The following is a 144,179-nucleotide window of genomic DNA, read 5'->3' as shown; positions in this document are numbered from 1 at the left end:
CCCCCCTCCCCTTATCCATGGGGAATATGTTCCAATATGCCCAGTGGAAACCTCAGACTGCAGATACTGCTGAATCCTGGGTACACTACATTTTTATTATACATACATACATGCGATAAAGTGTAATATTAAATTGGCACAGCGAGAGATAAATAATAACAATAGTGAAACAGAACAACAACAGGGCCTGGCACAAATAGCGCCTCTTCTTTATTACAAACTATTTTCTTACAAAATCATAAGCATGCAATTCTGTAACATAACAATATCACAGTCAAGCTCACCATATGACATCTTAGGTAAAATGTTCAAATTAAAACTATAAATTATTGCACCCATATTATTACCCTACCAGCCACACTCACGCAAACCCTTCTGCTGCTGGGCCCTGTACTATAACAGAAGTTAGGTGAGTGTGGCTTCTCTCTTTCCAAGTATCTTATAGGGTACTCGCCCTTCTTTTAGTGATGATGTAAGAAGATAAAATGCTTTATTATGTCAAGAACTTTCACATAAAAGAAGCACTTTATGGCTTCCATTGACATATCCAAATTGCCGGCATTACTGCCCTTGCTCTTTGGGGCCATAACCACGGGTGGGAGCGCAGACAGCGTGGAGATGCTGGAGGAAGGGAGGATTCACCATGGGACTCCTGAGATTTCATCACGCAAAACACTACTTAAAACTTATAACTTGTTTATTTCTGGAATTTTCCACTTAGTCTTTTTAGACCATGGTTGGCCGCAGGTAACTAACTGAAAGCACAGAAAGCAAAGCCTCAGATAAGAGACTAGCACAGAAGTGAAATGAAACAACTATTCAAAGAAGTGACATTTTTTTTTCTCACAGAAGAAATGTTTCTTAGTTCCCTGCATCTATATATTGAATCTTAACAATCACTTACACATATATACAAGTCATATAATTTTATTTTGTCTATTTGAATATTTTTGGTACATTAAATGTAATATTGTTACTCTTCACACTTGGTCATTTTAATTGGCTGGAAAAAAGATTTTCCACAAAAAGTAAAGGCTTTTTTTTTTTTTTTTTGCTTATAGCCTTTTTTCCCCCAAATTGCTCCAATTTCCAATAATTTCAAACTAAATATTTTTGGTTTATAGATGCCTGGTTAGGTTACAGAATTGTTGTATTTATTACAGTTCATGGGCCTATTCACCAAAGTGATATTTTTATATTTGCTGTGTATTTTAACAAGACAATTGTATCTGAGTACCCTAATTTCCAACTGCGAGTAAAAAACAAATCAAATACATTGTAGCTAACAAATAGAATAAGGCTTAAATCTTAATTATATTCCATGTGTATAGAATTAATGACAAACAAGACATATTTATACATCATCTAGTTAATATTATGTGACTTTTGCCAGTAGTGTTCTGAAAATAAGAAAATTAGATTATTCGATTTTTATGACCATAAATTCAACTGTTTATTAAAGATCAGCAGATATGTCACACATATTTGTTATTGCCAATAACGTGAACTTAGATAATACGGCATAACAGTTTTTAAAGCAATGTTCATATTACATTCCTGGAGAATTCATGGCCTGGGCTGACATCCAGGCAATAATATGACTTTAATTAACTTTCAGGATATTATTGGTTTATAAATAATAATGACAGGGAAAATAATATATGCATCTAAATATGATTTAAAAGGGAATAGAAAAACAGTTGTTAGCAAGTGATTTTTAAATAGTTGTTAAAAATATCCTAAAGATAGAAAATTGACTAAGATCTTAGGTATTATCGTAAAGGTGATATTTGAGGTAAAATATTAGTAGAAAACAATGAATATACTACCATTTTTGGAAATACTGCTAGCTGTAAAATAGGCACAGGTTTTGGAGGTGGGGGGGCGACGTTTTTTTTAATTACATATTGGGAAAGCTTTTTATGCTTATCCTTGACTCGAAATGTTTTATCTCCCATATGATTCTAAGTTTTTTCTGAGTAATGTTTTAAAAGAAAATTATTTTACTAACTAGCACTTTTCAAAGATAAATACTAAAAACTTTATGACAAAACATTTGTCTCTAGAAAAAATTATCATGTCGTTAAGCGCTCTAAACTCTATTTTTTATGTTTCTTCAGGATTGAAATAAATAATGTCTTATTTAAATACAGCTTCTTCAGTAAAACATTTTATTATAATTCTTCCGGCTTGTCATATATTGACTACTTTATTTTTTATAGTAGATGGCATATTGATTATGATCAGCTTAGTTTTGAAATTTTAATTACCATAATCCAAATTGTATTTAATATCATATATTGCTCTTTAAAAAATGTTATTTACCTGATTTGTGCTCTAAAAAACAATGCAGTTAACTAAATGTGTCATAAAAATCAGGTTAAGATAGGTTGGACATAATCAATACCTTCTGGTATTCAAGTTTAATTTACATTTTATGATGACTATACATAAACCAAGCAGCATGCTTAAAATACTTAAATAAAGTAAAACTCAAAGCCGTTAATGGCTAGCAAATGCATTGTCTTAGTATGTGTGGGCTGCTATAATAAAAATGCCGTAGACTGGGTGGCTGAAACACCACCATCTACTTCTCACGCTGTCTGAGCCTGAGAAACACCCTGAGATGGAGGCACTGGCCAACTCAGTGTCTGCTGAGGTCTTGCTCCCTCATTCACAGACAGCTGTCTTCTGGCTCTGGCCTCACCTGTTGAGGACGTTTTGGTTGCAAAAAGAAACTAAGTAATTAACTGAATTTTATGTAGTGGAAAAAGTAGTATGAAATTCAGCCTGTGGGACAAAGGCTTTAAAGATATTTGAACATTTGCAAAGCCCGCATTTGATTTGGGGTCATGGGCATAACCTTGTCCAATCATGAGCAAGCAGTGGTGTGCCAGACCTGACTCATAACGGCCCATGAAAGCTGACTGCCAAGAGCCTCACATTATTTTGATATTTCACTGCTGACTGCTTTCTAGCCTCACCGACCACCCTTCTTTGCCCCACATCTGGGTAAGCCGATTAAAACACGAAAAGAAAAACAAAAACTATTTGGGTGCTCACTTCTTTTGCACTGGAGAAAAATTCAAATAATGTAAGGCCTGGACTGTGTAAGGGAATCTCACCTTGCCCCAACCCAAGTGCATGATCAGTGATATTACCTTGGTAGCTTGATATCAGCTTGGATGGAAGGACACCCCAGGAAATTTGGCAAATGGCACAGATCATGGCTGGCCTTGTTATTATTGCTGTCTAGAGATTTAAGTGGTGAACAGAATGATAGTAATGGAGATGATGAAAGTGTCTATATCTGTTGCATTGTAAACAGCACAAAAACAACTAAGGAAATATTCCCCAAATATTTGAAAATTATTATCCAGTTCAGTAAAAAGTTCATTGACAAATGCATGAAGATCGGACATAGATCTTTGTTGTTTAACTTTCACCTTATTTGTCAACATAACGAAGACATAAATGAAAATGGTTAAAATTGTGAGTACCAGATCATGTGGCTATCTTTTTCCCCCCTGTTACATCCAATTTCAGAAAGTCTCTCAAAACATCATTCTGTTTTATGAATGCCAGCAAGGCTTCCTCAAGGCCACTGCAATGTTTGCTTTCCCAATGATTCCATAAACAGAGCGATGGTGTCAGTGGGTAGGCACAAATCACCCTCTCCAATTCTAATCAATTTGCTACCACTGCTAAACCACCCAGCTTCCAAGGAAGTAGACTGATGTTGAACACTCAGTATGACAGCATTTCTCAGGGATATCATCACTGTGCCTGGCAGCCTCCATTATCCCAGCAACAGAAATAACCTCTTTCTGAGAAACATTGCATAATCTGTGTATGGTTTGCCTTTCCTCCTTGCATTAGTTTTCTGGTACTGCGTTAACAATTTGTTAACAAACTAGTGGTTTAAAACAGCACCAGTTTATCATCATAAAGTTCCATGGCTCAGGTGTGATGCAGTGCTTTAGTCTGCACTGGGTTAAAATCAAGATATGGCAGGGCTGCGTGCCTTTCTGTGGCCTCTAGAGAATGGTCCAGATCTTTGCTCATTCACGTTGCTGGCAGAATCCTGTTCCTTGTGCCTGCCAGATTGACAACTCTGTTTTCTTGCTGGCTGTGACCAATCACGTTCCTGTATCTCCTCTCTCTCTTCAAAGCCATCAACCATAGGTCGAGTCCCTATCAAACTTTGAACTCTCTATTCCTTCTATTTCTTCTGTCTCATCTCTCTGACTGAGGCAGGAAAGATTTTCCACTTTTAAGAAGTTGGACCCAAGGAAGTGGACACCAAGGCACATCATAATTACATTACCGAGATTAAAGATAAGGAGACAATCTTAAAAGCAGCAAGAGAAAAGGAGACAGTTACCTACAAAAGAGTGACCACAACACTGTCACCTGATTTCTCCAAAGAAACATTGCAGGCAAGAAGGGGCTGGAAAGAAGTATTCAAAGTCATGAAAGGCAAGGACCTACATCCAAGATTACTCTATCCAGCAAAGCTTTCATTTAGAATGGAAGGGCAGATAAAGTGCTTCCCAGATAAGGCCAAGTTAAAGGAGTTCATCATCACCAAGCCCTTACTGTATGAAATCCCTTAGATAAAGGGATTTATCTAAGAAAAAGAAGAGCAAACTATGAAAAGGAAAGTTACAATAAACTCACAACTATCAACAACTGAACCTAAAACAAAAACACAAAGAAAAACGAACTAAGCAAACGACAAGAACAGGAACAGATTCATAGAAATGAAGATCACATGGAGAGTTACCAGCAGGAATGAGGAAGAGGGAGAATGGGGGAAAAGGTACAGGGAATAAGAAGCATAAATGGTAGGTACAAAACAGAGAGGGGAAGGTTAAGAGTAGTATGGGAAATGGAGAAGCCAAATAACTTATACGTACAACCCATGGACATGAACTAAGGGGGGGAATGCTGGTGGGAGGGGAGGTACAGGGCAGAGAGGAATAAAGGGGAGAAAAAAATGGGACAACTGTAATCACATAATCAATAAAATATACTTTTAAAAAGAGAAATCAATTAACCTGGAATAATATCTCCATCTCAATTCCTTAACCTTAATCACATCTGCAAAGTTCTGTTTGCCAATGGAAGGGACATTTATGTGTTTTGAGGATTAGGACACAGCATATTTGGGGAGGAGTATAGTTCTGCCTCCATATGCCAGTAGGGCCTCATCAGCATCTCCACAAGTGTGCCTACAGAGTTCATGAACTACCATATAGTATCACACAAAAAATACCCAAGGATGAAGTGACCACTAACTCAATAGGCTTTTATAAGTTTTGAAGACTGGGGTGTGCGGAGTCTCACCTATCAGATCTGCTGAAAGCAACAGATGCATCAGTGACCTCTAGATAATCCTAAGTGAGCCAAAACTCCAAAAATTTAAAGCAAGTCTTACTGGCTTTATTAGCACACATTTATAATCTATTCTTTTGCAACAGAAAACTGTTATTCCCAGTGAAATGTGAATAATCATATCAGCAGCTCATAGATTTTATGTTGTAAATGGGTCCTTAAGAGACTGGCTGCTTATTTTTTGTATATTATAAATTCAAATGCATTATTTTATTTTATCAATGTAAGTTTTTGAATTTATCCAACTAATTGGAACAGTCAAGGTCAACATGAAATCTGAACCTTCAACGTATCTTTAAATTTGCTCTTGGTTAGGTGATGAAACTTCCAAATTTTAATAATAAATGTTGATATTGGGGAGACTGAGACAATAGGTTCGGGGTAATTTGTGTTAATAGGGGACTTAGTTGATGCAACATGATGGACAGAAATTTTTAAAATGTGCGAAATGCCGTGCTTGAGACAAATTTTTATGAATCACAGCCAGGACCCATTTTAGAAGCAAGCCTCAGGAGTGGAAGATTAGGCTGCAAGAGTTGGCCTAATGTAGATATTTCATTGTTTAGCAAAACAAAAAGCAAACAAAAAAAAAACAGGATGAAGGAAGAGGGTTGCTTGTGAGGAAGAAGAGGTAGAAACTAAACTTGGCGATGAAAAAGTCAGAGAGCAAGTAGCAGAGTTTAAACAGTTGCTCTGAGGCAGGAGAGATTCTATAAGGTATCAGACACTGCAGCAAACTGGGGAACACGGACAATTCTAAATGTTAAAGCAGCCACTCAGCTTCACAGTATTGCTGCTATGTGCGAGTGGTAGCTCGTATAGCTGTTATTTTAATTTTTCAATAGATTTTTAATGTCATAGCTGAAATTTAAAATGCATTAGCAGTAAAACTAAACATGCCTATGGGCCAATTGTGTTTCTGTAAGTCTGTTATGAAAGGCTTAGACATGCAGTCTCACTTTCATGCGAAATGAAATACTAAAATTTTATTAGTGTGCATTGGAATTTGAGATATAAGATAATGGTATATACTGTTAATAAAAAAGATAGTGCTACCAAAATGATGTTTCCTCTGTTTCTTTACAAAAATATTTTTATTCTCTGTCATTTATCTGAAATCTGGAGCTTAAACTAAATATGCTCTTCTACTTGAATTTTACCAGACAAAAGCTCTTTTCTGTTTATTATACATTTTTTATATTTTTAGATACTGAAAGGATGACAGATACAATTTATTAATACTTACTGCATTTTATCTGCTTTCAACAAACACATTGCACAGTTTATTTATTTTCCGCAAGTTGTTTGAATCATTCATTTACAGACATGCCCTCAGTTTCTACTGTGTGAAACATTCTATTCTAGGCGCTGGAATATAGTAGTAACCAAAATAGACAAAATTTTTCCTCTAACGGAGGAAAACAGACCTTGTCGTGTAGCGGACGAAACCGGCACAAAACACTGTAAATGAAATATAAAGCAGACTACATTGTAATGCGTGTGTTTGTGTGTGTGTGTGTGTGTGTTAGGGGGAGAAAATTTAATTTTTGGAAGATGGGAGGGGGCGAAGAGAACAAGTTTTGTAATGAGCTAGAGCGGTCAAGGAAGACCCCACTGAAGAAGTGATTCTGACTGAAGAATGAGGTAACAAACTTAAGATATCTGGGGGAAGAATATTCTAGGCTGATGTTTCTCAACATATTTTCGTATTATTATCTACCCATTTGGGAGGCTTTTTAGACTTTCTTGATTTCTCCTCTACCTGAAATTCAGTACTGAAAATAAGATTTTGACCAATAGGATTGAACATTGGAGGACTGAAACCAATTTTAATTTGTAATTTCTAAGAAAGAAAAAGTATCAATCTTGCTTTCTTCAGGTTACACTGTTTTTAGACTTACAAACAACAGCTACAAAAATTCAAAAGCCCTTATATAGGAATAGTATATGTATGGGACCAGCGAGAAGTTTAGCGCCCGAGTCAGAAAGAAATAGTGAGAAAACAGCAAGAGAATAACAGAGACAAAAAGTGTAGAGAAATCATACACGATAATTAGTCAAAATCTCCACTTTTGACATAGAGGACTGGAAGCAAAGGAGTAATACAGGGTGCGGCAAAAGTAAGTTTACGGTTGTGAGTATACAAAACAATTTATTCTTGTATCATTTATTAATTGTTATACTATTTTTCATAAAAAACAACCGTAAACTTTCCTTTGTCCTATCCTGTATGATCTAACATACGTTTCTGGCATACCACCTTGCCAGTTCTGCTGAGTCTGGAGCAGAAGCAAGTAAACCATGCCAGGCAACGTCTGCAATCAGATCTGGCTACACAATTATGAGGGCTTAGAGCACAATGAAAAGTTGGGCTGCAGTTAAAACATAATTAAGAATTTCAGGAAGCTGAGAATAGAGCATTAAACCAAGGCCATTCCAGGGCCATTCCATTTGTAGGGATCGACTGCCCGGGTTGCTCTTCCACGGAGCGGGCTCTGCAGTAACTCTTGGGTCAGGGTGATGGGACTGGCAGTACTTGGAGATTAAAGGTTGGATTTCAAAGTATAACGGGCAGGATGTCTTAAAATGTAGGCGAGGGATGTGATGCAAAGAGGAATGAGCATGAACAGGCTCTGTCTTAGGCAATGAGAAGAGAGAAACAGGCCTGGATTGAGGTAAAGAAGACTGCAGAGGGGTTGGCTTAGGAGGTCTACATGTGTTACTGTCTTCATTCTTCCAATTCCATGTCAGATGTTTCTGAATTATAACTTTTAATACCCTTTCTCTGTGCTATTAACGTCTTAAGAGTTATTTTAATTTAAAAAATGTTGCCAGGTATTTCAAATTTATTTAAAAAAATAAAACTGTAAATTTGCAGATGACTTTTTGGAGTTTAAGTCAGTAGTTTCAGTAGCTATTAAAGGAATATTCAAAATCATCATTAAATATGTATGTGTGCTTTTATGTGTATTCATGTGCATTACTGCATTTGGTTCTGCTTTGAGTGCCTATAAGATTCATAATTGCCTTATCCACTTGAGAGGACTTATTGATAAATCAAAATAAATATTGATGTTCAGTTAAAATAATTTATATCTAAATTTTAAAATCTTAGATTTATGATTGAGTGACTTGTAAATCCCCTTTTGTACTTTATTCCTACATATCAAGTGATTGTAAAATAATTAAGTTTTAGAATCAAAACAATAATTTATAAACAGCATAACATTTTGAGATCAAAATTGATAAGGCCTCTCATGTAATAAGCTGGTTATTTTTTAAATACCACATTTTTTAGTGTCTATTAAGCTAAAAATGCATACATTCCATGAATCACCAAGTGAACTTCTCCATAGCTACCCTTATGTCTTAATAACATTCCTTCCTTATGTTGACTTTTTGTTTTCTAATTTAAAATGCTGTGAGAACACAAATGTCAAGTATATTGCTTATAATTGCATTCATACTTGTTATTAAATTCAATTAATACATATACTCTAAATATATATGAAAATGAAAGTGTGCATTCAAGCTTTAATTTTCGTGCTAATCTTTTGCTTATTTTTACTCAATTTTTTGCTTATTTAAAAAATATATTTAAGCAATCTTCTGCTTATTTTTTAATCAAGCCTTAAGATGCTCTTCAGCTTCGACTCTGGAGGTCAACAAGGACAGCAAGAGCAGACAGCTGATAAAGTGGGGGGTAGGGGGCAGAGTGAGCTCCGTGATTATTTCCTCAGTATATGTTTTGCAGAAAGATCTTGTTATCTCAAAACTCAACAAGATTATAAAGGTTATTTTTCAAGGTAGGAGATGCTTCAAGAAAACTATTCAATCATGCTGTCAAAGATTTATGTTGCTGAAAGCAGAATTTTATTAGAAAATATCTTTCTTGTCTATATCTGATAAAACTGGGAATTTACAATTGATAATTTACTTTGTGTTTCCTAAATTTGAATCCAACAACTAAAGATTCTAAAATACTTTTTGACTTAGATGTGTAATTATTTTCAAATGTATTAAAGTAAGGAAAGAATGAACATACTATACCACAGAAATTATAACAGAATGGAGAGCAAGTTCATTGTTTTGTATGTTTAATTTCTAATTAAAATAATTAAATTATAATTAATTATTAATAACAAGGATTTACCACAAATACATATTTCTAATTATAAAATATATGTTTACTAGTATAAAGTATTTATCTAAATCTATGGCACCACATAATAAAAAAACCTTTAAAGTATTTTGGCATTTTTACATTATAACAGTGTATGTTTATGTGTGTGTCTGTGTGCCTTTTAAAAGAGGAAAGCATAAAAAATGTTCACATAGCAGTAGTATTTTAAGCAACTCTGAATTTTAAATAAGGGCTTCTCTTAGTAGTTTTTCAAGTAATAATTCAAAATTTATTTGCCCTATATATTTTTTAAGATTCTGCTTCATGATGCCAAACTTTTAGGGAAAAAAAAAAGCCTTGAGAAGTAATTTATTGATGAATTTTAGTATTGAAAATTATAAAAATATAAAGCAAGAAAAGGCACTTATTTATCTTTCATTTTTGAAAAAATACTAACTGAGCTGTCTATAAAAAATTATCTGAAAAAATAACTTCTACATCACATGAAATATTACAGATGCTGATTAAATATTTGGATAAAAATATTTTTAGTAAGTACAGTAAACAACAAACAATTACCATTTGACAATATTTGTAATTCACACATGTTCATTTCAATCAATAATTTCAGGCTATCTAAAATTTTATAACAAATTATAATTAGACATGTTTCATAATCATGTGTGTACACGGTCTATTAAATCAATAGATGGCCCAAACTCCAATTTGAAAATAAAAAAATTGTTCCAAGATAATTCAATGATTCAATAAGTTACTGATATTAGTGTTTTATCTGTGATATTTCTCTATTTTTACATTCATACGTAAGTTAGAATTCTAACAGTTGTATTATAACCCATTTTTTTCAATTGACACAACTTTCTTTTATTCTCTTCAGTATAAAATGAGCTTCACCAATGTAAAGATACAAAAATATCATAATAGAAAATTCCTTCTATAATATGGGTAGACAAGAATAGGCAGCTATTTTTTCTGGAACAATTTTATCTAAATTTTTTCTTGTTCCTACCCTAAATGTTAACTGGAAATTTAGCATTGAATAAGTTACTTATCAAATATTTAGCAGAATTACATGTCATTCATTGTGTTACGTGCTAAATAAGACCCATACGGTTGTTTTTCTCTTGTTGTTTGTAGTCTTGTGGGGAATACAAACTTGGAAAAAAATTTATGCAAGTGTGCTGAATGTTCCCAAAAAGAAGAATACTATAAGTTGAATTAGGTCCACTCAGAGGAATGGATCTTCTGTGTGGTTTAAGCAAAGGAGACTGTACATCCCAGTTGCCTTGGACAGAAAACTTATGCCCATTATTCAGCAGTAATTGTTAATATGGCCCATTTTATTCTCAAAATTGTCACCATGCAATGAATGATATAACCACCCCACTCAAGGCTATTTTAATTATCACTTCCTCTCAATTGTACTTTTGTCTACTGTAAATAACAAATATTCTAAAATAGGCTTCTCAAGAATTCACCAAAATTATTGATTAAAAAGAATAGTATATGTTTTTGTCATCGGACATTCTAATTAAGAGGCAAGGCTCTTGATGATCTCATAAAACTTAGCATAAGCTCCCTTGGATGGGTCATGAATTTACACTTACATTGAAATATGTTTAGGGAGTGTGCAGAAAAAATTCAAAATGATTCTTTAAAATGTGGGTCTCTTTTGTGAAGTGAGAAAATACTTTATTGTTATTTAAAAGTGCCATGCCAGGAAAAATAAAAATAATACAAATCTGGTAAGTTATTTATCATCAGGTTATAGTTTAAATTGACTAAATATAGAATACCTCTAAATGTATTTGACTCTTGTTTTTACTTTACAGAAACACTATCCAGAGTCATTAAAAGTAACCCAAGATCGTAAATTTCTGGATTCTCTCATAGAAGTGGTCTCTTACTCACCTAAAGACATGCTTTCTGTGAGAACTACTTTACATGGGACAAGAGACGGGCCATGAATGGCCAGATTCCCGCCTCTTGATTATTACTCCCTATAGGGCTGACAAGCTCAGGCGTCCACTCCCAGGTTTTCCCTATTCCTTCTGGTCAGTCCAGGTGCTGCCACATGGTTATTACCTGGTTGCAAGCAATAGAAACCGCCTTTGCTCTGGGCAGACAAGTACATCAAAGACATAGAGTCAGTGCAGAAGCATCACATGCAGAAGCATGAGACTTGGAGGAGAATTAAGAAAGACAGGGCGCAGCCAGAGTCTTTCCCCAGGGACAGTCATTTAAAGCAGCATTGCTGTCTCCACTGCTAACACTTTCAGGCGCACACTGCAGACTCTGGCTGCCAGGCAGCGCCACTCTCCTGGCCCCATTGCTTCTCACGGAATAGTATCTACACTCATTTTAGAAAGATTAGAAAGAAAAATAAAAACGAACTAATGCAGAAGATGAGGAAAGGGTAATTAAAGTCGTACAATGAGGACATGGCAAGGGTGTCATATGGGAAAACTAAAATGAGAGATTGAGGGAGAATTTATGTCAACCATATCTAAAGAAATAAAATAAAACCATCATCTACCTAGTCATTCAAATGCCATATATTAAATGTTCCACGACCCTTTGAAATCTTTATCAAATCCATTGCATGATTCTGTTTTTCTTTTCCATCTTGTTCTTTTTCTCTTTAAATAGGTCTTTGTTCTTTTATGTCATATTATGGTAGTTTTCATAGACCCATAATGGTTTTATAACTACATAGTATGTAGCATTAAATGTTATTTTCACATGTTGCATGTTGCAATTTATTTCACCTGTAAACTATGAACTGAGCATGGAATGTGTGCATCCCTGAACAAAACACACAGCTAAGTAGAGTGACTTCAAATAACACTGTTTTAATTGCTCATGAGAGGATAGGTCAGAAATTTGAGCAGGGCTTGGCTGAGGGGGTTTCGTGAGCATTTGCACTGGGGTGCTCATGTCACTACAGTCACAAAGTGACTTGACGGAGGTTGAATGGTCCCCAGTGTCTTCACTTACATGTGTGGCCACTCACTGGGCACTGCACGTGCAGTGTGGTTCAATTCTCATGTATGTGGTTTCTTCACTTCCAGTGACGTGACTTTAGAAAGTGGTCTCATGGTAATGTCTTAAGAGGAAAAGAAAGAAAGTTAATTATACTCTTAAAATAACCTCTGACCATTTTGTTGGTCAAGAAGTCATATCTCTGGCTCAGATGCAATGGATGAGTAAATGGATCTTCTTGATAGGAGGACGACAACGATATTGCTAAAGAACAGGCACACGGGGATAGGAGGAATTATTGAGGCAACTTAAAAATTCAATCCTGGTACCTAACACAAAAAGAATATAGATGGTGAATTTAGCTATAGAGAGAACATTTTATTTTATTCTATTAAGCATACATGAGGTGGGAAAACATAACCCAGATAATATAGCAATAAAGAAAGAGTGCACTTTTGACTGTTCTTGCCTTTTTTAACATCTTATTCCAAACTTATTCAAATATATTTGCAAAATTAGAAGAGAATATTTTCTAAATTCAAAGAATCTTTTGATTCCATTATTTTCTCAGTACAAATACAGAGATAGAAAGAAATGTTAAGGCATTAATAAATGGTTTCAATAAAATATAACATTTGGAATAGAAAATACGTGGTGTCTTTTAGTATTAAGATAGAAATATGAGATAAATTGATTCAATGAAAGGGACATCATTTTGGCAATTTCTATATCATCTACTGTTGTATAGGTCTTTATTGCTCATAACAAAGCACCAAGGTGGGTACAGACACATGGCCAGTTTATACTGATTTACATACAATGGATTCATACTAGGTAAGGGGGGAAAAGAAGTCACGTGAGAAAGGCAGTGAGCGAGGCAAGGTAACTTCTATAATCCTACTTAGTACAGAGTGATAAAAGACGTTGTATTACTTTAACATTCCATTGTTCACCTCCTTGACCTGCTTGCAAGAATTCATGGTCATCACAGTAGTTGGAGAATCTAATTTATTTGCAAAGTCTTGTGTGGAAGAGAAGTTCACATATTTCACTTGGTAATTTTTTTAGGGTCTAGTATGATTTTCTGTCAAGTGTATCTGCCTGTTGTCCAACCTAAATCACTCCTGCTGTGATTTAAACATCTTTCCATGCCTTTCATCCTCAGTGGAAATGAGGAGCAGCTGGTTATAATACTCCTTCATGTATTTGAAGGTTACAGTTTTAAAAGGCACTCATTTAATCTGTTCAGAAAAAAAACCTTATAAATATGGGACTATTTCCTTTAAAAATTGATTGAAGGTTTTTAAGTGATCACATGCCGTGCAAAACCACTAGCATGTTAACATAGCAATAGATCAACAAAGGAAATAGTCTTTATATGTATTTCTCTCCTTGTTCACTGCATCACAAGGGTGGATAGCTTTTGAAATAGGCAGAGATAGTTTTTTGAAATCCCATGTGGATCACAGTTAGGATATTAAACATTTGAGTTTGTGTGAAAGTTGAAATATGAGAAGAAAAATATTAAGGTATGCAAAAATATTTAACTGTAGCTAAAAAATACTGAGAAATCTTTATAAGTTTAATGTATTTCATGATATCACTTTGATATGCTTAACTTTCAAATCTGAGAAGAGAAAAGATGACAATCTAGTGATTTAGGAGTTGGGTGAATGATGTGTAAAAACTGTTATTCCAGAACTGAATAAGTTAAATAATTGTTAGTAGACAGAGAAGATGTGGTTGGGAGAGAACAATGTTTTATCCAGTGATATATGACATACGAACGTCCAGAAAGCCAAATGTATGAATTGCAAAACACCTCTTCTTTTTACATGCTGCTTATTTAATACCGCATTCCAGTCTGAATGCCAATTATTCTTAGTCATGTTAGTATCGTGAAGGATTTTCCCCAGCATATTTTGTGGATACTTTTAGCATCCACAGTTCTAGACTCACAAGAGCATCTTTTATGGATTCAACCCATGTTTTAGCAAAGCTCAGCATGAAAACACAATATTTTCGGTCTTCATCCTGAATTCACCCTATATGCCATCTGAGTTTTGTGAAACAAAAATCGTAACAGCTAGGTTTTTGGAACAGAGCATTTTGGAAGGTGCAGTTGTCAGTCAATAAAGCAGTGTCTTCCCTACCCCTTGGCCAAAGGGTGAAATACCTGTCACTGAAAAAGCTGTATCAAGCCTGGTAACTTTGATGTAAGAAAATATGTTATGTTGGTTCTCAAATTTCTGACCATATCTGGGATCTTAAGGATCACTCCAAGAATGTTCCAAGTACAAGAAAAGTAATGTTCCAAGTATGGCATTGTATCTATAAGAAGATCAACATTGAGCTGGTGAGCTTGGTGAATTTTCTAGCATGCTTTCCAGGCAATGTGAGCACTGTTTGTCTTCTGCTGGAAGATTCCACAGATAAAGAACTTTGTATTTATTTTATCATTCTTTCAGGAATGAGGCAATTGCAGATCAAAAGGGAACACATGCAACTTTGATTGAAACACGCTGGTAAAATGAATCTTCTAATGTTATTGTTAAATATCCTCTCCACACTTTATGATCTCTTGTGTCTTTAGATCTCCCAACTATGAGTGGTTGTTCAAGTCAATCATTATACGTCTGCCTCAAATTTATCATTTCACAGAAACCCCCAGAAAATTGCTCCCGCGTCTGTAGGTCAACTTGGTATCAGCTGATCTACACTGGGCTCAGCTTAGCGTCTGTCCATCTTGGGCAGACTTGCTCATGAATCTACCAGGCAGCCAGAGGCCAAGTGATCTGTCTTATGCTGGATCACAGATGGAAGGGGACATACCTTTGCAGAGATGGGAGAGCTGCCAGAGGGCAATAGAAGTAGATGAGGTGGACTTTAGGTCTCAGGTCAGAATCGGAACACTGTCACTTTCATCCATATATGACTGCTGGATATAGGTCAGTTGGCCAAGCCCAAAGTTAAAGTTCAGGTTTGTATAGTGGCTCTTAGTGAGTGAGACCAAAAAGTTACATGAGAAGAAGCACGTGTATCTGTTAGGGTAAAAAATGAGTGCCAATAATAATATCTACTATGTAGACCTCAATCTGTTCAGTTTCCTAATTTTCTTCTTCTCTCCAGCTGCCTCCTTTCCCCCAAGCAGTATATGGTAAAAAAGAGAGAATTACTAAAAGCTTTCCCCTCATTCTAAAATCTAATAAAAATATTTCTCTTTCTGTCTTGGTTTTGTTCTATTATGTAGATTAGAATAATTCCTTTTTTAAAAATATTTGGAAAATATGCTTATGAACCTTATTGAGCCAGGACTTTCTTTTGTTAGGGGTATAATTCTACATTTGTTATCTATTTTTAATGTATATTTTCTTACATAACAATATTATACATTGGTGTTATATGTATATATACATATATAAACACATACAAATATACAGAGAAATATAAATATACATCATATATACATATATAATTGAAATAAAATATTTATCATTGGCTTTGAGATTTATTTATTCATTTATTAACTTGGTTTCAGGTGTACAGCTCAGTGAAATTTATTTTCAAAGGGTTTTGCAGTATGCTATATGGTGATTATATGAAATTCTAGATTTAGGACAATTATTGGTCAAATATCAGGAGATAAACACTCTTTAATGCTAACCCACAATTAATAGATTTATTCATTCATTTCATTTTTAATGAATAAAAGGGTCAAACTTCAAATATAAACATCAATTAGAAGTTTCTGGTTTTAAACTATAGTCTTTTTATGTGCTACAATGTATATCACATAAATATACAAGTATGTTACATCAAAACAAATGATAGCTGATATGTGCATGGCTTTCTGATATTATCTAATATCTGCTTAGCTTTCTCAGCCTTTTGAACATACGACCTTATGATAATTAATTTTATGTTGCAAGTTGACTGAATTATGAGTTGCCCAGATATCTCATTAAACATTATTTCTGGGTGTGTCTCTGAGGGTGTATCCGAAAGAGATTAGCGTGTGGATAAGCAGACTGAGTTAAGCAGATTGCCTCCCCAATGTGAACAGGCATCATCCAACCCCCTAAGGGCCTGAATAGAACAAGGATTTGAAGAGCAAGAAATTGCACTCTCCCATGTCTCTCTCTCTATCTGTAGCTCAATCTCTACCTCTACCTGACCTACCAGGAAGGATGATTTTTTCTAACCCTTGGTGACGCTTGTTCTCAGGCTTTCAGATTGGGACTAGAATCTATACCATCGGATCTCTAGTTCTATAGCCTCTGAACTCAGTCCCTGGCAGACTTTGGTTTCCAGCTTGCAGAAGGCATTATTCAATTTTTTGGCCTTCATAGCCATGTCAGCCAATACTTTATAATATATCTCTTCTGGATGTGGTATATGCATCTTATTGGCTGTGTGTCTCTGGAAATTGGATACAAGTCTGTATTCCATCTCTTTTACTGTTTGACTGGAAATAGAGGCTCTCAGAATTCTACCTGCTTGAATGGGAGGGCAGAAGTGGACTGATAAGTAAACTCCATGCAGAAGCTCTTGGTGACTAATTCTCTTTTTGAATGTGTTATTCCTCCCTATTTGTATCTATGAAAATTAAAAGTAGTGATATTCAGTTACAAATTTTCTTTTTCTCATTTTTATTAAGAAACTAAGTCAATTGGTTAACAGAGTAGAACAATTGTAATTATCCTCATAACATAGTGCAATATATAAACACCACCTAAATATCAGTCGTGAAAAGGTATGTTAATATTCATCCATGTATAGTCCTTTTAAACTTATTTTTAAGTAGGTGGATATAAAAATCCATATGAAATGACTTGAAAAGAATGTATGAGGAAGTAAAAAGGAACTTATATTAGGTTATTATTTTTTGCAATGGGCAGCAATGAATTAGGAAATTTCTAGAAGGAAATGTTGGGTCAAGGAAATTTTTTATATATAGATTTTAAAAATAAAATTCTATATATGATATAGAAGACAAATGTGAATGGTGAGAGAGGAAAACCATACTATTGAAATCCTTGAGTTGATAGAGGGGTATGGCATTCAGATCATAAATGAAAGAAAGACCTTAAATAGAAGTAGGGGCATTTCTAAATCTGTAATATGAGCCAATTCAGAACATAAGCATTCGGATAAAGAACCATTACTAGGCCAGGGAGTACCAGTCTGAAGTTGGTGGGGTTTTTTCCTAATTTCTGTCTTTCAAATGAAATGTTAGAAAAAGTTTTCTGCTTAGTAAATGAGGACAGGTAGAAAGGATGAAGTGCTAAACAGACATATTGGATGTAAAGATTTACATCAGAGAATGGGAATGTTGTTAATAGTTAAATATAGAGTGCGTGTTTGAGATTCATATACAAAAATAGGTAGGGCCATATAAAATTGTTTTTTTCATTTTTCAGTGATATTTAGACACTTAGGTATGAACTCTGAATAGAGCAATAAGTGGGATGAGGTTTGTTGAGTTGCATATGACAGGCAGAGTGAATAGCATAAAACCTTAGTGGGTGGTACAGTTAAGAAAGGAAGTATAGAAACAAATAATTGATTCATAGTGAAAACCTTGTGTCATCAATGGACTGGAGTTCTCGATTGAATAAAGGACCTTGGATTACAGCACTTAGAATAGGTGAGCTTTGGGGTAGGGGGGATATATGATATTCAAGTGACAGGATCCTTAAAATATGCATTTCGGAGAAAAGGCATGACTAGAGCTGGCAGGCTCTGGAGCATGACCACGTGAGCAGGTAACTCAGGTAAAGTAGAACATTGGTTACTGTAATTTTGATACGGTTGCGTGACAGCTTGGCTAGATTTCCACCATTGCCCTGTAGAAATGATTCATAAGGGCTTTCTGCCACTGAATGCTCCTGGGAAGTAATTTGAAACCATATTGATTTCACCTTTTTAACTTAAATTTTACTCCCTACATGTGGGTGCTTCAAATAGCCATAATATAATATATACATAAAGTATTGATTGTACCTTAATCAATTAATTATTAACAAGTGGTTTTTACTATCTAAACTTTTCACATACACACATTCAACCAATTACAGAACAAAAATATTGAAAAAATGACAAAAGAAAAAATGACTTTCTTTTGATTAGATATCAAAAGGAAGTTGATGTCTAAACCATACAGGATAACAACTATTTACATAGCATGTACATTGTATAGGCATTGTAAGCATCTAGAAATGAATGAAAGTATATGGAAGGGCGGGTGTGAGTTGCATGCAAATGCAATACTAGTTCATATAAGGGACTTGAGCATCCAGGATTTGGGGATCTGGAGGGGTGCTGGATTGATCCCCTACACACACTGAAAGAGACTCTATTCTTGTAATATTTACTTCATATTTATTACCTTCTTTAAAATTAATGTGATCTAATTTTCCTCTGGTTTGTCAGTGATTATCCGACGTCTGTCTTTGAGTCTGTTGATTTGGATACCAAGATAAGGTAATTCTGCTACTATATTTTTTCTGACTCATGCTTGTTTCTATAATAGTTTTTCTTCTGCCCTGAGCTTATTTAGTTCTGAAGTATTTGTTCATCTTAGCCTGGCATTTATATATAGCTTACTTTGACTGACATTAATTTTTTTTTAATTATCCCAAGAGTAAAATGTATGTGGGTGGACTTTGTTTTTAAACTTTGGTAATTATGATTTCCTCTTTACCTCCTTTTTTAAATTCATGAATTAATTTTGCCCTGCCAATCATTCTGTCTTACAAATTTGTAAGACGGGCAGCTCTACCGAACTGGATAAAGCATCTAAGGATTCTCCCAGTCGTCACACGCACTTTGTCTGACACTGGTTTTCTTCTCCTCAGAGAGTAGACCAGAAGGCTACACACTTGCAGAACCCTAGTCCCTATTCCATCTGGAGAATTTGAAGAATTTTGTGAGCTGGAAACAAAAGCATTCTTAAATTTGTACTTATTTCAGCAATAGGTATTTGACTTTAATTTTTCACAAAAACAAAGGAAGGATTTGGAGTATATTGAAGTGGTAAAATATTGAGTGAGAATCAGTGATTTGTATGGAAATACAGCTGAATGCAACCTTCTATGGAACTGTAAGTCTGAACATCTTCATTCCATAAAGCATGCTTGATAGAAGTTAAGAATTTTTTAAAGTATGTTTAGATTAAAAGCCCTCAAACCACTTTTGACTCAAGGACTTTTTACTCTTGTCCAGGGTAATTTAAGATTTCAAACAGCTTTTTCCAACTCAGGTTTATTCTAAGTACTTTGATTTTCAGAGACAATCGGCCCTAAAGCACTTCTTCCTCATTCTAATCTCTCAGCAGATCCCCAAATGCAGCAAAGTGAATAAACTTCAAGTTGTTCATGGAATTGGTAACCTATAGAAAAGGAGGAAATGTCAAAGTGCCTACAATGTCTATTTTTCTGTTAGACGAGTAAATAGTACATATCTAATCACTGAAATATCTCTTTGCATTATCCACATCAGAATATATAAGAGTGAGTGATTTTTTTTAATTATTGAAATTTGATTATAACCCCGACTGGTGTTGCTCCATGGGTTGGGCACCATCCAGCAAATTGAAAAGTCACCAGTTCGATTCCCAGTCAGGGCACTTGCCTGGGTTGTGGGCTGGGTCTCCAGTTCGAGCATGTGGGAGAGACAACCGATCAATGTTTCTCTCTCACATTGATGTTTCTTTCCCTCTCTTTCTTCCTCCCTTCCCCTTCTCTAAAAATAAACAAATGAAATATTTAAAAAAGGAAATTTCATCATGGTTAAGAAGAATCTTTGTGGGTTGAAGCAGATAATCTAAAGATTTTAAATAACTATATTAGATTAATAAAAATTACCTAAACATTAAGTAGATATATCAACCACTAATCCTATTTCCCTGTTCACTTCAGACAACTAGTAGAAATATATATATTTTTCTACATATTTGAAGACTAGAATATATACTTATCTTTATTCTGTAGGAAAAATATATGTGCTTCATGAGTATGACAACTTAAATTAATACTACTTGTTCTCTTTGGAGAATTTGCAGAATTTTGTGAGTTAGAAACAAAAGCATTCTTAAATTTGTACTTATTTCAGCAATAGGTATTTGACTTTAATTTTTCACAAAAACAAAGGTTTTGGAGTGTATTGAAGTGGTGAAAGATTGAGTGCGAATCAGTGATTTGTATGGAAATACAGCTAAACACAACCTTCTATGGAACTGTAAGTCTGAGCGTCTTCATTCCATAAAGCATGCTCGATAGAAATTAAGAATCTATGATACGTAGGAGAGTTATACTGTGGAGGGACTTTGTGACACGGAGTGATCTTTTCACTCATACCCATTTCACAGTGCTGCAAATATGTGAAGAGTACGCACAAAAGTCAAAAATGTTTTGTTAGAATGGAGTTGTTATAGTTTCATTTATTTAACAATCTTTATTATCTTACAATTTTAACCTTAAACTGAAGAAAAAAGAAACCTCCTACATTTCCTGACTGACTTGAAATCACTGGGTGACATGAAGTTTAAATCAAGATGTGGGAAAAAGTATTTTTTCTTGAAATACACCTCAAAGACATTTTAGCGGGAGCCATGGGAACAATGTCTGTCATTATCACTCACGGTGTTTTAGGAGAAAGGAGAAAAGAGCACAAATCTATCCCTTAGGCAAGAGTAAGTTCTGGACTCCCCTGCTCAGAGAAACAAAGGAGCTATAGATCAATTTCCTAACTATGGTGCAAACTCCTAGACTCTAAGGAAATGCTACAGATTGCTTTAACTTTGTAAAAGATAAGATCTGCTTCACTCCGAAATATCTGGAGGTTGCAATTGTAATAATCATGTAATTTTTATATGAGTCATACTTCCTGTACCAGTTCTAAAGTTTTGATAGTTCCCTAGTTCCCAATCCTATGGACTTAATGACAAAACTTCCAGATTTAAACAGTGTGGGGAATGTTGGCTGTATTCACACTTAGAAAAAAAGAAAAGAAAACATAAGGGTATGTGGAGCTCACATAAAATGCATCAGGGCCCTGGCTGGTGTGGCTCAGTGGATTGAGCACTGGCCTGTAAACCAAAGGATTCCCAGTCAGGGCACATGCCTGGGTTGCAGGCCAGGTTCCCAGTGCAGGGGCACGCGAGAGGCAACCACACATTGATGTTTCTCTCCTTCTCTCTCTCTCTTCCCTTCTGTCTAAAAAGAAATAAGTAAAATCTTAAAAAAATTTAAAAATAAAATGCATCAGGTAAAGATGTAGTTGGTAATGATATGTTTTTATCTACCTGTTTTTCCATGTAAACATTAAAATAATTAGAAGCACCAAACAAAATAGAAATATTCACATCAAAAGTGAAACATTTAAGATCTTAAAAATATAGAGATTATAAAATGATAAAGCAAAAAATAGAATATCTACAATTAAGTGGCAAAGTACATGAACAAATATAATTTACAAAATATATTATGAACAAATATACTTATGAAAAGGTGATCTTGCAGTGTGGAAGACTCTTACCACCCTTTTTTAACTCTCTATAATACTTCAAACACAGAGCAAGAGAGATACATGGTACAGAAGACACTTAAAAATGATGCATTAGAGTCTCTATAAACTAGAAATTAATAAATTCAAAGTAGAATTGTCAGGCTGATTACAATAGATTAAGGGGTGACAATTTCACATCTGAAGAATAATTAAGGGTCATCACTAATCTAGCCAAAAACAAAGAACTTTATAATTTTTTAAATTTTCAATAATTTATTTAATATTTAATCTATATCTTTATCTAAATAAAGATATAGAGCTTTATATCTGTAGATTTATACATAAGTATGTCTTTCTGTTCTTTTAAAAAAATTTATTATTGTTCAATTATAGTTGTCCCATTTTCCCCCCATTACTCTCCCCTGCCCTTCCCACCCCCCCAACTCCCACATTCAATCCTCCCTTGGTGTTTTTGTCTGTGGGTCCTTTATACATGTTCCTTAAGTTTTAAACTTCTAAAAATTGGGACGAGATGAGGTTGTCTTACGTGTGCATCCCCTGTGGGACTATAGTTTGTGTTCAGACTAGAGCGTTGGGGACTGAGGGGCAGTGCCCTCAGCCTCACAGTGAGCAGGGCATCCAACCCGGGCAGATGTGCAGCATGCAAAAGTCAACAAGGTAAAGGGTGGCGGAGGTGTGACTGTCTGAGCTGCGATGTATGCTAGGTCTTTGTATTTATGTGAAGTGATCACAAAATCAACTAAAGGGGGGTATGAAGGGAGTCAAAAGGGAGGAAAAAGGAGAGGGAGAAAGAGGACATTTCCATATTTGCAGTCAGAGACTTAGGTGTACCTACAAAAGAGAAAGCAGGGATATGCATTTCCTAATACTGTCCAAAATTCTACGTTATAAAAAAACTACTTCAATTTTTTCTAGAATATAACCTTATGATGAAGAAATTATTCTTTTCAGTGTAATTGGGAAGATATTTTTAAATGTATATTTAAGTACTATTTGAGTAAACATGATTTCTGAGAGATAAAGAAATCATCATGCAGCAAATACAAAGTACCTTAATTTGAATCAATCCCTTTCTCACTCAATATTGCCACTAGCCACATACATACGTCATCTATTTGCATATATACTAAATTGTTTAAATATGGTTTAAATTCTTTGAATATACTTTAAATATTTTTCAACTATACCAGATCTGTCCAGAAAGTATCTAGTCATGTAATATGAATACAGGTTAGAAAAAACATTGTACATTGAGCAATGACACCTCAGTCCCCTTCTAAGTAGGCACTTTGCAGCCTCATTGGTAGCAGTTTGAATCAAGTCATTAGCACCGACAGCAAGATGATTCTTCTGCCCTGGTAGCAGAAGCTGCAGAACAAATTTTGCCATGACATGTTTCATGCCAAGATCCTGCATCAAAATCTCGGACCCAGTAGTGCTTGGAATCTCCAGCTCAGCTTCCAGTTCTCAGGCTGTCAGTTGCCAATATTTGTTGATTACAGCCCACACACATTCAACATTCTCAGGTGTTCTGCTTGTTGCCAGCCTTCCAGAATATGGATCCCTTTCAACAGATTCTTGACCGTCTTTGAAGCATTTGTGCCACACTCATTGCAGCATTCCCAAAAGCCTTCTGAATCACCCGAATAATTTCTGCAGAGGAATGTTCAAGCTTAATGCAAAATTTGATGCAGATTCATTTCTCTACTCACTTAGGCATCTTGAATGCCACAGCCACACAGTTCACATGCTCACTCAGTGGTGTCTACTGCCCCCACTGACCAGTACAGTGAAGTCGTCATTGTTCACACATGTGCATTCCAGTACACTCTCTGGCTGCCAGAGTACACTGATGCCGTGCAAACTATTTTCTTTATATTAACAATGGCTCGAGTTTTTCTGCACAGACTTTTGTCAGTATATATTTATACTCTTTTTCTGTAAGTAAATGCATCCTTTGTTAATAAAATATATATATAAAATTGAGTGTACTTACCAAAGCTTGGTAAGATCTTTTCTTACCTTTCACCATGATAGTGTTAGCTAGTACTATTATTAGATCACCAGCAAGTGGCCATCTCAACTCAGAGATTGCAGGCCAGTGTGTGTTAAATACACCATGCCACTTGTCCTAAGACCATCCGTTTGTCAAATAAATAGACATCCCATCTTTGGAAACATGTTGAAAGGTTAATGGACACTATTACAAATATAAGCAATCACTTGTACAAGAATTTCTGCAAATCAATACATATTTTAAATGCTGACTTAAACCTTCAGATACTTTTTATTTTGAAAATATTACTCACAAAAAGATTCTTTTCTAAAATTTCCTGATATTTTTGCATTTACTTTTAAGCTTTTGTATGTATGTGTTGAACTCATAAATAGTTTCATTTGTGACAGTTTTAGTAAAATATCAAATTCTCCCCTAGTTTTAATTCCATCTGGCTACACAACATGTAAAACACTCTACTTACCCCTTCCTTCCTGATTCAGGAACATATCTTCTTGTTTTGTTGTCTTTCTATTCAAAACCATACCTGTATCATTTAAAATAATGTCCAGGGTAACTTTTTCATATACTCCACTGATTTTAGGGGGCTTCGTTATCATCAGAGAACACTCAGTCAAGTAACCGGTCTAAAATTACAAAGATGCGTATGGCCTTAGGAAAATTCTTGTGTTCACTAGCCATCTCTGTCATACACGACAGTGTGTGCAATTGCTTTAAAATGCTAAAGATCCACTATTTCCTTAATCACAAAACATGCTAAGTACTGATCATGCTCACATTTCATATTTAAATATACAAAACATTTGTTATATCTATATAGCAAGGCAATTTCATTCATTTCTCATTCTTGATCAATAATCTAAGCTTATATTATATTACATAAGAAAAAAATTAACAGTAATTTTAAATGCATCCTTACTGCTAAGTATTGGAACTTGTGGGGTGTTAATGGATCTGTTCTTTTACTTGCTAAATAAAATGAGTCCCCTTAGATGATGGTTACCATTTCTTAATTAAAAATCCACTAAAGTGCCATCCAAAAGCACAAAATTTATTCCCTTTATATTATTGGACTGGGAATTTTGCCAATGAATAAAACATCTTATTCTGAGGCAAAATGGAAACTAATATTTTAAAGCTTGGTAAGAAATATCATTCCATTAACTTGTTTTAATAATAAATCTATATCATAATAAAGAGCAAATCAGGGTAGCACTTAATCTGACTTTTAGTAAGGGCGCTAGCTAAAATATGAAATGATTGTTTCTAAATGAAAGTACAGAACTTTTAGTGATGGAGCAGAAATACGCATATGTGCATCTATGCATGTTATGTATGTGTTATATGCATGTGTGTATCCATATTATTGTTGTTGTAATTATTCTTATCATATATGAAATAATTAGTGTTTCTTCTCACCACAGTTGTCATAACAGGAATATGTATTAGTGTTTTGAATGACAAAACACTGACATTCTCAGTAAACGTGAATGCCGGAACTCCTTAGTGGACGCGGACATAAATCATGCCTGCCTTAACTTTGCCTGGTCCTGAGCTGTGGTTAGTCTGTAGGCCTCATAAGTCACTCCCTGCACTATTTTTATACAGATCATTGGACTACGTTGCTTGATATTGCAAATGGTAACAGTAATTAAAATGCACATGACATGAAATTGTTACATTGAAATCACATTTGAATCATTTTTATTTGTGATAAGGTGTTTAATTTTTTTAATCCTTTATTCAGTGGAAGAGTTAAGGTTTATACTAGGCTTGGCGTATGTCCTTACTTACCGTATGTCCAGCAAATAATAGTGGTTCTGGGGTGTGGTGTCAAAGCCCTGTGGATTTTCCAATATTTTTCAATAGTAGCCATATCAATAAGGTGGTTGTTTCTCTATCTGCTTTTGTCTTTTCTTCATTGGATTCAGAACCTGCCTGTGAAAAGGTGCAAATCTGGAGGCACCTGGAAATTCTGAAAGTTCATAACCCTAGTATTTGTCATAATATTGTCTTTACTTAAGCCTTAAAGCACTAGCATTTACTTGTTTGCAAGTAAATTCCAAATAGCTTTGACAGAAAAATATGGAATTCAGTAGCTTTGTAAAGGTTCAGCACACCGAGAAGGAAGGAATTCTTTGGGCCTAAGAAATAACCAGAATTATTGAGTTGAGACCATCCCTCCTCTCTGGTCTCTCTTCTCCTATCTGACTTTTGTGTTTTAACTTCATTCTCACAAGCCAGCTCCTTCCACAAAGCTGGAGCCATGAGTGCAATCAGAGATATGTCATGAAAAAAGAAGGAGCAATAGCCCTGGCTTGTGTGGGTCAGTGGACTGAGTGCTGGACTGTAAACCAAGGGTTGCTGGTTCGATTTCCACTCAGGCCACATGGCGGTGTTGTGGGCCAGGTCCCCAGAAGCGGGTACACCCACAAGAGGCAACCACACACTGATGTTTCTCTCCCTCTCAATTTCCCTCCCTTTTCTTCTCTCTAAAAGTAAACAAGTAAATCTTTTTTAAAAAGAAGAAAAAATGGGAACGTCTTTATATGGCATTCCTAGAAAACAGAGAAAATGTAGGAGCAAAATATCTGAAAAAGGTTTCTCACTGATTTGACTTAAGATTATACAGGTATTTCCTGAACACTCACTGTAGGCAGGGATGGCAAATGGAATTGACTTAGCCTGAGTCCATGTAACAAATCTCTGTGACTAAAGATTTAGTCTCTTACTGTAGAGGAAAAAATGTAGAATAGGTGTAGGTCATGAGGTTCAATGTCACAGAAAACAAAAACAAAACATGTTGATGTGCTTCTATAGACCATGTAAATGTGAGGAACTGGGTGGAAGACAGAAATAGAAAGATTTAAAAAAAGTCTTAACAGGGAAATAGTAAATATTTAAAAATTGAAATTTTAGAACAAAAAAATTTCCCTGGGTTGCCTCAACAGCCAAATAAGTGGGAGGAAAAAGACAGATGATTTTAAAGTCAGGTCAATAGAAATTATCCAACCTAAGTGATAGAGAAAAAACTTTGTTAAATATCAAATACGTCCTAACATTTGAGAGTGGATAGGAATACACAAGGTAAATAATAACGATCTTCCCTCTCTCAATAAAGGTTGAAGTCACATTCGGAGATGCAATGTATACAGACAATGAAACAGCACAGCTCTGTCAAATTGGAGCTATTAAAGGTGCTCAGATTTCAGACATTTCAGGGAAGCACCAGTGAGCTTTTGGACAGATGTGTCTCCTAAAGCAGCTGTTTCTCTGAGTAAATGTGTTAACCCTTTTATGTACAAATAAGCATGATAAATTTGTCCACCTTGACTACCTGTGACTTTGTAAGAATCATATGGCTTAAGTGAATTAAAAAAATTAATATTTTATACTTCCTACTCTTAAAGAAGTAGGGTTGAGACTGCTCTGCCTGTGGGAAGGTGAGGAGTTACAAACCTTTGACTCAGAAGAATTTGTAGGTTTAATTTAATAAAAGTAGCAATGAAAGATTATTTGATATGATGACCCCTGGCACCATTTACTTTCACATTGAGATGGTTAAGGAACATATTGGATGTTAATTTTAGTTTTACATTTTGAAACAGTAAATAAGCAATGTTTCAACTTACTACAGAAACTAGTTAATCTACATGAGTGTCATTTAAAATAAATAGGATTTGAAAAAAATCTAAAATCTCATTTTACTCTAGATATGAAAAAATAATTAGCTTTTTAACCAGAATTACAAGAAGGATGCTTAACTTACTTCAGGGGAAAGTTGCTTTTTGAAAAAACAAATTACATGTAAGTGGCTTATTAATCCATGTTATTTGCCCATTTTAAAAGGTCTTATTGGCAAGAAATCATTAACTAATTCATGGTGATACGTACTTATAATTAGACAGTAGAGACTGGAATAATCCAGTTGGAATAAATTGGTAGAGGTTGGCTGTCGTGTGATTATAATTTACCATAAAGCATTTAATAGCTTATAAAATATAGAAGATGTTTGCCTTCTCTATTTTGAGGCTAGATTTAGAAATGTGTAAACATGTCCACAGTTATCGCAATCATCTGTTGAGAGTTAAATGGCCCATGTGATTGTAGAGAGGCAGGTCCTCCCTGCTGAAGAATGGATGATCTCTCAGAAGGGTTGAAAAAAAATAAAAAGATATAAAGGAGTGGTTCTAAATAGATTTCAAAGAAGAAAGAGTTTTCAGCAAATGTTTGTGTGAGCTATTATATGCGAATGCTGTAATTTTCCAAGCAACTTGGAAATATTTCATCACCACCAGAGTAACTGAGGCATGGCCAAATTAAATGAGTTTGTCATAGCAAATGGTAAAGTTACAATATAAAATGAAAGTATGTGTAAGTTCCCAGTTGTATGCATTGTCTATTGTGTCATATTGTTCACTCCAGGTAAGCAAGCAGAACAAATTTCCAGACATGGTTACCCGATTCAGTTATTTCAGTCATGAAACAAAACTTAAGGATTTGGGAAGGAAACAGGTAAGTATTGACCTTTAGCTACTTCTGAAGGGGTAGCAAGACAAAGTGGAGTAAGTGCTCAGGAATAAAGCTCAGATTTGGGGGAACATAAAAACTGAACCATAACTTCAAAATCAATACTATTTCTAAGTAACTATTTTATTTTTAATAAATATATCAATGCATGCTGGAAATGTGTGGTGACATTACATATTTGTCACACTATTCTGTACTCAGGCAATGGTTGAATAAATAGCAATTCCATATAAAGACTTACACTAATAGTAAACTCTCAGGGTTATGAATGTTTTTAGTTAGAATGTTCTGATAATTGCAATGATTTATACCCTGCCATTCTTTTTACCAAAATTAATTTGCTTGATTTCCTAATTAGCAGCTCATTATACAAATTCAAGTTGCATATTTATTCCAAAAAAACTCCTCCGTTTTTGAGAACATAACATTGTTACAACTACCAAATTTCAAACTTCAAATATTTAACTTGTAGGTTAATGAAAACACTCTGTTGTGATTTCATTCTGTTCAAGACCGTGTTGAAGGGGTTACCAAGCAGGGAAAATACATTAATGACTTAATTTGTTGGAAAAATAGATTTTCTGTGTGATTACGGAATAAATTTAAGAAAGTCCAAGAGTAGCTCCGAATGAGTCTGAGAATGTAAAATGTAAACACATTAAAAGGGATGATAGACTATTTATCCACTGCAAGATTTACTATAGAAAAGATTATTGCTTTTACTTCTTGTGATATAATTTCATGTGCAGAACTTAGCACTTCACTGAATATATTTCCTATGGTGAAAATATGAAAGGCAGTCTATAAGCAAATCATATATTTTACACTTTAAAGGTAATTGATTTTCTAAAGATCTGCAGCAGAATCCAGATGGACTCAACTGGGTTCGGTTTTACTTTAGTATGTTTTGAAAGATCATGATATGCCAGGCAGGACTCCAAGTCCTGTGGACACTGGATCAAACCAGATACTTTCTCCTCTTATGAAAATTAAGGTCAAGCTTTTGAAACTGTTATATAGAGCAGATATATCCTAACAGAATGTTATTTTATTCTAAAAGAAAAGAAGAAAAATATGTGGTATCATTTATACATTTTTGTGTTCCAGCAATGAACCATATCCATGGGGAAATTAGGTGATTAGTAAATTCTGAAAGAGAGGGGAGGTAGGGTGTGTGCCCAGGCAAGTAGGACGGGAAAAAGGGCGAGAGGGAGGGGAAATCCTAGGTTGTATTTATGTATAGTATCATTAAAAGATTAAGAAATAGATATTTGAAAACACATTAATAGCAAATTATCTCTGATTAGGTAAGAAATAAAAACATTTTAATCTTGACCAAATACTTTTGATAATCATTTTTATATTGATTACACTTTCATTGCTGCACAAAAGAATAAGCAAAGGAATCATGTGACACCGTATGAAATTATGTGAGTCTGGAATACCTTATGCTTCTGGGTGTGAGAATTGTGGGAAATGCAAAATTAATATTTCATTTTGAGTAAAACTATAAATGTACAAGTTATGCTCAGATATTGACAATGCAAAAAAACACTTAAAAACACCTGTTTATGTTTAGCAGTTTAATTTCTTGTAAAAGTTAATTACTATTAATCACCTTCGCTGACAAAATGTAAGGAGGCAGCAGGTAAACCCACTGGAAGGGAAACATCAAGTCCGTCCAGCTGTACACCTAATGGCAATCCGTGTGTATTTGCAGATTCATTTTCTCGTCCCCGGTATGCATCTGGTTACAGATTGCTTTGCACATAAATCTGTGAAACGTTGTGTGGCATGTAAACATTTGCCCATCTGGAGGATTGTTCATAAAACTCATTTTCTATGATTTAATGAAACTAGAAATCCGCCAGCAAGAACAGTTTCAGCGTTGTATTCCAATGACTTGTATGTTACATATTTTTCTAATGTTACAAATGATGAATTTGTATTTCAAAGATAATAAACCTGGTACTATGACCTTTGAATATCAATTCATAGCTATATAAATAAAAGAGCTGTGTTTTAATATCTTTCTAACCTTTTTCCTAACATATCTCCCAATCTTCCTCAAAACCCCCTTATAAAATTTAGTAGTTCAAAAGGTGAATGTCTCAGAGAAAATGATTACATAGTTTAGTGGAAGCTGTTGCTGGCATTGCATAAATGAAGCATAGATTATATAATTCAAATGTACCAAAACAAATGATATTTTGAAATTAAATTATAATTTCACTGCTTTTCTGATCATTTGGAAACCACCTATAATAAAAGATTATTACCACCCATTCATGTATTATAGAATCTCTCCAGATGCACACATCAGATTAGAAATTGTCCACCAGCACCAGTCAAAAAATTATTTTTTCATGGGAAATATTATTAACTAAAGAAAACTATTTATATTTTCATAAAAAATAAGTAAATAGTCTACTGTAGTCAATCTTGTGTGTGTCTTTGAGTTTAGGAGATGAGTATAATGTTGTCCACAATCCCCCAAATGTCATATTTTCTAAAATTATGTGATCTAGGAATTTATTTCCTTGGCAGAAATCTATGAGAAACTTGACTTAAGCTGCTAATAGGCATATACTTGGTAATTCTCTATTCCTTTGTAGGCTGTTTAATTTAATAAAGTAAACACCTTTGAACAGAAAAATCTGAACTTTTGTTCTTCTAGATTTGAAATAAGTAATCCTTGGTGGAAACTCTGAATTTTTGCTAATTCTAATAAAGATAAGTAATATGGAAGAGTATAAAATGAAAAGCTTATAATAGTATATGTTTACATTAATTAGACTATTCTCCATTTTGATTTATGACTTTTCCTTATTGATTTCCATACTTAGTTACAAAGATATTATTAAAAAGGAACTAGACCTGTGCTTTCAAATACAGTGGCTGTTAGCTAGAAGTGGCCAATGAGGAGTTGAAATGTGATTACCTTGGACTGAGATGCGCTATTCAATAGGATATAAAAACCAAATTTTGAAGATTGAGTGTGAAAAAATAAGTAGTGCATCTCATGATTTTTAAAAGAAGTCTCAATCACTTTTTATAAATTATTATTAATGAATTAAAAATGCATACTGTTTTTCTAAACAGGACTTATGTATATAATGATGTGTAATCTGGATATGCTAGTCCAGCTACTTAGAAGATAAGATGAAATATTGTAAAAAAAAAAAAGAAGGAAAAAATTCAAAATACGCAAATGTATATTGTATGTGTACATCTTTGTTTTCTGAGTTTGCTTATTTTTATTGATATTAAATATATTAAGACAGAGATTTGAGGTTTTATTGAAATACATGGTATTGTATTTGAGTTGGTGGAACTGAGTGAGGCAGAGAAATAAAATTTACCTATTGTAAATGACAGATCCATTTATTATAGATCAACAAACAGATCTAGAAGTAATAATTATTCAGTAGAAATAACTGGAAAAGTGGAGCTCAATTAGAGAAAAAAAATGCTATGTTTGAAGACATGGCAAAGCTACCAAGTAATTCATGATTTAAGGGGGGCATAAACCTAGGAAGAAGGCAAGTTTATTAAGGTTAGCTGAAACTCATGCAATACTGCTTTGTGTCTTAAAGAATTTTGCAGTTTGTTAACAACTAGTGGGGAAAGGTTAAGAAATGGAGGTTAAGAAACTCAAGGAGCTGGGGAGACAGTAGATGGAGTTCATGGACTTCCAAGGATAAAGGTTAAAAACTATCTTGGATATTCTCAGTCTCTATTTGGATTAAGATGATCTGACCCTAAACTAACTGCTGAACAGAAAAAATCAAAAGCCTCATTTAGAGAAAAATAAAGTTATTGATAGACTTCTAGCCAAGATGGAGGCATAGGTAGACACACTTTCCCTCCTCGCACAACCAAAAGGACAATAACAAATTTAAAAACAAAAAATAACCAGAACTGTCAGAAAATATATCTGTATGGAAGCTCAACAACCAAGGAGTGAAAGAAGAAACATTCATCCAGACCTGTGGGAGGGGCAAAGACAGGTGGCTGGTGGGCCAGGCGGTCCCACTTTTGCATGTGGAGAAACTGGGAGGAACAAGTGGGGAGTGAGACAGACCTTGCAACCCAGGGTTCCGGTGTGGGGAACAAAAGCCTCAAAACCTCTGACTGGAAAAAATCTCTGGGTATTGCTGAAGCGAAGAAAACTCCCAGCCTCACAGGAGAGTTTGTGGGAGAGACCCACAGGGTCCTAAAACATACACAAACCCAGGAATCAGCAGCAGAAGGGCCCAATTTGCTTGTGGGTAGTGGAGGAAGTGACTGAAAGTGGCCAAGAGCTGAGCAAGTGGTTCCCCTCATACCCCTCTCCCACATATAGCACCACAATGCAGTGATCTGGATTACTCCACCCTGGCATATATCTAAGGCTCCACCCTTTACTACTTAACAGGCACTCATAGACAAAAGCAGTATGGCTTAAATGAAAGAACAGATCAAAGCTCCAGAAAAGAATACAACTAAGCAATAAAGAGATAGTCAACCTATCAAATGCAGAGTTCAAAACACTGGTAATCAGGATGCTCACAGAACTGGTTGAGTATGATCGCAAAATAGAGGAAGAAGTGAAGGCTATGCAAAGTGAAATAAAGGAAAATGTACAGGAGACCAACAGTGATGGGAAGGAAATGGACTTAAATCAATTGTTTGGACCAGAAAGAAGAAATAGACATTCAACCAAAACAGAGTGAAGAAATAAGAATTCAAAAAAAAAATGAGGGAAGGCTTAGGACAACTTGAAATGTTCCAACATCTGAGTCATAGGGGTGCCAGAAGGAGAAGAGGAAGAACCAGAAATTGAAAACTTATTTGAAAATATAATGAAGGAAAAATTCCACAAGCTGGTGAAGGAAGTAGACTTCCAGGAAGTCCAGGAAGCTCAGAGAGTTCCAAAGAAGTTGGACCCAAGGAAGTACACAGAAAGGCACATCATGATTACATTACCAAAGATTAAAGAGAAGGAGAGAATCTTAAAAGCAGTAAGAGAAAAGGAGACAGTTACCTACAAAGGAGTGCCCATAAGACTGTCAGCTGATTTCTCAAAAAAAAAATACCTTGCAGGCAAGAAGGGGCTGGAAAGAAGTATTCCAAGTCATGAAAGGCAAGGACCTACATCCAAGATTGCTCTATACAGCAAAGCTATCATTTAGAATGGAAAGGCAGATAAAGTGCTTCCCAGATAAGGTCAAGTTAAAGGAGTCCATCATCACCAAGCCCTTATTATATTACATGTTAAAGGGATTTATCTAAGAAAAAGAAGATAAAAAATATGAACAGTAAAAATGACAGCAAACTCACAACTATCAACAACCGAACCTAAAAAACAAAAACAAACTAAGCAAACAACTAGAAGAGGAACAGGTTCACAGAAATGGATATCACGTGAAGAGTTATCAGAAGAGAGGAGGAGGAGGGAGAATAGTGGGAAAGGTACAGGGAATAAGAAGCATAATTAGTGGGTACAAAACAGACAGGGGGGAGGTTAAGGATCGTATGGGAAATGAAGAAGCCAAAGAACTTATATGTATGACCCATGGACATGAACTAAGGTGGGGGAATGCTGGTGGAAGGGGGAATACAGGGTGGAGAGGAATAAAGGGAAGAAAAAAAAATGGACAAGTATAATAGCATAATAAATAAAATGCATAAAAATAAATAAACAATAAAAAGTAATGCTTTGAAAATTAGTTCACATCCTACATGTGGCACACATTAACTGCTTGGGAATCGTGTGTGATTTATCTGTGCTTCTGTTTCCTCATGTGTCAAAAGAGGAAAATAAGAGTATTTTCTAGTTTTTGTAGAAATTAATTTTTTTTACATATCCAAGGTTCAGCATGTGCAAAACTATGTCTTGCACATGCTAAAAATCAATGATAGTCTATTTTATTTTTTGCATTCATACTTCTAGAGGATATTAACAGAAGTTTTCAATACATGAAAAATGTGCTTCAGCCAATACTAGGCAATTGGAATTCAATGACAGCATTTAGAAAACTCATTTTCTTCTCTATTTGTTCAAATAGAATAATCATTATATTAGGTAGCTAAGGTCACCTGCTGTATTAAAAGAGTGCTGCTTATTTCACCATGAGTTGTTAGTTCAGAAGTGTATATTGATCTTGAAAACTCATTTATGTTAATTTTTTATAAGGAGAATATGAACTTTTTCTTGATCCTAGCTTTTACATTTCTTCAGAATCATTTTTGCTCATTTCTATCACCTTCAGATACAAAGTTATCCTATGTGACCTGGGAAGTTAAATTTTTTCTTCAGTTTTTCTTCCACTCTTATGATGTCTGCGTTAAAAATGTTTTGTGAAAAAGGGCAACATTGTTGAAACGACAGACGGTTTTGAAGGTCTGTGACGGCAATGATTATTTGCCTTTGCTGAAAATTCGTCAGTGACAACATGACAAGGACACAGCTCTCCTCCAAGCTCAGAGTGCACACTCAGGCTCTATTACTTCATTTCGGGTTTTTTTTTCAATTTAAATGGGGTGAAATACCATCAAAAGCTACTCACACATTTGAAAAGCCTTTTGAACTACTAAGATTTATCACATATCAATGGCCTCTAGCTTGCTCCAGGATTCTTGCACACTGTCCAGCAGGAAGGAGCATTCAGTCACGTTGGCACCTGCTCTGTAGCTGCAATAAGCAGGGAATTAACATCTGCAAGGAGGAGATTATGCTCATGCATCGTATTGAGATTTTTCACACACTTCTGTTATGCTTCAAAAATACCTCCCTTGTGACATATTCCACGAAGAAGCTAACAAATCTGCGGGCAGCAGACCGCCTTGGAACCCTGCCACTGCTGTTGAAAAGTCATTAATGATAATAACTCGTCCCCACCGCTGTGCTGGCCCTTTTTTTAATCTCTTGACTAGGACACTCATGGATTACTTTTTTAAAGTTAGAAGTTTCCATTTATATTACACCTTAAAGCAACTATTCTTTGTTATTAACTCCAAAACATGCCTTAGATGATCAAATTAGAAAGCGTTTGTATATATGAAGAAAAATAAAATTAAGATAGCATTTTATTGGCATATAAAATATAGTTTTGCTTGAGGTTTTCCTTTAAGAGAATGTCACTTCATGTATTTTTAAGTAATTTTCAAATTGCTCTGTGAGTCTCCACTGTGTGGCTGTTTATTCAGGGGTACATTTAGTTTCAGGGTGTGTGTGTGTGTGTGTGTGAAAATAAATCAATATCAAGGTAACCTGGTAATTTCCTGATTACTTCAATGAATTTTCTGTGTTGTACAGAAACTGTGTATCTTGGCAGAATTTGCCATATTAGTAAAACATAAACAAACTCTTTCCTCTACCCAGTACATCAAAAAAATGTTGCATACTCTTATTTTTATAGGTTAAACCTCTTTGTTTCTGGTTAAAAGTTCAAAATCCCAGATGATCGTAGGGGTAAAATGAACTAAAACATAACTCTGAAATTTATTATATGTCAGGTAGATATTCTCTATTTGCCTAATATTAAAGTGTTGAGTTTATTTTAAATATCAAATATAAAATAAGTTATAAACATTTGCTAATATTTTTATTAAACAACTACCTCTCATGGGATGTTTATTATGTGTCAGGCAGTAGACCAAACACTTAACACATATTAACTCACACAATGTTTACATCAACCTAAAAGGTGAGTTCCATAATTATTTCTTTTTAACTGTGCAAGAAATTAAAGTTCAGAGAGGTCAATTTTCCCAGCGTCATGAAGAAAATAAGAAGCAGAACCTGGATTCAATCCCATGAGTCTTACTGGAATGCTACTACCTATTCTGTCATCATTTTTTGTTTTTTTAGTTTCAAACAATAATAATCATAAAAATCTACCTAAAGTAATAACACTTATATGCAAATTATTTTCCTTAATTTAATGTTCATTGTATTTTCCCATTACCATTTAGTCCCCTTATGCCTACTTTCTCCCAGCAATGTCACTAATCATCAGAGAAATGCAAATTAAAATTACAATGAGATACTGTCTCACACCTGTCAGAGTGGCCATCATCAGTAAGTCAACAAACAGTAAGTGCTGGAGAGGATGTGGAGAAAGGGATCCCTGTGCACTGTTGGTGGGACTGCAAACTACTGGTGCAGCCACTGTGGAAAGCAGTATGGAGATGCCTCAAAAAATTAAAAATGGATCTGTCTTTTGACCCAGTTATTCCACTTTGGGGAACATATCTGAAAGAACCCAAAGCACTAATTCAAAAGAACATAAGCACCCCTATGTTCATTGCAGCATTATTTACAATCACCAAGATATGGAAGCAGCCCAATTGTCAGTAGATAAGTGGATAAAACAACTATGGGGCATTTACGCAATGGAATACTACTTGGCCATAAAAAAGAAGATAGTTTTACCCTTTGTGACAGTATTGATGGACCTGGAGCACATCATGGTAAGTGAAATAAGCCAGTCAGAGAAAAGTAAATACCACATGATCTCACTCACATGTGGAATCTAGTGAACACACTGAACAAGGAAACTTGGGACAGACTCATAGATGGAGAGCAGGAGGTGGGAGGTTAGGGGGAGAGGGATTGAACAAAAAGGAAAAATGACTCACGGACATGGACAAGAGTGTGGCAAATTCTCGATTCTTTTCTCAATGGAATCTTCTCAAGTCTCTTATTTTCCTAGTGTGTGGACTTGCTGAGGAATTTTTAAACTTGTTTATTCATTGTGTCTTTGTTTTTATTATGTAAAGCATACTATACTTATAAAGGAAGAGAAAAGACAACACAGATTAAAAACTTACTTATTTCATCTACGGCCATACCACCCTGAATGTGCATGATCTCGTCTGATCTCAGAAGCTAAGCAGGATCAGGCCTGGTTAGTACTTGGATGGGAAACTTACTTATTTCCAGGCTCATTTTATATGGAGTTTAACTGTAGATTAGCTGCTGTTCAAAATAGTAATTTAATAAGTAACTAACTGTACTTAAATATAAAATAAAAGTAATTTACATAAAACCTGTTATTAATCTTTAATCCACTAAAGAAAAGCCCCTGATCTGTGAACAAGAATTGCTGATATATTTAGTCTTTCTGAGTTATTTGCATTAAAAGACACTTAGAGAAAACAAAATTTAAAAATAGAGTCTTTGATCCTGGAAACTAAGTTTACATTGTTTCTTGATATAGATTCTGAATATAACCATGAATTAAACTATGCAAACCCAGTAACTTTTACCCCATAATCTGCGAATCTGCTAAACTTGCTAAATAAATGCAATGCAAATTTCCTTATGTTGTACTTGCTGTGAGCTCAGTCTTCACATGTTTCGCTTGCTGGTGGAAAAGCAGGTCTTTGATGAATTTTAGTAGCACGATCTATACTGTTCATCAGGTGATATTAAGTAGGTGATTGATTCACAAATTTCATTATTGTGCTTCGGCTGCCACACCAAAACACAGACTGGATGCTTGAAATAACAGAAATTTATTTTTTCCAAGTTCTGGAGATTAGAAGTCCAATATGAAGGTGCCAGCGGAATTATTGGCAGGTGAGGGGTCTGTTCCTGCCTTGCAGATGGCATCTTCTGTCTGTTGTCACATAGCTGTTCCTCTGTGCATGGAGAGAGAGAGAGAGAGAGAGAGAACACACTGGTGTCTCTTCTAACAAGAACACCAGTCGTATTGGGCTGCGCACTCTGTAAAGCTCTAGGGCCTAGGCCTTGAAGATTCATAGGGAAATGAGATTTATCACCTCCTAAATGCTCACATTTCAGTATGAGAATCAAAGGGTAAATAAATGACTTAGTTCAATAATTAAAGAATGGAAAAGTGGAATGCTAACCAAGTAGGGAAGATAGGTATAATGTTTATGGAGAAAATGATTTTTAAAATATTACAAATGTCACAGTAATGGGTTACACAGAATAAACCAGAATTTACAGGAAGCTTAATTATTCAAGTTCATTCCCAGTTGGGTATTACATGTGCATAAACTTGCATGTAATTGCAGACAGTTTAGTATGACTGGAGCACTAACGGGGATAGATGAGAGAACGGCAAGTGAATTCCATATTTAGGTGTTGGTGCTTAGTACTAACAATCAATGAAAGGGCTTTTTACTGAAGGAGCAGCAGTATCAGCATTTTATACTTTAAAAATAACATACATGACATTATTTAAAACGGTTTTGGGGTATAAAGATACTGGAAGTTTGAAGCAAGAGGGTTTTGCAATAGTTCAAGGGTCAGAAAACAAAGACCTACAAATGCAATTATATCTGTAAGGGGGAGGACAGGGTCGAACAATAGCTTGAAATATTCAATAATCACATCACGATGGGTAGTAAGGAGCCAGGGGGAGTCGATGTGAAGGCCTGGATTTCTAGCTTGGACTTGACAGACCACATGGGTTGGATCTATTGTCTGTGGGTAGTTCTTGGTGGTGGTGGTTCTGTTGGGAGTCAGGGGATGGCTTTTTGTTAGTGGTTGTACAGAATGGTGCACACTGATTGTCTGATACATCTAATATATATACTACTTACAGAGGAAGAAGTATGCTTGGTAGTATATGAGCATATGGATATGGAACTCAGAGGTGAGGTATGGGTGTGGTTTTAGGAACAGGTAACATTAGATGGATGATTATGTAAGAGATTGCTTAAGGAGCAAATGTTGCATCACATGAGAACTGATAAACAAAACCTGGAGCCAAGCAAAATTTCGAAGAGACAGAAAAGCAGTTAGCTAGCTCAATACCCACTCCCAAATGACTTCTCTCTTGCCAGCTTCAGTCCAGAGATTGGAGAAGCCAAATCCTTCTTACTTCTCTGTTTCTACTGCTGCTCGAAATGACCAATACAATAATTCTTACCTTGGAAATAAAAGGCAAAACTGCTGGGAAGCCTCAAGGAAAGCTTTTATTTTCTTGATACAAGGTGGTGATTTTGCTGGTGTCGTCTCCTTCCCCCTTCTTTCTGTGTTGGCTATGAATAGGATGCCTGAAGGATGCCTGAAGTTACAGGATGGAGGCTGTGGAAATAGCCACAGAGAGGCTGTCCTTGTACAGCATCAGCCAATTATGCAAGATGAGTTCGTCCTAGAGAACTGCTCTGTACTGTACTGTCTGTGATATAGTTAGTACAGTATGGTGCCCTTAAAAAGTTGTCATGTGGGTAGGTCTCCTATAAAGTGTTCTTTCCCTTTCCATCCCCCTCAGAAAAAGGCAGCATGAGGAGCCCTTTGGAGGACATGGATATATTTATTACCTTGATGTGGTCATGGTTTCATGGGTGCATGTATGTGCCCAAACTCATCAAATTATGTATACTAAACATATCCTTATGCAGTGTTTTTGTTTATCAATTTTACTCCCATAAAGATATTTTAAAAAATCATAAGGGCCATATGCCTCCAGATATTTTATTATCTTGAGAAAATGTAATGCTGTTTAAATTTCTTAATAAAGTTCTCAATCTCTTGAAGGATGCATGCTATATACTACAAAATAGTAGTGAGTAAGGCAAGGGAGGGAAACTTAGAAACAGTCAATATTTTAATAGTCATTTTCAACTCAGACCAAGAAGAAATTAAGAGAAAGGAACTTTGAACTGTTAATGTAAATAAAAAGCAAAGGATATCTTAATTTGTAAAAAAATTTAATTTTACCTAAAATTTCAAAAATCTAGAAGATTTCCACAAGTGGACCGAAATTTTTGATAGATACCTCTAATTAGTAAATAATGCTTTCCAAACAATTTAAAAATTAGTATTAAATATATCTTGCTCAGATCAATTTTGAATAGATTAATCATGCAATGAATTAATTTAAGTTTCAGATTAAAATATGTCCCTGTTATTTTTCTTCCAAATATAAATAGACCCTTTAAGTTATAAAAGTAATGTATGCTTATTAGAAAGAAACAGATAATATAGACAAGTATACATAAAATAGTAAATAATATCTAGCATTCCCACCACCAAAGGAAACTGATCATATTTTGGTACTTACACTTTCAGACTGGTTTTCTTTGGTTTACTCACTATTAAATATGTATCACCATACAGTGATACAGACATGCATGTAGAAAACAATGGCATACTCATACAATGAAATTTTATAGAGAGATATTTTTGTTATGAAACCAGTGCAGAGAGTAGTAATGTATTTGCTTTGTGCTAACTATTTTTACTTACTGCTTCTTTTTTAAGTATATTTTGTCAATTATTCTATTACAGTTGTTCCATTTATTTCCCCCCTTTGTCCCCCTCTGCCCTACAACCCCCAACCCTCTGGCATTCTCCCGCCTTAGTTCATCTCCATGGGCTCTACATATAGTTCATTGGCTTCTCCATTTCCTATATACTCATTGCTTCTTTTAAAAGTATGTCATTTATATTAATACATTTTGGAAATGAGTCCTTGTCTTTTGGCTCATATTACTGAAGGGATACATATACTACATCACATTTGGTGTGGCTTAGTAAACATTAAGTTAAATGTAATAATACTTTTTTGAAAAGCCTGACATTTACGAATAGTTTAACTTTTGCTTTGTAGAACAAATTGAATAAGCTCAAAACTAAAATATATATAATCCATTTTTGATTTATTATTTTTTCATTTGATTTATCTTTTATGATTTTTATCATTTTTTCCTTTGCTATGACAATTTACACTTACCTTAATAATTAGATTATTTAAATTTGTTTTGTCATTTCACTATGGTTTAAACTATGTTACGGTTTTCTTTATATAATAAGAAATATTGAAATTTAATATTTACACGTAGGCTATTCTAAGAAATTTGAGCTATCACATGAGGTTGGTCTTTGTATTTCTTAATTTGTCTCTAGACAAATTGTTGCCCCGAGTTTGGAACAGTACGATGTAAGCTTACTTACTACTTGTGCCGCGCGGCTCTGCTCAGCGCGTTGCGGTCCTGAAACAGTAAATGCGGGTCCCGGTTGTCAGTTCTCATGACTACTTAGGGTTGCATCTTGCAGACATGCCTCAATCTAAACAAGTTCACTGATCAGCAACATGCAACTTTATTTACCTTGTCAAGATATGAAAATTAATTTTAGTTGTTTTAATTAATTTTTGATGACTGCTAATATAGTTTATTTTAGAAATGACATATTTTGCTAACATGCTCTTTTATGGGTATATATTTTGTATGATGTTAGAGGTACCTTTGTTTTGTTTAAACAAAATACATGAGAATGATAATTTGGTGATTCCATGCAGTTTAACAATTCCACTGTCAATGTCTGTGTCTTTCTTTATATGTTTTTGCTTATAGTCTAATTTAACAAGATAGTGACAGAACGTTCCACTTCATTAGGTTAGAGAGGCTCTAGAATAAAGAGAAAAACTTGTCCATAAAGAGTTACATGGGTTACATTGTAGTCTTTAATAGTAAGTGCTATCAGAAAATAGTTATGTTACTCAATTTTTAAAAAATATCTAATTTATAAAAATAAAACAAAAACAACACCTTTTGATTTCATGGTGATTATTAGATATATAGGAAGTGGAAAATAAAAATATAAACTAGAATACAACTAATACTATTTTATTTCAATATATAGTTTTTATATACACAGCATTTAGCAGGTTAATAGAAATAGGGGTACACAAACATATAGATCAGCTTGTATGAATTAATAGCACTGCATAAAGAAACATACAAAAACATAGTGGCTTAAAATATCAGTCAACTGTTTTGGCTCCTGATTATGTTGGTAGGAATGCTGAGCTGGATTTAGCTGGGTGGTTCTTCTGATCCGCATGTAGCTTGTCTAGTCTCGGCTGAGCTTACATATGTCCCTTGATCACAAAGGAGGGTTTACTTTGCAGTCTGATTTATAACCTCATCTCAGATTTGTTCTTTTTCCAAATCGTACCTGATTCTGTACCTAGTTAGCCTTGCTGATTTCACCTAGTGAAAGAAAGAGTGACTAAGTATGAAGATAGAAAGCTTAAAGTTATGGTTCCCAAAGATTTTTTATTGCACCATTGGCCAAAAAAAGCCATGCAATAAAACCCAGAGTCAGAGTAGGAGAGGCTACACAAGTAGATAGAAAGGAGTATGAAAAACTAGGGGTTGTTACTGCAGAAATATATCATTATAACTAATTTTGAATTTCAATAGAGTAGAGTATCTTGTGTTTAAAAATTACTCTAGAGCAAGAAAGGAAATTCAAATTTTTGGTATTTTTCTTCTGTATTTTTAGAACTATAATGTTTGGTTTTAATTTGTAAAATTAATTCCAGAGTGCATTTCCTGATTTTCTCCTATGACTTAGATTCTATTCAGTGTGCAATTCTGCTAAATGCTAATAATGAACACATTTGAGTTAGTTTTAGAGAATAGAATCTAAAATGCTGATTTTATGCTCTTTTCCACTGATGATAAAATAGAGATTAAAAAGTGAATGAGGAGTCTATGTTATTACAGTTTTCTCATTTGGTGTACTTTTTAGCTCTTTCGTAATGTGACTTTTGCTTATTTTCTTAGTATTTCAGTTTCTTTATTTGTAGGATACAAATTTTAACTCCTATTACAGCAAACACATGCCACCTTTTCTAAAAAGTCATAAAATATCTAAATTGTTATACAGCTTACTAGCTCAGTTTCTGGGTTTTTTCATCAGTTAGTGAACACAGATTTTGACATATTCAGAAATTTAATTCAGTGACCAGTATAGGATTCAGGTACAAATCAAAGCAACCAAAGCCCCCCAAAACATCCATGTGTAACTAGTAGATTAGAATTATCTTGGTAACCATTACCTATCCGTACACCTTTTTGAGATTTTTGTTTCACTATCTCTCACTGACACCCGGGTATTTCACAAGTTGTCCACGGGCATTCCTCAATTGCTGCCATTACATAATGGAAACCTCGGGAAATTAAAATGTCAATTTCACTGTAGTTCCTAAACAACAGTTTTCTGAATTATCCAAGAGACACTGTGCAAAATCTAATGCAAGTGAGAGAGGTTAACTAGCATTTTTGCTCTTGCATATGACCATAGCGAAGAGAAAGGCCGAGAGAAGAGCTGACTTTTGAACGGTCAGCATTTATTTAGTCTGCTCTTTCACAAGCCTTGACCTTTCCATAGCCTTATAGCATTGCGTTTTATTACATTCAGGATCTATGGCTGCTTTTTTTTTTCTTTTTAAACTAATGAAAACACACTGATTTAAGAAAATGTCTCTCATTTTTCTGGGAAACAAATGTGGTTAAGTAATAAAAGGGTGGTTGTTGCTGTGAATTCACCCACTGATAATCATTTTTGCTGCAAATATATTACAATGATGCATAATATATAAAAATAAAAGTCATAAATCCAGGCTCATAAAAAGATGATTATCAATCGATGAAAAAGGACAATTTAAAAAACAGTGAACACACTAATACCATTTTCTAAAGGGGGTTCAGTCCCATATGAAATGGTGACTAGAAATTTGGCTTCTACAGCAAAACTGATACTAAACACATTCCATAATAGATGAGAAACTCTTATGGACAAAGAGGCTGTAGCTGCTTTTATCTTGGGTGAAGCAATAGGAGGAAGAGGAAGACTGGGTAGGACGAAAGCAGATGAGAATGTTAATGACTCTTTTAATATGAAAGTGAGGGCTAACACAAAAATATAACTCTCTAGAATAACAGATTTAAAGACAGACTTAACAATCAGACAGTTCTTTCCACTGGTTTTCACTGACTGCTCATAGAAAGACTGCAGGCAAAACAGGGCCACCAGGAAGGACCCCTTTCAAGGTAGAGATGTATCAGACCTGGAGAAGTATGGGGCCAAGGTAGAAAGCATATAAACATGACAGGCACTTCAGGTTTTGACTTAATCCAGGCAGCAGCCCTCTACAGTTGGAGAAGTAGCAGGAGAGGTGACAGAGACAGTCTGGGGTCCATTCATGACTGGTAAATTCTCTCTGAGTCTTATACTGAGTATCAGACATTGGACATCTGCATCTGGATGAGGAGCAGGAGAATTGAGAAAAAGAAAATCTTGCCTGGGTTGCAATAGCCTAGGGCAAGCTGAAGGCTGAAGGCAGGGAAAGCTAACTGAAACCAAGTACCCAGCAAAATAGAAGCTTCTGGTCCTGGACTCAAATCATCTGAAGTATGCAATGAACAGGACCTAGCAAATGCAGCTGCTGCTGCTGCTGCTGATGATGATGATGATAAGGTTATTTCAACACATCTGAGTACCTCTGAAAATATTCAAATTGACTGAAGAATGGGCTTATCATTTTTTGTATGCAATTATTACCTCTCAATTTGTAATATTATTCTACCAAAATGTCTGGCATTCAAGTGAAAAAATTACAGAGCACACAAGAAAAGCAAGACAACATGACACGTTAAGAAACAAAGTAGTCGATGGAACGAGAAAGAGAGTTACCATCAATTCGGAAATGTGCACAGAAAATGACTAATACAAATACATTAAGTGATCTAGTAAATACAGTAAGCAACATTTATGATACATAGGAAAGCAGTGAAAATCATTAAATACATAAGCCAAAAGAAAAAATGGTATGCAAAAAATAAATGTTTTGGTAATCAACAGAGAAAATTTCAATGAAGCTGAAAATAAGTTGTAAATATAAACACTGTTTTATTTACAAAATAAAATTTAAAGAGAAGAAAAAGAACAGATAATCTGAAACCTGTAGAAAAATATCATATGGTCTATCATTCTTACCATTGGAATCCCAGGAAAATATGAGACATGGTGAATGGGGCATTACAAATATTTGAGGGATGATAGGTTAGAATTTTTTAAATTGAAAGACATTGACCTAGATGTCCATAAAGCTCAGAATGCCCCAAACAGAATATGTGCACAGAAAAGTATACCTATACAGAGTATATCCAACTCACAAAAAAATATAATGTATTAAAAGCTATCTGATAGGAAAAGTATTATAAAAAGAGGAGAAACAATTAGAATGATAACTCACTGTACCAAATAAACCTTAGAAGTCAGTAAACAATGATTTGATATTAAAAGTTATGGGAGAAAAACAAGTGTTAACTTAGAATTTTATAAATCAATGAAATTATTCTTCATCAGTAGTCAACATAAATACATTTTTTAGGAAAACAAAAGTTGAAAGAATTTTTCTTGAAAAGAGGTATAGTAAAGAAATGAAGAAACAGAAACTTGAAATTCATTTCAGGAATAACTAGAAAGCATCAAAAAATCAGTAGTTGCCATAAAAATAAATTTCAAGTATCATGCATAAAAAGAAATTAGAGCCAAAGTCCTTCTTCACATTTGTTAAAACTATTTTTATATCAGCTTTTTAAGAAATTAAAATAAATTTGTACAATTATTTTAGGAGAATATAATTTCTCTCTCTCTCTCTCTCTCTCTCTCTCACACACACACACACACACACACACACACTAGAAGTAAGAATTGTGTTCAGGGGACACCAGCCAGGCACCATCATCCAACACCGGAACAGGTTTGCAAAGGCCTAGTGAAGTGCCCGTATTTACTTTTCAACTCAGTGCTTTCTCAAACAGGGCATTATTTGGTAAGAAGAAAAAATTTAATCCCTGACTTCACAGAACTCTCTATCTCGTAGAAGAGATTATATTTGTAATCATGTAGGTATAATAAAGGAATGCATAATGTAAAAAAATGTTATAATAAGTGTACCAAAATCTGTAATAAATCAGTTCAGTGGAAAAAGAGGGTACAGAGAAGGCCGAGAGTAAACATAGAAACGTCAAGAATTCTGCCTAAATTAAGGCAACAGTATGATTGGACTCTAATGTTCATTTAGGGACTTAAAATGAAATTTCAATAACACAGCCTTTCATATTCTGAACTGTTCTTCATTCAGTTAATTTAAAGTAATCTGGAAATTAAAACATCCTTCTTCCGGATATTTGCTCACTTACAAGGCAGGCACATTTTTATGATGTGTTTAGCTAGTGGATTAGCGAAGTGGGTATGTCAGAAAGATTCAGCTTGCTAATTAGCATTTTTAATGAGTTTTTGTTATGTCACTCCCTAGTAGTCTATTTACTGTTTTCCATACTGCAGTTTATAAGCCAAAATCCTAGTGGGTTTCAATTAACTCAAAGTATTTCCACAAAAGCCAGCTCAGTTGTAATTTTAAATGAATTCAATCAATAGCAAACACAGTAATGATAAGGCAAGGTATGAGAGCATAAGCTATACTAATAATGAGGTGAGGTATATCAACAAGTATATAAATAAACATATAAATACATATGTAATATACCTGAACATTAACATTATAAAATCAAAATAGAAATTGTTTATGTAAAATTCAACAGGGAATTACCTATATTATACATGTTACTGTATATGTAATAATACAAGGTGGAAAAAAGTAGATTTACATTCATTCATATGGAAAAAATACAATTATTACTGCCTTTTACCAAGTATAATGCACTTCCATGTTTTAACACTACCCAAGTATGGTGCATGTCCTTATTTTTCCTCAAAAATTTGGGCAAAAATGTACATATTATACATGGCAAAATATGGGTAATTAATAATACAAAAATGAACTCTGTGTTTTGCACACTTACAACTGTAAACCTACCTTTGCCCCACCCTTACTTATTGAAATGAATTTTTAATGAATAGTTAATTTCATACTATTTTAGTTTTACAAGTTGCATAGTACGTGACAGATTATTTCACTTACAAATTTAGTGGGTGAAGACACATAACTACTTTTTAAAAAAAGATTTTATTTATTTATTTTTAGAGAGATGGGGAAGGGAGGGAGAAAGAGAGGGAGTGAAAGATCGATGCATGGTTACCTCTCGCACTGGGGACATGGCCTGCAACCCAGGCATGTGCCCTGATGGAATCAAACTGGGGATGCTTTGGTTCGGAGGCCTGCACTCAACCCACTGAGCTACACCAGCCTGAGCTGCATATAACTGCTTTTAATTGCAGTATCTTAGTGATCACTTGAAGGATTGTTAGCTATATTTACATATTCTTCTCCTAATGATAGCCAGTCAAATAAAATACAACATATATATATATATATACATGCATGTACATTATACATATTTAAAGAATGGGAAAAAAGCAAAGGTTGAATGTTAAAATTTAGAAAACTGCCTCAAAATACAAACATATTTTTATTCATGCAACTTATCAACACATTGTGGAATAAATAAGGCAAAAACGAAAGTATGTTTTCTTTCTCTAGGGATTACTTCACCTCTGGTGTTTGTGATCTTTTTTTTAATTTTATCATTTGCATTGCCACAGGGATCTGGGAGGCCTCTTATTGACACAATCCTTAATCCGAAGGAAAACAAACAGGCTGGGGATGCAGATGGAATCTAAGTGAAGAGAATGAGCTATAAAAAGTTCAAAGAAATCATATTACAGGAAGAATATACAGAACACTGGTTTCCCCACAGAAATCTACTATTATATGAAATTAAGTTTAAATCCCTTTTGTTATCATTCATTGATGGTTGGAGGCAATGTAGCTAAACTATGAAAATAGGAAAAATTCAATTACTTATAACTCAACTTTTAATAAAAATATTTTATTCATTTAACAATCATATAATTCTATTAATAATAGTGTCATATGCAACTGCCAGAAATTCATTTTAAAGGGTGAGTATGAATTTGGATTCAAACTCTCCCATTGTAATAAAATCAGAGAATCCTTTATTGACACAGAAATTTCACCCCATCTGTTCAGTTATACCCAAGTGAATAAAAAGTAAGCACCTCAAGCAAGAAAAATCAGAATTTCTTCCCAAAGAATTTATAAGCTGTGATGTTAAAAAGGGTTTTTTTTTATTCATGGCACTCAGATGTTAAACTTTTAAACACAGAAGGTTTGAAGAGGTTCTTTTGCTGCATGGACTCAATTGCCTTTCTGGAGAAAGAATATGCCTCGGGGGACCAGTGAGGTAAAAGGAGAGTCATTGCTGATCAGCTCCTCAGGGCTACTTGGGAGTCTTGTGACCACTGGCTCTCTCCTGCCTTTAGTTTAGGAGGGAGCCCTGTGACTTTTTTGCTTAATCGGACTTCCTTCATTAATGCTCTATTACTTGCAATCCAAAAAAAGCTCTAATAAAAATATATAAAAGAATGTTAGAAAAAGAAATGAATTTCTTATTCTGGTAACTCCTTGAATCATTTATGCTTTTTGACTTGCCAGAGAATTACTTTAGCAAAAGTGAGCAACGTCAGTGGCCTATATTAGGAATAGAGGAAAGAAGGCTACTTCCTTATTTCTCTGAATTCTAGAGTCTATTCTATCTTTGAAACCGGGGAACTTCTTTCCCTTTTGTGCGTAAAAGTTTAACTTCTCATAGTTCACCCTACCGCAGTTAAGAACAAAAGCTCTTTCTATTCAAAGTGCTCCCACTCTCCATCTCTTCTGGCAAAACATGACCCAATTAGTTTTAAGTTTTACTTGCTTTTCTGATATATTTATAAACATGTTTGAAAATAAAATCAATCATCTGATTGCTTTAAACCTTGCCTAACTTACCCCATTCATTGTAAAAATGTTGTATGAAATATAAGATGATAGGCAGTAAGTTTAGACCCTGAGGTTATATATGACTGAGGCTCAAAAGAGAATGTATTTACCTTTAAATATCAGGCTAATGATCTATACATATTGTTTGAAAGTTTTACTATCATTCATTCACTAACAGAAGAAAGCAACACAGTACATTTTTGACAAGTATTGCTCTTGCTTGATAGAAATTGATAATAGCATTTTATTTCCTTTCCTTTGTAAATCTTTTTATTTTGAATGCAACATACAGGGTTTAGCTTCTTCTATTTATTTACTTTCATGGCATGAACTAATATAAAAACCGGGCAGCATGGATCTAAACAACATTTGAACAGAATAAACCAACAGAAAGAATCTCCAAGCAACAGTCCTCACCTCAAGGTGCTAGTGGAGGAGAGGCAAAGCCAAGCAGGACACAGGGTGGGTCAGAAGAATAAGAAGGACATGGCTGTGCAGGTGTGTGAATGAACTGTGGTCCAAGCCACCAGGTAAAGAGTGGGTGAATCTGAGAACACTAGCTCAGGCAGATCCCTGAGGTGGAAGTTAGTGGGTGAGACCCACCCGTGAACTTCCTGGAATCTTTGGTCCTTCTATGGCTGCAAACTTGGTTCCAGGTAGCAGTGCACTTGGACACAGAGCCAGTGTTCAGAAAATGGGGTTCTCAGAACATAATTTTTACATGTTACTCAGCAACTACCTTATAGAAACATCATCGCTCAAAGACCTGAAAACTGAAGCACCGCCACTATAGTTGTGTTTCCAGCAATTAACTCTCAGCATCACCTTTGAATTTAAGCCCAATTTTTAAAGAGCTCGGGCACACAAGGGCTGATAAAGTGACACGTTGCCACCCCCGACCCTTCTTCTTTGGCATAAACATGACTCTATTCACAGTGCAGCTGTCAGTTAACTCTAAACCAAACCTTTAGTCGAATGCTTTGTTTCTTTGTTTTTTTCTGTTGTTTTTGTTTGTTTTGTCATTTTCTTTTTCTTAGCTCACTCTGAGAGCTGCCAAGACAGTCTATAGAACCTCCCCACCAACTTCTTCCCCAGAGAAGGCAGAGGTCTGCCTCTCCGGGAGGAAACCAGGCAGGTACCAGGGAGAGGGCAATGCAGACGGGTAGTGTGGAGGTTGACACACCAGCAAGGCCTGTTGGGAGCTGCGCTCCACAGCCTGATGGTGCCCTTTCTGGTCCACTGCCCACTTAAAACCAACAGGTGGACAGAAGCATCAGTGCATTGTTGTGTGACAGTGCACTGAGTTGCCAACCAGGAAGGCTCACCCAAGCTGCAGAGTCTAGAGTTTTCGTTGGGGTTTTGTTATATAGGCCTGGTTGATTAAATTGCTGGTCATGGTGTTGTACTCAATTTCCAGGTCTCCTCCCTTCTGCAGAGATTTGTTGGACATTGCATGGCTTAGCACGCTAATCTTCACTGGCTGGTCATTCTGGCACAGCCAGCCTCCATCCTGAGTCATCTCCTTAGAGAAACTATCTGGGGCCCACCCTACCTGTATAAGCCTTAGGTGCGGCTGGAGACCACCAAGAAACACAATGACTCTGCTATCACCAGGGAAGTCCAAAGAATTTAGATTTTGCTTTCCAGGAACTGGGGGTAACAGTGAACCAACTCTGCTATTACACAACTGCTTAATCCTAACCACGAGGAATGTTTAAATATTTCTGCCATGCAGGTATCATTCTGTTATCAAGACTGAGAAACCAAATTGGTGTCTTCACTCAGAGAGTAAGCTAGTCAAACATTAGAGAGAAGTTGGCTTCAACACTTCCTCAGGGTAAGCTAGAATTGTGCTCTGGATATATTTGTAAATATATTGTAGCTCATGGGAAAGAAGTAACAAAAGGATATTTTCCCCCTAAGAATTCCACACCATAGCAGCCATAAGAAACAGTGATGTTGTAAAAGGTACCACTAATCATTTGGTAACAGTGTGTGTGAGTTTGGGGGCAGAAGGATATATTCAGGAATGATTCCATGGGTCAGTAAATTTTAAAACAAATGTTTTTTTACATATGTGTACAGAACAAATTAGGAGCAAAATCCCACCTTAGATACTTGAGCAGTTTATGTGAATGTATAATGCTGTGACCCAGCAATAATCTGTAACCCAGACACAGAGAAACGTCCCGATATTGTAGACTCGAATATAACAAAGTACTTTGGACCTGCCTTTTCTCAAGGCAGCAGGCCTGGCTTCAGGTACTTACTGACCAGCTGTGTGCCTCAAGCAAGTCTATTAACTGATAATGTCAATATTAATAATGCTCTCTCAGAAAGTGTGAAATTTAAGTAAAAAGAGCTCATGCAAAGTGATTAAATAGTATTTAACTTGTAGCCAATACTTAATAAATGTGAGCTAATCGTAATAGTAGTAGTAGTAACCCATATCAGAACTTTTAGCATACTTGTTTCCACATAAACTATAGTATTCTCCCACCTACAATGTAGGATTATTTTTATTCAACATTCAAAATCTGAAAATGTGCCTTTTCAAACAAAGGCAACAGTAGTTTGCGTGGAAGGCTTATATAAGCCATAGGCTGGGGAAGAATAAGGCTACGTTCATGCTACCTACCAGTGTGCAAGTTTCGATAGTTCAGCACTAGGCCCACAGACTGCAATGGAGGAGAGAGGAGACGGAGCATGTGCTTGCTAGAGAGGCCAGTGAAAGCATTCTGCTGTTTTCTCCTCTGCATGGCTTGACTGCCTCTATGGCTGCTCATCTAATGGGGCGAAGAGACCGCTTCCAAGTAGTGAATGGGGACATGCACTTCTTTGTTCTTGGCGGTTACTGAATGTGTAAGGGCTTTGCTTTGATGAATACTGATTTGTCCCACTTTGAAGTTCCCTGTCCACAATATAGTGCCCAGAGTAAGATTACTCTTATCCTCGAGTCCTCTACAGCCCGTGCCCTGGCAATATAGCCAGTCCATTAGCTACTGCCTAAAAAGCTTTGTCAATGTATACCTTACCGCTGTTGTTACTGTACAGTGGAATGAGGAAGCATCAAAATCCCCTTTGAAATACCACTGAAACAAGAAATAACCGCTCTTCGTTCTGCTCATTTTGGGGATATGTCCTTGCTTTCTGCAGTCAAATGTAGCTCTCATGTGTCATGTTTTTTCATGTACTATAATTAATCTTACCTTTATACTATAATTCAATGTAAATGTCTTTTCTTTCCTTCATGTTTCCAAAGCTAAAGCTAATAACTGCATGTGAAAGCTTATTAAAAATTATGATGTATTACAAATGTGACTGGGGACTATTTCATGTTTCAGGAAGAGTTTTGTTTATTGATTTCAAAGACAAGGAGAGATATATTTGTGAAATATTTGTGAAGGTAACGTTTGTAACATTAAAATGAGAATTAATTTAAGCTTCTGGATATGCCAATATTATCAGTGGCTAATTTTCTACTCGTGTAATAAAAACTTATCTCATTTTTTAAATCTCTGCATATTAATGTAAGTGTCCTTAAACACAAGGGGATCATAAAAATAACTGGTGATTCTCTGTCATCAATTTGAATAAAAGTTTGTTCACAAAGTCATTCATGTATTCTTAGGATTATTGTGGTTATACAACATTACATTAAATTAAAATTGTCTTTAAAAGTAAATGAGACCATCAAATGGAGACATCAGATCTGACTTGCATATAAAGTGAACATTTTTCAGTATTTTATTTTATAATAAATAAATATAGTAACAAATATGGGAAACATGCCAAAATATGGGCAGATGAGTAGTTCATTGTGACAGCTGCTGGCTCGACAAAATCATTATGTCTTATACCAATATCTTTCTTTCCTGTATCTAACTTGCTATAACTAAACTTCATTGACACATTAGGAAATATGAGCCTTTCTCCATCTGGCATATGGCTTTTAAAACTCATTTGCTGTAATTTAGAAAATCTGCAAACAGCTGGCAAAAATGTATTTTATTAAGTTCCTTAGCATCATATTTAAAAGCTCTGTAGCTTTTGCCTACATTTCTAAAACCGAGAATATATTCTTAAATTTTCAACTCTGTAATCTCTACAATGTCTTTCTAAATTCTGAGACACTAAGTGGTTTGGTTTTCATATTTAAGTTTTATTTGTGGATAATTTAACTGATCTTTGGCCTTAAGAATATTAAAAGCATGAGGGGCTACATTTTGTTTTTATAAAAAATATTTTATATTGTATCCCAATTCATATAAAATCATGGAAAGAATACTTAGTATGTTTCTGTTTTAGGATTCTTTCTTACATGTGTTACACACCATATATATTGTTTTCTATTAGTATCAATCTACTCATATCTATAGTTATTTTATATCTTTCTGATTTTCATATTAAATGTATTGGTAATTTATAAGAATTTGCCTAGAAAGTATAAGTGTTGGAATATATGCATATAACACACACACACACATATAAACACATACAATCTTATAAGCATATGTTTGATAGAAGGAAAGTTGTAATAAGAAAGTCAAGAAAGGCTGGTATTAAGAACAATGAATTATTTAAATAAATAAACTAGGTGGTTAAGTATTCAGAAAGGAACTAAAATGAAACAGGAGTATTAAGACTATTTACAATAATATTCTTAAAATTATTAGAGAGTTAGCTAGAATATATGAATGAAGGTGGAAATCCAATATCAGAGACCATTTTGATTTGGGGCCAATGTCAAAAACTGATTAACTTGACAAACTTTGGTTTTCCAAGACTCAATGTACACCAAGGAACAAGGACAATATCTCAATGTTTGCCCAAATTGAAGTTAAGATCCTTCTCTTATAAAATGACAATCCCACAGGGCTATAATTTCTGTGAGAGTGAGAACCAAGTCTAATGTCTCCCCACTTCCTCATCTAAAGAAGATTGAAGTAACAGTTGCTCATCATAGAGCAGGAGGTCTGGTTAGGATGTCTCTGAGAAGTTGTAATCAGAACTAAATTCTAACATGGATTGAATCCAAGATCATCTCACATTTTCAGCCTGCGGACAGTTCTCCTACATGCCCACTATAAGCAAGCACATACACATTATCTTTGGAGTAATTTTCCTCAATAATTTCACAAATAATTTCAAGGGAGACTAGCAAATCATAGTAAAACTGAACAAATGTCATTTATCTCCAAATTGGGTTATACTTTTAAGAATATTTAACAAAACCCCATTTAAAACAATTTTTGTTGATGTACTTGACAAATTTTCTAAAATTTATTTGAAAAACCAAAGCCAGGAATAATTAAGGTATTGTTAAAGGAGAAAAATAGAGTTGATAGAGTTTTCCAAAACACACAATTTGTCATACACTTATAATAATTAAGGCAGCATTCCTTCAGTGTAGGAACCGAAAAATATATCAGTGGAAAAGAAAAGAGTCTCAGAAATAGACTGATGTATGTGAACATTTTGTTTAACTAAGATTGCACTGCAGGTCAGTGAACAAAAGACATTGAAAATAAATGGTTCTGGATGATTATTCATCTGAAAGAGGCTGAGTTTTAGTAGCGAAGGACACAAATCTGGATCCAGATACTCACATCTGAATTTTAGACGTGCACTGACCAGCCTCGTAAACTTAAGCAATTAGTTAATGTCTATATGCCTTAAATTTCCTCATCTATAAAGTGGGGATAATAATGACATGCTGCCTCAGAGAGTTCTGATGAAGATTAATTGAATTAAATCATGTAAAATATTAAAATGAATAATTAACAACTAGTAAACATAACATGCATTAATACTATCCTTACCATAATTACCTTCATCATCAATAATATGATAATCATCATGATGTAAAACATAAACAAATTTATAATCCTACCTTTTTAACATACACAAAATTATTTCCAGGTAAAATAAGGGACCTGAAAGATAAAGGCAAAATTTTCAAGATATCTTATTTCTATGTTTGAAAGATGTAGGTGGTTTTTTGGACATAGAGAATAAAGACACTTACACTCTCGTCTGAGAGTTAATGAAGGCGATATTTCATAGTCACTCTTCATGTTTGCCACAATGTTGTCATTGAACTTGCAGGTGATAATTTTAATGCATATTTGTGTTTCAGTATTTTACAAATTCTTAGACATCCATCTCGTCTTTTCTCTTCAGTTTTCCTAAATGATTCTTATCTTTCATAGAGAAAATGCTGCTTCCTGTTGCATATGAAAACTTTCTGGCTCATACAAATTCAGAATTATGTCTCTTCTATGTCCCAGTATTGCTCACAACCCTCATTTAGCACTTCTCACTTCCCTCGTAGCACCTTTAACCTGTGCAACGCCTGACACTTCTGAGTTTAGAGTAAGGCATCTAAGTTTAAGAACAAAGTCTAACAGTTATTAATTGAGGGTCCAGATGAATAACAATCTATTTAAATATCTTTTCTAGTTTGTAATATAAGCATAATAATACCAGATTTATGATATTTGATTGGTATTAATTTAATATCAAATATGGCTATCATTGCAAGTTTCATTACATAATCATTTTTAACTTTACTGTCAACATATCATCAAAAATATTGAGCTTTAGTGTTAATATCGACTTAAACACCATTCAAAATATCTTGTACAAAGAGATATTTAATATTTCTTATTTCTTATGGGAGTTGGCTACATTAAAGTTTATTCTCCCAGTTTTACTGTGTGTTGTCTTTTGAAAGCCCTGAGCAACAAAGATCATTCCTTTTTCCCCTATTTTTTTTTTTTTTTTTGCGTAAGTGCTACAAAGATGTCAAGGTTTTAGAGGTATTAAGAAAAGAGTCCTTTTTCCTTTCTATTGTACCTACATAATTATACATAAAACTTGAAGAGGAAAAAATCAATGGAATAATAAAACTTTAATCTTGTTTGTGAAACATATTACACCTCATGGTCCTGGGTACTGAGCATTTTCATTTGGTGGCATTACCTTATTTAAATGACACTTTTTTTCTTATGGTTATTATATTATTTAAGTTTGAAAACTCAATGTGCTTGAAAGACTTTTATCTTTCAAAAATGAACGCACACAAGATCTCCTTTTCAAATTTTTTTACAGTTGATCATTAAGACTCCTGAGCATATTTAATTATATAAGAAACACCAAAAATAAATAATCACTGACCATCTGTTTGTTAGTATAGAATATTTTTTCTCTCTCTCTCAATCTCTCTCTCTCTCTTTGGGGGGGCATGATTTTATTCATATTATGCCAAAAATGAGGAAAGATATAATCCTGTTTGCCATTATTTAGCCAGAAACATGTTCAGATTATCTAGGCAAAGTGTTATACACAGACCTTTCCGGCAGTTTATATGAAAACCATTCTTTTTTTTACTTTTTTTCCCTAGAAACTTACCCAATTTCTTTTAAGAAGCAAATTGGCTTTGCCTTGGGTGAATATTTATGTTCATGAAAATCCATTTTAAATGTTAAGATGGAGCCAGTGAATCCCCCACAGTCTCACTGAACGGCAGAATTCTAAGAGGTCCTCACATGTGGTCATGAGACTCCCAACTTCACCGCCGATGAGGTGCTACCTGCTGTGTTTCAGAACATCTGCCCAGGGAATTAGCTATTTCTCAGTGAAGTCCACTCAACTTTTGTACGTATAGAACTTCAGAAAATGTTCTTTTATACTAAGCCTGAATTTTTCTTCTAAACATTCTTACCCACACAAGTGTATCTTTAATTTTGAAGTCACTTCAAACAAGCCATTTAGTTTTTTCCTCATTAGGGTCAGTAAAGAATATAAATTTGGGGTGGGGGCAATCATTTCATTCTAACAAAAATGTATTTGCACTTTCCTAAGAATTTTGCACAATAATTACCATTTAATTATCATGAAAGTTATTTTGCATAGATATTTTTAAACCGATTTTGTGTAGGAAAAAATCAAGACAAAGCTTCTAAAACTAAAAGATAATGACCATGGATTTTTCATGATTTCTTTCTCTAACAAAATAACAATTTATTTGTTTATGAATTGACAATTTCAACTCTTCCTTAGAATCCTGATTTGTATTCATTACCCATACTCTTTAAAAATTTTTTTTTTCTAAATTCTTCTTTAAACCCCATTACCAAGAAGAAAGGGAGGGAGGGAGGGAGAATATTCAGATGCAATCTAGACTGTAAAAACTAATTACCTATGAAGGTATAATCTGAAATCTGTTTCCATTTGTTTGTGTCTTCCTTAATTTCTTTCTTCAGTGTTGTGTAGTTTTCTGAGTACAGGTCTTTTACCTCCTTGGTTAGGTTTATTCCTAGGTATTTTATTTTTTTTGTTGTTATCTCAAATGGAATTTTTTTCCTGATTTCTGTTTCTGATATTTCATTGTTGGTGTATAAAAATGTCTTTGATTTCTGAATATTGACTTTGTATCCCACTGTTTTGCCAGATTCATTTATTAGGTCAAGCAGTTTTTTTTTTTTTTTTTTTTTTTTTGTGAAGTCTATAGGATTTTCTATGTTCTCTATCATGACATCTCCAAGCATGACAGTTCTGTTTCCTCTTTTCTAATCTGGATGCCTTTTATTTCCTTTTCTTGTCTGATTGCTGTGGCTAGAACTTCCAATACTATGTTGAATAAAAGTGGTAAAAGTGGACAATCTTGTCTTGTTCCTGATCTTTGTGGGAAAGTTTTAGGTTTTGACCATTGAGTATGATGTTGCCTATGGGTCTCTCATATATGTCCTTTATTATGTTGAGTAATGCTCCCTCTATTCATGTATGGAACTGGAGAGCATTATGCTAAGTGAAATAAGCCAGGCAGTGAAAGACAAATACCATACGATCTCACCTTTAAGTGGAACCTCATCAACAGAATGAACAAGCAAGCAAAATATAATGAAAGACATTGAAATTAAGAACAAACTGACAGTAACCAGAGGGGAGATGGGAAGGGATAATGGAGGAAAAGGATGAAGGGTTTACAGGAACAATTATGAAGGACACATGGACAATAACAAGGGGGAGTGGAAACAGGGGAAGGAGGTAGGGAGGGCTGGGGTGGTGGCGAAGGATGGGGGGGAAAGGCAGAAAACTGTATTTGAACAACAGTAAAAAAAGTTAAAAAAAAGAAATTGTAATAATCCACATAGGTATAGTTTGGAATAGTAAAGTATTCCAAATTGTATTAAGAGTCTCTTAATGTATCATGACTCCTAGCTTCTAAGAATATTTCTCTCTAAAATATACTTCTAAATATGGTGTGAGAAAAGAAAATACCTACATTCCTAAAATTGTCATCCATGAGGCTAAGTATCAAACAGATGGCAGAAAAGATATTTTAATCTCTGTAATCATTAAAGAGTAACATAACATTTTAAGTCACTTTTATTCCATAAATTGAAATAAAATTATAATCTTATCTAATATTATTATACCTTCCACTATTTTTCTGTTTCTAATTTATATTATATTAGCATATTTTGTTTCCAGGTACATGAATATTGCTGATAGTACGAAACATGGATTCTCCCCTGGCTGATGTGGTTCAGTGGATTGAGTGTCAGCCTGAGAACCAAAGGGTTGTTGGTTCGATTCCCAGTCAGAGGACATGCATGGGTTGTGGACCAGGTCCCCAATAAAGGGGCACATGAGAGGCAACCACACATTAATGTTTCTCTTGCTCTCTTGTTCCCTCCCTTCCCCCCTCTCTAAAAATAAATACATAAAATCTTAAAAAAAAACACAACAGATTCTCACAGGTCAGCAATTCTTCCTGTTACCACCTTGCTTGGGTAATTTCACGTACTTAGGTTACAACTCAGTATTTATTTCTCAACAAAAACAGATTGACTAGAACAAACCTTAGCACTTTATCAGTGATAACTCATTTAATCCTCATAGAAAAACCTCATGTGGTTATATACTATCATTTTCCCCTTTTAGAGAAGATGCTGAAGCCACAGTGGCGTTGAATGATAGGATCAAAGTTACAAAGTTTGTTAATGGAGGCAGCTAGATTGAAATACATGCTATTTGGCTGTAGAGTCCACGTTTTTCACCACCACCTGTTACATGAGGCTTCATTATCGGAAATATCCACAATCCCCACAAATGCAGGTTATATTCATTTGTTTCGGAGCTCATGGCCTGCCATGATTGTCGACTCCAACAGTGCATGCCTACACTGCTGTCACACACTCGCACACACACAAACACAGTTCAGTTTTAGAAATATCTTTGGGGTCCAGTCCACTCTCAGATTTTATAACTTTGGGAAGCAAATGATGAGGAGACAGATGGCTTGGCAGTTATTGCTAAGAGAGACCTGAGTGTGCACAGGTGGTTATAAATCACCCAGCATCATCATTTTCTGTTGTTAATGGTTGAGAAGTAAATATTTTAGGCTTTGTGGTCTACTATGTCGTGGTAAGCATTTTAGGCTCTGTTGCAAAGCATTTTTTTTTCTCAAACACCTCTAAAAAATGTAAAAGCAATTCTTAGCTCATGTGCAGAATGAAAACAGGCTGCCAGCTGGCCTTGGCCTCCAGACAGTCACTTTGTAGATAAAACACGTCTTTGATACAAATACTTATAAGAAGAGATGCACAAAGTATTGAGTGTGACTCAAACAACCTCAGATGAAAAGAAACACACACAAAGCTTCCAGACTTTGTTTTCATTTAAAGCATCCCTTAATTTTAACTTGATTTTTTTCCTATAAGCACATTCTAAAGGACAGAGGTGGTCCACATATATCCTGATGTCCACGCAGGGCCAGCACAGTGCTGCAATCACACAACGCCAGTGAGAGACCCAGCGACCCTTCACATTCCAGGAAGCAAGATGATGGTAACACACCCACCCAAAGAACACTAAGAACACTCCTGTGCCGTGGCTCCTCTTTCTCACAAGAACCTCAGACTCCTGAAAGGCATTCAACAGCTGTTTCTGTGAGAATCTGGTGATATTTTGTTTGCACTTTGTACAAAAGACATGCTAATCCATACCCCCCCTTTTGTTTACCACCTCTGTGCATGGAAATGCTGTTTCCTTCTGTACCTGGAGTCCTGAAGTCCTCAAAAAGCCACTGCGCAGTGAATTCTTCCTGACATTTCCATAAATGATAAGATTCTCTGGAAAATGGGAAGGGATAGTTTTGCATGATTGATGTTTTGCTTAAGTTTTACATGATACACTAATTTACACCCCATTTTGACCTCAAACTATATCAGAAAATTAAAAAAAAATACACCCAGTATCAGACACTGGCTGCATTCAGCATCCCTCTCTTCCAAAACAGAAGTCTCGCTGCCAAGGCCTGTTTTGATTTTTCCTTCCAACACGTTTCCTCCAAGAAGGGGCCTCTCTGAATCATTAAAGAGACTTCTATTAAGCCTGTCTAGTTTATTTTTTATTACGTTTGGCATGTCTAGACCCTTGCACTGATAGCAGAGCAGATTCATGTGAATCAAAATAAATTTTTAAGTTCTGAATTAGTGACAACTGACAAAAATCAAAGTGAAATAACCTTTGTAAGATTTATCTAATTAGTAAATTAAATACTATAATATTGTATGATAAATATCAAGTGCATTAAAGGTTAACTAGTGAAACCATAAAAAGATTTTAATAATTTTGTTAACAAAAGGTATAATTTTTACAAAAGTAAATAAAAGGAGTATACTTTAATGCTAAAATGTATCTTTCTACTTTATTTGGGTTAAATTTCTCTACCTGATTTATGGTGCTTAAATTATTCCCTGTATTTAAAATTGGCCATTATTTCTACTGTGTGCCTTTCCATGTACGTAGCGTGGGAAGCTCTTCTCTATCACGACCTCATTAAATTATTTGTCTGATTATGTAAATTGTAAATGTTTTAGTAATGGAGTTACTTGAAATACATAATGCTACCAACAGCTAATTATATTGTAAATTATATTATAGCAGTTTGCTATTTCAATTTAACTTCTCAGTCAGGAGGTATGAAATTTGTAGCTAAGCATTCAAATTATAATTACTTTAATAAATGTGCCACACCTTGCATATTTTTTCAATCTTCCATTCATTAAAAGAATTGTAACTATGCTCCAGCAATAAAAAACCCTGACTCTTCTATATCAGGAAACAATTGAATTTTAAAACTAACATTTAAATGGAAAACTGTTAACAACCTTGAAAGCATATTGATGCACATACATAATACATGCCTGTAAGTTAATTAAACTCTATTTTCTTGTTGTATGTGCCTGCTCTAAAATTCCATTAATTAGTTTCTCATCAAAAGTATAAACTAAAGAACATGAGGAATAATATTATATAAAATATAACATACTGGTTTTTATTATTATTAATATTATATTATATTTACAAATATATATAGTAGTTCTTCAGGCGGAGAACATGAAAAAGAATTAGATTCCATGTGAGGACAGCTACAGATACCAACCACTCAGGACAGAAAGAAGAACAGGGAGAAAATCTATTTTACACATTCATTGCTTGGTTCTTATCAAAGGTGCCAAAGATGCCTTGTCAATCAAGGACCTGTGTGGCCCCATTGATCCAGCGTGCACAGCACGCAACTGAGAAGGTTAGCAGAAAGTGTACAATCTGAAGACACAGCTAAAAGCCCTGACCTTAGACAGACAAAATACTGTGTGGAACCCACAGTACTGAGGGTTACTTGTGTTCGCTTTCTCTGTACCGCAGCCTCTCTGCTAGACTATGTCCTGTTAGCTAGCTGCATGTCGTACAAAAACAAAGCTAAGAAACAAATCTTACTAAGATGTTGTGACCTCGAAGTGGTCAGGTGGTCTGTATGGCTTTAATTGTACACCTGGCAGAACATAATTAATACTGCATGCCTGAGACTCTGATCCAAACAAAGTTCTTCTTGTTAAATTGACCCTTGGCTGGTGTCAGGAGTTTGGTGATTAAATATTTCCTGAAGCTGGCATCCAACTTCCCTCACTGAAAAGACCGACTTGCTCTGCTAAAACTGTCGTTTATGCTGTACATTCGCTGTCATTTTAGGAGTCTGAGGCTTTGGTATGTTCACAGTAAGGTGTAATACAAAGTCTAACTCCACATTTGATGTTGACTACAGACAACCTTTAGTCCGTGCCCCTCACTCTTACACTGCTGGCTCACATTCGGGTAGGCTAACAGGCCAGTACTACGCTCCCTTCATTGGCTGCAGCAGGATACTGAACCCGCCCTAGCCTAGACATGCCACGAAAACCTAGGTCAGTCTCCTTTCCAGGACGTGCCCTCCCCCCACCCCTCTTCCAAAATTCTCACTGTGCCAGTCCAGAGGTTTTTGTATCTTCCTGGGGTGAGTGTGCGGCGTGTACACGTGGAAAGAAAGATAGTGTGTGTGTGTGTGTGTGTGTGTGGAGCCATCAGTCTTGCCATGCAGACCGAATACTGTGTGAGGGCCCTTCCTGCTCTGCAGGTTGACCACAAGGCAGAGAGGACCTACACCACCAGCCCCTGCAAAAATCTCGGGCACTGAGTTCCCTACAGATAACACTTTATATACATTGCAACCTTTTGCAGGAGGCATTAAGCGTGTCCTATGTGACTGTACAGGAGAGAACTCTTGGAAGCCTGTGCCATGTTTTGTCTAGATTTTACCTCTCATGCTGCCCTTCTGTTAATTTTGATTATACAATTGTGCTATAACAAATTGCACCTGCAAGTCTAGCAATTTTTAATATTCTGAATCCTTCTATCTTCCAAAACCAAATATTGAGATAAAAGTATATTTAGCAGGTCCAGAATATATAAAATAATTGCATCTATGTAGATTATTATAAATACACTTTAAAATTAAATTAGTTTTTATATTGATCCTAACAAATTATGGGCTCCTGTTTCAATTCAAAACATTGTTCTCATTATGAAAGCAATATTAACCTTGTAAATTGCAGGGAAAAATCTTTAAGAGCAAAATGATAGATGCTTTTTTTCCCATTTGCCTGTGATAACTTTGTTATGATTTAAGTGTGCATACTTCACATGTGTATGTCTCAATCTATTTTCCTCTCTCTCTCCACACACAAATTATGCAATTGGAAAAGATTTTAAAACACTTTTTAATTTTTTCCACTTAAAAATATATTATGAGCATTTTATTGTTTTGTTTTTGTTTCCCAAGCATGATTTTTATGATCTCACATCATAATTTTACTATTAGTATTTCTTATTAGCCTGGAAGAAATCTGTATGGGTATTCAAAAGATAAACAGAGGCTATTAAGAACAACTTTATGCCAATTAAATTTGACAATTTGTCTGAAAATGGTAATTTTTAAAGCACAATGTTCCAAAACAAACAAAAGAAGCAATAGATAATTTGAAAGTTGATATCTACTATTAAAATAAAACTTTTTATTTACAAATGTCCTATAAAATATAATCCTAAAGTTTAGTCTCATATAGCTTCTTCAGAATTTTTTCAAATACTTAAAAAATTAATGACAGCAATATCACATGAAATTCTCAAGATAATGGAAAAAAGAAGAACACATAGCAATTCTTTTTATGAAGCCCCAATAACTCTGATATCAACACCAAATACATAAAGGTAAATACAGACATATCATTCTCATGAACACATAATAATTTCTCATGAACATATTATAAATTAATAATTCTAAGCAAAATATTGACAAAATAAACCAGTTGATAAGCAGAAGTCTAAATGTAGCCAACAAATAACTTACTCCTGAATACGAGTCATCTAGCATCCACAAAACAATCAGTATAATTCATACTAACAGAATAAAAGGTTGTATTGTTTCTACAGAAACAGAGCATTCCATTGATAAAATAATCAACTCGCTCATGACATAAACTCTTCGTAAACTAGAATAGTGACCTTTTCAATTTAACAATGAATGATCTCCCCAAAATATACTGCAACTGTGATAAATTATGGTGAAATGTGAAGTTTCACAGTGATTCGGAATGAGGCAAGGATGCCTGGTGTTACCAATACTATAAAACATTCTACGGGAGTGGGTCATGCCAGAAAAATAAGTTGAAAAACAAAACAAAAAACAATAGAATGCAATGCCCAATAATATGATGCAACGCGATAGGTACATTTAAAAAAATAAAAGGGATATGGTTTGGAAAAGAAAGGACAATTGCTGTTGTTTGCAGATGATACGATGCCCCCACCAGATTCACCCACATGCCAAAGAGGGAGAGAACAAAATGATATGGAGGTCTGCACAAAACATCATAATCTGCTGCTGGGAGTAAAAATTAGTAGAAAAATTGAAGGAGTGAATACATGCATGCCTTGTGACTAAGCAGTTTCACTGCCAGGTGGATAACGTAACAGAAATGTGTTCATACTTTTACAAGACGATATGTACAAGAATGTTCAGGAAGGCACTATGAGTTACACCCCAAAACTGGACACTAGCAACTGCTAAGTATACTTAGAATGGAATGTTGTTATATTATGTCTAGAAGATTCCTTAGTGGTTAGAATGAACACACTTCTTCTAAATACACACATATGGAATTGTTTCACAGCCATTGTTGGTGAAAGAGCTAGACCCCAGAATATTTCCTGTATACATCAAGTTCAAACCAGGAAAAAACTCATCTTTGTTGTTACAAACCAAAATAGTGCTTATCTTAGGGTAGGAGGGGTTAGTGATGGGAAAGAGACAAAAAACAGGGCTTCAGTGATCCTGATAATTTTCTGATTCTTGAGTGATATGTGCCTTTTATGATATTATGCAACATTCAATGAACAGTTTGAATATTTTCTTTGTTTTCTATTTCATTCAATTGTTTTTCTAAAAGCATGTTAATTTAATATATTTTATTCTTAAAATATTTTGTATTTCTCACCTTAATCAGTTTCACACAATAAAATATAAACATAATTTGAAGTTTATTTCTTAAAATATACTCTTCTTTTAGGTTTCTAGGTATTAAAGAATTTCTTGTCAATTGTTTTTACAGAAATGTATTATCAATATAGGATTGTCAATATAATGCATATATGTATATTTCTAAAATTTTGATAAGTTTTTATTAACAGTAAAATCTTATGATCTATATACATTTTACTTTGATAGAAGATACTTATTTAAAATTATTATACATATAGATATGTTGTTGGTGAAAATCAGACTCTTTTACAGGACCACGAGGAAAGCATTCCAGGGACCCATGCATGGGATATTGTGGTGTGGCAGAAGCTATTTTCATGGACATCTGCCCCTGGGTTTCTACTGTCCCATCTCCCTTTGTCCTGCCATGGAAAAAGTCCAACCGTGTCCTCAGCAAGGCCAACACAAAAGCTCACGTCCAGAGTTCCTGCTCCTTATTAAAGCTTAGTCCTTTGGAGTGCATAGTCTTCTGTGGGCCCAGTAGCTGCTAGACCCACATGGTCCCATGTTCCTGGGTGAGACAGAATGCATTCCCATGTGAGCAAGAAAAGAGAGAGAAAGTGTGTGTGTGTGTGTGTGTGTGAGAGAGAGAGAGAGAGAGAGAGAGAGAGACAGCTCAAAAGAGCTTCTTTGTTCCACTGGGATTATATTAGCTTGGGTTTGGGATGGATCACATGGCGCTTTTTCAAAATAACCAATTAACTTCCCAAGCTTTAATAACCTTTTAAACGGGCCCACTCCCTAGTTAGACTGACAGGCCTGTATGGTCCAAACCTCCCCCTGTGCCCCTCAACACCCAGTACTGGAGGGAAGAAGGGAGGAGTGTTGATCCCCTTTGCAGACAATGCTGTGATCCCCCGGGGTGTGAAGCCGTAGCTTCCAGGTGAAGCAAACAGACCTATGCTCCCCAGTTATTAAGCTCCATGTCTAATTCTCTTTGCTTCTCTTTCTTTTATTAATAACTAGTTAACTACCTACAATAACAGATAGATACTTCTATTTGCTGGAATAAAACATTTCCCAAGCCTTCATTTATATAGCTACAGACTTGGAAAATGTGTTCACGCAAAAATTAATGGACATGAGAAATTTTGTATAGTGATGCCACTGAATTCTTGCACTCCTCCTGACTCATATTATAAAATTATAGTTATTTGTCATCAAAGTTTATTTTTAGTAACCTACCAAGTGAGAACTGAATTTTGTTTTCCATCCAATATGGTTAGAAAAAGAAAAATAAATTGGTTTAAAAGGATTTGCATCAGGAATTGGCATTTTTTTACTAACTATGTCAGTGAATATTGTGCACTGAAATGTGCTTTTGTTTGTTATACTGGATTTTTTTCTTTTTTCTTTTACTAAGGATGTTGTTCCATAGTAAGATTCACTAAATATATGAGCGATATGTGAAATGGACAATTACGAATGTATAGGTGAGAATGATTGGCAGATGAATTCTCATAAAGGTCAGTTTTAAGGAAGAATGGAAATACAGCCTACAATCTAGAGATTATCTGAAGATCCCTTCTAGTGTCATGAACTTTGGGAAGTGCCATGTGTCCTGAGATGACCGTACATCATTATAACGACTACTACACTGCCTTTCCACTCGGTCGTCATACATATATCCAGCTGTAAGAACACTCCGCAGCAGGCCCAGATATACCAATAGAGATGCTAACCCAGTTTACTGAGGACTGACAGAGTGGTGAGTTAGAAAGGATTAATAGTGTAAATTATTAAAGGAATGAAGATTCAAGTGCAAATAGTAAGCGACTTCTCAAGGATCACCCATAAACTCCCTAACTGTACTGTTTCTAAATAAGAAGGGAAAGGCCGAGAAAAACATATACTTCACTAATTACTTAAAATGTATTAAATAACTGCCTATGGATTTTACTTGGAACAAAATTATGATTTAAACAGAATTGAGAGTATATAATTGAAAGTGTTAGGTAGCAGCTAGGAATGAAAGAGCAGAGTGGAAATAAAGTAGGTCCCTCTCCATTACAATCTAACAAAGAATTGAAATACAGAAAGCCAGGAGCCAAAGGGAGACAGGCCTTCCTAGTTTATACAGCAGTTCTGACCCCTGTCTGATAAGACTGCCAGGGGTCCTGAACATCACAAGCAGGAACGGCACAGAATTAGGAGGGTCCTTGAGATTTTGTGCTGGGAAAGGAAGGCTTTGTAACAACTTTGCTAACTAGACAGAAAGCCTTTACTAAGAAAGAAAACCTTTGTATCAATCCCAAAGTCTAGAAGAAGGAGAAGGAGGGATACCTCCAGAAGCCAGATATATTGTGTAGCCTTATAACCGGGCCCAGGAGTTGGGGCACTGGGATCAGCTGAGTGCCCGCTTGTAGCTTTCTGCTTAAGTGAATTCCATAAATAACCTCGCTATCTCATTTCCATTATAAATGTTTCTCTCTCACTTTAATTCATGTCCTGCAAGTAAGACAAGAACTGAGGCTGGGACAGGGCTCCTGACTCAGGGCTCTCTCCACAACAAAAGGGCAAACAACTCATTCCAAGGTTGTCTCTCAGTATTGCAAATTGCATTCTTAATACAAAGATAATTTTTAATTCATGGTAATTACTTATTATTGTTTCTGTAATGCATTTTACTGAGAACAGAATCATAAAATATATATGTAGAACGAAGGGGTTGTTATTCTATATATGGTTTGACGAGAACAAATCAATCAAGTTTTTATTCTGGAGTAAAATAAAATACCATTTATATGAAAGGAATATTGTCAATATTATTTAGAAATATCCAAATGTAAGAAAATGCTTTTTCTGCCATGAGAAATCATTTTTCTATATTTCTATTGAACTTGGTACTTTGGTTCAGTAGAATAACATCTTCGTTGAAGGCCTCAAACCCAAAAGCTTAGACTTATTTACTGACACCAAGAAAATTCTCTAAACTTTTATTTCCCCATTTATCATTCTTAACCTACATCCCAATGGCCATAATGAATATTATCATAGATGTTTAATGACTGCTGACCTACCTTGTTTTCAAACCATTTCATAAGCGCTTAAATACATAAAGCGTTAAGTAGAATTTATGACAATAATGCAGAATATGAGTTCGATCTTTCAAAGCTTGGAAGCTATGTATGTAAGGGCTGCTAAAAAAAATTCTCCCAACACTATGGCTCCAGATTTAAATTTCCAGGATTCTCTTCTACTCTCTGCTACATAGGAAGTATGGGTGCAGGGAGATGTTTTCACTCCCATAAATTCTTTTGTCCTGTTTTCCCCTATAATCTCGGAACTATTTTGTCTCCATCTGGTGAACTAATGTTACTTAGAGACGTTCGTGTATTCCTTTCCCTTACATGAATGTTCCTATAACTTCCATCCACTATAATTTGACAGAGATAAAATTCAGCAGAAAGAAAGGAATGGAGACATTTACACTAGTCTTGGATATCAGCTTTCAAGGCCACAATCAAAAGTGGTTCACTGTGAAGAGAAATAGAAAAGGGACTGGAATCTATTGTTTAAGCATGAGTAGTTCCCCCTGACTTGAAAACATTTGTCTCCTTTCCAAACAGTAACATTTACTTCACTTACATGTTTCATTCCCGTCACTAGGTCTTCTTGTTTATTTTCTTTTTCTTTCCCGTTTTTTAGCCATGTCCCAGCTTTGAGCAGAAAAGATTAATGACTAATTTTCTAGTGATTTGCTAGATCTATTCATCGTGGAAACTCTATTCATTGTGGAAAATCTCATGTCTTTATTAATGTTATTATTTCCTAAGCAGCAGATGTCAAATGTTGAAACTGCCTAGCTGCCCATATCAATTCTTTAAAAATCAACTGTATGTGTAATGTTAAATAACTTTTAAAACTGGCTTTAAGTGAAGCTATGCTAAATGTCTAAAATTGGCTTGCAGAATAATTGACCACTGTAGCCGCAAGTTTAAACCCAGATCAGTACTCATTTGGCTTTGTTCCATACCAATTATTTCAACTTAAAATTTTATCTTCTGGAGGAACATTCCCTAGCCTCTGTCTCTATCACTTTTTATTTCTCGTCCTCATTATTGTGTTTCTTAAAAATGTTTACATTAGCATAATTAAAAATATAAAAACTGACAAAAACAAATAAAACTTAATTACAAATGAATATTTAACTTTGAGAATTAAGACAATAATAAAAAGCAAACAATGATTAAACTTGGGACTACTAATAAAGTTTGTATTAAAAAGCACTTATGTTTTGACACCACTAGCTATGTTTCTGTAAATAAGTAATATTACATAGGGATTGCATGGCCATCACTATATATCAAGATCAGATATGCATTACCTTTATTTCCTGTATGAAGACAAACATTTTGTTATTCATTATGTCACAATTAAAATTTATATATACATAATCATTATGTTTAAGTACTTCGACTTTAACTACAAAATCAAGTAATTTCATCAGATTTATTACAACAATTAAAATGGTAAGCTTAGTGTCTTCTGTTTTGATGAATTAACTATAAAGAAAAAGTATCCAAAATTCGAAAATAAGGCAAAAGAGGATATAGTATAATTTAAATGTCATACAGGGTATTAACACCCTTCTCCCCCTTGGGAGAATGTACCTGCTCTCACATTGCTATTTTCTATTTGATTAAATCCCAGACACTGTGGAGAGTGTGCAGATTTCTGTCTGATGGAGAAGACAATCTCAAAAATTATATTATTAACTTATAGAACATTTACTCATTTTTCACCTATTTTTACCACACTATTTTAACATATTTTTTCAAAATGACTATTGCTCTCCAATTCCTAAAATGGTTTTTGAATTAGCTTTTTAATTTTATTGATTTCCTCATTAATGAGTGAATAAATCTTTGGCACATGCTTATATTATATTTGTATGAGGCATGCTTTTAACTTCATAAAAATTATATTTTAATGGTATAAAATACAGTTTACTCCCTTATATGTTCCTGTGTTTCATTATTGACTTGAATTTTATACATTCAGTCACCATAATTGAAGTTGTTAAATCAATATGCCATTGCAAGTTTAAAAATGTTTTACTTTCTGTGATTGACTAGCAAAAAAAAAAGAATACTTTTAGATAAGCTTTGATTCCCATATGATTTTGCAGCTGATAAAAAAGTGCAAATGAGTGTTAACTTTTCTGAAGCTCTTTACTTTGCTCTTAAGGCAGTTTAACTCTACATTCACTACAGCTCAATAACCATTTAAAGAGGCCATTAGTTCACTTGCTTCTGTGTCTGTGTACAAACCCTGAACTCATTTTATCCCCACCCTCTGGCTCGACTCTTTAAATACAGTCTAATGGGTATTAATTTCTCCTGCTCATTTCTCTCCTAAACTAGATTGCCCACAGAAATCTATCGTCAAGTGCATTTTCTTCTATTGTTACAGTTCAACTCCATTTACGAGAAGAATTAAAGTAGGAGCTTCTCTTAATCTGTCAGGAGCCAAAACATTCCTCATCACAGTTTTAAATGAGTTTATTGGGGTAACACTGGTTACCCCAATCAGATTATGTAGGTGTTAGCTATACGATTCTATAACACATTAACTGTATATTGTGTTGTGTATTCTCTATCTCAAGTAGAGTCTCTTTTGCTTATCACATTTTTATTGGAACTGTGCACAGTGTTCAACTCAAAAGCAATGATAAATGAAAATTTAAAACAAATATTTCCTATTGTTTGCAAAATAGAGCAAGCAGAGTACATTTTCAGGGAAAGATATGCAAATTTTACTTGTATTGAGGAATCACTGTCAGAAAACTATGTCATTTGCATGACATAAGTTTGCACAGCTTTTAAAGCCAAAGCTGATAAAATGGTAAAAGTACTCTTTCTGATTCTATTGAGCATAGTGCATTTCTACTGAGGTGGGGATAGTTTATAAAATTTCAGAAAATGTATGTTTAAATTTTGAGAAAACTTATGTTTAAAATTTCAAGTTATCCTATTTGATGTGTTGATATGTTTCTTATTATATGACTGGCAGCTTTGAGTTTTCCTTGTCACTCTGATGCGTGTGAGTTGTTACCAGTGAAAAACATTGTCACATCACAACTAATGTGTTTTGCTAACACACCATCAGTGTAAACCGGAGGACTTTATTTTCACTATTAAGAACATAAAACATCATCTCCCAGTCAAAATCATTTTTTTATGTGAATCATCTCACTGAAATCTTCTCTCTGCTCACTTCAACTATAGTCCAAACACTAGAAGGACTTCTCCATGGTCTCTTTGCAGAGTAAATTGTACTTTTTGGAAATTCCATAGGATCAATAGTTTAAAACATTATTTTTAACATTGTTATTTACATGCCATCCTTTTATAACATGTTAATTGAGGAAATCAATGAACTACTTTAGATCTTTCTACTCTTTTCCATGTACACTCTCTGTTAATTTATTCTAAAGATTAAGATAGTTTATTATTTTAAATCAACCGTTATTATAATCTTTATCTTCAAGAACAATGACATTGCCCATCTTGTTATACACATTTCAGGATTTCATCAAAGAAGCAGAAACATTATGAATGATAAAAGGGATACGCTGATACAATCTTTTGTAAGTGTGGGACTGAGTTAGGCCCTTTGTATATGTCTGTTGCCCTGGCGTCTGGTGCTGGTCCTGAAGTCAGCAGGTCTGGCTACCAAGAGGGAAAGATGAACATGACAAGGAAGCAGCCAAACTAGACCCCTCCAAGATGAGCAGGGATCCACTAGAATGAACTGGCCCCCATTTTCTCTTTGATCTCTTCCATCCTCCAACTTCAGTGATTCCTGTAACTTGCTGAAGAGCTGGTACACTGTGTAGGGAAGCTAAAGAGAAAGGTCTGGTGGAATTAAAACTTAGTTGCTGCATTAAGGAACTGCAGAATTTTTAGAAGGCGAGGGCCCAGAAGACACCAGTTGCCAAAAGAGTGAACCAGCCTTGAGAGTGTGCCCATATGTTTGAACTGTAGCAGAACTTGAACTTCTAAATTTCTGTGCTTCACTTCCGCCTACCAAATCCTGAGCGTATTTCTCTTGTAGTCTAGGAAATATGCCATCATTGCTTGCTATCTTTTTAAATCTACATTGCCCCACTTGTGATTATTTTTATTCACCTCTAATTTGTCTCAATATGGTTTGATAGATTTTTCAGTTAATTAGCATGGGTAGTGAGCTTTTTACCTGTTGAGCACCCGGGCAACTTTGATTTCTTTTCAAAATTCTGACCTAGTAAACATTTTTCTTATCGGAGGCTAGTGGCACTGCTATTTTTACTGTTGTTAGTGTGTTCTATGATTGCTTTTCTTGACCTGAGGCCTCTAAGGACATTTATTTATACCTTCCCTGGTATATATCTTCTTTTTTTGCTCCTAAAGAAAATTATAGGAGTTTATACTGATTTTTAAAATTCAGCATTTTCAGTGGAATAGATATTATCTCTTCCCATTATTTTTTACCATAATAAATGAACTATATTAATTTGCAGATTTATGTTTATCTCACCTCAGAATATGTTTTGCTTAGTAATAACTGAAATGCCCTTCTGTTAGTGGCTGTCTTTTTTAACTTACTGTATTTTTTATCCTTTAAGAGTAAATTATTTGCATGTTGAGGTGCTATATATTTTTAGTCCTATTCAGCTGTTAATTTAAAAAAAGTTTCTTCAATATTAATTATTGTCAATCTATAAATTTAGGAAAACTCGCAGATTTGAAAGGCTCTTTCGCCATAGTAATAGTTAGATATTTTTCCTGGTTGAATTTTGTACCTTTCTGCTTGGATGATAGTTTAAATTTGTCTCTGCAATTATTGGCATCATTCTATTTTTTATATCTGATGACACATTTATATCAATGTTCATATACAAATTTTCCACTCTTTTTACATCTCTCCTGGACCCTATAATCCCTTATTGTACTGGGCTCCAACTTCTTCTACCCACTTTTACTGTTATAATGTCAATGTTGCTCAATTTTGCTTTATAACCAAGTCTTCTGTTCTTTATTCAACAAAGAAAAGTCACATCTAAAACCCATAAACAACACTTACACTGTCTTGACTTTCGGCATTTTTCTGTGCTGAAAATTATAATATGCTATAATTGTATTTCTCGTTTATGGATCTAGTGTGAGAACCACTAGTTTATGGGGAACTTTTATTTTTAGAAAATGCCACATATTCTATTAGCTGTTTAAAAACATAACTTTTGAAATGTATATTTAGACATTTTATTATGGATTTCTTTCCTTCCTTTTTTTTCTCTTTTGAGTTTTAAAATGTCTTTTTTATATGTACTGTATTTGCATTAGAGGTATATACTCAGTATGGTTTAAATTTTTGTATATCTACTTCCCAGTTTCCAGAAATGATCTTCCCAGATTTTTCCACATTCTTTATTGTAGAAAGGAAAAAAAAAGAACTAACATTTAGGGAATGTACAGACCTCATCCTTTTGTTGTTATTGTTGTTGGTGGTGGTTGGTTGGTTTTTCATTTTCTCTATTCTCTACCGATTCAGAGAACTTGTGTCCTTGGAAGTGGTTACAATGGCAGCCTGCAGAGAGCAATGCATTCGGAGGGACTGGAAATGGTGCCAGTATTTGGAGCTGTGGTTTCAAGAGCACGAGACAATCTCTGTTTCCTTTCTTTCCTCACTGGCCTCCTGTCACTTAGCCCTGGGTATGGTATTAGTTGCTGAGATGAATGACAGAGCAAATGACTAAAGCTCTCCCTTTATAGTTAGAAGAGTGAAAAATGGAACCACAGGGAACCAAAAATTACTGTGGAGATCAAAGAAAGGAAAGAGTTCAGGAAAGTGACCTCACAAAAATTTTTATGAATTCCTCAGATTACTATTTATTTGAAGCGGTCGCAAATCAAAAATTAAGTATTCTTTGTTTTAAAAAACATTAAAAAATGAGCAAAATAAACCAAGGAAGGCAAATAAAGGACATAAATATACACTAAATCAATAAAATTGAAAACATGATTATAATAAAGAAACACAGAATAGCCAATAACTTTCGATTGAAAGAGGGCAACACAATTGATAAATGTTCAGTAAGACTGACAATGGAAAACAGAATACAAGTGTTGCCAATAGCGGGAATGAGAGGTGGGATATCAGTATAGATACCATAAACGTCAAGAGAACAAGGGAATATTATGAAGACATCTATACACACACTTTCAGTAGCATAAATTAAATAGACTAATATTTTGACATCTGCAAAATACTGAAACTTACTTAAGATGGAATAGCTCATCTTTATAGTCCTATAACTACTAAGCAAATATAATTGTTATTAAAAACATTTCATAAAAGAGAATTTCAGGCCCAAATGGGTTTACTGGCAAATTATATCAAACATTTAAAGAAGAAATAATTTTAATTCTAAAAAATCCCTTCCATACAATAGAAAATGAGAAAACATTGCAACTCATTTAATGAGGGCAGCATTACAAGAAAAAAGCAGGTTAATATAGCTCATGAGTATACACATTAAGTCCTTCAACAAATTATTAATAAACCCAAGCTAATAATATATATTATATGTTGTGTAATAATATATAATATTTTATATGTTATATAATATAGATTACATATTATATGTCACATAATATGTAATATATATGTTATATAATAATATATAATACTATATAATACATCACAACCAAGTGTGGTTTATTCCAAGAATGTAAGTGTGACTTAAATTGGAAATAAATATTTAATTCACCATATCATGAGTCTAAAGAAGAAAAAAATCATATAAATTGACACAGAAAAGGTATTTTGCAGAAATACAAATACTATATGATTCTACCTAGAAGTACCTATAGCAGACAAACTCATACAAGTGTGAAAAGTTGCACAACAATATGAATACATGTAATCCCATTGAGCAATTGAAACTGATAAAGATGCTAAATCTTATTATTATTTAAGTATAATGTAAAAAATCAAGTACATTTAAATATACTCTTTTTAGTATCCATTTTTCCTTCTCTTTGCCTTATAAAATTCACTGTCTTCTTAACTGTGCTACTTTTCCCTATTTGTTTTTTCCAGGTGGTATATATTCTCTCTAACTATCTATCCTCTAAATATCAATATCAATTCATTAATTTATTTATTCAAGGCACAACTACTATGTACCAACAGAGTAGGAAGTGGCACATATATTAAGGAACAAAGTGGCCATCAATGCAGAAATGCCTTGCCTTGACAGCCAAAAAACCATTTATATATAATTTATTTATACATATATAAATACATACATTATTTTATATATACATTTTTTCCCTATTTTCCTCCTCTAAAACCTAGATGCGGCTTATGGTCTGGTGTGTCTTATAGTCCAAAAAATACAGTATGTAAACAGTACCTAAAATAAGTGCATAGAAGGTAATGAAGGAAAGGTGTTCAGAGAAAGCTTGCTTAGAAGGGCATTTAGGTGCCGATATGGACTGCAGGTAGAATTATGCTTTGTGAACCATTGGGAAATCTTTCCTGGGACATGGAAGAAGAAAAAACCCCAAAATATTGAAACATGTGGAAGGTTTTCAAGGACCATAATCATACTAATGTATATGAAATTGTTAATAAAGAATATGAGAGAAGAGTTTAGGGTTGTAAGGATAGGAGAAGTCAACCATGCAAGATTTCTATGCTTTGTAAATTTTGATGAAGACTTTAGAGTTTTTAGGAACAATAGAAGCCATTAAAAGTGAAGTGAAGAAAGTGATACAATGTTGATATCTATCTGTCTATGTTTTGGATGAAAAATAGAATGGATCCATATACTGAGATGGGGGCAATTGAAGAAGCCAATGTCCCAGAGTAGATAGAAGGAGATAGACTCTGTCCTCCATAGAGTGAGTTCAGGTGAGAGTAGAGATATTTCCTTCAATGTTTCAGGTGGAAATAGAAGCAGAAAAAAGGCTTACTAGGAAGTGAATGAAGATTAAGCTTTAAGACTACATTTTTCATAGGTCCATGAGTATTAATAATGTATTCACATGGGTGTGCTTTTTTTTCGTTGATAAATTTTCTAAAATGACTTATTTTATCTGTAATTAGCTAACATTGCTATTTCTGTCTGTCAATGTTTTCCCCACAGTCAGAGAGTGTTGCAATGGCCACAGACATTTTTGGTATCCTTATACGGGGACGAAAGGACACACTGAGAGTGACATTAGTGTTGTGTTTACATCATTCACAGTCACTTCTGGCTTCCAGCAATACTTCTACCAACTGTGCTGAACACGTTACAAAAATGATTTTACTCAACTAATGCATTGTAGATTAATGGAAATCATTTGTAACTTTGACATTTATTCTGAACACAGGATGTGCTAGAAAGACATACTTAATTGACATGAAAAAAAACTGGAGGGAGTGTTGAATGTTGTTTTATTGAAAGGAGAAAAGTCTAAGCATGTATAAGAGAAAGACTAAAGTGATATAGTATGCAAGAGTGAAGTGCATTGAATGATAATAATTAGATTTTTATAAATTGAATTTAAATAAGAAATTAGGATTTTCCCTCTCAGAATGAAAAAGAAGGAAACAGGGTACAGATTTACTAAATTATGTAAATATGTGAACACATTACTTAACAAATTATATCAATAAACTTATAAGACAGTCCTTGTTATATCACTATGTCTTTTCTTTATAAATAAATATTTCAGAAACTATAGTTACAGCCAAGTTCTTACGTCTGGATTCCCTTAAAAGGAAGTTAGCGCCTTAAAAGCACTTAATTGTTCCTCCTAAAATTCCCCCGTGCTCACCAATCATAGTTATGCACTCTAGCATCATAAACCACCAAGAGATGCAGAGGTATGTCCTTTCTCTGCTTCCAATACATTACGCTCCTTTGACTTCTCCAATAATACTCGAAACAATAAAAGTGAAAGAAAAAAGCAGCCCATAGCTATTGATCACTCTATGCGTAACCTCCTGAAGCGATATGATTCTTTTCTTTTAATGACGGATTACAGTCTATAGCCAACAAATTAGAACACGTGTCACCTATATACTTTCCAAAAGGCAATAATGACAGAATTATTTTTGTTCTTTGGAAAGAGAAGTGATTCTACATGTTGGTAAAGCCGGATGATGAAGTGGAAACAGGACATAACCCAGATTCATGGACTCATATTTCAGTTACTAACTACTTATGCTACTTTGGGCAAAATAGTTCATTTTTGTGAACCTCAGTTTACCGATCTGTGTAATAATGGGATTAGATTTATATCCTCTAAGTTTGTAGAGAGTATAAAAGTGTATATAGCTTGTCACTCTGCTCTGCTGGAGATTCAAAGAGTTAGTCATTGCATTTTATCAACATGATTTCAATAAACTAAATAAACATAAATTAAGTTATTTTCTGAATACTAGTAAGATAGGATATAATATCATAAAGTTAGTTCTTAAATATTTTAATAAAATAACTCAATGAAACATAACACAGTTTTGTTTTTTGTATGAAACTAAGATATTTTCATATAACTATTTTATATTCTCATTGGAAACCATTCATATCCTTCATTCTAGATGTATAGAAGGTTCTATAGTATTGCACTTATATTTTTACAATGTACTGAAGAGGAAGCTGAAAAACTCAACACAGGAAGCTACATACAATTTTCTACGTGAGTCACCTAACGACCCTCACTCCACCTGGTACAGAATCGACAGAATACCAGCAATTTTGTATATAGCAACAAAGAAAAGTGAATATCTAGTTTTACACGTGGTTGAAAATCAACGAATATCCTTCACTCATGTAAAATGTTTCAACACATTTTTAAATCTTTCGAGAGCTTCACAACTACTTCTGGAATGATGGCAGAAAGTTCCCTGTAGACACACTTTCTAGTTAAACAAATATAATTGGTGAACACTATAAACTGCCCCATTTTAAATCTCTAGAAATATTCTGAATGCAATAGAGTAAATGCAGAAATATTTATTCAAGTAAATCTACCCAATCTTGGTAAGAACACTGAGAATCAATTGCATTTGAACCATAACACTCTCCTTCTACCCACAAGCTCAGCATGACAAAAAATGTTTACTCTTTGAAGTGCAGACAAGATCACAGGGCTTTCTATCTCCAACCAACCAGTCAGACACTATAGTAATCTCCCCAGGAGGGCCAGGCCACCAATATTTTCCATCCACCTCTTCTGCAGAAGCTCTACGTCAGACAAGAACAGATGAGAAGGCCTGCCCCTCCTCAGCCCGGCAGGCTGAGAGTATGGTGCCCCAGTTGCACTCGGTGGTAAGGCCGAGGTCACACATGGAGAGGCAAGCCCAGAGGCCAGATGCAAGTGCCCCTGCTGAGTCCTCTCCCTCTTAGCAAAGGGCGCCACTTGAGGAGAAGTGGACCTGTGTACTGATGCCCGGATCTGGAACAGCAGCACAGGGTTTCAGCCCATTTGGGGCTTCTGAAGCAACCCCAGAGAACTGACTTTATTTTTAACACAATATGGAAAAGATCACATTTAAGAGCAATTTATAACACCATAGAGATTTGGACTGAGCCATAAAAATGAATAAAATATGGATATATAATCCACAACATGCATGAACCTTGAAACAATATGTTGGGTGAAAGAAGTCATCCCCAAAGAAACCGCATATTGTACAATTACACTTACATGGCTTAACTGACCAAATTGTAAAATAAATCGTCTTTAGTCCACAGCACATGCATTTTTAAAATGAACTACGAATATAGCATTGTCACACAACACCCACTCATCAATTTAATCAGTACCATACTAGCTACATAAAAATGCCACTCACCCAGAAGGATAACTGCATCAAACTACAAATATTTATAAATTTATACCATATAAAAGTTGTAAGAAATAGTAGTTCAGATTTTGTATCTTATGGTACTTTGAATTTTTTTCAAATGAACTGCCATTAAAAAAATAAATATCTAAAAAGTTATATATAAAGCTTAGCATTACTTAAGACATAGATTCTGCTCTACATTGGTTGAATACTTGGAAGCAACACATGTCAATGTGTGCCAAAGCCTTTCAATTAATTAAGTCACTATATTTGGAACTTCTGGTGGATTTACTGCTTATCCCAAGCAGGTGTTGATGGATTAGAACATTTTTTTTCTGTCTGATTCCTGATTAAATTTAGACAAAGAACCTGACAGCTGCCATGTCTCTGTCTTCCATAACTATTTCCCCAAATCAGAAAGCACCAGCCTTCCACATGAGAGAAGTGTGGAGAGCCATCTTGTGCACATAACTCTAAAGTTAGCAAGAGGTAAGAGAAAACACATTATTTTAACCATCTCTGACTCTGCCACATGGTCCATTAAATTGAATTAGAGCAGAAACTTAAAAAGTATAATTCATTTATTCAGTTAAAAATAAGGATGAGGGCCCTGACTGGTGTGGCTCATTTGGTTGGGCATTGTCCCCCAAAGCAAAAGATCGCTGATTTGATTCTAGGTCAGGGCACATGCCTTGGTTGTGGGTTTGGTCCCAACTGGGGCACGTACAGAGAGGCAACCCGACTGGTGTTTCTTTCTCATATCTATGTTTCTCTCCCTCATTTTATCCCCGTTTTACCCTCTCTCTAAAAAAATAAAATCTTGTCCTGCCTGGTGTGGCTCAGTGGATTGAACTCTGGACTGTAAACCAACGGATCACCAGTTCAATTCCCAGTCAAGGCACGTGCTTGGGTTGTAGGCTTGGTCCCCAATAGGGAGTGCACAAGAGGCAACCACACATTGATGTTTTTCTTCCTCTCTTTCCCTCTTCCCTTTTCTCTAAGAGTAAATAAATAAAATCTTTAAAAACATAAAATAACACATTTTGGGAATAAAATGTACAAATAATTCTATAAAAAATAAAAATATAAAATCTTAAAAATGCAAGGATGTGCTGTTTGTTTTCCATTATTCCTATTCTTTTTCCTACTAACAGGGCAATATTCTCATGGTCTCTGATTCTCACCCTCAAAATGAAAATTTGTGATGATGACTGTACATCTAATTTTCACTCATGAACTGTGATTTGGGTCCACCAGATCTCTTCTTACACCCTTTTGTCCAGAGAACATTAAGAAAGATAAGCCAGATCTCAGATTATCAACAAAACTAAATTTTGATTGACACTCTATCCCTTGATAGCATGCAGATTATTAAAATACATTTTGTTTTTGCAAAGGAAAATTATTTCAGAAAATATTTCTTAGGTTTTATTTCTGTTCCCTCCAGATATCTTCTTCTTCGTTTTAAAGGAAATAATACTTTATTTAGTAATTGTCATTTTGCTTTGTGGAAATCAATACTATACCTTTCTATTGCAGCAAGGAGAACAGAAGTCTACTCATCAATCTCTTTTTCTCATATTTCCTCTGAAGACAGAAATACACAGAACTGTGAATGCAACACATGAAACAAATTGTGTAGTACGTATATTCTTCCTTTCCTTGGTTTCACTTGCCTCCCTGCTATTTTCTGTCAATTCACTGGATAAGCAGTGCAAGTGACGGTGTGAATCCACATGGTGTCACCATCCGAGGGCAGTCAGTCTGGGTCTTGAATTTGGTTGAAATATTATTCAGACCATGGGACATGGCTTCCCCCAAACCTGCAACAGTGACGAGGTAATGCCTTCTGACCTGTGCTGTATGATGTTGGTGATTAACTCCTCACGGAGAAACTCATTGACAGGAAGTGGGAGGGAGCAGGAGGCAGAGTTTTCTCCTTTATTTCCTACAGTGGTCAATTTAGAGACACTTTTCTTTGGCCTCTTGGAGCGAATCATATGGTAGAGAATCACTGGGGCAGCACCTTGCTACATCTCTACACAAATTATGAAGCCCTGTCAGATGGGTTTGCTTCTCATCTTTCTCCACCTCAATCTCTGTGTCCCTCACTCTCTCTGCAAACGCTCCACCCAGCAAATCATTTGCACCTAACCCTTGGTCCGCCTCAGTCTTCAAGGACACTGGATCTGAAGCACAAAGGAGAGATACAAACTTTGTTTCTCTTCTGAGACAAGCCTTTCATGAAATTGTGCTATGTGGTGTGTAAGAGTTGCCCTAGTGTGAGCACCAGAGAAAGCTTTTCCAGGAAGTGAGAGATGGACCGAGATCTGAAGCAGGGTAGAACCTATATATTCAGCATGTATGGCTCAGTAATGCTAGATGATACACTTAAAACAAGAAAAAATGTAGATACAATTATAATTTGATTATGCTCCATTAACAGCATGTTTTATATTTTTCCCACCTAAAATAATGAAAAGAAACAGTAGAAAACATATATAGTATATATTATTCATCTATCATACAGACCATAAACTCAGAGTGATCTTGAGTCTCTAGTTTGTTAAATTTTCTGAACCTCAGATTTGGGTTTTGTGATTACAGGAATAAAATATGTAAGTAAAATGATTTTGTAAGGGCCAAATTAAATGAGGAGATATGTCAGAATATACCAAAGGGCAGGACACTCCAAACGTTACTTTTTCTCATTCTCTTATCTAGATGAAAGTTGTCCTCTTATGTGATGAGCATTAGAATTATCACCCATGAGCAATTTTTGGGCTGAGGGGCTTTTTCCTTCCTAACTTTTATGGATTTGTTTAATTCATTAATTCAGCAGTAAACAAAACAAATAGAAAGTCTTTATCCTTTTGGAATTTATGTTCAAGAAGATGTGTCCTGTTCTGCTCCTTTAATCTCTTCCAAACCACAGGATTATTTATTCCTGCCCTAAAATGTGCTAAATTACCACCCATAAACAAAACAAAACATCCTATATCTTTTTTCTCCTCTAACAATCTAATATAGCTTATTTCAATGCTAAGTCTGCAAATATTATTTTCATTTTTCTGACCTCCCATTAACTCCTTGACCTACTATATAACAGAGCTTCTACCCTCTACATTTTAATAAAACTGTTTTCCCCAGTTTACAAATTATTTCTTAGTTTCAAAACATAATGAATCCTTTTTATTTGTCTTACTTGACCTCACTGCACTATTTAATTTGTGGTCCATTAATTTATTCTTGAAACTGTCCTTCTTAGTTTCTCTACTAGTTTTCTTTTATTATTATATTTTATTGATTATGCTGGTACAGTTGTCCTGATTTCCATTCTTTGCCCTCCTCCACTCAGCATCCCGCACTCTTTCAGGGAATCTCCATACCATTGTTCATGTCCAAGGGCCATGCCTGTAAATTCTTTGGCTACTCCATTTCCTATACTGTACTTTATAACTCTATGGCTATTCTGTGACTACCTATCTGTACTTCTTAATCCCCTCAACTTTTCACCCATTTCCTTACACCTCTTTCCCATCTGGCAAACATCAAAATGCTCTCTATATCCATATTCTGTCTCTGTTCTAGCTTTTTAGATTCAATTTTTGACTGGTTTGTATTTATTGCCATTTTGTTATTCATAGTTTTGATCTTCTTTTCTTAAATAAATCCCTTTAACATTTCATGTAATAATGTTTTGGTGATGATGAACTCCTTTAGTTTTTTCTTGTCTGGGAAGCTCTTTATCTGCCCTTTAATTCTAAATGATAGCTTTGCTGGGTAGAACAATCTTGGCTGTAGGTCCCTGCTTTTCATGACTGAATATTTCTTGCCAATTCTTTCTAGGCTTCAAAGTTTCTTTTGAGAAATCAGTGGACCATCTTACAGGAACTCTTTCATAGGTAATTATCTGTTTTTCTCTTGCTGCTTTTAAGATTCTCTCTTTATCTTTAACCTTTTGCATTTTAATTATGTTGTGTCTTGCAGTGGGCCTCTTTGCATCCATCTTGTTTGGGACTCTCTATGCTTCCTGGACTTGCATGTCTATTTCCTACTTTTCTTTGAGCATTCAAGCTAAATATTGAATTTCATTTTTTTTGACTTTGTCTATTTTGTTAAAAAGAGTGTTCCTACCTCAGGCTCTCTTACCTTTTTCGATGCACTAGCCTTGCTTCTGAAACTTTTCCTGTCCCTGTTCTTGGGCATCCCTTCTGTGCCCCCCACATTACTCCAAGCATATCTCCATCTCTTCACATCCAGCTTTGGACATGCTTAGTCTCTGCATATGTCTAGTGCCTCTTCACTGTGAGGTCCTGCGAGCAAGAGCAGACTTTCCATCTTTAGAATTATTAATTTCTAATATGATTTTGAGTATATCCTAAGCACTTAATTTCATCTTAATTAAATGAAATAGTTATTGATATTACTCACTCCCATGGCATATACCTCCTATGACTTCTGGTGACTCATACCTTTATATCAAGTTCTTTTCTTAAAGAAGGCTTCATTTCATTAATTGTAATGAGCCCAGAGTTATCACTGTAGAATAAGCTCAAGTCATGACAATTTACTTGCCTAAAATTTTCCAGTACCTCTTAAATTTTTACAGAATAAAGTTCATAATCTTTAGCAGTAAATGTAACTTTTTTCAGTTACTTTCTACAAGCTACATTTTAATTATCTTTTGAAATGGTCATTTTGATGAATCAGCTTGTCTAAGCTACAATTCCCAGTTCTTCAGATGCTAACTTGGTCTTTCTGTACAGGTATTTTTTAGATGTGATTAAACTTCATAGTCAGTTAATCAAAATCAGTTTAAGTAAGAAATATTATCCTAGATAACTCTATGAACCTGATTTAATCAGTTGAAAGTTCTAAAAACAGAGTTGAGACTTCCTTAAAAAAGAACAAATTCTGCCCATCAGTAGCAGTTTCAGCCTATGCCCAGGTGTTCTAGCCTGCCCTTCCTGATGGCCTGCCCTGTGGATTTTGGACTTGCCTACCTTGCTCCCACAATTGTGTAAGCCAATGTCTCGCAATAAATACATGAATATACGAGTATATCTTTTATTCCTTCTGGTTCTCTGGAGAATGTAGACTGATACAATGTTGGTACTGAGAGTAATTTTATAGGAACAGAATCCTGATGATGAGTTTTCTGATTTTTTTTTATGTGAAACAGAATCAGTTTTCTAATTGGATTCTATTTAAAGATCGTGATTGTTCTAAGTTTAATGGGAAAGAAAGTACTTTCCCATTATATAATGTGCCCATGACATAATGTCAATAGAGACACACAAAATATCACCATTGGATACTCCTAACCAAATACTTGTATGAGTCAAGATTCTAGAGAATCATGTATTTGATACCTTTGAACTTTTTTGTTAAAGTAATGAATGTAATGAGATTGACTGGCTGCCCCTAATTGAACTGGAGAAAGTGGTGAAAGACAATGAGTCCAGGGATTCAAACTGCCATCTGAAGCTCAAGCCTGTACTTATAGCTTCACTAAGAGCTCCCTATGACCCGCAGACTGAGGAAAAGATAAAACCTTGATGCTGGTTTACAGGGAGTTTTGTGTGATTCACAAGCACCACTGGAGGAACATAGGTGTAGCACAACAGCTTCTTATGGAACACCCCCACAGGACACTGGTGAAGAGCCCCACCTGGAGGACTTGGAAGATATCCATAACACCACCTCATACAAGTTTCCTCATCTGTGAGGTGCATGAAATTAATACCCATTGCATGAATAATTTTGAAAATTATTTGAGATGGTAAATATGGGCATTAGGGCATGTGTTCCATTCTAGCATATAATGTGTGTTCTTATTATCTATTATCTATTAATATTTTATAATGTTCCTTGATTCTTCCTAAAAAATGTATATTAATATCATTAAAAATCTCTAGTTAGGTACTACTTAGGTTTTGAGAAAATGAGGTGTGATTTGGTAGACAGAACTGACCATTTAAATTTCACACTAGGGAATGCTAAGTTGAAACAGTTACCTAGATTTTAGCTAGAATATGTGATTCATAAAATTGAATAATATAATTTAATATGAAATTCAGTGTTATATAAGTTTACCTAAAATAAATATACAGAATTTAATTTTGAAAGATTGGATATTTATAACAAATGATTCACTGGCTTTTTTATTTTGGATGCACAAAACATGTTATCTACAGCAGCATGAAGTGTCATGCAAAAAGAGAGAAAAACAAATATAAAAGGAAGTGTCTGAAGGTTTGAATTAAATCAACAAAGGATAACTTAAAAGTGACATCCTTTTAAAATACCATTGTGAATCACAACAGGAGTTAGAAATGTCAACTCTAAAGAATGAATTTCTTGGCTCTTGTCAATGTAACAAAAGGCTTAAAATATTGTTTTGAGTACATTCAATCTTTTCATATTTAAAAATATCTCAATGGTTGAAAAAATACTATTATCCTAATTTAAAAGCATATTACATATATACCTCTTATGCTCTCATATTATGAATAACCCATAGGCATTTTGCATATTTCTGTGGATTTTTGACAGGAATTGTTAATAGTTGAAATAATCTTCTGGGGTGTGAGCAACTTCTAAAAAACTTTCATTTTCTCTGAAAACAGGACATATGGAAGGAGCATGTTCTTTTCTCCTATGGATTTAGATATTATTGTGTGATACTGAACTTTTGAAATGGCTTTCTCCACTTTTGAAATGTGAGAGGCCAAACCTAGGGAGAGGAGCAGCGTGCTGAGGATGGCAGAGGGGAAGAGTTGGCAGGATCCATTCCTTGGTGATATTGTTGAGCTCAATAGTCAAGTAACCCTAAAGTTCCCTTTTTGCAGTCTTTTTGTTAATGATGTAATAAATTTGCCTTACTATAAAACATTCTAGTTATTTCTGCTTTTCTGTTACTTGACCAAAAGCATTATACGAATGGCACACAGTCCAGGATATGTCTAAATCTGGATTTTCCAACACGTTTCCCAGCTTTTATTATTCTTTTATCTAGAAATCACGGTCATCCATGAGCTATACGCTGAGGACAGAATTACACCAGGACCTGAGATTTGCACAATATTGTGAGACATTAGCTAGCGACCTTAGAGGAGTCAGATGCGGAAAAAGGGAAACGATTTTGTGAGGGTGTCCGTGATACCTCATTCCATGAAACTTGTTAAAATTTGGCAGCTAGAGTCCCCAAGATTTTGATTTCAGAACTGGTACAGTCAAGACCAATGAAATGATGTCATCCTGGTTAAGAAGTACAATCATGAACCAGTACAATGGCTTACTCTGTTTTAGAGAAATCAGTGTCATAATTAGCCTTATCAGACATGGATGCCTTGGTATCCTAGTAGACATAATACATAGCCTAAAATTGTTACATGGTGCAAATGTAGCCAAATGTAACTTCACCTGTGAGACCATGATTGTTCACCTATACTATTTTGGGGACAATAGTTTCTTCTACTTCAAAGTTACTGTCATTGTGAATCTCCTTAGAACATATTTACAAATTTGATTTTCTTTTGCTACATATAGAAATTCAATTAATTTCTGTGTATTAATGTTGCATAATGTAAGTTTGCTAACTTCATTTATTATTTCCAATAGTTGTGCATTTGATCCAGGAAAAAGTTTTTTTCTTGTCTCCTGACAACTAAAATCACTAAGGAAAACCTATTTTCTATACTTGAACACAATGCATTTGACATTCAGTGTAGATTAAATACACTTGTCTCATGGTCATTTTTTTAAAGAATTTTTTAAAATAGTTATTCAACCTATAGGCACATTATTTATTTCATCCTCAATTCCTCAGGTAACTCTGCCTATCTCCTTTTCTCATCAATTCATGTTTTTATTGTATATATTTCTAGTTTCATAGTAAGAAAATCAAATACTAATAGGACCAATCTAAGAGCATACTATAATTAAATAAAATATAATTGGTTTTACTTTATGGTGGAGTTTTTACTTAAAAATTTATTAGTTTCATTTTGAACCAAAATTAATTCACCTAGTCAGATATGAAGGTTTAAATTTGTCCTCTGAGCTGTTAAGAAAGTTATAGAATATATTTTAGGAAGCTAAACAAAAAAATCTTATATTTAAAAATAATTTAAAAGAGGCATAGGATTCAAGAAATTTATATGTGATTGTTTTCTTTACTATGAGTGTAAGAGGTCTTATTGCATTTATACCATAAAATTGTAATGGGCCCTAGATCACATCAAGGAATTTTTGTGACATAGCCATCTTTACTAATATAAGGTGTTAATCTATATCTTGAATAGATACTACATTTCTGAACATATTTATACTAATTGTTTTTTTATATATTTAAAATTTTTTTTATTGTTATTCAATTACAGTTCTCTGCATTTTCTCCCCATCCCTCCACCCCACCCCAGCTGAACCCACCTCCCTCCCCCACCTCCACCCTCACCCTTGATTTTGTCCATGTGTCCTTTATAGTAGTTCCTGTAATCTCCTCTCCTCACTGTCCCCTCCCCACTCCCCCCTGACCATTGTTAGATTGTTCTTAACTTCAATGTCTCTGGTTATATTTTGTTTCCTATTTTCTTCTATTGATTATGTTGCAGTTAAAGGGGAGATCATATGGTATTTGTCCCTCACCGTCTGGCTTATTTCACTTAGCATAATGCTCTCCAGAATTGACTGTGGGTAGCGGAGGGAGTGATTGAAATCCAGCAGAGAGTGGAGCAAGCACCATTGCCCCTCCCCCACATAGAGCGTCACAGCCCAGCTAGGAGCATTACCCTGCCCTGGTGAACACCTAAGGCTTCACACCTTTACATAACAGGTGTGCCAAGACAAAAAAAAAAAAAAAAATGGCCCAAATGAAAGAACAGATCAAAGCTCCAGAAAAAATACAACTAAGCAATGAAGAGATAGCCAACCTATCAGATGCACAGTTCAAAACACTGGTAATCAGGAAGCTCACAGAACTGGTTGAATTTCGTCGCAAGTTAGATGAAAAAATGAAGGCTATGCTAAGAGAAACAAAGGAAAATATACAGGGAACCAATAGTGACTGGAAGGAAATTGGGACTCAAATCAATGGTATGGACCAGAAGGAAGAAAGAAACATCCAACCAGAAAAGAATGAAGCAACAAGAATTCGGAAAAATGAGGAGAGGCTTAGGAACCTCCAGGACATCTTGAAACGTTCCAACATCCGAATTATAGGGGTACCAGAAGGAGAAGAGGAAGAACAAAAAATTGAAAACTTATTTGAACAAATAATGAAGGAGAACTTCCCTACTCTGGAAAAGGAAATAGACTTCCAGGAATTCCAGGAAGCTCAGAGAGTCCCAAAGAAGCTGGACCCAAGGAGGAACACACCAAGGCACATCATAATTACATTCCCCAAGATTACACAGAAGGAGAGAATCTTAGAAGCAGCAAGAGAAAAGGACACAGTTACCTACAAAGGAGTCCCCATAAGACTGTCAGCTGATTTCTCAAAAAAGACTTTACAGGCAAAAGGGGCTGGAAAAAAGTATCTGAAGTCAGGAAAGGCAAGGACCTACATCCAAGATTACTCTATCCAGCAAAGCTATCATTTAGAATGGAAGGGCAGATAAAGTGCTTCTCAGATAAGGTCAAGTTAAAGGAGTTCATCATCACCAAGCCCTTATTCTATGAAATGTTAAAGGGATTTATCTAAGAAAAAGAAGATAAAAAATATGAACAGTAAAAATGACAGCAAACTCACAGTTATTAACAACCACACCTAAAACAAAAACAAAAGCAAACTAAGCCAACAACTAGACAGGAACAGATTCACAGAAATGGAGATCACATGGAGGGTTATCAACAGGGGAGTGGGAGGGGGAGAGAGGGGGGAAAGGTACAGAGAACAAGTAGCATAAATGGTAGGTAGAAAATAGACAGGGGGACGATAAGAATAGTGTAGGAAATGTAGAAGCCAAAGAACTTATATGTATGACCCATGGACATGAACTACAGGGGGGGAATGTGGGAGGGAGGGGGTGTGCAGGATGGAGTGGAGTGACGGGAGGGAAATGGGACAACTGTAACAGCATAATCAATAAATATATTTTAAACAATGTTAAAAAAATTATTTGCATATTTACATTAATTGTTGAAAGTCAGAAAACATGATTAATGGCATTTCACAGGTTTCACCTATTTTTAGTCATTTCAGATTTAGCTGCATTTACAGTTATTTTTAAAAATGTATTTCTCCAAACTTACTTTTTATTACACACAATGAAAACTCAGTATAATTTCCAGCATTTGAGACAATTCACAGGTTTGTTTTTTTTTTTTTCCTGGCTTTAGCATCTGCAATGGGACTGAATCATATTAAAGGTGCTCTGTCAGTTTCTAAATCTAGAGCACAACATGCAGCTCTGTTCCTTCCACGATCGGCCCAGTAGTTGCTTCAGTTTCCTTGAAAGCATAAAGAATTTTTAAAAATCCAGAATATCTCCTTTTAAAGTGTGCAATTCTGCTGTCTCTATTATACTGTTTTTCTGGCCAACTATCAAAAGTTAGCGTGTTTCTTTTCTGTAGGTTAATTCACCTCCTTGGCTTATTCATCTCTTTTTTTTGCAGACAGTCCTACCCAACGTTACAATCATGAAACAGTAACATGCATACGTTTCTCCTTGGCTCTTTTCACTCTTTATCTTGACTGCATTTCTTTCCTAAAACTCAAAATGTAATAAGGGGCTAAATTTTATTGTTCTGTATTCTTTTTACTTTTCTGATTTTGTGTCTCACCTGGCAACACCAGAAAAATAGGTCAAAATATTTCCAACTCATTTGCAAATAACAGACTTTCAAAACTCTTCTTTAAATTCTACATCATGTTAAACATTAAAAGGAATATAATAATAAACTTTCCATATCACATCTCAATTTGTTCAAATGAATCTATGCCTAAAATACAGTGTTTGTTTACATGGTATGCGGTTGTTGCTAAAGAGATTCTAAATCTCTATGTTCCTGTATATAATTTTTTAAATTTGGAATGTGTTTCAGAAAAGGTGGTTTAACAGATTTTCATTATTGTTGTATCTTTACCAAAAATATTCTTGATGTAAATAGATAAAATATAACTTCTTCAAGACTTGTAACCTTTTTGGAAACTTAAATATAGGCATGTATCTTTTAGTGATCATGTACTCCCAAATATTTAAATATTTGTATGTGTGTTTATACAGAGTATGTGCATCTGGTGTAATTGTATGCTAAAAGAGAAACAACATCATTTTAGATATAATAGTCTTGTATTGCAAATTTAACCAACATATTATACAGAAATACAAGTTATACCATAAATTAGATTCACCAGACCGAACATTAAGAATATATTCTGTGTGAGACATAAAGTTTGGTGCATGATATCTATGTGTATAACAAATGATTTTAATTTAAATGCTTAATCAATGTGAAGTCAACATCTGATTATAATAGATGTATATTTATGTGCAGAAAATGTTTGCAGATATAATGAAATTTTACATTACAAAATAATACTAAACCTATCTTACTTTGAAAATTCACTCCATTTTGCCAACACAATTATCTGAAAAACTTAAATGCTAGTGCATCAATGTAAATAGAATATATCTTCAAATAATTAAATATAAGTATCTAAGCATAACCAAAAATATAGCCTGCCTTTTTGTCATTTTGAATTCTGATTTATATTTTTATTTAGTATGTTATATGAGGTCTGTCTGGAAAAAGTCCAGCCATTGTTAATAGAAAAAGAACGGTTTGCCTGACATCCATGTAACCTGGCAGCCAAGGCGAGTGGACTGGAATGTGCGTGAGTGAACAATGATGACTTCATTGTACTAGTCAGTGGGGGCAGTAGATGCTGCTGAGTGAGTGTGTGTAGTGTGTGGCTGTCACATTCAAATTACTGAATGAGTAGAGCGATGAATCTGCATCAATTTTGTGTGAAGCTTGAACCTTCCTCTATGGAAGCTCTTCTGATGATTCAGAAGGCTGCAGCTATGGGTAACTGGTGATTGGCAGCTTCATCACAACAATGTGCCCACTCATGCATCCTGTCTGGTGCAGAGTTTTTAATGAAATATCAAATCACCCAGGTAACTCAGTCCCACTACAGCCCAGATTTGGCACCTTGTGACTTCTGGCTTTTCCCAACATGAAAACCACCTTTGAAAGGGATGAGATTTCAGACCATTGATGAGATTCAGGAAAATATGATGAGGCAGCTGACGGGGATTGGGAGAACTGTGTTGTCGGGGGAGCTTTAACGCAGCCCCCCGGTCTGCCACGGATGAAGAATAAGACTACCAAGACATGATCTGCTTGGGGAGGAGAGGTGTAGTGGGTAGAAATGTGCTGTTGGTGGAACACAGTCAGGGCAGGTTACCTGATATTTTGGGTACCCAAACCCTGCTTATGGGTCTCAGTTTCTCTTCCCAGCCGTCTAAATCAGCTGGGAGGGCTCGGAAGCACTGGGTGACCAACCCTTATATCGCACTCCCTCGGCCGAGCTAAAAGTTAAATTACGTGAGATGGAATTCCCTACGAGGTCCCTGCATGTCTCAGGGATTCGACCCCAGACACCTCTGTGAGGTCCCCACTCACGTAGGGGCACCCGAGATCTCGAGCCGGAGGGAGGAAGTGCCTCTTTTCTTCGGCGCTCAGCAAGAAGCTAAGACGCTCATAAATACCTCGCTAGGAAAGCTAATAAAAGGGAAAGTCTTTGCTTTCTCCTCCCCAAGCCTAAACCTCAGCAAGTGCTTGGGAGAGAGAAAGCAAGATTCCTATTCATGGAAGAGGGTGCAGGGGAGAGAAATGAGAAGAAAACCACTCAAGGGGCGGCCTGACAGAAACCTTTCCTCTGATCTGTAACACGCCTGGGGGCCTTACCATGCGGTGCCCCTGTCCCTGGGGGGATGAAAGCGCTAATTCCCGTCCTCTTAGGCGTGCTGTCCATGGCGATGGTGGATCGAAGCCTCTGGTCTGTGCGGGTCCCGAAATTCCTCAAGTCCCTGTTCTGGGTGCCAGATGTCAGGGGGCTTTAAGGCAGCCCCCCAATCCGCCACGGATGAAGAAAAAGACTACCAAGACGTGATCTGCTTGGGGAGGAGAGGTGGCAGATCTCTCAAAGGAGAAGGTCCCAGAGCCTCTCTCTCCAGGGGCTTTTATTAGGTTCATTCGCACAGGAATACAGATAAAGCTCATCAATCATTGTCAGGCAGTAAGGGTTAAACAATACAGGATTTACAGAGAACCTTGAGGGCTTATTCTGAGCTACAGCCAATTAGTTAGAGGGCCATAAAACTTTAGGCGCCAGACTCATCTCAGGTCTGGACCCTTATCTCTTAAACTGAGTGTACAAATTAAGTAGGTTTCACAGGAATGTATGTATTTTTCTTAGGCCTGATTCCCCAGGGAATCCGCCCCTCCCAGCACAGGACTGCACTGCCCTCTGTTATTGCTTCAGGCTTAAGTCAGGCAAGGGAAGTAAAGCAGCCAAGAGATTAGGAGACTTCTTGCAGACAGAATGAGGACTCAGGCTATTTCAAAGCCGAGGGGTGAGGGTCCATCACCCTATTTTTCCACAGCCCCCCGAGTCCTTCCCTGCGAGTTTATTCCTGGTGACCAGAGCTTGTCTTAGGTTGATCCTCCCTTGAGGATTCTTACCCATCATTGGCTAACTGGCCAAGCTCAGGGCCAAGCAGGGTGACGTGGGCAGAGGTGGCACTTCTGCCAGGGAGATAAGCTTTGTCTCCTTAGTGGCTTATGGTCCCAACTCTGACTCAGCCTTAACCATGGGAGGTTACAGCCTCTGAAACCAGGCAGAGAGGTTCCCAACACTATGTGAGGTCCCAAGGTGCCTACTTTGATGGGGACTGAGGCATCATTGTCCTGTGTTCAATGTTTTTGTATCTTATATCTACTTCAATAAATGTCTCTGTTTTTCATAGTACATGGCTGGATACCTTCTGGACAGACCTCATATGTGACAGAGAAATAAATAATAAACATAAATAACATGCCAGAAATTCTGTGTACATGTATGAGTAGAATATAATAATTCTGACTGTCTTATTTCCTACAGACAAGTGTATGGTCTCCATAATGAAAAGTTAATAATATCGACCAGTGTGAATGATAATATTTTCCAACTGTTTCTTTTAGAAGACTTCAATTTTTGGCTAAATATGAGTCTACAACTAAAGAGTTCTTTAGCCAAGGAGATGGCGATGCAAGCATTATATGAAGAGAGGGGGAAATAAGTAAGTATTCTGAAATAGACAGTTTCAATTAATTCCTTTTTTCTCTATTGCAGTGAAACTCTGTAAATAAATAATGTCATTTTAAATGTAAACACACATACACACAAAAATGCAAACACATTTCCCCTTGGAAACTGGCTTTCAAAATTCTTCACTGAATCAAACTTACTCAAATCTGTTTATTTTCTAAAACAGTCATACACTATCTTATTTCTTCTTTTAACCTGATAGAGATTTTGGCATGCAAAAACCCACACATTACTAACTCCATTTCTCTGTTTTTTTGAAAGTAATTTGAGGGTTTTAATTATTTTAGTGATGAAGGTGTAGATTTATGATTCCAAGTGGATTCAGGAAGTATACATAATAAATAATTTATTATTCAATAAATATATGAATCATAATCAATGCAAAATAACAATAATAACCACTTAAGTAAGTATTAATACATAATGCATTTTGCAAACTAATTTACTATTTTTACCAATTTTACATGGTATAACAAAGAACTTATTCCTGCAATTTTCATTTGATGAAAACATGTATTCAAAATTCATCTCCTTTACAAAATCAAAATGTTTCACTGAATAAGCATTTAAATAATTTTGTTCAACAGATATATTAACATAAAACTTTCTGAATGATTATCTGTGTTTTATTAAATTTCATATGTACATTCAAATATTATATTTTATTGCACTAATTAAAAGTAGTTATTTACATTTCCTTAGTGGTTTCTCAATTTAATTTAAAAAAATTTTTCCATTAAGTTTTAGTCCTCTTATATGCCCACACCCCTACAATCGCCACACTGCTGTCCATGCCCATGAGTTCCCTTTGCTTTTTGCTCAATCCCTCCACCCCTAACCTTATCCCCCACCCCCTGCTTAGCTTTCATCCTGCTCTCTAAGAGCCTGTCTCTATTTGCTTATGAGTTCAGTTTGTTCATTAGATTCCACATATAAGTGAAATCATATGGTATTTGTCTCTCTCTGACTGGCTTATTTCACTTAGCATAATGTTCTCCAGGTCCATCAATACTGTCACAAAGAGTAACATTTTCTTCTTTTTTATGGCTGAATAGTGTTCCTTTGTGTAAATGCCCCATAGTTATTTTTTCTACTCATCTACTGATGGACTCTTAGGCTGCTTCCCTATCTTGGTGATTATAAGTAATGCTGCAATAAACATAGAGGTACTTATGTTCTCCCAGTTAGTGTTTTGGATTCCATTAGATGTATTGCCAGAGCAGGATGGCTAGGTTAAAAGCCAGATCCATTTTTAATTTTTTGATCTAATTCCATACTACTTTCCACAAAGCTACACTACATTGTATTCCCACCCACAGTACATAAAGGTTCCCCTTTCTCCACATCCTCACCAGCACTTACTGTTTGTTGATTTATTAATGATGACCATTATGACTGGCGTGAGACGATATCTCATTGTGGTTTTAATTGGCATTTCTCTGATGATTAGTGAGGTTGAGCATCTTTTCATATTGTCATTCTGTATGTCCTGTTTGAAGAAGAGTCTATTTAGGTCCGTTGCACATTTTTTAATTGGGCTGTTGATTTTTTTTGGTGTTGAGTTTTATAAGTTCTTTATAAATTTTAGGTATTTTTAACCCCTTGTCAGGTGTATCAGCAAATCTGTTCTCTCGTTCTGTGGGTTGTCTTTTTTTGTGTTAGTTTTCCTTTGCTGTGCAAAACATTTTAAGTGTGATATAGTCCCATGTGTTTATTTTTTCTTTTTTTTCCCTTGCCTGGGGAGATATATCCATTAAAATTTTGACACGAGCAATGTTGAAGGGTTTGCTGCCACTATTTTCTTCTATGACTTTTAGGGTTTCAGGTCTAACATTTAAGTCTTTGAATTTATTCTTGTGTGTGGTGTAAGAAGGTGGTCTAGTTTCATTTTTCTGTGCATATCTGTTCAATGTTCCCAACAACATTTATTTGAATGAACTATCTTTAGCTCATTATATGTGCTTGCTTCCACAGTCAAATATTAATTGACTATAAAGGTACGGGCTTATTCTGGGATTTCTATTCTCCTCCTTTGATCTATGTGTCTGTTTTTATGCCAGTACCATGCTGTTTTGATTCCTATGGTCTTGTAGTACAGTTTGATATCAGGTAGCATGATTCCTCCAATTTGTTCTTCTTTCTCAGGATGGCTGTTGCTATGCAGGGACTTTTGTGGTTCCATATAAATATTTGAAAGATTTTTTCTAGTTCTGTGAAAACATCATTGGAATCTTAATAGGAATTGCATTGATCTAAAGATTGTTTTGTGTAGTACAGACATTTTAATGATGTTAATTCTTTCTATTTGTGAACTCAGTATATGCTTCCAATTACGTGTATCTTCTTCAGTGTCTTTCTTCAGTGTCTTATTATTTTCAGAGTACAGGTCTTTTATATCCTTAGGTTTATTCCTATGTATTTTACTCTTTTTGAAGCAACTGTGAGTGGGATTGTTTTCTTAATTTCCTTTTCTGTTAGTTCATTATTGGAGTAAAAATGCAACTGATTTATGGATATTAATATTGTATCCTGCTACTTTGCTGAATTCGCTTACAGTTCGAGTGGTTTCTTGATGGAACCTCTAGGATTCTCTATGTACAGTATTTGTCATCTGCAAATAAGGACAGTTTTACTACTTCCTTCCCAATTTGGATGCCTTTTATTTCTTCCTGTTTTCTGACTGTTGAGGCTAGGACTTCCAGTACCATGTTGAATAAGGGAGTTTAAAGCAAACATCACTGTCTTATTGCCAATCTTAAGAAAAATACTTATGGTTTTTGCCCATTGACTAATGATACTTACAGTGGGCTTGGGTTTGTCATATATGACCTTTATTATGTTGGGGTGTATTTCCTATTTTCCCACTTTGCTGAGAGTTTTTATTATAAATGAGTGCTGAATTTTATCAAATGCCTTTTTTGCACTTACTGACATGATCATGTGGTTTTTATCTTTCATTTTATTTATATGGTGAATCACGTTTATTGATTTGTGAATATTGTGGCAACTTTGCATTTTCAGAATAAATCACACTTAGTCAGGATGTATGATCTTTTTGATTAATTACTGTATTTGGTTTGCTAGTATTTTGTTGAAGATTTTAGCATTTTTGTTCATTGGGGATATTGCCCTATAATTTTCTTTCTTTGTACTGTCTTTATCTGGTTTTGAAACTAGGGTAATGCCAACCTTGTAAATGAGCTTGGGAGCCTTACCTCCTCGTGAATTTTTTTAAACAGTTTGATGCCCTGGCTGGTGTGGCTCAGTGGATTGAGCGCTGGCCTATGAACCAAAGGGTTGATAGTTCAATTCCCAGTTAGGGCTTATGCCTGCGTTGCAGGCCAGGTCCCCAGTAGGGGGCATGTGAGAGGCAACCACACATTGATGTTTCCCTCTCCTTCTCCTTCCCTTTCCTGCTCTCTAAAAGTAAATACATAAATAAAATCTTTGTTAAAATGTTAAAAATAAATCAATAATGATGTTTTAATAAAGGAACAAAGATGTTGAAATTAGAATTTCTAAATTTTAAATAAAGATACAAAATGAAACATATGTAGATGAATCTAGGATGGCTCTTTTTCTGGAGCCTTTAGTCATTTCTTTGAAAATTATATATATGATGCTTCTTTAAAATTGTTACTTTCTTTTTCGGGATGCTGCTCAGTATAACAGTAGACCAAATTCACTTTCATGTTTATGTGCATTTTCATTTACATAATAAGTATCATTTGTACACTCATTGTAATTCTAGGCTCTTCAGTAGTCATTTTATATCTACCACTTACTTTAATCATTTTCTCTAATTGCTTTCACTTATTTTCTCATGTGTACATATATGCCCTTTCTCCCATCACTTTGTAAAAACTCTTTCAAAAATCTTGTGGCCATCCATGACAAAAATCTCAATTTCAACATTTAACCTGTTATCAAATCTTAAATAGCTAACCTCCTTTCTCAAAGCCAAAGTCCATAATATGGTCTGTAAGACATGACATATTTCTTCCTATTTAAAGTTGCATCTTTGTTCAAGGCTTTCCTTTTCCCACATTCATATTTCTTCTTTAACACTCATAATTATCTGCCATATATTTTGCTTATTTATTTACTTATCTATTTTCTTTTGATAAACTGTAACTGGCTTAAGAAGAAACTCACTGTTTTCTTTAATGCTATTTATTTGATACCAAGAACAATTTGAATTTAAAATGTGATCTCCTCCAAAACTATAAATAAAATATAATAAAAGAAGACACCAAGATTTAAATGTCTTTTTGATTAAAAAAACCCATTTTCTACAAATCTCTTGCATATTTTAACCCATATGTATTAAATTCTGTGTGATAATGTAATTTCTATGTGAAACAAGTTCATTTTTATGCAGTTAATGTTTACTGATGTCATAGTCTTACCATCTGAAATAGTCTTACCATATTTTAGATAGTTTGCATATCAGAAAAGTGAAATAGTATAGCATAAAAAGCATATGATTGCACAAATATTCTAGGCTTTTATAAAACATGGTGTTCTAGTTTATATTGATGTGATGAACAAAATTTAAATTGAATTACCACAAAATGTATTACAAGGAATCAGTGCACTTTCAAAGTGATGCAAATCAGACTTTGAGGAATGACGCTAAATTGAAAAGAAGCGTCTACTTTCTATGTCTGCCTCTACCCCTCAAAACATTCTACCACTAGGATCAGAAATAGAGTTACCATGAATTTAGTTGATATTCAGTTATAGAGCATCTGAAATTCATAGACTGCCTCCAAGATCCCATATCTATTTTAAAATTTTATTTATGTTTTTATATTAGCTGTCTTAAAGGAAACCCCACTACACCATATAATCTTTCCATGTATCTTCAAAACTATATGCATTTGAGAGTAGAATAAAGATTATTCTTTAAGAAAAAAACCTCATAGGTAAAGAAAAAATAAAAGAATAGCAATCAAATATTGAACAATGGAAAGCTAATGAATGAGTGTTAGCTAAACTAATAAACCATAAAAAGAAAAAATTTAAATTGGTGGTAGGGTTGATAATTATTAACTTTATTTATAACACAGAATATATTAATTCTTCATGAATTGACAGCATCTGATATTTCTGCAAGTATTAATAAGACTGGTGTCACAGAATTGGAACAGTCATTTGAACTTTATTAAAGAATAAAATTTCTGAAATCCTTCTACTGCTTTGAGTCATGATGGACAGTCCCTCAAACTAGCCACAGAATGCCAATTTCTTCTCTGCATATTACAAAAAGCCTACTAATTAGGGAAACTCAAACACTGTTATAAGCAGAGGTTCTATACCAAGGGCAGAAATCATAATTATATGTGCAAACTGAAAGCTTATAGCACATCTCCAACTTCCTCCTGTGGTCTGTCATCAACAAATACTCTCCAGGAGTAGTTCCTGGGAAAACTGAACAACCCATGAGGAAATATCAATTAGAAAATTATCAAACCTATATATTTTGCTTTATTTCACCTTGGGTAGCCTTCATTTCTTCCTTCATTTTGCGACTGAGCTCAATCAGTCCTGTGAGCATCCTGATCACCAGTATTTTGAACTCTGCATCAGATAGGTTGTCTATTTCTTCATCATTACCAAGCCTTTATTATATGAAATGTTAAAGGGACTTATCTAATAAATAGAAGAATATCCAAAACTATGAACAGTAAAATGACAAGCTCATAACTATCAACAACTGAACCTAAAAAACAAAAACAAAAGCTAAGCAAACAGCTAGAACAGAAACAGAACAAGTGAAATGGAGATCACTTGGAGGATTTTCAGTGAGGAGAGGGAGGAGAAGAATGGGGGTACAGGGAATAAGAAGCATAATTGGTAGGCATAAAACAGGCAGGGGGGTTAAAAATAGTATAGGAAACAGAGAAGCCAAAGAACTTACATGCACAACCCATGGACATGAATAAAGGGGAGGGGAATGCTGGAGGACAGAGGGGCACAGGGTAGAGAGGGGATAAAAGGGAGAAAAAATTGGGAAAACTGCAATAGCATAATCAATAAAATATACTTTAATAAACAAACAAACAAACAAACAAATATTTTACTTAAAAAAAAGAAAATTATCAAACCTGAACATAAAAGAATAAACCTAAAGGTTAATAAGAAATATAGATCTCCCCAAATTTATGTATTTGTAAAGTGTTCTCTGGAATATTCTTAGTTTAGTGAAGACACTGATTCTGTGATAAAAAAAAAGAAGGAGACCACAAAAAAGACACTCAGAGAAAAACTTAATGGAAATTAAAAATGTAACAGAAGAAATTTTTTTAATTAAAATGTATTTTAATGTTTGAATATGAAGTTGATTTTTGAACTTATACAGTCAAATATATGAGTAATGGAATTAAAAAAGTAAGCATCAACCACAGAGATTGAATATAAATAACATATAGTTTCTTTCTCAGAATATAAAAGGATACATAGTCAATAAATCAGTGAAAAATCATCAGGACTGAAGGACCTTTTCCAAATTAATACAGTCCACTGAAGCCTTTGCACAGTGCATAAATGCAAACTTTTACTAATTCAGGATGTCAAGAAATTTTAGAACACTGGGGAGAAAAGGCACAAAGGGATAGGGAATGGATCATATAAGAACATTGCGGATCATAATGACTTCAAATTTATGAACAGCAAAACAGAGGGCTAAAAGATAATGCAGATAGGAGAGTAAGGTGTTTAACATTTTGAAGAGACATTATTTCTACCTAAATGTTACATCCACCAAAACCATTAATTACATATCTGAACAAAACAAAAATATTTTCAGACATGAAATATATAAAACATGTGTAACTCCTGCCATCCATTCTCAGGAAGAGGGACTATATGGAGAAGATGATACTTGCTGAAAGAAAGCAAAACCTCAGCAGGGAAGAGGCACACCTTGGCTCCAGGAAGAGAGACGGGGGACCTCTAGATATGCCCATGGACACCAACTGTAGAGGAAAAGCAAGCCAGACTGAAGACAGAATTCTTTAAAAAGAAAGTCATTAATAAATGGAAGTAAATGCACACCTAAAGAGACGATTAGCTTCGGGCAAAAAAACAAAAACAAAAATGAAAACCCATAATACAATAACCTTATGCATAAATTATTGATAAATAGCAAATTAAGCAAATGTAACTGTAAGGCATGTATGAACTCCAAATAAAATAAAGAGTATGCAGTTATAAATAAGTAAGCATGTCTACTACGTGATTTGCTTGTGAATAAAATTCACTTACCTAATAATAATGTAAACAGTCAATATTGACCTCACCGACGTAATGATATATTTATTTTTGGAAGACAGTAGATGGGAAATGGATGTCCACGTATTAGAGCTTGCTGAAGGAAAGATGGTTTAGTCTTCAGTGTCTATGGTGGGAAGTCAATAGAAAATGCCTGAAAGATCAGTCAAGAACATTCCCTAGAGACAGGAAAATAAATCACAAAGATTCAACTAACCTATCTGAAAATACTAAACTAAGGAAGAGAAAAGGAGGAAAGGAAATGAACAGGGATTGTTGAGTGCATTTGCTCTTAACAAGCATTATAAAACCGGTTGTCTATTTACATGGGTGTGTAACTTTGATAAACTAAATACCTATAGTAATTCAAACCAGAAAGTGCAGAAAGTAACATCACCATCTTCGTATAAAGTCTTGAGCTATGTTTCATTTCTCAGAGCAGATATGCCATCGGCAATCAACATAGCAATATTCAGGACACTAATTGGAATAAAACACTAATAAACTTTAACTTGCAACCAATTCATGTAATTAAAAAAGTGATTATTCAGTGAGAAATGTGGCTGATAAATCAGACACAACTGAATATGCTTGTAAATTCTTTGATGACACATGTATATTGTATTTGGCCTGAAGTGGTGTTAATAAGACCACTAGAGAAATGCAGTGCTTAGAATTTCCTTTTAAGCATCAAGTGAATTAACTTTTAATCTTTTTGATTTCATCAGTTCTCTCCTTTGTTCTTTTCACAAATTAAATCAATTTGTCTCAAATAAAGTTTAGTGTAGTTTTATAGAGTGAAGGTTTGTTTTTAGAATATGCGTTTGTCCTGCTGTGTCCTTTGGAATATATTAGATGGAAATTTTCTCTTTACACTTTATTTCTCAAATCAAAGAATGTGTACTAAAGCATCTGGGGAGCTACATATTAATCAGCAATTTAATAAAAAATGTTAAGATTGCTTTTTTGGATGCAAGCTGGTTAATATTTCATGGGGCAATACATTTAAGGGCTTTATCCTTTTCAACAGAAAGAAATCATTTGACTCTCTACCAGAAAAATATACAAAGTAACATGTGAGTTCCTTAATGTGAACTCCTTTAATCAATTGTATTATGGTCATTGAATCATGTTTCTATTACTAAAGTAGAAGGAGTTTAGACATCTGATGCTTTGCGTCTCCTTCTGCTCACATCTGTATTTATACGTCTTATCAGAAAGCCTCTTCACGTCCACCTTAGACACAGGGCACTTCCTGTATGCCATATTCTGAGTTATCTATGACTTATCTATCTATTTAGTCCTGTATCTTTAACCTTTGGCATTGTTATTAGTTAAGAATTACTATTCCCATTTCACACATGAGGAAATATGGGGAAATAAAGTTAAAATAATTGATGTAAATCATCAAGAAATTAAATGTGTAGTAAGAGTTTTGAAGTGTCTCTAACACGAAGACCCTTTTTTCCAATAAGTTACACCGATTTTCACAGAACTTGTTGATTCAGATATCAAATGTGGCACGTAGTTGACAGAAGAAATGTCAAATCTTTTAAAAATTTTCTGATCAATTTTCTGACCTAGGACATACACATGCTTTATAAAAGAACAAATCAGGACTTGTATCAACTAAAACAATAATAGAATCATAAAAAGTTTATCAAGAGTAGGAAATCTTATAGCTATTAACACTTATTGAACATTGTCTAAATATTGTTTAATGTTTTTAATGTTATTAGAGTCTCCAAATAGTCCCCTAAATAATAGAATCTTTCTCTATCCCTCTTTTCTGAATAACTGATACAACAAATAAATAGTAGATTAAGCCCACACACCACTTCTGGAGGGCATAGCTTAGTGTAAAAACCAAGTGAGTTAGCTAAGTGAACTCCGGAACTGGTGGATGTGGCCCATTCCTGGCTGTACTGTACTGAGAGACTACCGCCTTGTGTAGACAACCTTTAAGAATGGAGGGGGTGAATGTGAACACATGCTAACTGTATGTAAACCTACTCCCACATTTCCAAATTTACCACTAAATTCTGTTTACATATTCCCAAAGGCAGCTCATAGGAGCCTCATGTTAAGCTTAGGGAAAGTTATGTTTCATAGAAAGAAATAAAAAAGCTAGGGAAGACATTTCCCTTTAACACATTATTTACTGATTGAAATTATTATAATTATAAGCATTATCATCTGCATGACTTTTTCCTTAAGACTGAAATTTGAGATTTCTGGTAACAGACATAACTAAAGCTAAGGTTTAGTTAAAAAATAATCAGAAGTAAACCAATAAATGAAACCATTTGCCAAAAACACCACATACAAATGCAAAGAGCCATAAATGAAGATAGTACCCTAGTGTCCCATAATACGGATTTCTTTTATAAAAATAAATGTTTCAGGTATTTTTTCACATTATATATTAAAAATTCATATTTTAAGTGAACAGATTAATATGTTTGGTAGAACTGTAAGGAAGTTCTAAAGTAAGCTCTACAAAAAAAACTTAAATATTTTTTAAACAAAGACAAGTATATGAAGAGTCAGTGTTACTTTCCTTTTTCATTTCTAAAATAGTTTCTCTAATTTGATGTTAGTTTGTGGGGAACCGTTCCAAGCGTGGGAAATGTGGCTCAGCCCCCACTCGGAAAACCAGTGGGGAGCGAAGTAGGCGGGCAGGACCCATGTCCATGGATAAGTTCTCCAGTGGGAAATCAGGCCTGCATTGTACTTAGACTGCTATGAGACTTGCTCTTGCTAAAAAACTCCCTCACCCTGAATTGAGGAAGCAACTGTTTACTGAGTATCTTTATCTTCCCAGAATCTGGGCTGGACCCTCCAGGTATGGGACAAAGCCTTTTCACCATTTCTCCTTTTACATTGCAAATATCCTCCTTTGATGTATTCAGTGACTTCCCCTCCTGTGTCTGCAAAGATAACCACCCAAAACAAACCTTTGTATAGTAAAGAGGACCTTTGATGTTAAGGGCCTCAAAAACCTATGAAGGCTGGTCACCCCAAGGCTCTTGGCCCTCCCCCCTTGAGGGAGTGGCCGAGGTGCTGAGAGGAGCTCTCCCCTTGAGAGAGTGGCCGCGCCTGTCACTTTTCCCCCACAGGACCTCTGTAGTCCGTGTGTCTGTGTATTGGAATACTGAAACCTCAACAGCAGATCTTGCGGGCCGAGATCTGGGTCATTAGTTATTGTATTTCTATGGAGATTCCTTTTACTTCATGGAATTCAAGTAATCCAAAGTTGTTATAATATTCATCCTCACGACTTTCAATATTTAGGTACTAACACACTTTATGATTTCACAGGGAATGATTAAAATTAGATGTAAACTAATCTTATAAATATTGCATTGTAAATATTGCATTAAGAATTTTTGAAGAGGTATTATTTTATCAACAATTTCTCCTGATAATTTTGGCCAAGAGAATTTCTTTCAGTTCTTGAGGGTTGGACTTGATGTGCACACTGGCAGGTTAGAACACAGGCTTCCCGCCTTTCACAGACTGCCCTGCACTGGATCTTCCATCTCAGCAGGCATGAGATGTCACCAACCACCCCTGTGTTCCTCCAGGCCAAGAAAACTACACTCAAGTTCATCACGCCTGCAAATACACTTGGCAAAAATGCCAGGTTTGGGATTGTTAATTCTACTTGGTTTTGATAAGTTGATATTTCTTACTATTTTACCTTTCATTACTTTTATTTAAAGAGAATTTAAAAATATTTTTATCTTTTATTTTTGATATTTTTCTCTTGTTAATTCATAAAGATCATCAATGAAGGTACTCAAGCTCTTTGCTAGATAGAATTTCCCAAGTTTTATAAAATAACACAATTTTTTCAAGATGATCTATTTTTTTCCTTTTTTGCATTTTTACATTATTTTGTTGTATTTTTCCATTACCATTCATCCCCCATACCCTCTTCACACAATTTCTAAATATTACCTTTAGAAAACAGCCTCTAGTAAAATCTTTCCTCCATATCATTGATGTTTTAGATATAATTATTAAACGCCAGTTTTGCATTGCAGTGAAAGGAAAAACTTGTTCTATTCCACTTTTAATGTCCATCCAGAAATAAAGGAAATATAGATAGTCCCACACTTCCACATCAAAGTTTTAGATACTATATCCTGATTGACCATTATATGGGGGCTTGTAAATTATTTATACCTCCCCGTTTTTGAGTTCTTGGGACGACACCTCACATTTTAACAGTGGCTCCGTTCATGTCCCTCACTCTGATGGATGGAGGACTAACAAGTGTAGCAGAAGAAGCTCACTATCCTCTCTCATTAGAGCTTGTCCTCTGGAATGTTCTTTCTTGGAAGTCAACTGCAGATATGTTGTAGGGAAGATCAAGCTATTCCACAAAGGCATTAAGTTCAGATAACTGAGGCTTTTAGTCAATGGCTCCAGCTGAGCTCCTAGCAAACAGCCAGTATCAACTTGCCGGCAAAGCAAGTAAGTTATCTTGAAAGTGTATCCTGTCTCCCAGAGGAAATGAAGCTGCACCAGCCGAGCCTAAGAAGAGCAGAGGTTGAAGCAGGGTGCAGCCAAGAGGAGGGCCCCAGGAAGGGATTTGTAATGGGGTCCAGGACTCGGGGTGTCCAGGAAATATTAGAAAAATGTATGTAGGATGTCCTCGCCCCCACAAGCCTGAGCCAGGGGGGATGGGACACATGGAACAGGGCCATTCAGAGCTGTTTTGGGTAGCAAGAGCTTTGCAGCTAACCCCTGGCACAGTCATTTAACATATCTATAACCTTTAACTGGTTTCATAGATATGTTAAATAGCTGTGGCCCTGCTTTGAGCCAGGGAGATGGGAGTGACTTCCACCCAAGGTGGGACTGGGAAGCAACTCCCCCTGGTTACAGGGTCTGCGTGAGAGCTTGGAGATGATTGGCTCCACACCATGGGGCCACACCTGCCCAGACTTACCATGGCAGCCCAGTAAAGCTGGAAGAATACGGGGATGCTGGCAGGTGTAATTGACTGTAGGAGGAGTCAGAAATGGGGCTGCAAAGGAAGATGGGCGCTGGGATTTAAAACCTAGGCCCGGCAGCCATAGAGGAGAGGAGACCATGCGGCTCTGAAGGAAAGAGTAGACCCACGAGGTTCTGAAGCAAGTAGATAGATAGAGGTCCATGTGGTTCTGAAGTAAAAGAGGAGAGTACCACGAGGTTCTGAGGGGAAAGGAAGAGGGCCAGGATCAGGCAGCTTTGGTAAAGTAAAGAGAGGACCATGCGGTTCTGAAATGGGGAAAAGGACCACAAGGTTCTGAAGGAGAGTAGAGAGGACCTTGAGGTTTTGGGGTGCTTCTTTTTGCCACGCGGCTTATGCAGCAGGAGAGACTTTGTCGGGAAGAAAGGGGAGAAAGGACTCTTGCTGCTGGGCCATGAGAAGGTGCCGCATGGCTTTGGATTAACTGGAGATCGCAGCAGCCACACAGCTGATGGTGCCGGGAGCCTGAATCACGGACTTGGACTTCTTTTCCTGAGACACGGTACCCCGGACTGGGCACAGGGAGAGGGAAGGACTGTGCATCTGTGGGTATTCTAGAGGACTTTAGTATCTTATTGAAGACATTAGGTCATTATTCTAAGTTTGTGTAACTTTTAAATAAACAATTCCTTTCCTTTTCACCAGTCTCTGGCATTGAGAGATGTCTTTCCTCTGGCGGCGGGCATTTCGAACCTAGCAGGTGGGCGTGGGGGAAGGAACCTCCAGAGACAGAAAGGGGGGATCCTTTCTGTAATAATTTATCGTGAACCACCCCTGCCCTGCTCTGTGAACTATCCCTACCAAGTTCAGTATGATTTGCAAGACCCTAAACCACTAAGATTTAAGATGAGTTTATGTGGCAATAAATAGCTAATAGTATCATTGTAAATACATACTATGTTCTTTGCAAGTGAATCATGTGTTAACAGAGAGAATGAACACCTTAAGGAACTTGGAAAGTTGAAACAAATGCGCGTGGACATTTGTATCAGGAGGTAGGATTCTTTTGATAACAGAGTCCTTCCTAATTTTTTTACTTTAGTCAATTTACTTCATTGTTTCTACTTTCACTTCTATCATCTGTAAATGAAAAACTAACATTAATAATTAACTTGCATGGATATTATGGTGATTAAATGAAACATATGTGAAACATATGTAAAACCATCCAATTAAACTATGTATGGCACATTACCAAAGATAATTATTACTGTATTATCATATATTTCCATTGCTGAAAATAGTTTATTTTGTTTGGTTTTAAACCTGATAACCAGCTGTCCCTAACTTCAGTAAGTCTCTGTCGTGGAAGAGATTACTGGGAGCCATTTGAGTTATTTCTATCAGGTGGCAAAAGATGAATGAACAGTGTCAAAACACAGAATTTGTGGTATTACATTGTTCAGGAACAAACACATCTCTTAATTGGAACTTGACAGCTTTGGCACTGAGTGGAACAAATCATTACTCACATTCACACTAGGTTCCATTTCCTAAAGCTTGATTAAGTCATTTAAATGCCACGACAATCTTCTCCACAGGTGTGGAAAACCAGATTCTTGCCTGTGGCAGACTTAATTAAGATAACAGCTGGATAGTTACATTTAAAAAGGAGAAATCCAAGACATGATAATGCCCCAAATGAAGAGAGAAATAGGGGAGTGGCCTGGTTTTTCCTTATCTTATTCCAACCCTGTTGAATGGAGAGTACATAAAAAGATTCTTGCTAAATCTGTAACCAAATTATGTTTAAAAGAAGTTAATCATAATTGCTAAATGATATACACATTCAGGTTATATTTAAATCAATTTAAACTTGGAGTGTATAGTTTTACTGATAGCTTCTCAATATCAAGAATCTATTTTTTTCTATTGGTTTTATTTTTCTCCAGTAAATGGTACTTTTCTATCATACTCCCATTGCTTGACATAGCCATTTCAGAGCAAAGTTTCTTGGCCTTTCCGGCAAGAGGGAAGGAGGAACAGCCTAGTTTTATGAATTGTGTTGTGACAGTGAAATCACCACTAGCTTATAATATTTTTTGTAGTTCATTCACAATAACATCCTTCTCCTCAGGAGGATATCTGCCTTGACATTTTCTTGAACAGCAGGATATCATAGAGACTTTTTTAACCTTTAAAATACAAGAAATCTGATCTCTAAGAAACAATTTTACTTTCTTGATTTTACTATAGAGTTAGCTTTAGGGATAGACCATTCTTGATTCCTGATCTCCATTTAAATCTAACCTTATTAGAACTCCTTCTTTCTATAACATGGAATACTCTGAGTCCTTCCAGAGTTATCTTCCTTAGACAAAATCCCAGACAAGTAAAAGCATTTTTTTTTCAAAATTTTCCAAAACTTGTATTTTTTGCTGACTACTTTCTCCCGGTGAGTCTGGGTTAGGTTCTGGAACACCTAACAAATGTCCTATTTTTTTTTTTTTCCTGGGAAATTGTTAACAGAGCTGAATGGAAAATTCAAATACGTCCTGCTTCAGAATGGAGCTTTCACTAGATGTGTAAGTAGCATGTCTTTCTCTATGAAATGATTGATATAATGTCCATCATATTATGTTTTTATAATTACAATTTTTACTAATAAATTATGTTTTATCATTATTTGTCATTATGCCTCCAGGACATAATATACTGGGCAACTGTATTATGAATACTTAGTGAATTTCTTCAGTAAAACATTGACAAATTGCTTTCTCTCTAGTAGGCAAGATTGTTGTGAAGGTTTGTTACCATAGATAGTTAACTAGTTATTCACAAGAAAGAGGGCAAAAGGAATTAGACATGGAGCTTATAAACTTGGGAGCAGGAGCCTTGTTGCTTCACCAAGAAGCTACAGCGTCACACCCCAGGGATTCATAGCATTGCTCAGCCAAACTGATTAACTCTCCTTCCTTCCCTACTCTGGTAACAGATTGCTGCAGGGCTCGGGGTGTGGTGCTGGACGGCAGAGGCCTGTCTGTCTAGCTAAGGGGTGGACCTATCAAAAAAGCCTGTGAAGGCTTGAGAAGTTGATTGGTTCTTTTGAAGCATCTGGTCCATCCCAAACACAAACTAAGGTTATCCTGGGGCAAGGGGGTCGGGAAGTTCTGTCTCTCTCTCTCTGTGTCCCTCTGTCTCATTTCTCTTCCAGTGACTTACACACCATTTGTTCACACATTCTCTCTTGCCTCAGGCACACAGCCTTGTCGGTCTAGCGGCCTTATGGGACAGTGGCAGACTCACGGGCTGCACAGGACTAAGCTTTAATATAAAACAGAAACGTTGGACACTGGCTTGTACTTTGACCTTGCTGAAGACACAATTGGCCTTTTTCCATGACAGGATGAAGAGAAATGGGAATCTGGAAACCCAAGGACAGATTTCCACTTAATACACCTTGCCACAATACAATCTCCTGTGAGTCTTGGGTCCTCGGAATGTGTTCTTCATGATCCCGTGGAAGAGCCTGATTACCACTGGCAACAGATCGATGAAGATAACTCATAAACCAGGCACTGGCCTGGTACACAGGGCACAAAGTATCACATTTATTTGGTGTTGATGCTAATATTAGGAGGATATTCATATATGCATTTATTTCATTAATTCTTTTATTCTTGATTAGAGCACCCTTCACACTGTTTATATACAGGTACACTCTAAGAGTACAAGGGCACAAGGGGGGTTAAGTTAATCGATGCCAGATATGTAAGGTGGATATGCAGTCTTTCCAAATTTGATTTTTCCGAGAAACGCCCAGTGCTATAACAATTATTGTTTCCACACTTTTCATCTCTCTCTTCCATCCAGAATCCTACTTGTGATGCAAGTCAAGTAAACTTCTGCAAACAACCAAGTTAAATTCAATTCCAATTATCATGTTCATACAGAAAAGGTGAATTATACTAGTGATTAGATAAAAATCACTTCCAAATCTAATGATTTTAAATACTGTATCTCCAAAAAAATTAAAATAGAAAATATATTTTAAAAGATTTTATTTATTTATTTTTAGAGAGAGGGGAAGGGAAGGAGAAAGAGAGGGAGAGAAATATCAATGTGTGGTTTCTTATGTGCCTGCTACTGGGGACCTGGCCCGCAACCAAGGCATGTGCCCTGACTGGGAACTGAACTGGCGACCTTTTGGTTTGCAGGCCTGCTCACAATCCACTGAGCTACATCAGCTAAGGCTATAATAGAAAATGTTTTTATCTGTTATTTGCTTTCATTAATCAGAATATTGGATTGTATGAAAAAATGACTTTTTGGGGGAGAACGCTAACATATAGTCATCTTGTTTACATTAAGATTTCCTAGTTTTAAGTTCTGTATACAAAATCTAAAGGTAAGCCATGCTGAATACTCTCAAATTCTAAAAAAACATAACATTTCTGCACATAAATGTGTTAATATTAAAAAATTCTTTCCATAGCTTTGAGAAGAATTTTAAATATATCTCAATATAAATTTATATAAGTATAAAAGTATAAAATTAAATATCAGTTTGTAACTCTTCATATATCCACATTCACATCTATATTGTAAGTGTCCACCCATATTTATCTATCTGTTATGAACTCAGTTCCCCCAATATTTTTATGTTGAAGTCTTAATCGCCAGTACCTCAGAATATGACAGTATAAGGAAATACCTTTAAAGTGGTACTTAAGTTAAGATGATGCAATAATTAACATGTCTGGTATCCTAATAAGAGGAGGAAATTTGGACACATATGTTCATAGAGGGAATTCTACCTGCAGGTTTTCTTCAGACTCAAGTTTTGTGATTCTTTGTATCTTTTCTTGGTCTCCAGCTCACTGATTTACCTTGCAGATTGTGGACTTGCTGGTCTCCACAACTGGAGAGCCAATTTCTTAAAATAAACATCTCTCTGTCTCTGTCTTTGTCCCTCTCTGTTTCTCTCTCTGTCTCGCTCTCTCCACACAAACACACGACCTACTAGTTCTATTTCTACGGAAAACACTGTTTAAGGTAGTATCTATATAGATAGAATAAGAAAAAGAGAGTTTTGTTAAAGAAAAGTGATGAATTAAAAACTTTCAAATACGAGGTCTGTCAGGAAAAAGCCCAACCATTGTTAATATAACAAGAATGGTTTGCATCACATGGATGTAGCCTGGCAGCCAAGGGGGGTGGACTGTAATGAGCATGCATGAGCAATGCACTGAGGACTTCACTGTACGAGTCAGTGGGGGCAGTAGACATCATTGAGTGCACTGTGTGACCCTCACATTCAAAATGACTGAGCAAGTAGAGCAATAATCTACAGCAAATTTTTCATTAAGCTTGAACATTTCTCTGTGTAAACTCTAGATGATTCAGAAGGCCACAGCTATGGACAACTGGTGATTGGCAGCTTCATCACAACTACACATCTACCCACCCATCATATCTAGTGCGGAGTTTTTTGTTGAAACATCAAATCATCCAGGTGACTCAACTACCTTACAGCCCAGATTAGGTGCCCTGTAACTTCTGGCTTTTCTCAAAACTAAAATCACCTTTGAAAGGGAAGATATTTCAGACTATTGATAAGATTCAGGAAAGTACAACAGGGCAGCTGATGGTGACTGGAAGAACTGTGAGGTCCCACAGTGCCTAATTTGAAGGGGACTGAGGTATCATTGTCCTATGTACAATGTTTCTTGTACCTTGTTCAATAAATGTCTCTATTTTTCATAGTGCATGGCTTTATACTTTCTGGACAGACTTCACATATGTCAATTTATGTATGAAGGTATATTACAACAAAATTCTATAATATGAGTAAAATGGGAATATTATCTTCATAAAGAAAAATAAAATAAACAAACTGCCTGCAATTTAAAAATAGCTTCTATATCGTTCTTAATTTCAATGTCTCTGGTTATATTTTGCTCGTTTATTTGTTTTGTTGATTAGGTTCCAATTAAAGGTGAGATCATATGGTATTTTTCCCTCACTGCCTGGCTTATTTCACTTAGCATAATGCTCTGCAGTTCCATCCATGGTGTTGCAAAAGGTAGGAGCTCCTTCTTTCTTTCTGGTGAGTGGTGTTCTATTGTGTAAATGTACCATGTTTTTTTGATCCATTCATTTACTGATGGGCACTTAGGTTGCTTCCAGAACTTGGCTATTGTGAATTGTGCTGCTGTGAACATTGGGGTGCATAGGTTCTTTTAGATTGGTATTTCAGGGTTCTTAGGATATAATTCCAGCAGTGGAATTGCCAGGTCAAAAGTCAATTCCATTTTTAGTTTTCTGAGGAAATTCCATACTGTTTTCCATAGTGGCTGCACAGGTCTGCATTCCCACCAACAGTGCACTAGGGTTCCCTTTTGTCCACATCCTCTCCAACACTTGTTGTTTATTGATTTATTTATGATGGCCTCTGAGTGATGGGGGCTAAATGCAGACAACTGTAATTGAACAACAATAAAATAATTTTAAAAATAGCTTCTATAGGTAGAAAGGTGTGGAGACAAAAAATAATGATAGATATTCAAATGTTATGATAATTTATACTGGTAAATAAAACAGTAATATAGTTAATTTTTAAAGACTCCAATATCACAAAACTTGAACAATTGCACATTTGGACTGCTTAACCTCATATAGAAAGCAAATTAGAATGTGTAAAAGGGTACATATATGCCCATCCAAAAAAAATAATTAGAAAATAGAAAAACTAAAATGTTGGCAGGCTTTGTTTAGTAGTTAATACATAATGGTTTAAAAGTAATGTCAACGTAAGATGAAAGCATATCCTTAAATTATAGCAGCTGGGATTCCTGTCAGCAATTTACATTTATAAATAAATCATTAATGCTCCATTTAATTATGTTTATTAATCCAATGTGTTCCTTCATTTTTAAGCCTGTTCTAATGGAAAATTATTACTTGAGACCAAAGGTAAATATTTAGCAAAATGGGGAAAATGCTAGAAAAAAGGAGGGCATTTGAATTGTCTTCAATAATACAGTTTAATTATCCTGAGCATGTTTTCAAGAGTATAGGGAAATTCTGTAGTGCCATATAAGTAGTCAAAGACAGACTTTGGGAGGAAAAGACTAGGGAACTGTATTTTTTCTCAAAGAGTTAACCAATACAAGTCATAAGTTAAAATACAAAGAAGTATAGTATTTTGCTAGATCATATAGAGGTAACACATAGGAAGCGCAGGCAGAGGAAAGATGTCGAAAACACTTCCCTGGGAAGAAGAGCCTTGAACTTAAGGAAAGAACAAGCAAATAAGTAAAAGTTAACCAAACAGAAGAAATTGATTTAAAAGGTCTTGGAGACAAATATAGGTTTTTGAACTAATATACTTATGTTGAATAGCTGAGGCCTAAATTAGAGACATACCAGGGTGGCATTATTGAATACATGGCTAATGCCAGCTCACTTAAGAAATTATTTTTCTAATATTTTTGAGAAGATTTTCAATACTTTTATGCCATTATATGATAGAAATGTTAAAAAAAATTCTCCAGACCTAATTTGGAAGACATATTAGTAGGATTAAAACTGCAATAATAACACTGCTTTCAAGCAATTACTCTTAAGTAGGTCAAATACATTGGCCCAACAGGCATTCTGATTACATTCTAAACGAAGAGGTACTTTCACAGAACACAGAATGTGTTTGAAAAGAGCACATGATGTGCATACTTTTACTCCAAAGTCCTAATTTACCCCCTTTCATTTTCAGGAGTTTGTTATTATTGGCATAATATTGCAAAAATTATTAATGATCATAACTATAAACATTTAAATCTATTTTTAAGAATTTCCATTTATTTTACCAATGTATTGTTCAGTTCTGTGATGCAAAAAACCTTAAAGTTAGTACTGGAAGTTTGAGTGTAACCTTTTTGCAGGTGGAGTCCAATCAGAGTAGATGATTAAAATCGGCAATTAGAGATACATAATTAGAAAGTATGTGGCAACATAATCATATCCATGAACTTCTCTTTGTGTTTTATAATATTGATAGTTATTTAATGTACCATTATCTAAAAATCTATATAAAATGATTCTCTAATGATATCTCGATATGAAGGTCTCAAAATTATCAGGTAGAATTTTCAATAGAAGCATTTTATTTCATTTTTAAAATTACTTTATTTTGGTCCTTTTAATTTTTTTAAATATTATTTAATCTTTAAATCTTATTCAAAGCAGAAAATTATTTATTTTAATATAATTTTAATAAGTGGCTATAAATATTTTTAGAAACATAATTTAATTTTAGTTACTTATACTAGTGAGGCTGAGAATTCAGTAAATACTATTTTTAGTAATAAAAAAGTTTAGTAATATAGATTTATAGGACTTTTCAGTACTTAGTTTTACAGATCTATGATTCAGATAACATAGCCTAACATTTCCCATGCCCTTAAAAAATGTTAGAGTGTCCTAATAAAACTAGATACTGGATTTTATATTACTAAAGACACTTGATAAATGTTATTTCTCATGTCCAGACTAGCCATGTTAAAAAAAGCAGTTAAAATATGTATAGGTGTTTTTTTTTCAGCCAAAGCTAAAGTGTAATTGGTAGATATGTGAATAAAGATAAGATTATTTGGAATAAAGAGACCCATGCTATTTTATTTTGTTTTCACAAAGACTGTCCAGTTCTGAGAAATTTAATGGCATCTTCACATTGTTTCTTGGACCAGCTATGCTTTGCTCTTCTTTTTGAAATAATCTTATGTAAGATAATTTTAAACAAATTGGAAAATTCATCAAAATTAACTATCTCCTGTCAGCCTTCTCAAAGAATAGTATTGAACATATAGGTACATTCTATTCGTTCACATAATCATATACATGTCCTTTGTGTATACATAGGTGTGTGCATGCACACACACACACTATGCTACAAAACCCTAGAAACTATACAGATAGATATATAGATAATGGAGAAAATAAAATTAAAGCCCAAAATAAATTTGGATTTATCTGCATTCATATATTAATTGATAAACAAAAATCCTATACCTTTACAAATGCTGACAAAACATTACAACTTGTTTCATCACTACTTGAACCCATATATACATATATACACACACACACATATATATGGATGTGTGTATACACACACACATATAATAACTTAGCATGCCTTATGTTTTAAAGATCTATAATTAAAGGGACATGTTTTAAGTTTCCTACATAAATGTACTAGAAATACTAGTTTTTCTTGTACACAGAATGTATGTTATTAAGAATTATATTTTTAAAATTGAGATATATTCATGGATCTTAATTCCTTATGATGTAGGATAACACTAGTCACTTTCTCTGCACTTGAGATAGACTAACAATTAATTGGCAATGACTTAAAACAAGCACTGGTCTCCAACACCAAATATAGAAAACAATTTATGTTCCCATAATTGTTTTAGTGGTACATATAAATGTGAGTCCTTTCCATTCCTACCTTACGTACTGGGCCATAAACAATAACAATTCTACGTACCCTGATGATAACCCGAACCATGCACAAATGTATAGTTTCATTAATCAATGAGGAAGGTGTGTGGATGTCAAGTAAGTGTTGACTTACAATATACACAAGGATATACTTGGAACTCTTTTAAAAAAACTTGGAACTCTTTTTAAAAAACAGGTGTTTTTGCTTGATGCATTCTTGGAGATTTTTCTGGAACCCCTTATTAATATCCTATTACAAAATGCACAATAGCTTTTCCTCTATGAGGTCACTGACCTTGTCTTGCAATACTGAAATGGAGAATACGCAGAGTCAGCACATCATTGTTAAGCTTTGAACATCCATTAAACATTGAATACATTCCCAATATTTCAGATTGTTTAAATAATGTTAGAGTCAGCTTCTTCAGTCTGCTTCCCCTATCCACTGTGTTTTCAAACTCAATGAACTATTTTTGTCCCATAATAAATTACCTTGAAAAGATTTGAAAACAAGTTAAGTTAGCTCTTTTGATTAAATCATTGATGAGATTTAAGTCAAGGGTTCAATTGCATAGTAGACAATTTAACTTAAGTTATGTTTCTCCTTATTGTAAAATGTTTTCCTGAAAATCCATTTTATTCATCATAAGAGTACTGATAATAAAATAATGGGCTTGGTATATATCATTTCAAACTAGTTAATAAATTCAAAACACTTATTCTAATCACTCGAGATGAATAATATAATATTTGGATACACATTTGAACAAAAATATTGTACAGCAAAGAAATCAGGGAAATGGATGCTCCATTTCCCCAGAGATCACCTAACAGGAATTAAAGATGATGTTATACACAGCCCGAGATTGCAAGTAGTGTATATAAAATCTGTCCCTAATTGAAGTTATAAGAAAGGGGAGAATTATATGTCTAGCTTATGTCTGTCTGTCTTTCTGTCTCTATCTATCTGTCTATCTATCCATCATCATCATTCTATCTATCTATTCAGCCATTTACTAGAAAAACAGGACTATGAAAGAATCTTTCCACTAAACCATACCTGGGGACTCATTAAGGATAATGTTTTTTCTTATGAGTTTAAAAAGTTTTGGTGTATGTTGTATGTTTATAGTGAAATAAAATTTATTTATTTTTAATTATGCACATGAAATTACAAATAACGTGAAAGATATTTTTTATTTAAAGAAGGTGATGTTAATGAATTTCCACTGGCATAACTGTGCTAACTTCTTATCATAACTAATAACTCTTAGTATATAATCGCTCACATACAGGTGTTTAATTCATCATAATATAATCACATACTACCTAATTATATACAAACTGATTCCATTTTTGTATTGTTTTTGTTATTTTCCTACTACTGTTTTATTGCTATTTGTTTGTTTCCTTAAGACCCCTGATATATTTATTTCAGGGACAAGCACAACATTTCATTTACAATAAAGCTTCAGTATTTCTGTCCACATGAAAATATCCATAGCTAGTGGAGAATTCTGGTTACCTCGAAACTCTAGCGGCTTTTATATAAAATATAAGCCTGTACGCCATAAAGGGTTGAGCCGAGGGATGTTTTCAGAAGTAATCTCCACTCGCATTCTCTCCAACAGAAATCCAAGCAGCCTGTCCCTTTATAAAATTCTGATTGAAGTCATATCAATCTTAGAAGGCTTAATATGTTAAAATATGCTAAGAGTTTTGAAACTTTTGATCAAAGTAGCTATCAAAATGCAAAATATTACTGTCATTGTTTTCAAAAGGTAAATAGAAATCGTTCTTGGGCTTTGTACATTGCCCTCAGGTCACTGTGATCTGATTTGCTCCTTGAAGCTCGTTTCCATTGATTAATTGCTTTTATCTCTATTGCCAAGTTAATCTTGTGTGGCATCCAAGCTTTTATTTTATCTTCTTTACACAGTCTCCTTCCGGCTCTACAAATGTGAGTAAACTAGAAAGGAGCCAGACACCAGCAGTCATCCTTTCATTCTCAACGAGTTGTTTTTCAGAAAACATTCTGTAAGTCACTAAGTTCTCTTTAGACACAGACTTCCCTTGCTTCAAGAACTGAATAACTTTGATACAAGAGAAGATTTTGCTGTCTCCCTAAGAGCTAATGTGTCAGGTGTAGACTCAGCCAGGGCATTTATGTGAAAGGGTAAGGTCCTCATAAAGTGAAGGAGTGGGGAGAGGAGGAAGAGTTAAAAAATTGCACCTGCTGTCCATACATGTGTTATTTGTTACGTAATTACACATTTGGTGAGGAGGCTTGTTTTCACTGTAACATTAGCTCATAGCCATTCTAATCTCTGATATTATTTAACTAATGATCATTTATCAGAAATATGTAACATATTAGAAGTGAAGTAGTTCATCACAAGATGACCTTCGACTGGCAAAATCCAGTATTGTGTAGACGTGATAGCCGACTGTGAGCAACACAGAGAATAGAGCCTCTGCCTTGGATACCAGCACCAAGCTGGAAAAAAATCAGTGAGCATGACGTCTTGGGTCTACGCTGTTACTATATGTATGACATGTGTTATTGTTTTATTAATGGCCATCTCTCTATTATGTTTGAGGTCCTACAGTTTGTAGGAACCCCAAATAGGCTTTATTGTCTCATATACTGAACAGTATGTCCTAAATAGCCAGCATAATCTCCTTGCTAGCTTTGATCCACCATTTCTTATGACACATCTCCTGCCTCTAATTTCTGATCCTGGGAGGAAAAATGACTTCTATATACCCAGTTCTTTCTATAGTGCATACCAAAGACAGGCGAACAAAGAACAATTACCACAAGCTAAAGAATGAAAATTGCAGATTAGACATTTAGAATTACTAAAGGCTATTCCAATGGATATATTACTCTATCTACTCAAAAATTATAGTTTTAAAATAATTAGTGAATCGATTGCACAGTGCACAGAGGTGTCAGAGTGAATGGTTTTCATGTCTTCTGACTCTAGAGGGTGAGAGAAATACCATATTTCAAAGTGTCTATAGGAACCACAATATGGTTTAAGAAGTTACCTGTAATAGTTATATTACATTTATTGTATTATATTTACATTATGTTTTTATTTTCCAGAAGGTCTTCCTCCAATAAAAATATTTAGATAGAATTATGATCTACAGAACTCCATGGGGCTGGTACATTTTAAATTTGTTCTTAAAACAAATATTTTACTAATCATATATTGATTATAAAAATATGCTAAATAATTTTGGTCTCTCATTCATCAATTTATTCATGAAAGGTGAAGAACTACCTAACTAGGAAACAAGGCAGAAAGGATGAGTAACATTATTTTCTATCTATCTAAAATATTCTCTAATACCTATATACCGACCCATCCTACTTATGTATATTCTCATTTGTCCAATAACAAAAGAAAACACTGGCTCATATTTAGCTTAGTGTTTATACTTTTTTTGATGTTTTGGTGGCAGAACAAATATTTGGCTGTTTGTTTTGTTTTGTTGTTTATTTATGCTGACTTAGGATGTCATTTCCTGTTATTAAAATTATTAGAACTAAAAGCGACCTTGGCTTCATGTGATTTTTCTCAGCTAATCCCCTTTGTTCTCTATGTTTCAAGGCGTCTAGATAAACAAGTACAGAGAGAGCTTCTCTCAGCCCTAAAGAGTAGATCTAAAACTACAGTCATGTCCACAAGCCTGTTAGCATCACACGTAGAGTGAACAATTGTGTTAGTACCTGTGGGTTTTCATCATTGCCGTTTGAGTGGATCGCACTTACAGCAGAGAACCAAGAGCGTTGTTGGGGTGCCTGTCAGACCCATCTCGGATGCTGATTAATTGCTGCACCAAAGCTGTCCCTGGAGTGAGATTTACTATTTGGACAGATTTAACTCCATGTCTTCAAAAATATGCTTGTTACCAGGTTTCCCCAAGTTGCTGATAAACTTCTGCTTCATATATGCCAACCTACCTGCATAGTATATTTTTATGTCTTTTTTAAATCATGCATTGTATAAACTGTGAAACCTTTAAAATGTATTCTATGTTCTTAAATGCATGTCTTAATGATGTTCTTATAACCTGTAGAAAATATCAACATGTTTTCAAATGTCTATTTCATGGCTGATTAAAACACATACCCTTAAATGTTACTATTTTGCATTTAAAATACTAAGATTCCTTTGTCTTGTCATCCAAGCTTACTAAAAACATTAGGGATTTTTTCTTAGCCACATCATGCAATAATTGAATGTACCTCAAATTTTTAAAAAGGGCATTGAGTGGGTTAAAGGCTTGATTTAGGTTGCAGATAATAAAAAATGATGATTTTTAAGGCAAGGTAGCATTTGACAGCAGAGTTAAACTATTGAGATAGTCAGCCTGACTAATAACAAAACTTATTGATCAGTCATTGATTGGTTGGTTGGTGTGTGGTTTTGTGCACATGTACACATTTTTCCATAAGGACCTTTTTTTTTTTTTTTTTAAAATCCTGTGGCCTTTTTTCTTACTTACATTTACCCTAACTCTGTAATTTTTCTGCATTCAAGAAAACAATCCCAAAGTGGTGGTTTGAATCCTTTGATACCTTTGGCTAATTCTACTGCCTTGAGGCAGCCTATTCGAGTTGGATTAAACGCCAGTAATCACTGCTTTATTACATTGCTGAGCTGAAAGCTGAAGCTATCCTCTTTGAAGATGGAGGGCAGCCTTTAACTGTCAGTGTAGTGACAAGGTGTTTTGACATCTTTGTTTTCATCTCTTGGTATAATACAACCTAAAAGGCTTCGATTTTACCCTCCACAAAGTGTTTACCTTTGCTTCCTTAGTGTTTTGTTACAGTCGGCTCTTGTGGAGTGGACTGCCCTGTCGACCCGGAACCTGCGCTGCTTTCTATGATCACCGGCTCTAGAAGCCATGTGATCTTCTGTACAGTGTACCCTGATGTTCCGTGTCGTTCGAAGTGATCATTGACATTCACACTTTCTATACATTTAATTGTCTTTACAGTATCAACCCTTTTTCATGCTGTAAACTTAGTTAAATGATCTTATTGGAGTTAGAATAATTCTAGCATTCTAAAAATAATGAGATACAAAATGTAACATTACTTCAGATGCTAGAGTTGCTACTATAATTATGCTTTTTCTAAATAAATACATATAGAAAAGTCTTGGCAGTAAATAATTTTCATCCATTACGTGTTGTCTGGGTGACATGTGGATAATTGGGGTAAATACCTTTTGGGCTGCATGGTAGTGTTTTGGTCAAGTATGGGCTGCATATACATACTGCCTTAACAGTTTTAGTCTTACTTCTCTTTGAAGACAACTTAAGAGCTTCCTGCTCCGTCTGTTGAGGAAGAGCACCCTGCCTTTCTTGGGGGTTCACTTTACCATCTGTGCTCGCACTTCTATTCCATCTCCTCTCTTAGGCTGTCTTTTTCTTGCATCTTTTATTTTTCTTTTTTTTTCTATTAGCAAGTTTTCCTCAAAGTAAATGTGCTTCAAATCTCTTCTATTTTAAAATAAATTAAATATTATGTCACTGCATTTCACTACCCAATCCCTTACATTAAAATTCTTTATTTGCTGTTCCACGTTCTTACTAGCAAACCTCCTTTCAATCTGCTGTGATTACATGTATCCCTATCGTCACTTATTTCGACAAACATGCATTGTTCTGAAATACCTCTCTAATGCCGTCCCCTACCCATTTACATAAAACAGAAATATGAGTTATATCAGTTTTCTCCCTTTCCCCAAGAGTTTATATCCAGTTGAAGTCATTTGCTTGTATTTGTGTGATATTGGTTCCAGGACCCCCTGCAGATGCTCAAAACCCTCATATAAAATGGTATAATTTGCATATAACCTATGCACATCCTCCTTGGTACTTTGAATAATCTCTACATTATTTATAAGACCTAATACAATGTAAATGCTGAGTATGTAGTTATCATATTACAGTTTTTTTGAAATAAAATGACAAGAAAAACAAGTCTGTACATTTTCAGTACAGACCCAAGTACTGCAAACCTAACTGCACAGTACACATCAACAGTATAACATTTAAAACGTAGATTTTCTATACTCTGCTGGTTGAATCTGCAGTTGCAGAATCTGCCGATACTTAGGATAGACTATTTTTCCACCAAGGTTTCTTGAGCATACTTTAAGTCTCTCTCTTTTTATATGGAAATTTCCATCATTACTTTAAATGTTTATTATTTTTACCTGCCTATGTAAAGATTTCTCTCTATTGTTTTCCTTTTCCCAACTTGTTCCATTTCAGACTTCAGTCAGAGAGATCTTGCCAAAATGTGTATTTTACTGTGTTATTTCTGCTTTAAACACTCTAGTGCCTCTTTTGTTATTAAATTGTTACATCAATGTTTTGACATCTCTTGCTTGATAAAGCCCTTTGCTACCCATTTTTTAAATTTTATTTATTTATCTACTTTCTTATTTATTTATTTATTTATATTGTTGTTCATGTACAGTTGTCTCCATTTTCCCACCACCACTTCCGCCTCACCCTCAGCTCCCATCATCAATTCTTCCCCCTTTTGTCTTTGTCCATAGGTTCTTTATACATGTTCCTTGATGACTCTTTCCCTTCTTTCCCCTATTATACCCTCCTCCTTCCCCTCTGGTTATTGTCAGTTCTTTATTTCAATGTCTCTGGTTATATTTTGCTTGCTTGTTTGTTTTGTTTATTAGATTCCACTTACAGGTAAAATCTTATGGTATTTGTCTTTCACCACCCAGCTTATTTCACTTAGCATAATGCTCTCCAGTTCCATTCATGCTATCACAACATACAGGAGGGACATACAGAGGGCCCAGAGACAAAAGGATGCTCAGCATTACTACCCATCAGACAAATGCATATTAAAACCACAATGAGATACCACTTCACACTGGTCAGAATGGCCATCATAAACAAATCAACAAACAATAAGTGCTGGTGAGGTTGTGGAGAAAAGGGAACCCTAGTACACTGTTGGTGGGAATGCAGACTGGTGCAGCCACTGTGGAAAACAGTATGGAATTTCTTCAAAAAACTAAAGAATGGAACTGCCTTTTGACCCAGGAATTCCACTGCTGGTATTATATCCTAAGAACCCTGAAACGCCAATCCAAAAGAACCTATGCACCCCAATGTTCATAGCAACACAATTTACAATAGCCAAGTGCTGGAAGCAACCTAAGTGCCCATCAGTAAATGAATGGATCAAAAACCTGTGGTAACATTTACATAATGGATTACTACTTAGCAGAAGGAATAAAATTTATTGATTGATTTTAGAGACAGAGATGCAGTGTGAGGGGGCGGGGAAGGAGAGAGAGACAGAGAGAGATTTATTTTGCCACTTATTTATGCATTTATTGGTTGATTCTTGTATGTGCCCTGGCCAGGGATCAAGCCTGTGATTTTGGCATATCAGTATGATGCTCTAACTAAGCTACTCGGTCAGGACCCTTTCTACCCATTTCGATACCACAGACTATCATTGGAGCTAGAGTAGAACACTGAACTTAATAAAGGCCATGTCCTTATAATTTACATTCCAGAGCAATAAAATCAATATTAAACAAATAAAAGTGAAATCATGGTGAAAGATGGTGCATTTGGAAGTATTTTGCACAGAAAAACCAGAGTTTTTCTGTCAAACAGAAACATACTTGAAGTTGGCAAAAGCCCTGTTACTGCTGGGGGAAAATAATGTGGTACGAGTGTTTAGTGTGAGTCCAAAAGTAATAAGAAATCATATCGTATAAGTAAACTCTTCCAGGATGTTGTAGTTTTTTACCCAAATTTGTTTGGTTGATTTTGCTTTTATTCTTACAGATTTTACAACATTGGAGGGTTTTGACAGAAGAGTAACATCTGATTTGTTTTTACTGCAATCAGCTTGGCTGCTGTATTACTAAGAGTATGGAGAATATTGACTAAGATAGCAACATAGGGGGCTCTGAGCATCCCTGCTTCTACAGAGGAGCCAAATACACAGTTACACATGAAGTGATTTCTTCTGAAAGAGATTCAGAAACTAGCTGACCTACTCCTGTGCTTTGGGCAAATGAGAAAATACCCACACTCTTGCTATGCTCCCCACCTCCAACACAGTACCATAACACGGGGAAGGAACCCCCAACTCCCAGGTTCTCCATGGGGAGTGAAGGGTTGGACCCCACATGTAGCACACTAACTTATAAGACAGTCCCTCAAGGGATAAGCCCCCAAAACACTTACCTCTAAATGTCAACGACACTCTTGTCCTCAGAGGCACAAAACTATGGTTAACAGAGAAGCAGTTCTGAGCTGGTGTACAAGCTCTGGCCATGGCTCTGCCCCCAGGGCTCAGAACAGATGGAACAGCCACAAATACCCTCTTCTAATCTTTCCCTGAAATGGGTTTATTTGCTTATTTTGAAAGCTGCTACCTGAGGTGCAGGCTTCTAAATTAGCATGCATCTAGAGTTGGGTGGTAAAGTTGTTAGAAATTTTTTAACTGAGTAGTGACATGACTTGTGTGGGCAATATGATCTGGAGGAGAGGTGAGGTGGAGACACTAACAGTGGTTAATTCAGCACACGGAAGACAATGGTAGATTTGACCTGACTGATGTAAGTTGATCATTTAAGATTTCCCAGACATTACTTTAAAAAGTTTTTGAATTGGCCAATAAATTATATATGTTGTGTGAATGAGAGACACAAGAATATTAAACAAAAGAAACTCAGAAGGTAAAACCATTAAAAAAAAGAGAACATCTGTGTAGGGAATTTCAGAATTCAAGACAGAATAGACTCTTATGGAGAATAATCTGCTATGACTAAAATTTTTGAGAAGTTGGATAAAATGTTTGAGGATCAGCTATCAGATTTGAGTGTGTGAGGAGCATTGGCGACATTGTTATACAGATCAGTTGAAGAATGAGGGGACATTTCTTGTGCTTACCTCCAAATCCCCTTCTTTTTTGGGACAGGGTATATATATTAAGAAGTCATTTTGACAAAAATGTATTAAAATGTTAGTTTCTGAAAGAGATTCAGAAACTGGCTGACCTACTATATTAGTTTCCATAAAGTAAAAATTTTAACTGTTTTTAAACAGAAATCTTGTAAAATCTGTTCTTTGAAGTTTGATTATGCTTTACTTATATTTCTATTGGTATTCCTTCTTATAAGAAGGTTTGATAATTTTAACAGAGCTAGATGGGAGATTGTTTTTCATAAATATTATTGGAAATGATTTTCATGGATGTTATTGAAAGTGTTTTTTATAATTTTCCCTCCATGTAGGTTTCATGACAGTAAATTTTTCTTTAATTTTCCAAGATTGAAAAAATAATTCAAATTTTCTTTAAGGTCCATGATCTAAATGAAATTAAATAACTCAAAGTTAAATATAGTTTTGGCTATTGGTTATTTTGCTTAATATTGTAAATGCTATTATACTAAACAAGTATATAAAAATTAAAATTATGATGCTATATAATTGATATTTTTTGGTTTGTAATAGTATAAATTATTTATGGTTGTTATTATTAGTTATAGCTATAAAACAAACCCCATCATTTACAGAAACTAAAATAAATTATATTATTTATCTATTTTTAATTATTTTATAATTGGTTTTATAATTAAATGCATTAAAGACATTTATTATTAATATTATTTCTTTTTGACAATATGTAAAATTTATAAGCAATTGGCGCATGGCATTTCAAAATGTACATCAGACCTTTTAGAAAGCTTACCTGAGTTAATCAGGGTTTCAGATGTTGCTAGTGAATACGAGCAGCAGGCCTTGTTATTATGCTGATTGAATATGATAGTATTCTACGGAGTCAGTGGATCATTGATCCTTCCACAAATACAAGAAATGACCTTGATGTGATAGAAAGCAGTTATTAAATTTTCAAAATTTAAACCTGAAGGAAAAACTAAATAGTTCATTTTTATAAATATCTAGGGGAAATATAAATCTAGTCATTTTTGTGTTTGTGTGCATGTGTATGTATGTGTAATATTTACATTTAACAAATCAGTATTTTATGACATGTGGTAGATTCTGACATTTTATCTTTTGGGCCCACATTTTCATTCTTAAAAATATATTTTTTCAACTCACTAAATTGATTTTTATTCCATTTAATGGGTTCCAATCTTCCACTCAAAGATACTAAAACAGAGTATAAATTATTTTTAGTAGATATTACTGAGAGATCAATCAGCTTTTAATGCCAAAGGAGAGAAGGAAATGTTTTGTTTCTTGGTACCAAGATACTGTTAAAAAGAGGTTGGGGTTTTTCATCATGGAAGAAGGTCATTTGGGAAGCTGTGAATAGACGGAGAATTTTGAATCTTGAAATTTCTCTGAACAACTTTTATAGGGTAACCGAACACAGGTTTGGCTTCCTGCTGAAATGGAAGCCAAACTCATGAGACAGGTGCTGGTGAGAAGGGAAGCCATTTATTCAAGTGCTGGCTACCTGAGAGGACAGCAGACTCCTGTCCTCAAAAATCATTTTAACAATGCAGTGCAGGCAAGGGTTTTTATCAGGAGGGAGAGGGAAAGCAGAACAAAGCAATCAGGAGGAGGGGTTGTGGTTGTGCAGGGAAAAGTGGGTAGAAGTGCAGTCAGGTCTCAGTGCAGTTTCAGGAAGGCCCTTGGCGTTAGCAGTCCCTGTGATCGGGCCGCCCCAGGCCCAGGTTCCAACAGCAGTGTCCTGTAATGCGCTCAAAGGCAGTAAGTGGTTTGTGCCAGGCACAGCTCACCAAGCCTTGTTCTCAGGCTTACATCCTGCTCTCTAATTCGGGGATGATGTGCTGGACATTTTCCCACAGGTCTTGATTGGATCTTTAAGATCAGCATTCTTGAGCTGGTCACCTGTTTTTTCCTCAGAATTCCTGGGGTTTTGAAGCCAGTTCACTTCTTAGAGTCACATGGGAACCAAAACTGCAGATCCCTGAATATTATACAAAAAGATGTCTAACATGTACTGTTAATTTTAAGAGAGGAAAAAAAGTCAGGTTGGAGTAACAAGCTGGGTTCAACCTCTACTAAGATCAGTGTAAGTAGAACTGTGTAGTCTTTCTCCATTACAAGAGGAGACAGCCCCACTGCGCCACTGAGAGACAGCCCTCCCGGGCTATATAAAATATTTTCAAAATTTCATCATCAGAACTGGATAGTGATTCTCTTCCAGGCTCTCCACCCTCTAACCAGCACATCTCATTGCCTGCAAGTGCAAAATTAATTTGATTCCAAGATAATCTTAAACATAAGATTCACAATTTATTCCAGAAAGACATAGCCTATACACTGAAAGGCCAAGCCCACACTAATTTATATTACTAGGATTTTGAAGAGTTTATATGGGAGTCAACTTCAAAAGGGTTAAGCCACGTAAGAGGAAACGTTAAGCTTAGTACAGCCAATTTCTTTAATATGGATGATGTCATCTAGAATTTTTTATTATTGTGTTGACTCATAAACCCAGGCCTGGAGTTACTATTCTGGTATTTTGGTTCATTGTAACCTGAATTAACTAGTGGCCTACTTTAATATCCTTCATTTTCATCAGTCAGGTTTCTGAACAGAATATAGGAATAATATTTATTTGTTCTTTGCTATCCTTTCCTTTTTCCTTCACTGTGAACAATAGCAGTGGACCTATCCCAAATCATAGACTGGACGCTTTGCCTGCTTGCACAGGACTGTGGGTTTCTTCATTATACCTGTGTTGGTACCCGCTGTAGTGGTGACATATTTTGAAATAAAACAGATGATTTCAATTTCTAAAAGGATTGGCATGCTGCAGAGAAAGGAATCTGAAGGCTCAGGGAGATGGAAACATTCAAATGGATCTGTTTTTCACAAGCTGCATGGGTATCTCCTAAGCATACCTCCTAGAAGGGTCAGAAAAATCTCCTATTCCTAAAGACTTAGGAAATGCATTAGGAGGTGAGCACCAGTATTCTTAGAGAAATCTCTCTCGACTATCCTGTTTTAGTTGAAGGTGACCAAATTCCATTGCCCCAAAATTGTGCCATTGCATTATTTTTAAAGATTTGTGTCATTTTCCAAAATTGTCTTTTTAATTTGTTTTTATTTTATTTCCTTCTTCCCACTAAAAAGACATTTGCATGACACCAAGAACCTTGGTGTTTGCTCATGTTACGTCATCCCTAGCTTTGTAACAGTGTGTGGCCGAATATTAGTGGTCTATAAACATGAATGGAGAGATGAAAGGATGGATGAATGATACATTAATAGAATGAGACCAGAGAATACAATATATATTTGATCTCCACGGACCTACCTTCGATAAATGGCTTTGAATTTTAAGGATATGAGTCTACTGAAGAATTTGAGTGGAGGTAACATGATCTATTTGGGTTTAAACATAGTACTTTGACAACTGAAAAAAATCTGTCCCAAAGGATGAGGGCAGTCTAAGATCATGATGTGTTAGATAGAATCGTAAACTAAGTTGAATGTGAGATTCCAATTTTAAAAAGAATTAATATTGAGAGGTAAAATATATTAAATCTAATAAAAATGCATATTGAAGTTAATGGATAGGGTGGGGAAAATTATATTAAGTATGTTCCTGATTTCTCTACTTATCTTACATTCAAGGCACTTGAGATTTTTCATTTTGCTGTGGTTTATATTTCCATAGTAATGGTTAAGTACTTATTCAGTATAATGGCATCTCTCCACTTAGCAGTCCTGAGAGTATGAATGCCTATGAAGAGCTGTGTTCAAAGATACGTAATTGTGTACATTATAACAGTTTATGCTTCTGTCATTTCTTTTATCCTCACTTAGGATATATTTATTGATTTTAGAGACAGAGGAAAGAAAAGAGAGGGAAAGACACTGATCAGTGGCCTGCCCTACCCTCCCCAACTAGAGACTTAACTTGCAACTTGAGAATGTGCCCTGGTCTGGAATCAAACTCGCAACCTTTTGCTGTACAGAATGGCACTCCAACCACTGAACCACCCAACTAGGGTTTCATTCTTATTTTTCAAATATATTTTTGATGGATTAGAAATATTTTCTTCTAAATACACAATTTTTATCTCAGCTACTTAAAATTCAAGTAATATCTACTTAACAGTAGATATTAATAATTACATTTAAAAAGAATTTTTTTAGTTTTTATATTATTTATTTATTTTTAGAAAAAGGGAGGTTTTAGATAAACATCAATGTGTGGTTGTGTCTCATGTGCCCCCAACTGGGGACCTGGTCTGCAACCCAGCCATGTGCCCTGACAGGGAATAGAATTGGAGCCCCTTTGGTTCACAGGCCAGCACTCAATCCACTGAGCCACACTAGCCAGGGCTAAAAGTAAAATTTTAAATGAATTGTTTTTTATAACAATTCTAAAATTTTATTATATAAACTACTATATTACTGACACAGTCATATTTGAAAGTTAAATACATTTAGGTTAAACTTCGATATTGCACTTAAATATCTGAACATTCTTTCAGGTTAAGAGAGTTTTGAATGGTTTATTACTCAATGATTTCACTTACAAGGAAAAACTTTAAACATTATTCCCTGTAGATATAAGTCAGAGTTCATGAGAAGCCCATCAGCCACTTTCTATCTTCAACCTCCTGCACTTGGGCCAGCAGAAACCCTAGCTGTAGACCCCTACTTATTGGTCCCTGGCTTCAAAGATCCTTTCTCAAAAGGTACTGCATTCACCTCAAGTGTTGGGAACCAGCCAAAGCCCAGGAGGGAGGTACAGGACGGGTAACACAAATTCATGTCTGGATCTCTTTAACTCTAAATTCACCTTTCTTCATTTTGGAGCTCTCACTAACACCACTGTCAGTCAGAGGTTTCATTCCCCTGCTATTGCCTGGAATTGTTCTGACAAAGCAATCACATTTTCCTGTGGGACCGGGCCTTCCTACCCACTCCATACTACAAAGCCTGCCTCTCATGGCTCCTGCTTCTTCATTATGTTCATACGTACAAACGCCCTGTGGCCTTGTGTGGCATGCTGTGTCATTCTCCCCTGGCTTGTGATTATATGTGATTAATAAACTGTTATGAATTTCATCTTCATGGTGGTAGGCATCATGTATTTGGCTATCGCCACAGCTCCAAGTAGGAATCCCTCACTGATAGAATAGCCAGTAAAGAAATTTCAGTGTGGCTACACAGAAGTCAGTAACCTTCAATTCTTGAAACTTATTAGTATTCCAACATGAAAGTACTGTTTCTACTCATAATTGTCTTCATGTACATTAACTTGACTATACTTGTCAAAGTGTTATTACAAATTGCCAAAGGGAAGAGGTGCTTTAAAAAGTCATTTCAAAGGTTTTTACTATTCATAGAGGCATTTATATACAAAAACAATGAATACAAACAACAACGAATGTGGTAGATTAAAGAAATAGCTGCTTACAGATAATAAGGATAGATGGTCTGTCAGGTAGGTGGGTAACTCTTATTTTCTAAAATGAATTCTTAATCTCTTTAAAATAATAAAAAAAAGTTGAGCATTTTAATACGAATGTTTTTCACTTGCTGGAGGAATATATAAATTTCATCAGACAAGCATACTTTAGTCTCATACCAGGTTTGAGATGAGAGATTTTTCTCCTATACACTAGATCACACGTAATAAAGTGCCTATTTTAAAATTAGCTATTATTTGTTCTGACTCTTCTGCTCATGTGACGTTTACTTGTCTCAAACCTGTATGCAGGTCCAGTTGCAGATATGGTTTGCAACTGGACCAGAGGCAAACCACAAGATATTTTAATTCTGGCGTTGCCACGTAGCAGCTTTGATTCAGCACCCAATTTTTCCTGCCATAGCTAATCTACATTTTTTTCTTTCAGCTGTTATCTGTACCAAAAAGCTTATTATATTCAGACTACTTCATCCAAATATTTACAAAGGAAAGAATGATGAGCAGTAAATTTGGGTAGAAATGAACTAAAAATCTTACACTATTTCAAAAGTAAAACATTTACAAAACTGCCTGATTCCACTAAGAAAATCTGCATACATTTAGTACTGTTTTGACATAAATAATTTTGAAATCTTGAGAATATCTGTGCCTTTTCAAATTGAGTAATATTAATGGAAAGTACTTGTGCAATTTTGAAAGATATATATCACACTATTCAAGAGTCTTATGCTTAAGATTTATTCAGTTGACATTTTTAGATTCATTAGTTAAATTTTTCATTTACTAAAGTATTACCTGAATTATATGGTGCATAAGATAAAATGCAAGAAAGTGACTGAAGAGAAAAAATCAGTAGAAAAAATACTAAAAATAGTATCCAAGGTGGTGTTCCTCATTGGAAGGCCCCTGGCCTTAGGGAGAAACAGTGTTCCCTTGTCCTGAAGAGTCTCCTGCATTTCAAGACATGTGATATCACAGTCCTTTGTCATTAAATTACAGCAGCAACTCTTAATCATTGGAGCTACCGGTAACTATGACAGTCAATTACAAAGGCTTCTTGTTGGTATAACTCCTGGTAAAGACAGTTTGTTTGAACTTTTATATAATCCATCCTGTCCCACACCACCTAGCAGAGTCCTTTTTAATACTGCTGAGTTCCCAAGGTATTTCTCCATTTTTCTTCAGTCCACCAAAAAGAAAATGATGACCTTTTCAAGAGTTTAATTTCTCTCTTGCTTTCTTGTCTGTTTCTGCAGCTTTGACCTATCTTCCAATTACAACATTTATAAGGTACCATATTCTCATGAACTTGAGGAAAATTCTTGGCTACTCAGATTCCAATTTAACCTACTGTTCCAATATACTTACAGTTACTCTGACACATTTTCTTTTCCCCCAGCTTCTTCTACCCACCTGCAGCACTAGTCAGGAAGACAGAAACCACAGCAGTTACTTTAATAAAGTTCAGGTAAAGAGTTATTCGAACAGGTGATGGGGGACTGAAAGGGGAAGAATAGAGTGGGCAGATACTGTATCAGAGAATCAGTATCTGCAGAACACAGCTACCAGGAACACATGGGTGAAATTAGCATAAAAGACTTTGGAAAGCTGAGGCTCAGAGCTGGAAGATAAGGCACTGCCATACTGGTGCTATTGCCAGTGACCAGTGGGAGGTTCTCTTAAACGTTCAGCTAAATCACCAGACAGGAATTAGAACAGGTGATGTTAGAGCAGTATGTTAGACATGATCCGTATAGATGTTGAGCCAATGGTCATTATCTCTTGCTGAGGGGTCAATAGGTAGAAGACTTGCATCTAGAAATCAAGCTATGTGAGTAGGAGTAACTTCCATCACCATCATTCTCAGTGACCATTTGAAAAATTTGTATTTTTTATCCTTCCCTTTCTGTGAGGGATCAATGATCCTGGTCTTTCTGAGGTGGAAGAAAGGAAGACTTCCATGAACTAATGTTATTAGTATCATCATTTCATTTTGAGTGTTTAATTCAGAGAGATCAATAAAAAAAGAAAGGCATTACTCTACCAGTCTGAACTTCCTGGAGTAAAATGAGGTGCTAGAGATATTGCTATGTTATTGGGGAAGGGTACCAATAATGTAGCAATAATGTAAAGTATACCAAGGTACCTCTGAGAGCTCGCAAACTTGGGGACGACAAGCAGCTGACAGTTGCAGGGACCAAAGGCTGGGTAAGGAGATGGTTGGAACGGTCAGGGATCTGTGTCTACACCACTCTGCCGCCGAACAAGGAAACAGAGCAGCTGCCCAGCCTGAAGACTGCTCAAGGAAAGGGGTTAGTATGAGCTACAGCCTTGGGAATAGTTGCTGCATCAAAGACTGTAGCTAGTTCTACTTTACTTCTGGTGTCACATCAGTTTTAGATGCTATGCTTAGCCATTACCTTAAGCATCCACAACAGAGGAGACCCACTGTGGGGTTCAGGCAGGCTTAAATGGTGCAATGGAAGGACTGAGAAGTTGGTGTGAATGAACTGTGCCTCATCTTCTCGGGTCCCTCTGAGTCCAGTGGACGCTGCAGGAGACATTTTCATGCACACTGACGACTTCCCACTTCGTGTCCCTGTGTCTCTGTGTCTATCTGATGGAGGGTCTTCTACTGTGGCACAGAAACTAGCTCGACCTATGAGTGGCTGGGGTCCAAACTTCAGGACGGGGTTACCCACCAGCCGCTGCCGCTGCCTCCTCTAAGGTTTCATGGGACTGGATATGGCAATGTGGAACCAGTGCTAACTGGAATTCACTGATGGAATCATTGGTGAAGAGTTGCTGACATGGTCAAGTAGAAGAACATAAAGGGGCCTGTGGCTTATTCCTCCTGCCCCACGCCAGTCTCTCCCTGATTATTGCTGCTGAGAGAGCGAAACTCTGACAGCCAGCTGACAATGAGCACATGCACTGGCAGTCCACCCACTAGCAGCACTAAATGCAAAGAGAAGGGTGAATTTTGACAGGCGAAACTTTAAAATTAGCCTATTTTTGAATATTCTCTTGACTTGTTTGTAAGGATTCTGATTTTGTTGTTTTTAACTAAAATACTTCATCAATCTAGGGTAAAAATATTAGCTGATGAGAATGCCTTGCAGAAATGGTTGTGTTCTCCTAGGAGACAGAATATTGTTTTAATCTGTTAGGTGCTATAACCAAATAACAAAGACTGGGTAACTTAAAGGTCTTTTCACTGTGCCCTCACATGTCAGAGAGAGGGAGCTCGAATGCTTTTTCCTCTTCTGTAAAGGCTATTAATCCCATCAGGGGGCCTCCACACTCAGGGCCTCACCTGAACCTAATTACTCCCCAGAAGGTTCCATTTCCAATATCATTAAATGGACGTTCCAGTTTCAACATATGAATTTGGGGAGAACACCAGCATTTAGTCCATAATAACAAATGACATAAAGCAAAGAAGAGACAGCAGCTGGGATTTTTTATGGAATGGTGACAGGACAATTTGCATGCCACATGGACACACCCACTCTCCCTGAACGTGGACTTCCCTTCTTCCGTCTAGCAGCTCATAGGTGTGCTTGACAGGGACATCCAGGAAGACTTTCATCTCAAATCCATGGAGACTTAGCTGTGCAGTAATTCGAAATTGTGTTTCCTTTGCTTTTTTGTTTATAGAGAGGTATTTCATTTCAGGAAAAATTCTCTCTAGGTTCTGTCTTAAATCAATATATAGGATCCTTTAAATATAATGTTAATGAGCATAGTGTTGTAACAGTCTACATTGCAATTCACTGAAGTAGACGATGACAGGGGACACCTTGTGGTCAAAGCAGCAAGTGAATTTCCTTAAAATTAAGAAATATTAGAAAATGATCATTTTATATGTAGAAGACAGTAGAAGAACGATAAAGGTAAGAGAACTCTAACACTCGGAAGACATAAAACTGAAAATGAAACAACACTACTATTACACATGAAAGTCTCTAGTAGAAGGGACTTACACAATCTGAAAGAGGGGAAAACAGCACAATTACAAAACATGATAGAAATAAGTCTTTTAATCTAAAATACCTCACTTTAATGTAAAATTCTTCAAAGGTACAGGTTTTTATAGTCTGAGTTCTCATTTCCAATCAATCATTGAACTTAATCACTTCTCATATTTCCTTGCTTTAAGGAAAAATGTAGTTAGAAAGTTTAAAAACAGATAATATGATTATAACTTTTCATTTACCACATAGGTTAAAGCATTGCCATTTTGGCGAGACTGCATTTGCTGCTGCCTATTTACATTTATCTTTCTGTGTTCTTCACTTATGAATGACACTGCAGAACGGTTTCACATTTTTGGTATATTGTAGACACCATAAAACTTCACACTAGTCAGGTATCTCCTTAGTACAGGTATATTTCCTGCCTGAAGTGATGGTGTCCTTATATGTAAAACATTTAAGTATCATTCCACATTTAAATGTTCCCAATATTATTAAAAACATAGTTGTGTTATTTATAAACAAGGATTCTATCAAAATGAAAGTATTGCAAGAGGTTGTTTTGTTTCTTTAGTCTACATTTTCTCCTTCTTTTTGTTTATGGCTTTATAAAAAACAGAACATTTTGTTGTGATTTTTTAAAATGTACAGCAATATTAAAAGTATTTTACAATGAATATTCTTATACTTACCCCCTATATTATATCATTAATATTCTACTTTATCACAAATTTACTAATCACTTTATCCTTATATCTGCCCTTCATTCTGCTATAATTGGCATTGATTGGCCAATTACTTCACCCTTGGCAATGGCCCGAAAGTCTGTAAAAATGTGCAGAGAGGGCTGATGGAGAGCCAGAGCACCCAGTGCTAAAATGACTGCCTGAAGTTTAATTAATTGTGATGACTCTTGGGTCTCATTTTTTATTAGAGTTTCCTGGTTAATGGATGGATAACAGCAACTTCCCACTGTGCTGTGTCATGTGTGACGACGGTGATGCCATCTGCAAATTACATAAACTCCATTTTCTGTTTACTTATTTGATTCTTGGGGTTTCTCAGGTAACCAAGAGGTCTGGAAATTGATTGACCTCTGCTAGCAACAAGACACCTGTCAAAGACAGCAGAGAGTGCTCGCTCTTACACGTGGGATATCCAGGCAGGTGCATGTTTACCTCATTCTGTAGCAAGGAGGCTTTGATGGCTGTGCTGAGTTCGTGGGTTGCTGCTTCCATGACCCAGTGCAGGTAGCTTGGCATGAAGGATCTGGAATAGTCACTTTAATCACATACATTGTAAGGTCACCAGGCAGCGGTTTCTTGCATCAGAAACACATGGGCAACTCCTGGTGACAAACTGTAAAGGCTAAAGATTCTAGGAGCCATGAGATCAAGTCTCTTTAGCCCTATGGAAAAGGGGGCTTTGTGGGCACTCATAGAATTGCCTGTGAAATTGCAATGTGTACATATATCAGAATTTGTGTTGAAGGAAGTCTCACTCAAAATGGGCTGATACGCTATTAGTAGAATAAATTGTCTTAAGTAAACTTCATAAATGAATAATAGGTTTGCCTCCAGGACTCCCAAAATAATGAAAAATGCTTCTGTCAACAATGGGCATGCTAGAAGAGTTAATAGCTGTTTCTTGACAAAGTCAGGGATAGGGTTGCCCTTGGTTTACCACATAGTTCTCAGAGATCTATATGAGGTGGTCTTTGCTATGTGTAGGGCAATTCCCTTCCTTTATTGAGCTGCTGTGGAAGTATTTTTATATCTTGAATGAGTCTGTCAAATGAATTTCCTAAGAGGAGGATGTAATCCATTCCAGGTTGCACCTGTGCTCTTTGGTAGAGTAGCATGTGGTGAAGATCTTGCCTGCAAACATTGTGTGAAGTGTTGATGTATATGGTATCTAATCATCAAAAGATGCTGAAATAGGCACCCAGGAGAGAATATATTAGCCCAAACTGTACCAGCAAAGCATGTACTAGTTGCTGATGGGATAGGTCAGCAGTTTCAGTGACATTGCTTATTAAAACCTCAATGGATGGGATCAGGCATTAAGGGCCATTACGGTTGTGGTGATCATTGCGAGGTGCCATTGATTCTGTCTCAGAACAGGTCTGGTTGTACCATAAATGCAGAATTGGTGGAAATAGTCACTCCTCTGAACACTTCTTGTAAAATGAGTTTCAATCCTGATAGAATCTACATTGTCATATTAATCATTTTAGCTCTGAGGTAGTGTCCCAGGGGCCTCATTTTGTCAAGCCAATTTGCAATTGGGTAGAGGGCCTATGTGTACTATGGTGTATTTTAGGTCAATGGGTGTTATAACTACAGGGAATTTAGTTAAGATAATAGTGACAACAGTTAAGGTGAGACATGCGCATTTGCCCTCTATTTTATGTTTAGTACCTTACCTAAGATTATAGTGTCGACTTGTTTAAATTTAACCTGTTCCATAGGTACAAATGAAATTTGAGCTCCTGTGGATCAAGGTTTGCCAACTGAGCATTTCAGCAGGCATTAAAGTTAAAAATCAGAATCTATGATTTAGAGGTAAAAAAAAAAACAATCTGTGCATTGTGCCTTTTTATCTGTTTGTTGTATAATTTATTTTAGTAAATATTGGATTACTGGCTGGATCTGATTTCTTCTCTTTCTCTTTCTCACTGCTGTTACACTGCTCATGCTTATAAGTGTCTCCCTCCAGATAGCCTCAAGTTAAAATCATCAAAACTAAATACCTCTTTGATGGAAATGGTTGAAGTAGCCCCTTGGTTCTAAAGCAAGGATATGATCAGTGCTTTTCTTATAAAACTGGGAATCAATTTTTTGAGTGATGGACATAGGGAGCACCACATACAGCCAAGTTATTTTGTAGGATCCTGTGAATTATCTGTTTGTAGGAGTGTGGACTTACTAATCCAGTTAGCGACCATCTTCTTCCTGAGAAACAACCATCTAATGGGCCCACGCACCACACCTGGCAAAGTCTTTACCTGAGTTTTCTACAGAATGACAGCTCACACCAGCTCACGGCACCCAAACAACAGCCATAGAGTAAGTGCCCTTCCCCTTCCGCCTAGTCTAACATCAGCCATGGCATATGCTGGAATTAAGACACATGATTTCATTAAAAACACACAGATAGGTCTTGTCTTGGCTAAGACATGTGACCCAGCACCATTTTACAGAAGGACTCAATCTAATGCTGGTGTCCCTAAATGCCAATTATCAACATTTCTGGCTTAGGTGGGACTTATCTATAACAGAGAAGCTGGATAGGACTTGGTAATAGTGCTCGAAGTGCAAGTTAACCAGCAAGAGACCACTTAAAGTACGTGCTTTGAGCAGGCAACAGAGCCAATTAGCGATCCAAACAGAAGCAGCAGCAAGGTCCCAGGTAGTGGTGGTCTAGACACCCTGGCCACTGTGCAGCTGTTGTAGCCGCTATGGAAACAGAGGGTGGACCTCCATTCAAAATTGGTACATACATCGAGACTGATGACCACACACACACCAAGAGGGTATAAAGAGGTTTGTTACTTACAGAAGGAAGCTTTCTGGAGAGCATAAGGTGACTCACAAGTAGGTCCAAAAAATAGATTGAGAGAGCAAAGAACAAAGATGGAGTTGGGGTTTATATGTTGTCAGAGGACAGGACGAGAATGAGGGTTCTCTGTGGGTAGGGGTTGCGTCTCCAGCCTCTCAGCAGCGCCAAAGGAAGGAACATCCAAGTTTCCTCAGCTTTCCTGGATGTGGGGCAGAAGGGAAAGCGGCGTGAGACAAAGACATAGAAGCTGTCAAACATCAAAACAAGAGTCACACTATTTACAACAGCAGTGCCTGGAAACTAGATTACTGCTGAAATGTTCCACGAAGCACCCATAGTTACCAGTGATTTTTTATTTATTAGCACTTCTAAGGAAACTTAATTTATTCTGAAGAGATAATATTACACTAAAGCAAGGAACTGGATAGGTGTATTCTTGTGATATAAGAAACTGAATAAATGTACTGCTGCAATATTCTCAGTATATGTGGATAGCTCATGTTCTCACACAATTCAATCTGTCTTTATGAATACATCTACAGAAAAATACCACATAGAATTTTTATCAGTATTATTACATTTCTGTTCAATCTCTATGACCTTTCAATCTTTAGATTCAAGTGAATTTACTGTTATTTAATTAATTCACATTTTGCAAACACTTTCCAGGAGTGTTTAAAGTGATTTACTGAATATTACCAAATAGGGATTAGAATATAAAATTCTCAATATGTTGCATATATAACAAAAAATATAATAATACATTACTGAAAGGATTAATTATATTAAAATATACACAAACGTTATAAATATATACCTTTCTATTAATCATGTTTACGAGAATTTAACATTCATACATATAATAGATGTAAAACTCACTAGTTTATTTTAATCAGCAGTAATGACCATTTTATCTTGTAATACATGTGTTCATATTAAATGAAATTATTCATTCTCTTTCTCTAAGTACCATGACATATTGCCCAAGATAATATCAGCCTTTTTATTGTTTCAATAAAATAGCTCAATATCTTAACATGTTCAATTAAGAAACAATCGCATTCATTCACAAAGGTACATTAAGTTTTACTGTGAATTCAAACCCCACTTGATCTTCCAACCACAAAACATAAAAGTAAAATCCATAGACATATGGTCCATATTTAATATCTATTAAATGATTCTTTAGTATTCAACCTTGTTGAACACCAGAAAAATAATGAAACCTAAACTAAGCTAAACCACCTTTGTATTTTCTGTGCCCAAAGTGTTTGCATACTTAAAAAGACATCAGCTTCCACATTTTGAATTTTATTTCTCACTGTAATTCAAAGTTAATTTTGGCATTTGTTACTTCTTTAACAAATAAAATGATGCTGCCCAATATGGAGTCGTTAGGTACCAGAATTCTCCCCTCAAATGTGCCATGGAAAGCTGCTCACGAGAGATGTCTCTGAAGATATTCTGACATAAAACTGAACAAATTCAGTTACCAGGGGAGCGTTGGCCATTGGGCTCTGCTAGTTGCCATGTAGCTCAGGAGAAGCTGGGTGTCCTGGAGAAGCTGGCAGGAGGCACTCTGCTACAAAACTGCCCAAATCAGGGTGCCAGAGGTAATTGTCCCTCACTGGGTACTGCTGGCCACCGTGCACTGGAGGAAGCAGGCACTGGGGAAGCTTGAGTCTTACAGAAACCAGGTCCAGGTGAAACCATGCACAAACTTACCAAGCGAGCACATCAGAACCAGGAAGCACAATTCCAGTTTTCTAGCCTTCCATACCTCAATACCACCCTCCACTGACAGCTTCATGGTCAGCTGACAAAGAAAAGGTATTTAAAGGGCCAAATCTATTTTACCAGAGCAGTCAAAAGGAGTAAATTTGGAGCTTAGATACAATAAATTGATAACCAACACAGTTATCCATATAAAAATATTAGCTGCATTCATCAATATTGAAATATTTAATATACCACAAATTAATACGATCTATCATACAATCCTTCCTAACAACTAAAAATAAAATAATGTATTATAAAAGTCTTGACCAATTTTATTCATCAAAAATGAGAAAATCAACTTACCAGTAATGACATGGAATGTCTTTTTTAAGTAGGACAATGGTAGTATTTAATTTTAAGGTGTATTAATGAATTCCATCTAAAGATATACTCCCCCTAATTTTAAAATTGAACAAGTGAAGGCAATTTGCTATATAACTTCAAGAACTGCATCTCCTTAACCATTACATTTTTAGCCCTTGACAGAAGTTTTGTATTTGAAGAGATTGATGTATTTTGACACACTTCAAATATTTTAAGACATTTCCTAAGTATAATGTGGCAAAGGGTACTTGTCACAATTATTCCTGAGTTAAATCAGAAATACTGATTCTCCTGTAATCAGATTCAGTTAATCACCAAAGGCTACTAAGTCCAATTATTAGTAAATCCAAATGATGTCTATGGCCATGAACAAACAATCTCTATACGGGCAGAGGATTCTGACAAACGTCTCCAGGGAGGAATGCTAGGGTTTTTTTTCCTATAAAATACAGTAAACTGAAAGTTCACATACAGTGGTATTGAAGTTTATGATCATTTTGTAAGCATATCTGAACTTTTAAATCACAGCATGGTTCAACATAAGATATTCCAAGTGCAATATTATTTCATATTCTCTAAAAGCACATATCAATTCTACTGGATCTTCAGAAATTTTATTGCAGACATTTAAAATTTCCATTAAAATCTACTTCTTTATGAAATGAACGGTCAGAGACTCACAAACTTTGACACACAATTTATTGTGCGACTCAGAAGGCTGAAGAATTTTTTCAGGAAATGGAAATTAACAGAATAATGATATTAACATATATCTTTATAGACAGATCTTTCACCCTGAGTTATAGACTCATACATTTATTTTGAAGGAGAGTTTATATGAAATTAAACCATCTTCTCTGGCAGTTTCCTTACCTGCACAAATCCAATTGCACTTCAGCAACTACCTTAGACTGAAAATGCTCTAAATTATATAAAACATTTCTCATATTAACTAACAAATTAAAATAATATTGTGATATGACCAGAGTGGCCATATAACAGATTGTTCAAACAGGATTTTTTAATGAATGGGGATTCTATCATTAATTTAATCTTGACAATAAGTATACATCGAGACTTCCGTGGACATACCAGCCATACAGCCACTCTGGTTCTCAAGCCCCTCGATATGACATGGCTCTCGGCCCCAGCTATTTTTGTTTTTGTTTTCCTTTTTTGTTGTTTATTGTTTTAAAAATTATCTGCATTAAATTCTAAATTGTTTCAAAAACTGAATTACAGAAAATGCGTGCATTTTGTAAGTTGAAAATTTTCTACTCTGCTACTATGAGAAAGTAAAGCAATTACTTCATTATCAGATGCAGACATTATTTTTATATAAACATTTTTAACTGAGTCAGATACTGAATGCTGCATTGGTCAAAATTCTGGCAGGAAACAAATAACACACAGCCAAGTTGGTGAATGAAAAACTTTCACTGAGAACACAGTTTCAAAGGGGCAGGTAGAGATAAGGGAACCCCAAGGACATGGTAAAACTCCTGGCATGTGGAAATATTGGGAACCGTTACTGTCTTTAGGACCGCAGAGCAACAACGAAGGCGCAGCAATACTAAATACCCCCAAGCTATCATTTCCCATTCCTTTTCTCCCTTACTGTAGCCATCCACTGACCAACATCACCTTGAAGCCAGAAGGCAAGAGGGCCCAGATGGGACATTATGATTGTGTCAGCCTCTTGCGGCACAGAGAAAGATAGAAAAAGGTAGAGGTTATATTTGTATGACAAAACAGAATATTCAACATGCAAACTAAACAGGGTGCCTTGTTCTCAAAAAACAAACAAAAATGCAGCATCTATTTTCCTGATTCAGATTTTACAAGCTATACAAATTTTTCAAACTAAAATATCAAGTTTGTGTATATATTTCCCAGTGTTTTTGGTTGGCATATAAAATTCACTCTTGAGAATATTTGCTTAACCAACTCACTTAAGAAAAATAAACCCATCACAGTTTTTCTTAAGTAGTTGCAACAGTAAGTCTTCTTCAAAAAAAGATTAATTATGGAACAGAATAGTTGATGAAAGTTAAATGCATGATACTTCCAAAGTGGTAGGTAAGGACAGCAACAAAGGATAGCAGAGAATTAGGGCGAGTAACAATAAGGAGCTGAGGGAGGTGAAGGGAGTGATACCGGAAGCTGGAGAGGATAGCTGAACAGATAATTCATCTGACAAGAGATTTTCTGTGTCCCTCTGGGAGAGGCACACAGAAACCCATGGCAACAAGGAGGGAAAAGTCTGGGGTGCCCAGGCCTTCACTTTTTTTTTACTCTTCATTTTCTAATTCGTTACGGGTCCTTCCAACTGACTGAATCTAGTGGGAGTCAGAGAGCAAACAGCTCAATAATATCTTCCGTTAAGGGAAGTGGCCCAGGTCCCTGGAAAGATGATGAAGGGTAAAGAGGGGGCCGGGAAGGACAAACAGAAAATACCCAGCATACCAGGAAAGTATGTTTTATGACCCCTACTTTCTATTTCAGAAATTCCTAGCAGGAAGAGACATTGAATACTGGTCATTTTCTTTAAAAATGTCCTAATTTTCCAGAGAAAGAAATGTGGGGAGACTAATAATACTCCCACATTAGACTATGATAAAACCATGTGCTTTCAAAAATAGAAGGGAGAGGATTTTGATAAGGCAGGAAGTGAAAACACTGGAAGTTGGAGACAAAGAATAAATCTAAAATTAAAGAAGCTATCCAAATTCATTTTGATAAATACTCATTATTATGACAGGTAATTTCAAGTCATGTCTCTGGTAAAAAATTTGATGGACACTCAGAGTTGTAAGTTAGTTTCAAATAAGTTCACGAATGAAATTCTAGACCTTGACAGAGTTAAATGACCTCTAACTTCTGGCCTAAGAAAAAAACATTTTTAAAAAACTATGTGAAAATCTCATGCCATTTTTGTACTTTAAGTTTTGGGTTCTTCTTTATTTATCTGAATTAATATTTTTTTAAATATTTGCTAATTTAATTAATGCTTTTCTTTATCAATGAGGGACTTCCTAGTCATCTTATTTGAGAAGCAATTTCAAATGAAAAGAGAACAAAACAGGAAGCTATGTTATGTTTAATATGATGTGAAAATAAATATCAGGAAAATATAACTTTAATCAAACTAGGTTTTTGCCAAAGCACTGGTATCATAAAAATATCTCCATGCTTAGAAACTATAGTTGAAATTCTAAAATTAAAGTGAAACAGTGGATACATTATTTTATTACATTTTATTCTCTCTTCTCTGTATAATTAACAACTGGATTTATACATTTATTTTATGCAGTATCTCACAGTATACACATGTATATATTTGTATATCCCATTAAAAACACCTACTACCTGTTATAGGCCTGAACTCAGTGAATTATTTCATTAGCACATTCTGAAATTCAAAATGATTTGGCATCCTATGAAAAATTAAAATTAAAAAACTAATAATAAGTTTAAGGTATTTTAGTTTCTATTTTTTTCAAGAATATACATATCAACCTTATATTTGTATAAATGAAAATTGATTGTAAAAAAGTCTTAAGACATATTTTCTCCACAGATAACTATATTAAATTTTTTTTTAAATCACAGTTAATCTGGGAAGCTTTCTGATATAAAACTTCAATATTCCACTAGTATCAGTATTAAATATTTCTATTTTTAAATGTCAGGATTTAATTTTAAAATTCAGGTGGTTGCAAATATTTACTTGGTCCCAGCTTGACAAATCTGATTGGCAAAGAAAACCACCGTCTGATAATGAGACAGAGCAGAGATTTAATTAAATACAAACAAAATAATGCAATGTAATTGTATTTTTAATGGCAAAAGTATATCTGTAAAATGCTTTCACTTGGTGTCTCATGTTTACTAAATGCAGCACAGGAATTCATTTAATTGAATTTCCTTATTTTATCAACTGGGCTTATTTTAGGAACAATAAAGCCTTTTGTAAAAACTTTTTAAATGAAGCCCTTCACCAAAAATATTACTTAGTGAAAATATAATGAACAGTACACAATTAGATATGATGTTTACAAGTAGGTAAATTGAAATTTTATCCAACAAGTATTTATAGAAATCACTCTAAGAGGCGCTAATCTTCCCTTCAAGTGCAGAAGAGCTGGAAATAGAGCTTTCTCTCTTCCTCTGAGGTTTCTCTTGTGGTGAGACTTGCATTTGAATAATGAGAGAGCCGCGAGAGTGTCCACGTGGCTATGGGGAGTAATGTGTCCTTCAAGTTGAATGGCTAGATGTATTAATGAACACATTATTACAATATGTTATCATGAATAAAATCCCAGTTGAAATTGGGTTCAAGATATCATATAAAGAAGAGTCTCTAATACATCAAAAACTAATTGTAAATCATTTAATCTAGGATATAATTAAGAGTTCATTACAAGGAAGTAAAAATTAGAGTAGCTATGCCCTGCAATTATTAGATTTGCAGATAAATGATAATTATGGTTTTTAAATTATCAATGGACATGGGAAGAAGGGAGTGTTGTATAGAAAAGAAAAGTAAGCTTGAAATGTAAAAGAAAAGGAAAATATATATCACAGACAACTGTTCTGCATGCAGCGTAAATTCAGGATTCTCGTTTCCATCTTCCTGCCTCACATGCCTTTACCCTATCAGAATCAAATAGCTGAGAAAAATTAGGCTCAGGTGTATGTAACCACTTCAGTTTTCCCAGTAGGACAGCCTACAACTCGTACTCCTAAGAGGTTTGCCTCGACAATCTTGATTTTAAGATTGTAGGCTTGATATCAAGTTTTGATCTTTCTTAAAGCTCAGGGTTTTTAACCTGTTTTCTCCCAAGTATGTAATTATTTTTGCTAGCTGACTTTCTCTGAATCTTTTCACTTTTCTTTTAAAAAAACCACAATGGTTACAACTTGGCTTGCAGTCCTCCTGCTCTTACTCGACTCCTTGCACTTCTCAGATTCTGATGGTACCGTGTCCGGCTGCGTTCCAGTTGACAATTAGAAATTGATGAACGCAGTCTCCAAAATGGCCCTCTTTATTTTGGCTTTTCAGAGCAATTCT

The sequence above is a fragment of the Desmodus rotundus genome, chromosome 1, assembly GCF_022682495.2.
Source record: "Desmodus rotundus isolate HL8 chromosome 1, HLdesRot8A.1, whole genome shotgun sequence".
NCBI classification, from domain to species: domain Eukaryota; kingdom Metazoa; phylum Chordata; class Mammalia; order Chiroptera; family Phyllostomidae; genus Desmodus; species Desmodus rotundus.
The sequence above is the reverse complement of the archived record's forward strand: the minus strand, read 5'-3'. Positions refer to the sequence as shown.